This window comes from Kryptolebias marmoratus, linkage group LG4 (genome assembly GCF_001649575.2).
Source record: "Kryptolebias marmoratus isolate JLee-2015 linkage group LG4, ASM164957v2, whole genome shotgun sequence".
Lineage (NCBI taxonomy): Eukaryota > Metazoa > Chordata > Actinopteri > Cyprinodontiformes > Rivulidae > Kryptolebias > Kryptolebias marmoratus.
In genome coordinates, this window is record NC_051433.1 from 25,116,062 (window position 1) to 25,242,515 (window position 126,454).

Here is a 126,454-nt window from a genome sequence, read left to right on the forward strand (position 1 = left end):
TCTGCTAGTGAGTGGACATCTCTCTGGTGGAGTGCAGAGAGGAACTGTCTCTTATCAACAGAAACAGAAACTGGATAAGAAATGATGGATCTGAATGTCAGGTTGGTCTGTTATGTACTGTAATATCTGGCAATCTATCCGTTAAAAGAAAATAGACACTTTAAAAGTGTTGAAATCAAATCTGATAGTGTTAATCTGGGCCTCCTGGATTTGCTGTGTACCGTTCGTTCTTTATGCTTGCATCTGGTTACACCCACGATCAATAAGTGAACAGGAGCTAAGCTTGCACCACTCACCAAAGCAGGGCCTATTCCGAAGCAGGGACCAAAAAAGCAGGGCTGGCCTAAAAAAAATGTCGGTGGAAACATGCGCAAAGCAAGCCAAGTAGAGTGGAGCCGGGACCTTTATTAGAGCCCGTGTAAAAGGGGCAATATTTGCCATGAGGAATGAGGACTAGGTAGAGTGAGCTGCTGGACGCTTATGGTTCTCGGACTGAGGAGCTGATGGAGAGGAGGTTGAGTCCACAAGCATTAGGCTTTGCTGATAGGGAGTGAGCGGTTCGGGGAGGAACTGTTCTTTCCGATTCCAGATGGTATGTCGGCGGGTGGACAGGTGGGTGAGCCCCTGAGGATGGACCCAGGAGGACATCGAGGTAGACTGACCTGGAGATGACCAAGCTGCAAAGAGAGGAGGAGGACAAGGAAGGTAAATTTAACTCGTAACAAGACATTCTCTGGAACTAGAGAGCTAGCTGGTAGTTACCACCATGTAGGACTTAACCAACTGGCGTCTGTCCTAGGAACCCCACTCCTCTAAATACTGCCTCCTGATTGCAGCAAAGTGGCACCAGCTAGAGGCTCACCCTGCCAGAACACATCCTGAGGGGGAGAAAGGTAGAACACACTCACACAGCTCAGCACACAACCCTGTGGACACAACAAATTGAGCTAAAATTTATTGGGGTAGTTGCTGAGAGTCATACCAACACATACTCTGAGCATGACATCTCAGAGTATCACTTGGGATTGTGTATTGTGTAATTTTCAAGGATTGGCCAAAACAGCTACAAATCTGTAATTTCTGGCATTAAAGGTGGTCGTCGATATATGTTCATTAAAGCAATGCTAGGCCTTTAATTTAAAATGATCTTTGCAGATGAAAATGGGTGTGTGAGAATGTGTGATTTATAACTCTGGATAATCTTAAAGACACTGTATTAATGAGAAAGTGAGAAGACAATGAAGCAAATGTGAATGATTATTTATATTGATTTCCTCTGTTTCTTTTAAATTTGCCTCAGGGCTTGGGACTTGATTAGATGGGGTTCTGGATCTAAACTTATCGATTGTTTGTAGGCCCCCTTTAAAGCCACTTTGCTGGTTATTACCTATCCGTCCACTCCCTTGTGGGTAGCATTTGCCCTGCTACCAAACACACAGTCCCCCCAACCCACACACATGCACACACACCGGGTTTGGCTCCCCAAGACAATTAATTGAAACAGACAAAGGAATGCCTCTGTTATCCCGTGGGCCCAATTCTATTAGCTTCCTATGCACCTCCCCTGAGAGAGCTGTGCAGCCGTGAATGAAGGGTAACACCGGTACACCACCTCCAAATCTCATCTGGGACTGAGCGTACTGCCTGCAGCCCTGGTCAGGAAAAGGAAGGATGTTTTCCCATTGTAGAGAAGCTGCTGTAAGACAGCTTCCTTATCAGAGCGCTGATGATGTTTACCCGAAGTGCCCATTCACACAGTAATGGATTCATATCCAAACACGTCTGTGGGTAGATGTAGATTCTCCCTCTTGTCTTTGAAGAGATGTCAACCTTTCTGTCCTGGTACAAGCGGACAGGCAATTATTTGCATGATCACACAGTCATTGTGTTGCATTCAACCACTGCGAAATTTAATTATCTACTGGTAAATTCTTTCACAGGAGACAAGTAGCAACCTGGGCCTATCCTCGTTTGCTGTAGTTGGTTTGGATGCTTACCATGCATGCCAAGTTGCATTTTTATTATCGCATGCTGCTGAAGGCGAAAAGGCGATAGTGTGAGTGAGCAAGTGACTGTGAGTGTTCATCTGTCTGTACTGAAAATATCTCATGAATGACTGAACAGATTTGAATGAAATCTTCAAAATGATATGAATGTGTTGACATCTACATCAGATTTGGAGTCAACTTGATTCAAGATGGCCACAAGAGAAAAGTGAGCTAAGCAAACACAAAAATGACAAAAAAAAACATCTGTGAATCTTACAAATTTTGAGCTAAAACTTGTTATGATAGTAGCTGAAACTGATCCCAAACTTAAACTATAAACACTAACTCATCGACCAAGATCTGTATTTAATATTTTGCCATTAACTATTGGAATAAACTCTGTCTATCAGTTAGCAAAATATTTCAAATTTATTTGAAACTTTTTTTAAACTAATTTTAAGCAACCATTGGGTGTACATCTACTACTGATTAACTTTTGGGGTCCTTAAATTTACATCTGTAACTGGTAAGGTTTTCAAAACTCAAGATGGCCACTGCAGTAATCAGTGTTAACCAACATTAAAATGGCTATACCACAGTAAGTTTTACAAATATTGAGCTAAAATTTGGTCTTGTCTAACAGATCACATGGAATAATGCAGTACTGCCTGAGATTGCACATGGAGTTAGAGTTATTTTGGTCAAACCATGAAAATAACATTGTCATTTCTCAACATAAAATGATCTTAGTCCAAATCTCCACAAAAAAAGCAGGGTGGAATGTGTATTCCTTCAAGAAATGCTATGTTTAATTAAGTATAGGGGTTAAAGGTTCCCATATAAAATTAAGTCTAGAAATTTCTTTGCTTGTTGAAGTGTCTATCTTCCACTGTGTTGATTTGTCTAATTGTATGCAATAAAGGACAATAGATCAGGAGAATTGCTTCTTTTTAACAGTGGAAATCAATTGTCTCACCTTAGCAGACAGCTACGCTCAAACGTTTGTAAAAAACACATATGCTTACATCTAGTGATAACACTCCATCTTTATCAAGTGCACTTGTATAACTGTAGGAAAAAAGAAGACAAGCTTATTCCCCATTTCCTCTTTTGTTAAATGATTGACTGTCTGTTGGCACCAGTCTCCCGTTGTACCTCAGATTTCATTGCAGCAGTATTTGGATTGCTATGGAAACGGCTTTCACCCAGTCACCACGGTATCTCCCAGCCTTTATTGAATGAGAGGATGCTCCAAGTCGCTTTCATAAAGAAGAAATGATTCCACAAAGACATATGATGGAGCTCTACTAGCAGAGCAAAGCATCGTCTCTGGGGAAGAGGGCCTATGCAAAGAGCAACCTGTCACGGAGAAACGCCCTCTTCCAACCTGCTGCTGATATTAATTACGAACTGAGAGCTGTGCCTCCAGCGCTTCCTAAGCATAGCAGGGGAGGGGCAGCTACACATGTTGTTCCCACACCGACTCGTCGGAGAAAATGGAAGATGTTTTTGCTTTTTTCTCATCCCTTTGCTGCAACTGGGAGAAAATCTTCATGCAAAAAATCATAACTCCCCCATTCCTGATAATAATACCCCATCTGCTCAGTCTGTCTCTGTGTTGACTCCCATAATGTGTTTCTGTAGTATGGCCTATAGCATACTGGAAACTACAACTAACAATCAGAACCTCTTATAGTTAGTTCTTGTAGGAGGACGTTGATATACAAAACCACTTCTTCATCCAACATACAAAGCTGAAAATAACATACTATAATTTAAAACAATATTTACTAGAACATGGATTTATTTTTGTCTGCTTCCTTCTGCAGGGGTCACCACAGCCATGGAGGATTTTGCAACTGTTTTATGTCAGCCCTCCCTGATGCAACTTGGATTTGAACTCACATCTTCAGAATACCAAGATTGCAGCACTAACCACCGAGCTACTGTGGTCCTACAACATTTGCAAGAGCAGATTTTACATTTTGTAATTATATGCAGTGCATGATTTAAGTTGCAGTGCAGATTTGGGATAGGGAGATTACAATCAAAAGCCAGGAAGTCAGGAAGAAAAGGATCTTTGTAACCTTATAATATATTCCTATAATTGTTGAAATATCTTTATAACAAAAGTAGTGTGAATTCTTAGTGCTAAATGACTATGATGAAATTTGTTGAAAAAGCTAAGACTAAATTGTTAAACTTAAAACAAGCATAAAATAAGAAAATTGGAGGCTAGAATGAGCAGAACAGAAATAAAACTCTACCCCCACAAAAAGACAGGTAGACCAAGCAAGTGTACCTTTGTTTGACATGACAAAAGAAAAGTTAACATCCATATGTCTTTTTTTCTTATTCATTTTTATTCATGTGTTTTAATCAAATTTGTTCTTTATTGGTGTTTATTTGTATTCCATTTGGCTTCAACAAAATGCCTGAGATGCATGTAAAAACAATGCTTAGGTTTTCAGATAATTTGGCAAGGGTGAAAACAAGGGAGAGGTTCGTGAAGAGGACCTGGGCAGAAAAGATTCCTTCATCGAAGATCTAGAGCAATCAAAAACCAAAAACAGATCCAACAGACTAGATAAAAAAGCTTCAGAATCTTCATCCAAATTTGTTTGTCTGCTTGTTTGTAGCACTAATGTCTGCCGATCATCAAGACCCTCGCTTAGTGTGACCTCATTAACCTAAATACTCATTGGGCTCAATTAGGGATGTTATTCTATTGCGTGTGCATGTATTTTTTTTATGAAATCCTACAGTGGAAAGCGATACTTCACTAACCAACTGTGTTTTTATTATTGTTGCAAAGTTATTACTAACTTTAAATTAGTCTATTCCAAGACCAAAAAAAATCATAATAAAGCAGATTTTTAAAAAGTAAAATATTTGTTTTAAAATACATATTTGGAAATGCTGTAAAGTCAGTAAGATATGGATCACTGAAAAACACATTCATTGACCTTTGTAAAACCTTGACAGTAATGTGGAGTGATGAGGATGTAGTGATAATGCGGTCTTCTGAACCAGTTGGCAAATATCTCCACATTTACTTCAACTGCACTAATGGCTCCATGTTTGGCAGCTATCTGTTTCATCCTCAGGCGTGCCGATTATATCAGCACTTACAAGAACTCAACTCCAACCTATTAACATCTGCATCCTCCTGGTCTGAAATGGGGAGTATATACAAATAACGGGAACAAACTGCTGCACTGGATGTTAGGTTTTGATAATGCAGGCTTTCAGAAGGGAATTTTCTTTCCATAGATTTAGAGTCAGTGCTGCAAAATCCTTCTGAAATGCATAAGTTTGACCCTGTGCTTCTTTCCATTGAACTTGCAGTCATAAAATGGTTTCTGACGTTTCGTTTCATTGCGTATTTCAAGTACGAGGCATATTCATGCTACATTTTCCCCATTTGTGTTGACTTCTCGAGAGAAACTGCTGACTTAAGTGGCCTCTATTACAAATAATGAAACCACCAACTGAGCTACAAGAGGCTGGGGGATGGGCCGCTATAGGAGTTGCTGGGCCCACCACTGCGACACAACGTACAACACTCTTGTTCCCCCTGCTGTGAGGAAAAACACATGTTGGCTGTATTCTTTGTGCAAGTGTGAAATGATAGCGTGAATGCAATTTAACATATTGGGTCATCACCATCTTATTCACTAAAAAACAAACACCGCCTACGAGAGTGAAGCATATAGACAAAATATTTCAAATTTGAATTAATGAACAGGTTAAATCAGTTGAAAAGGCTTTGCATTCCACTTTGGATAAATAAAACACTAGGCAGTATTGTTATGAGCTCTTGACAACACAATCCATCTTAATTTTTGATGAAAGCCTATAGGCCGTCTTGTATAGAGCAGCAAGGCAGCACAGAGCCTGCATATTTACTTCCAGCTCATTTATTTTCATTATGCAGCTCCGCAGACGTCAATGAGGGGATTTCTGCCCCACAGTGATATTCACAGCGATATTTGAAGATACAGAAAGGGAGAGACAGGCAGAGAGAGAGAGGGAGGGGGGAGAAGGATGGGGGGCGTGGGGCAAACACGTCAGGAAAAACAAGACGGAAGCGGAGCGACGGGGGGTGCATGCCGTCATGCTCTGTCCATGAACTTTGACACCTTTGACAGAGGTACCCTCTGTTTTTCAGACCCCATGTTGACAGCACCAGCTAATTCTTTCCCCCCTCGCACAGTCTCCGTTGGAAATTTCACATCCCTTGTCACATAACGAGACCCTGCCCCATCTAGCTGGGCTGGTGTCAGTATTTTATGTCATGGTGTCACCTCTGTGCAGCAATTAGGGTTATAATTCCATCATTTGCAGAGAAATACAGCAGAATAAATATGAAATATTTTTTTTATTCATGGATGAAAAACAGAGCTGTCCTGATTTAGTTAATAGCATAAATGAGCAAATTCTAACCTTAAAATAGAGTAAAATAGTCAATGTATGACACATTACAGTGAAATTTGTTGTAGCATTCTAGTAATGTGTTTCGGTCAAAAACACTGATAAAAATAAAAAGCAGTATCATAAGTTTTATAAAATATTTATTGTATTATTACAGTTTAGGGGCAACATTGAGCATAAAACTTAGGCCTCCTTCAAACAGAATAACATCCGCACTACATTCTGTACAATCAGCATGATCTGTTAGAAGGTGGCTGGAACACCTTGAATTTGGAAAACTAGTGTAAAACAAGGAGGTTTTTCAGGATCACAGTAAACTGCTACACTATAAATATTTAACCCTGTAACACTGTCATGAAAATACACCAGAAAGAGAGTATTTTAGACTAACTTCATCATTCAACTTGTGCTGTACCTCTGATGATCTCATTCCTAATCCTAACCATCCTTGTCACTCCCTAGGAGAACCTCAACATTTTCAGCTTTGTCACTTCCAATCTGTCTCCTGTCTTTTTGTCAGTCCCACTGTCTCCAAACCATACATAGCTGGTAAACCTCTAATTGGATATGGAGGAATAAAAAAAGATGACTACAGAATAACCATGATTCAAGCATGACTTTACAGACAAAGACAAACCATGTACTTCTTATTAAAAAATTAAAAAAAAGCAGTACCATACACACAGTGGGACTGCTTTTTTCTGAGTTGTCTTGCAAAAAAGGATATTGGAACTCCAATCCAGCAGTTGTATGTGGTCTTTTTGGTGTGCTGATTGATTGATTGATTGATTGATTGATTGATTGATTGATTGATTGATTGATTGATTGATTGATTGATTGATTGATTGATTGATTGATTGATGCTTTTGTCACAAGAGAAAGAAACCCCTAGAGACAGTGTGATGTATTTAATCTCTAAAACTTTAACAACCCCAAATCAAGACAAGAGCACACCAAAACTATAACTATAATGCTGCATATGTAGTTCTAGTGTTGACATGAACAAAAAATTTACAACAAAACACATATGAACGCTCACAATAACAGCTCAGTCAGATGTCCTGTCATATTTGACTTTAGCAATTTTTTTTCCCATGACAGCATCTTGCAGTTGGATGGTGTAGCGACTCGTCTTTTTATGAGTGGAAGGTTTGCAGCCTGTTAACTGTAAATTATTGTCTGACGCTTTTAGCAAAGATTTTCAGTTTTGTTCTATTGCTTCTTTGCAATGATTGAAAACAATCCACTGAGACGCTGTGAGAATCCATTTTTATTATTTCCTGTGCTTCAGAACAAAAGTCATGACCTGTTCTTTCAGTTAAACTGCTTTAGTATTCAAAGGGTGGCAGTAGGAAAGGTAAACTAGTAAATTCAGAGATAATTACAGAATGTAATTAAGCTAAATGTTTACTGATGGAAATGTCAGATAAATAGTGCGACCTAATTACATGTCTAGAGGTTTTATTAGATTTGATAGACAAATACAAACAATATTTGAATCATGTTGCATTAGTAATTTTGCTAAGCATTTTATAACTGGAGCATGTGGCATGCACTTTTACAAATCAGTTTGTACAAACAAAAGCAGAAATTCACAGTACCAGCTGAAAAACATGAACTCAGTATATTATCTCACATGATATTGTGCATTTTAAAAGGTGTAATATCATGTAATTTTCATGGTTCTTGTAAATACGCTATAAGTTGCTGTATCCCATTTACCACTCATACTTGAACCGGTTCCTTTTGAATAAAAAGAAAGCAGATGTTCCACCAGATCTAATTAGTTTTCATAATAGCACTCACAGTAACACTGTGCACCTCACAAAATGTATTGTGTTACATTCATTGCTCAGGCAAACCATTGTGTAATCCATTCAGTGCAATTATGATACCCTAAATCAGGTTACTTGAATTCAAGTCAATCTGACAGAGTCCTATCTTTGTGTAACAGAAAGTTCTCAGGCTTTTGTCTTTGGTACCACTAAGATGATGGTGAATTCAAAACAGGAAGAAGATCTGGCTTAGACCACCACCTTAAAGGACTTTGTTACATTTAATCCTACTGTGACCTCCTAACTTTTCAGGTAGTTTGCAAATGTGAAGCAGTTAGTTGCATAAAAGTCTCTGGATGAGCTTTCATGCCATGTGGTGGTGGTGATTTCAGTCAGCCCAAAACATTTTTCCCATAACTGAAAATCTAGGAGTGTCTCCAGTATCAATAACAATTTTGAGTAGATAAGTTCTACAAAAGCCATTTAGAACTATAAATATTGACAAAATCCTGAACTGAACTTGAGGCAAATATGCCAGAACATCTGAGTACATTGAAAAGATATTGAAGCATATGAAAGCATAAGTACAGGGGATTGTAGCGAGGATGATCACCATGACCGTGTGCCAATCAATGATCCAGTGGGGAATAGTGGTTCAGCTCAGCCTTAAGTACTAAGCAGCTTAATCAGGACTATTTCTCACACTGGCACCAGGTGCTGTTAGTAGTAGCACTGCCCTCTCAGTTAGTGGCGATGGAAGCCCATTGTTGCTTTGAATGGGAAAGATTCAGTAGTAGAAGAAGTTAGCTTGTTATGGGCATACTCTATCCAAGATAATTGCAACAGGACGTGGGGTTGTTGGCTACCACACATCTGAGGACAGGTTCAAGCTCCTGATTTGCCATTGGTTTGGAGATGGAATCCAGAGAAAAGGCTAACTGTGGCTACTAGGGGATTACAGAAGGCTTTCCAAACTTGAGAAGTGAACAGGGAGCCTTGATCAGAAACAATGTTGTTTAGAATTGTTTAGAATTGTTTAGAATTGTTTAGAATTCCATGTAACCTTTTGATGTGTTGTACCAGAAGTCTCTAGAGCAGTAGGCAGTTTATACAGAGAGATGTGATGGACTGCTTTAGAAAAATGATCTACGATGGTGAGAACAACATCATAACCATCTGAGGGTGACAAACCATGACAAAGACCAGGAACAAATGGGACAATGGGCGACTTGGACAAGTAGTTGAAGCAGACTTGCTGGGGAGCTTACCAGTCTTACCCTGGGCTCAGGTTGGGCATGCAGACACCTATTCCTTTATGTTTTGGTGCATGGAGGGCCGCCATAAGGACCTTTGGAAGAAGTTGAGGGTGCAATTGATCCCTGGATGGCACGTGAGTTTGTAAGTGTTGGCACATTCCAGGAGTTGAGAATGTACAGAAGAAAGTACAAAGAGCCGATTATGGTGGTTCATTTTCTAGGTCAGGTTTTGACTCTTGAATCTGTCCTACAAGGTTTTCGATCTCCCATATGAGTACCCAAGTTGTACACGATAAAGATAGGATTCTTTCAGCAGTCGTTGGCTCTTCGGAGTCAGGGAATTGTCTGGAGAGTGCTTCAGGTTTGACATTCCTAGATCCAGGGTGGTAGGTGATTGAAATCTGGAAAAGTGTGTAAAGCAACGACCATCTGCCTTATCTAGAGTTCAATCTTTCGGCAGATTGGATGTAGGCAACATTTTTATGGTTAATCCAGACTATGAAGGGAAGCTTGGAAGCTTCTAAAACAGTGGCCCTTGCCACACGTGTGGCATTGTTCTATGGGATAAAATTGCACATTTTAGAGTGGCCTTTTATTGTGGCCAGCCTGAGGCATACCTGTGCAATAATCAGGCTGTCTAATCAGCATCTTGATATGCCTCACCTGTGAGGTGGATGGATTATCTTGGCAAAGGAGAAGTGCTCACTAACACAGATTTACACAAATTTGTGAATAATATTTGAGAGAAAAAGGCCTATTGTGTACATAAGAAAAGTCTTAGATCTTTGAGCTCAGCTCATGAGAAATGGGAGCAAAAACAAAAGTGCTGCATTTTTATTTTTGTTCAGCGTATGAAGTCACCCCCAATACTTTGTATATGTATTGTAGTTGTTTTGGTCTAACCTTGTAAATGTTATTATGCGATATCTCATGCGATATTGTGAGATATTGCAAGATGTGTCAGTGCTCACAGAATGTGTTGAGGATAGGTTTCAGCTACTACACCACCAAGATAGAGATACAGTTGTAAATGTACGTCCATTGAGTATTTTCTGATTGTTTAATTCAAATCCGTCCAGTGGTTCATGAGAAATTTTGCTAACAAGCAGAGTACACCAACAGGAAAGGCCAAAGTTTTCATAAAAAAATATTGCACAATGTGTAGAACTCATGTATTATAAGCAACTTACTAAAATTCTAAGACAAAATATCAATCCCATCATGCTTGTATCGATACAATCTGACATGTTCACCAATGTTGGTATCACATGATGATGTTGATTCATAGTCATCTAGGACATGCCAAAAAAATAAAAATAAATAAACAGCAAGTGGACTTCTTTTTTGTAGCTGAAGTAGTGTTTTGACCAATAAACTACATGACATTGGTATCATTAATATCAATATTTGGATCGATCCTCATACCCCTACTTCAGTGACATAAATGTCGGATGAAAAGCGACATGGCCAGTCAGACTGAGGTCACTTTGAAAAAAACATTAGATATGTATCTGATTTAGTACCACATATGAAAGTGACCTGGGTCAGATTTGTAAAAATTGGATCTGTCTTGTTCAGAATGTCATAACAATCAAACATGGCTCACATATAAGCAAAAAAGTGGGGGCCACATTTGCCTGCATTGTGAACACAGTAATAGTGCTCAGTGTATCTGCTGGTGATGACTCTCAGCTACTACCACACCAAACCACAACACAAATGATACATGCTGTCTATACTCAGGCAGGAAAGCATACATTTCAGAGGTAAAGACGAATAAAAGTCTGAGAAGGATGCTGAGAATGAAGATCTACTATGTCTTACTTTTTTGCATCTTGATAATTAATCAAAGTTGTTTCTTTTTTTAACATCCTGACTAAAGATAGTCGTTTAGATATACTTTACTGACTGAATGAGTGAGTCAGAGAGAACAGAAAGTGAGCTAAACATTCCTGACAATGCCAGGAAGCTTTTCTCACCTTGTCATTTCCAGGTTAGAGATCTGCTCTGTTTCTGCGTCTGGGTCTGAGGTTATTGGCTAAATTGATTTCTCCCTGACCTTTCCTACTCGCTCCACTGAGGCAAAGAGTTCTTAATGATCTTATGCTGTCAGAAATGCTGAAATCACAGATCCCCACAGACAACATTAGTGGACAATACATGGGCTGGAATTATGATCAAAGGAGTGAACGTAGTCGACACAGAGCAGGTTGAAACCACACGAGCACCTGTTAATGTGCTGCGATTTGAAGTGAATCCTGCTTTTGGGAAACTCAAACGTTGGAAGGCTAATAATTCAACTTTGTTGTAAATGGATTAATTTTGAGTTTTAGTTTTGTGATTGTGTTACATTGTGACCTATGTCTTTTATTCTGTTATACAATATACACTTCAGCTAAGGTAGACTTTTCCCACCTGTCAAGAAATAATTATTAAAAGTAGTATGAACACAAGATTTTCAGTGTTTTAGAGTTTACAGGTTTACATATCTGCTGCCTTTCCTACCAGAGTTTTAAACTAAGGTTGTCTTATGTTGAGGAATGACAAAGTTTTAATTTGAACTATGAAAGTAATGTTGAGGTCACAGACAATTGTTATCACAAGATTTAATACTCAGAATATATGTTGAAGATAACTTTTGTGGGAGAAATGTACCATACTTTCAGCTATTATCACATCAAATTTTTGCTTAATTTTTGTAAAACTGGCATTTTTGTGTTGGCTACTGTCCATTAACTGTGGTGGTCATCTTAGGTTGGATTCACTCCAAAACTTAATCAGTTGCAGATAAAAGTTTCATAAAAATCTGTCCAGTGGTTCATTAGACAAACAACTGATTCCAAAAATTAATGCTAAATTTTAAAGCAAATGTCTTGCATAAAACGTAGCACTTGAACTATTTGTTGTGAATGACTCAGCTACAAACACATTGCATTTTAGCACAATACTTGTAAAATTGACAAAATTATAGCAGTTTTTGTTTTTTCTAAAGTGAATTGGCTGATGGCTACCGTGCATTGGCTTAACTCCAAAAGTTAATCAGATGTAGATGTACAACCATTGAATATTTCCTGAAAGACTCATTAAAATCCATCTGTTGGTTTATGAGATAATTTGCTAACAGCAAAAGTTGACAATGAATCGTTAATAGCAAATTTTTTAACAGAGTTCTTATGCTATCTTTTAGTGTTTAGAATATTTGTTTGAGATGACTTTCAGCTACTATCAAACCAAGTTTGGGGTCAATGTGTTAAAAATTGACTTAATTATGGCCATGTTTGTGTTTTGGAATGTCAGTTGGCTGTAGCGGACATCTTAAATCGGGTTGATTCCAAAAGTTAACCAGTTGTAGATGTACATCCAATGGTTACTTTCTGAGAGTTTCATTAAAATTCGTCCAGTGGTTCATGTGATATTTTGCTAACAGACACACCTAAACTTACATACAGATACGGGCAAAAACATTATTGCCCGCATTCGCCTTCGGGATGTTAGGAGATGACAGAATTACTGCTCTGTGTGTGCTGGGAACACATCAGTCCAGCACAGATGCAGTGAAGTGTTTTTTTTTTGTTTTTTTTTAGTTTTTTGACTCTCCTGTGTGTTTGAACAGCATCCTCTCCGGCGGAGTTTGGTTCCCCCCCTGTCTGCCTCCTCTCCGCCTCCTCCATTCACAACCTGCTCTCTCTGAAGCTCTGAAAGCCTGGGAATAATGTCTGTCACTGTTTTTGTTTTTTTTGTTTTTTTGGGGAGGGGCGGGGGGGGTGTTAACCCGGTCACAGCGCGGGGAAGTTGCGCGCGGTGCTTCTGCGTTGCCATGGGGTTTTGTGGAACCCATTGACTGCAATAGGGTCCCTGCTTTTCTTCCGAGTGTGTCTTTGTGAAGGAGGAGGAAGAAACCCCCTATTACTTTTTTCTTTTTCTTTTTTTTTTTTTATAACTCTTCTAGAGGCGCGCGTGGAGGAGGAGGAGGAGGAGGAGGGGGAGCGGCACCGGCAACATCCAGGGGGAGGTAGAGAAGAAGAAAAAGGAGGAGGAGGAGGAGAGAAGAGGTGCTCCGGTTCAGATCAACAGCGAAGCGAAGCTACATCCTCCGCGCTGCCCGCTCTCCTCCAGCGGTGGACAGAAATTCAACTTTGGCAACGGGAGGGCTACACGTGAGGGGTAAGTTTCCAGCACTCTCTACGTTTATTCTTTCTAAAATAATAATAATAATAATAATAATAATAATAATAATAATAATAATAATAATAATAATAATAATCCCCTCTCGTCGCTGAGAGTTGTTCGTTGCACTTTCCGGCCGGTGGTATGAAACGCGGAGGTGTTGGAGAGTTAAAGGCACCTGCGCTGACTTTAGATTGAAGGGCAGGTGGAGAGAAATGATGCTGGGTACGGAGAAATACTGTCACGACTGCTTTTGGGGTATTTTCATCAGTGGGATAACTGGTGTAAATCCTTACTCTGTGGTAGAACAATGTTTTTTCCCGCAATAAAATCACAATTTTATGTGATTTTTGCATTGATTTTCAGCTATCGACTGTTTTTTTTTTCTTTTATTTTACTATTTTGCAAAGTAATGAATACTGTGTAACCAAAGTATTTCCTTTTGTATAATTATAGCACTGTATACTAGTATGCTGCTTGACTGAGGCTATTTGAGCTTCAGCTAAAACCGGCATTTTTTTCTTTTTCTTTTTGAGCAGAATATCTTATATTTGTGCATACACCAACAAAGTAGAGGTTTCAAAATCTAGTGTCGATCCAGTATCAAGTGGTATTGATCCGATATAATCCGTTTAACTTATTAGTGCAGCCTATACAGCATCACCTACAGGGGTAAAATTCAATCAGTATATTTTGAAAAATGAATGTTTTACAATTTAAAGTTTTTCGTTGGGTTTTGCACGTGTGGAACAGGAGCATTGTAGTGAAGTTAAGTTAAATTTATTTATATGGCACTTTTCAGCAGCAAGGCGATCCAAAGTGCTTTGTAATGAAAGTAGAGAGAGAAACTAACTACAGTACCAGTCCTATAACGCTAGTATTGATCTGATACAACATTTAGTGCTGGGATCGATTATGTTGATATTTGGGTCGATCCTCATGCCCTTACTTCAAAGTTTGTAATAAACTCAGCTCACATTTCTGCTGGTCTCCTTTCACGTGGACAGATTAGCCGAGATGTTAAGCTAATGTTAGATAAAGTGATAAGCTATCATTAGCTAGTCTGGCTCTTTTGATATCACTGGTTATTTATGCTGTTATACATTTTTTTTGCATTTGCAGTCACCTATGTGCCGAGAAAACATACCCAACGGTCGTTCATATATATTGTTCAGACTTTCTTCTTCTATAAACTTTGTGTTTCGTGTCAAGTGTTATATTTTCTGGTTTCTACCCTGCAAACCGCAGAGGACTCTCAGTAAAGACACTTAGGTTTTTCAAGAAAAATGTGCATATTAATAAATTCTGTGAAGTCACATTGTTTTACAGTAACTTACATTTTCAATAGCCAATTCTGCAATTCCATCCCCATTTCCATATACATGCAGTCTCTCTGCTTTGGTAGATCACCAACGCATTCTAATCACTCACAACATAATATCATCCTGTCGTCCATCTGTATTAGTGAGAAGCTAAGCTAGCTGAACAACTCATATGTCTTTCTTTATTGGCATAAAACATAACAGTGAAGCCCTAAAAAGTTTGAAATCATCCATGTTATGAAGTTTAACTAAAGTTTGTGATTATAAATTGATGGTGTATTGATAAAAAGTTTCATGACTGCCAGTGGTTAGAGATTATCCTGCTTTTCTGACTTGCATATGGTCATGATTGGCTTTTATGATGTAGGTTGAACCACAGGACTGAATCATATCCAGCGTGAACGGTGCTCAGTCTCTCTCTGTTGGCAGTCCGTACATTAAGTGAAGTGTAAAATGGGGCAGGCACTCTGACATTTATGAGATAAAGGGAAGAAATTATATTGAGAAGTCCTGTTGGGGCAGACGTTATGGCCGTGTGGGGCGTGCAGGCTTGTGCGTTATTAGGTTTCAGCACGTGAGTTCTGTGAAAAAGGTGAGCGATGTCAAACACTACTAGAAGCAGCCTTATAGGAGTTTGTTTACAGGAATTAAGCAACAAACACTTTTACACAAACAGATCACTCAAGCTTTCCTGAGGAAACAGCATCTCATTTGTGGTTTGACGGAGACGTGCAAAGCCTATGTGCCGAGGAGATTACAGTGACTGATGAGAGTTAAATTTGTGTGATTAAATCTGCATTAGAGTGACTTTTAAATCAGAAGATTGGTGGCAGTTATCTGTGGGGTTTTGTAATTGATTGGGTGTGGTTGGAGCAGTTGTTGCCTATGTGTGTTTGATACGCTCTTACAGGAGCCATATCTCTCCTGGTTGACTTAAAGATTCCCTCATTATGGATATTTACAAAGTATGCAAATTTATTGTGGCTTATACGGAACCACTGCACATCCAGGCGTTCTGTTTTCTCGCTGTTCTTTTTGGGGGCTCCTTGCAGACGATGCCTTTGAGGGAATCCCAGGAAACTGAAATGCTGCGTGTTTCACCCATAATTTGGTGTTTGTATTCTCTTTGATGCCTTTTTGTCTTGCTCAGAAAACACTCAACTTGGCCTATATTGTTTTCAAAATCTGAGTCTCCTGTGGTAAACAAAGTGGTAGCAAGACATTATTCATGCTGTGGTGCTGCTTCTGACGCTGGTGATGTGCCTAATGTTCAACATGAAGAACTTGTGAAGGTGAGTGTGCCATTAGTGCCTTTAATCATCTTCCATCTGTAGAGCCTGTTATTGTGTCCCAACAGGCCATGCACACGAGTTCTCCAGTGTTCATAGCCAGAATGATCACAAATCAGGTAAGAAGAAGCCTAAATTAAATTTCTAGGCCAAAGACAACAGCCTCTAATAGCACTTGTCATCACACGTGGTCCCCAGCTCCTCTGTATTCAGGGCAGTCGTGCTTTGTGTCCAGAAGTAGGTCGAATGCTTCTCACCAAACAATTTGAGCGAGAGCCAGTAATTGGACGGGCAAAGTGTCGACCATCTCCCTCCCAGCCGTTCCATGTCAGCCAGCCTGTCCGCCACTTAATATGCAACTCCGACCTGGCGCATTTCGTGGGCCCTTTTTCATCCCTTTAATCATCCGTTTAATCATTGAGATTTCCAAACACAGCAAACAGAACATCCGTTGTGGTTGCCGGCACACAGAATCAGAGCTTACACACACAGCTGACCGTGAGTTTATAGCAAATGTCTGCGCATATGGAGCAGAGAGACGTCTAGTTAGAGGTTGTGTCTCACTGGGCTGCGACTGTTCGTGACCAGTCGACGAACAGCATTTACGAGGGAGTCTCCAAATTGTCTTGAAATGTTCATGGGTGTTCTCAATTTCCTTGCATGAGTCGCAGAGGCATGCAGTCTTGTTGCTTGAATTTTCTAAAAATCTGTGCCAACAAATTTTCTCCCAAAAGTTGGCACAGGTATTTCAATCCCATTTCAAACCCCTCTCAACTTTGTCAGTGGTGCCTTCAACCCGTTTTGAGAGTGTATTTTGAGGGAGCTTTCCTCTGACTTTACAGAGAAGCTGAGGAGCTCTGTCATCTAGGAGTAGTTCAGAGTAGCGCCCCTCCTAAAAAACTGGCCAGCTGATGTGGTTGGCACATGTGGGGACCTCCCTTGGGAAGTTTTATGGGCATGTCCCTCTGGAAGAAGACATCAGGGCAGACCCAGAACTCCAGAGCTTACTGGAGGGATTATATATCCTCTCTGGACTGGAAAGGTCTTGGCATTCTCCAGGAGGAGCTAGAGAGTATCACTGGGAAGAGAGATGTCTGGGATTCCCTCCTGGACCTGTTTCCTCCACAACCTGACCATGGATAAGCAGTAGAAGATGGCTGGATGAATGTACACCAGTAGATTATATCATAAACGTGGGGGAGCTGCTAGGTTGGGTACACAGCGGGCTGAAGCAGATATGATGTGGGCAACAAAATAATGTGTAAGACATGCACATGAAAATAAGTGCAATGAAATATTCACCTATTTTCTTGCAATTCTGAGTCCTAGCCCAGGGAGATGCTACCTTTACTGCCCTGACTCTGTTCAGATCAAACCTTTTCCTGTACATCAACAAGACTTTACCCTTTTAAAAGTTTGGTTGAAGCACCTCAAGCTGGCTGTACTTCCAGAGGCAGAATAAGGTCTGAAGTTGTGCATCATACCGTATAGTCTGACAGTGGTTTTGTTTTTCACTAGTTTACACAGTTGTGTTTTTGCCTTTTAGCAGCAGTGTTTGTGATGATGGTCCCTATATTCTCCTGGGTGCAGCATAGGGTTCAGGAGTTGGAAGGAAAAAGTTTTTTTTTGCTGCCCAGGGCAGCACAGACCTGGTCTGGGACAAAACAGTCTGAAGGATGTATGTATCTGAAGCACAAAGCCTCAGCAAAATGTGAGGTAGATTTGAGCAGGAAAGAATGAAACCTATATTTTTAACTTCACATGAAACCTTTGCTGGTTGCTTGTGTACAGTCTGTAATGGATAGGTCTCTTATCAGCAAGAGAAATGTAATTTCAGGTTGTAATCCAGCTTGTTGGATAAAATCTGGAGTATCAGATGGCTTTCAGTGATTAGAGAACTCAGTCTGACAACAGCGAGCGAATCACACTATCACTAATTGTCCATTTAAGCCGCCCTCTTATCTGAGCTGTGTTACTGATGGCTTTGCTAAAAAGTCAACATGGCTACGGTATCTGTTGGTGTTGAGGCGTTCAAGCGTGTTCTCCACGGCGGGTGCACAGATGCGTGGGGAAGGTGTGGTGCCTAGCAAGTGCCTGGGCCCTAATTGATGTTCAGCTGAGGCTCAAGCACTAGAAGCAATTATAGAGAGGACTCATGCTCCATGTGCTGCGGGCAGAAAAGTGAGAGTGCTGCACCTCAGCCCTACCCGAGCCCTCCTCTTTCATGTCTGTCACCAGTGACAGCAGCAAGGGGCACATTTCCAGACAGTGTGTTCTGGAAATGTGTTTGGTTACATGAAATATTAATTTCCTCTCCCGTATTCTTGCAATATGCATGCATATATATATGTTCTAATACCAATGACTGGTTTAAAAGAGGGATTAGGAAAGGGGCGTGATGTCACAGATAAGGATTGGATGGTGGCAGGGGGCGATAAGAAGTGCTTTTCATCAGAATCGAGGTTTATTTCTTATTTACCAGGCCACTGCATCATCGTGGCAACAAGGCTGACATGATCAATGGCTATGTGCAGTTCACGGACAATTAATTTGTAAAGTTAATAGTGAAGGACAAACTCACAGTGTGGTCAATGTTATCTAGCGCGTTCAGAGCTTCGTTCCCCAGCAGGAGGGGAGAAGAGGTCAGGAGCCAAAGCTGGCTGTGTGTTATGCATATGTCTCTGCCTGAGGCTGCAGTTTTTATCCATCATCGCAATTTTTCTGTGGCTGTTTTCTCTAAGACAGAACACATTATTTGACTTGTAGTTGTTTTTCTGCCAACTGCACAGCTTTTATGTTTTTTTTTTTGTTCTCTTTTGTTAAGGTATACGTACCGCTATTAAAAAGAAAAAAAAAAGAAAGTGCTTTGTTGCTTTTAAATGTCCTAGTGACCACGTAGCTCTTGTTGTGTTGTTATTCTAGCCTCAGGGCTGCTCGTGAACAGGTTGTTTATGAGTATTTTCCTCCTTTGTGGCATCTAGTACAAAGACTGTGATTTGTGGTGTTATTCAGCCTCATCTGGCTTTCAAATTGCAGTTTTTATGTTTAATTAATCAACTGAGATTACACTCACGTGAAAACCATAAGCAATAATGAAGGCCAATAAGGGAAAGTTTTATGGGAGGAATTCTAATCCCATGGTGCGCTGCTGTCAGCTTTAAACTCGTTTTCCAATCATTCCGTCTCGGTTTTTGCTTGTCAGCTCAGATTTATAACGTCGCTGTTGAATCAGAGTACATTTGCGCTAACTTCTGTGTTTATATTAAAAAACCTTGTCAAAAAGGGCAACAAAACCATAAGATTCTCAAAGGAACAACAAACATGACGGATATGCCTTGCAGAGCAAGAAGTTATTGGCCTTAAGTCACTGAGAAACACGGATGATTTCCATTTCAATTGTGGGCTCAATTTGGAATAACTCATGCATACAAAGGTAAGATGAACAAAGAGCACAGGAATAAAAGTGGCAAATGTAAAAAAAGGAACAGAGGAGCCTGGTATCATCGGCTTTGTGCCCATTGAAGGGTGTTGTGCATGTCTGCATGGATAAGGTTACAAGGGGACCCTTGGGACATGAAAGTGAAGGGCACTGAGGAAGAGGAAGGACATTTTTGACAGGCAGGGGTCACAGAGGACATAGCTGCAAAGAAAAGAAACACATCCTGCTTCATGAATCTGAGTTTTTCAGTAAACATGCCAGAATTGCACCGTACAATACAAAAACACCCCAGTTTAGCTGTTTTGTTTGAAAAATGGTTACAAAAAGCATCAGGGTCAGATTGATATTAGGTTAAGCATCGAATAATCAGAGGCTTCAGCTAACAAATAAAGACACAAGTTTGGTTTTGATGAATATATCTACATGAAAACTTAATAAAATTCATCTACTGCAACTAGAGGTTGACCAATATGGGTTTATCATTTTTTCTATGGCCAATTCAATGAAAGATATGCCTTGCAGAAGCAGTTATGCATTGCAGAGGCATATCTGAAAAAATCAGGGCAGTCGATGGTTGATGAACATGATTGCACATGACATGATGCATCTAACAACTCTTAGAAGAACTTGGACTCTTAAAAATATATAAGAGCATTATTGGTTAAAAAACTAAATTGTAAGCTTGTTGTAGCTTCATTTTCCGACTTGGTAATTGATTAAGTCTGTACAGGTATGGCCAATTGCTGGTTAGTTAAAATCCATCGTCTGATTAATTGGTGTCTATCTCTACTTGCAACCAGATGTAATTAGGCAAACTATCTTTGAGAGAGCTGAGAGCTTTGGATATAGTTATAATAATGCAGTCTATTGAATTACACTATTGATGTTAGTATTTAGCCCATATTAGAGATGGGCATGGACTTTACAATATTCAGTCTAGTTATAATGGGTGAATTTGAAGAACTAATGCTACTTTCATAACCATGTTTTTTATTTCTTACACCAGCACCTGGTAGTAACACACCAAGTTGTTTCCTAACGGTTGCATATTTGAAGAACAATCAAATAATTTGTTACAAATTTAAAGAGTGTTTTTCCTAAAATTTCCATTCATTTCTATTTATTGTTCTTTCCATTTGGTGTCACGTGTAGCTGGTCAAATTGGCTGCTCCTAAATTTGAAGCGTGCCTGTGTTATGATCATGCAAAGTCTTCTACTGTGTTCCATTTTCAAGCCTAATATTTGACTTCTCAGTAAGAAAAAATCAACGAGAACATTCTCAGTGTCCAATTTTTAAAGTGTGAGGAACCTCCCCTGCTTTTGGTTCAGTATCCAGTATGGTAGCTGCAGTAGAAAAACTGTTCAGTAGCACTTCTGTCACTTGGTGTCTCATTAAATCAGCTGCGCACACAGTAGCCTGCTGTCCTACTTCTATCAGTGAACCTGTTGTTGTGCTGTTTGGATGAGCAAAATACAATGTAGTGCATTGTTATCAACTTTATTGCTGATGAAAGAATTACTTCGGTGTTTCCAACTTATAATTAGGGCTGACTCAGGTGTGACATCATTCCCAGCTCAAAGTACAGACCTTGGAAGAAAATAAAGCACAGCAGCATTCCTTCTTCTTCTCTGATCTTGCAAACGAGTGTGACAGAGCAACGGACTGTCTTTTAGAGAAAGTTATTAACATAAGCTGAAAAAAGCTAATTTTATTAGGTTGTTTACTTCTTTAATTAGCTCAAAGCCTGAAAAAAAGTAAAAATCACTAAATCTAGTTGGTGAAAGTGTGACTGAACGTGCACAGCCATGTATTGATTCTGTGTGTGTTCAATAAGGGGGAGGGCTGAATCGATGTGCTGTGTGCAGCTTCACTGTTGTACATTTCACTCTAATGTTTAGTAAAGTTATAAATACATCATGGTGGTTGTTTATTTGTCTTGACTGGCTCAAGTACTAACACTTTGTTGGACACCTTGTTGCAGTCTAGTTAAGCTCAACAGTGTTTTGTACCAAACAATAATAATAGAACCCCACTGGTTTATGCTTTTTTTATTTGCCAAATTAGTTTATTTTGAAACATGTTTCAGTTGCTCCTTATTACAGAGAAAGCAAAACTATTATAAGAGAACATTATTAATTTTTAAGCATTTTAGTGTAAGTTCATGAATTGGCAAGCAATGCAGTTTAAAGGAAGTTAGTGCTAAATAACACAGATCCACAAAGTTATGAGCAAAAACTATACATGTCTAGACTTCGGTCCGGAACCTGGAAATTGAAGCCAGAACAAGTCCACTATTTGCTGCAAGCTGGTTCCAGCACAAAAGAAACATTGCTTTCAGGTGTTGATGCTTGTTGATTAACATAGCTCGTACTTTGCTGCTGTATGTTCAAATATTTATTTTTTTGCTGTATTTAGTCGTAATGAGTTATTTCATGCTTCAAAGAAAGGTCACGTGCAACCATAATTGTGCTCAGGGGAGTAGGTGGGACATAAAGCCTCAGATCCCTACTGCACAGACTCTGGTTCCAAAAATACCTAATGGCAGCTTCTGTCCTACTGGTTTCAATTCCCAACAAGAAGAGAAGGTGAGGACACTTGGTTTTATTAATATATAGTATGTTATTATAAGTATTAGGTTTTGTTGTAGTGTTGGTTTGAACCCAGAATGCAGGCAGACACGAGGAGCTTAAAGGCAAACTGATTTATTAATAAAATAAATCAAAGCAAAAAGCTGACCTGGCAGCAAACAGAAACTTAGTAAACAGCAGATCACAGGTAACAAGAGGAGAACTAGACAGTGAGTGCAACAATGAACCAGCAGAGAGAGAACAACAAGGGACTGAATATAAAGGCTGATGATGAGGAAGTAGAAATGGGTGAGTGATTACCAACTAGGGGCAGGTGCAGATGGGCGTGGCAGGCTGACCGGAAAACTACTGAGCTGAGGGCAGTTGAATAGTGGCACAGGGAACGCAAGGAACGGAGCAAGAAACAAACTAAACACAATGATCACATGAAAAATTAAAAGAAGAAAATCACAAAAAATATCCAAATCCTGACAACAAGTAAGACGATATTGTTTCCTGTCAAAATAGGTAAAACTCGAGGAGGAGACTAGAGATCTTAAATACAAAGTGCTAAAGAAGAAGAAGATTACCATCTCTATTCATTAGGTCGCACTTCTAATGGGAGTTGAATGTAAAGAATTAAAAAGTATACGTGCATGGGTATGTATTTACACATATAGTAAAGAGAGATTAGACATGCAGTTTTCCTCTCTATGTGAAATAAAGTCTAATAAATACTGATTCATTATTCGTTTAATGATCCATTATAGTTGTATTTTTAAAAAGAAAAATGTCATTTGGCATTGTATAGACCTGTGATTGATGGTGCGTAGGAGATAATAGTTCCCTTATGTGCTGTAGGAGTCTGTCTGGAAGTAGGTGAGTAAAATGTGGCTGTGTAACAGGGTGTGGCGTGAATGCAATGGTGCCTTACATCTAAAGGCTTCCCCTGGGACCCTCCTGACATTGTGTTGGGCCCTGTTGGGTTTTGGAAATGGACTGCTGGAAACCAGTGCGCCTCATGTATGTTGATTTGGTGCGAACATTTTGAGCCCGGTCTCTGCTCTGCATATTAAGAGCCTGTTTACTGGCCCATTGAGGCCTGGAGTCAAGCACAGCGGCATCACTCGAACGAAAGATTAGAGAGCAGATCAAGCCCGATTAGATCCCTGAAACAAAGAGGCAAAGCTGAGTGGTCAATTTGCTAAGTGGACTAACACATGAGCGGGGTTTAATCCCAACATGGGTGTGTGCTGTAGCAGTTGCTCTGATTCTCTTCGTCCCACTTTTTTATTTAGGTTTGAGCAAATGGCAGTATGCTGTTACTTGGTATCAGACGTCACATTGCAGTATTTTTTCTCCAAGCCACTAATTATATTTGTCAGAACTAAACTTTTTCCTCACAACTAACTTTTTTTGCCATTCTTAAAACAAAGTTGTTTCTTTCCTAAAAGTCTTTGCAGTTGTCCTTTCGAGTATTCCACAAAAAGCCAAATCTCAGCGTGTCTATTTCTTAATGTACTCACCCCCAGATACAGCAAATGTCGAGTGAAGAACCTTGCCAAGCTGGTGCAGATCCAAATTAATTCATCAGCTTGGGGGGGCAGCTCCCATCTCCATTTTCACAAGTGTGACCTCCAGAACACCAGCTATGAACCGCAGACCTCCTTGACCCCATTATTTTTACAGCTCCGGATTCTTTTTGGGTAGAAATCAAGACGTTTGGCAAAGCATTTTTTTTTACAGCTCTGCGCTGAATTACAAAAAAATTCACCTTATAAAATCTTCTGCGGTCTAGAGTGGAGTTTCAGTGAGGCGGTACAGTATTTTCCCAGAAAAATGCACCAGTTTATGAGGCTGCATTCCAGTGGGAGAGCTACTAGAGTGTTACGGCTTAAAGAAAACGGCTTGGTGCTAAATTACTAAACAATTTAGTTGCTAATTGACTTATTCAGACACACAGGACGTCAGTGGTGAGACTGAGAGTTTAAGTGCGTTAACTAATCAGCCACATGAAGACTTTACTAAACACAATTACAGTAGCTCGCGATGAAATGCCAACCAGATTAGCAACTTCTGTAAGGATTTTATTTTATTCTATTAACCTTATGTATTTTTACCTGACAAACATAAAGGTTTTATTTTTTTTCCAGCCACATGTTTTCTCAAAGCCTCTTACAAAGCATTCAGGTTTTTGGTGTAAATAGAATTTGTGCTTTGTTGTGTTACAGCTGCAGGGCGCTTCTGTCACCCTGTGAACTCACAGGAGAAGAAACATTGTGTTTCTGTGCTCTGAGTGCAGGAGGAACTGTGAAGTTCTCCAGCAGTGAGAAAAATGCAGAAAAATCTATAATGATCTGATGCAGTAAAGTGAACAGAATCCAGTCCCAGAAGGGAAATGATGATGATATTTTTCTATCACAGTGGTAAAATGTGATTAAGTACCACATGCTAATTTGCTGTGAAGGAGGCTTGCAGATACCTCTGGAAGGTAGAAGATGTTTGTTTAAAATAAATCATGTTGATATTTTCGAAGAACAAGTGTTTTATAGATAGAACAGCTCCCTGCAGCTTAATAATTAGTTGTTTTGTTTGTCTGCATTTTTCACCGAAGAACCCCTCTGTCTTGGGTTTTACTTGCTATTTTCTGTGTTGGAGCTCAGATCAGAGAAAAACAGAACCTTCTACTGTTTGAGGCCTTGTAAAATTTTTCCAAAACAACTCCCTTTTTTAACTTTATTTTCGTTGTTTCTAAAGATATCCTTGTAAACATGGCAACCATTTCTAGAAAAGTCTTCATCCGCACGGAAACTCCACGACGGCCCAAAATGCTGTAGTAGCCATGCCAGGCCTGTAGGTGGCGCTGTAACACTGAAACGGAAATACACCAGAAACGAGACGTAGAGCAGATGCTCCAAACTGTAAACACAAGAAGAAAAAGACAAAGATGGCAAATACAGGATAAAAAAAATAAAAAATAAATAGACAAAAAGACTTTTTGTGGACTGATAACAAAATAGAATTTCTGCGTTGTGTCATATTAAACTACTGCTGAACGGGAGTCGTATCAGTTCAAATACTAGTCATAACGGAAAAATTCAGCCCCAGGGACTGTTGGAGGGAAGTGTTTTCCTCACAATGATCAGTGAAAATCAGGCTTATTTATGCACAAGTGTCAGCCTTTTTAAATTTTTCCCATTTGTCACAGTTTTTCAAATGTACTTGATATTTACAGTTTAGTTTCTTTTTGGAACATTTGCTTATGTGTATTGTTACCAGTTTAATGAAGTGATTAAAGCCTTTATGGACTGATATTATTTGGTGTGATAGTTCAGGGTTTTTGCTCTGTTCGATTTAAGGCAGTGTTGTTGTTCATCAGCCCTGTCTGTTTATTGAAGTAATACAGAATACAAAGGTTTTGCTGTAGTTGAGCAACTGGCATCTGCAACGCAAACACAAGCCTGGATATTTGTCGTTGTAACATCTGTCATGCTTGGGGTTGTTGGTTTGACAGGCGGTGATACCCTAACATCATCATTTTCAAGAGGTTGTGTTTTGATTGTCTGCACAAAACGACAACATTTTTTTGAATTTTGAGTTTTTTCAATCTAGTTTTTAAAAATAAAAAGTCTTTTTTTGCATATTCACAAAACTCTGCTCCCATGTAGAAAAGGCTCAAGACAGAACATTCTTTAGTTCTGTCAAAATGTAGAATTTTTTGTGAGCGCAAACCTTACCTCATTTCAGTGCATTGGCAGTTGGCTTAAATGCTTAAACATAAAAACTTCAAGAAACAGAAGCAGATCGATAAAGGTGATGTTATCAAAATCCAGCTTTGATATCCTGGAAATGCTTTCATCAGGGTGTACGTGACATGCAACACAGCCTTGTAACTCTGTGCTTTTCTGACAACCCTGTGTGTTTTTCCTCTGTTCAAATTTCTGGGTGGTCCCCAGTTGCGAAATTCACCTTCATCACCACAACTTCTTGAGACAGATTTAAACAGTAAAATTTGCATATAAATTGACTTCATGCCGTCTTGATTTTTTTTCCTGAGAGTGACAGAGTTTTGTCGATGACTTAGCTTCTAATTTTCCCAGAACAGCTACAAGTGTGATAACCAAAGCAGGATTATTATTCAGTGAAATTGCAGTTGTGAGTTTGCTTCATGGTCGACTGTAGCCACACGCGAGTCCCAGCCCACTAGTGTGTCACTAACTCTCACAAAACTGATGATTATATTCTACTCATTCATGTTTGGTAAAAAAATATTTCAGAAAATAAGTGTATTAAAAAAAATACATCTCTGCATTGGAAAGAAGATTTAACTTTAACACAACTTTGACAGAGTTTTAGTTCAGTTTTACATTTAAAAGCTGTTTGTAATTCAGAACGACTTGCGTTTGTTCTCTGTGCTTTCAAGTAGAAAATTTTGTCTCTCTCAAGTCATTTTGATGTGACCTCCGTGATTAATCCACCTCATAAAAATAGTCAAGCATGAGTCCGCCAGCTCTGCGGGGGTCATGATAATTTAGGGCCCATGGTGCTCTTGGGTTGACAGTTTGACACAGGGATCACCACAGAAAGCCTGTGTAATTGACACTATTAGCCTTGAGGTGTGTCGGTCTTTGACACTTGATGAGTTCACGTGTGTTTTTCCTCCACCACAAATAGCAAGTTCATGCTTCGTGTTTTTAAAACCTTTGCACACGTCAGTAATCCCAATCTTAACAGCCACCTTGCCCAGCTGAGCCACACTTTGTGTCATATGAAACGGGCTTGTGATGATCCTTTTAACGAGTGACTCAGGAACCGGTATATTTTAAGAGACAGTCTGCTTTTGTCCCACAGGGCTTGCTCTTTTAGTTTCTTGTTGAACTTGTATATTATAAGCTCTCCCCACCCCCAGCTCTACTATGTGCTGTAATCCACCTGCTGTTTAAACATTTGTATCTCATCCCTGAGCCCTGAGCCGTCCCCAGTTGGCCATTTGCAGCCAGGCCCAAGTTGCAGATGGCTTTCCTTCATCCTGTGGTCCGCCGGTGGAGGATGCACGAAGAGTTTGAGGGTTACAGGCAGGTCTTCCTCTCTTGTTCCGAGACCAATGCTGTCATTAACACTCTCAGCCCTCTTTGATACTTGAGCCCCTCTCTTTCTTCACCACCTGCAGTGTAAAGTGGATTTAGCTGGGGTCGAAAGTGTGCCAGAAGCGTAGCTATTAACCCTGTGTTTTGTGTGTTCCGATGAAGGGCAGTCCACTGGCAGACTCTTCCTCTGTTCATAATAGACCAGAGAGCTCTTGCATACTCTGTTGGCTTCCAAAGAATCCTCATGCAGGTTTTGCTACAGTGAGCGCTCTTTTCTTTTTCTTTGCATAACCCTCATTTTTCTGTCCTGTTTACACCAAAGCTGCGCCTCCTTGGAACTGGTTCAGCTATCACAAACATGAAGTAAACAACGTCCTTCTTCTCAAGCTGAGTGTAAAGGCCTATTCAAACAGAGTGCAAAACAATGGCTGCTCCTCAGTGAGTGGGGAAGTGTGTCGTTGCTGCACAAAAAGAGACTGATGCTACGCTTGTAAATTGACAGCCGTGTTAGCATCACAGAGGAGGGATGAAGGCTTTTTTTTTAGAAATCACGACAGTCGTAGTTGGAGCTGCTGCATCAGGAGGATGTAAAACACCAAAGGGAAGCTGTTCTTATTACTGTGTGTTGCTGTGGCATTTTAAAATAACGGCCTGGTATTCTTTGAAGGAACACATATCACCCACTGCCTTACAAAAATCCTCTTATGTTGAGAAATGTAGTTGTAATTGTTTTGGTCAAACCTTAAAAACATTGTCATGCACAATCTCATTCAATGTCAAGAAATGTAATGCGTTAAGAATGACACTCAACTACTTGTGCATCAAATTTTAACTCAATATTTAGAAAACTGATTGAGTTCTATCCATTTTTGTGTTGAGAAATGCTGATTAGAAAGCAGCATTACTCAACAGTACATGCGATGATTACTTTCTGCAAGTTTCATTAAAACATGTTCAGTGGTTTATGAGATATTTGTCGCCGGGTTTCTTATTTTGCCGGTCGGTGATAATTATAATACCAACATGAAAGTTTCTGTTCAACTCACAACTGCACAACCCACAGTCAGTGGGACTTAGGTCTCTGACATTTTCTTTTCAGGTCTCGGGGAAGCTGGCGCCTGTTTCTAGCAGTCAATGTGTTAGAGGTGAGGTGCCATAGACAAGTCCATCTCAGGGCCACGTAAAGACAAACAAAACAAACAACCAATCACACTCTCACTCGCACCTAGGGCCAATTTAGAGCTACCACTGTACCAATGTTTTTGGTCTGCGGGAGGAAACCAGAGTACCTGGAGAAAACCCACTTATGTACGGGGAGAAAATGTAATCTCCACACAGAAATGCAGAGAGGCAAACCTGCAACCTTCTTGCTATGAGGCGACAGCTCTAACCACTGCTCCGAGTGCCACCCACTTGAGATCCAGTAAGTACTTATTAATGGCATTTATCTAAAATTGTACACTCTGATAGTAACTTTCACTAAAGCTGGATCTGAATTCCTGATGTGATCTTGTAACTTAGATGGCAGAACAGCTGGGATTTAATTAGCAAATGGGGGAATAAAAACTAAAATAAACTGCCAGGCCTGAATCCTAATGCAGCATTTTTGACTATCCCAGAGAGATGAAATGGATATTCATCCATTGTGTGGGGGCCTTATGGGGGTTCATATTGTATGTGACTGAAGGAGCATACTGTTACTGAGAATGTGACTATTGTCAGTGGAGTCACGTCTGTCTGCCTTTTTTTGTGCGTGATTTGTGAAATAGGGGCCAATACTGATCAAGCCAACCGTAAGGGTATCTCTATGTGGGAGATTCCATTACAGTGCTCAGACCCCACACTGGCTCCAAAAGGAACCAAGGGGGGATTTGTTTTGCTCAATAAGTGGTGAAAATGGTTCAAAACACAGCCCCCTCCTTCTCTCCACACAGTGGTTGATTTATAATACTGCATGTCTCTAGTTTCCTGCTGCTGTATTAGAGCAGGAGGTGGGGCTATTAAATGGATGGTGTAGCATTGCATCTCGGTCTCTGTCAGTGGGAAGCCCCCAGTTTTGAAGCTGGTGTTGGTCACTATGGCCTGTCGTTTTGATTTGATTTGCTGTGTGCTTTTTTGCCCACATGCAAATTGCTGACTATTCTTACAAGAGCTTTTAAAGCAAACATTCAAGCATTTTCACAGTAGAGCAACAGAAAAAAAACAGGTTTGATCAAAGCTGTTCAAGCTGCAGTGCATCAAAGAGTTATTGTTCTGAGCTATTTGGTTCCTGTCATGACTAGGGACCTGATTAGGCACCTCATTGTTCGTTTCGTTTATTATGAGGGCTCTTATGCCCGATGAAAAAAAAAAAAAAAGACTTTTTGATTGTCTTGAAACTTAGATTACTGTCACCTATTTTGCATAAATAAACTCTCATTTATATATTTTCATGTCTAATGAAGAGTGCACAATAACATGTCAAAAAATCAGCAATTAGCATAGATGCTAATTCAACACTAAACATGTCATAGAAAAGCTAACACAGTATAATTTGTTTGTAAATGCAATTTATTCACCAATGTAATGTTTCAAAGTCCTTACTAAAAATAGGCATATAATGATAAATTCAGCTATCATTTATGGACATAAGTTCTTCATAGATCAGCAAAGAAAATATAAAAAAATGTGAAAACACAACGATTCACTATGTTTCTGACATAAACATTAATAAAGATAAAGCATCTTCACCTTCTCTTGTTGTTCAAATTTGAAACCAAAATCTGATTTTTTTTTTAAGTGCTACCATGCTGTATTTTTTGAGCCAGCGTTTGTGGGGCTGTAACCTCAATACAAGAGTCCCGCATACACACCTTCCCAGTTCACTAACACGCTGTACTAGCATCACTCATAGTGTAACATGATGCTTCTCTTTAAGCTAATTAAAACTAAACAAAAAAAATTGCTAATTTGAACATACAGCAGCAAGGGAAGAACTATGTGAAACAACAAAAATCAACACCAGGCAAAAAACTTTGATGTGTATTTATTTATTTATTTTTTACTCAGGAAATTGTCCCTTGTGTTTTCATGGAGGGGTGGGACTTAAATATTGTACTGCAGCCAGCCACAAGGGTGCGCTCAACCTATGTGGCTTCCTCTTTCAGTTTACGGTCCTGTCTCTAGCTAAATCACATATCGATGGCTTCAAATACAAGAAGCTACCACATCTCTACTAAGACAATAGCATGGCACAGCACCTATTCTGCTGACTTTCTCAAATTGGCAGCACAGATGAACGTTTTTGACATTTGATTTTGATATTTGAATGTCGAGCCAGAATCTTCCACGTCCATGATGTAATGCATCTAAAACCAGATTTTACCTACCACCCCTAGTCATGGTCCAGTAAATGTAGACCTGAAGATTTGTATAAAAGAGCATGTTGGGGACTCTTATTCTTGTCTGACCAGAGACTGGAGCTCTGGTGCACAGAATGCAGAGCACAGCAAGTCCACAGCCATCATCATTAGAGCTGTGCTGCTGCGGACCCTAATGGCTGTCCCTACTCTGCTGCCGCAGCACATTCAGAGGCCTCATCTGGGACTCAAGGGTGTGAACACATGAATTGATTCACACAGATGAATTCACAGTTCCTGTTCCCTCTTTAAAGCAGAGCGCAGGAACTGTAGAAACCTCTGCAGCAAAGAGCCACCATGAGTGCATTAGCAGCGATGTCCTCTGTGTACCACACTTGAGTCATTAAAGGAGGCTAATTGGAAAGTTTGCCCTCATTTGTCTTCACTTTGAAAGCTGAAAAAGATGGTGCTGTTTACATGTTTCAATATTGAAAAGAGGGGTAGTGGAGAAGCGAAACAAACAGTGGTGGCAGTGTTAAATTGGGGGATGGGGCTTTACAAAATGATTCACTAGGGATCCGCTGGCCCAGAACTCCTAATTTAGTACGACTTCAATTCGCCAAGAAGGCCTCTTTTAGAGAGAAGTGCAGCAATATTAGCAGTTAGTGTGGCAATGTTGCATGTATATTTGAGTATGAGAAAGATTTATTACATCTATATCTAAAAAAAAAAGTTCAAAGCAATCTTTGAAAATCAATACGAGGTCATGACATGGCCCATTTGTCAAGTTTTGTATGTATTTTTTTAGTCATGGTGAAAAGCCCACTTTGGTCATCTTTTTCCTTTTACATGCAAAAGCGGACATAGTTGAATCCACTTGTGGTTGTTTTTGCAGTGGGAGTATGGATTTTCAGCCATCCAAATAGACTCTTTTGAGCCTCCAGTCATTGTTCTCGGATTTGTCTCGTTTGGAGCACATTTTTTTTTTTTCTTCCTCTGAATGTACACTTTCCAAATCAATAAGCTTTCACAGTAATACAACTTCATGTACCCCTGAGAGCTTGTGGTAAATTTACAGCACATTATTGGTGGAATTAAATTAGCGAGGTTCCCTGTTGTTTGCACTACTTTACAACGTTGTTAATTGATGTCACGCCATAGAGTGGATTTTGTTACGTCTGCCTACCTTTCTTTTAGTTTGTCACAGCCATGTAAGATGCAGAAAAATTTATACAATTTATCCATATTTACCCCCAGAGAGGACATAATTTATGGTTTAACTTCTGTGGGATTGGCAAGTAGGACATTACTGATTCTCATTAGCTCACTGACCGTGTTCTGCTCCTACCTGATGACAATCAATACTCATATCGTGTGAAATCAATTCCCCTTGCAGAGTGGAGGCTGGGGACCACAGGGCTTCTTCGTGTATTGGAATCAAACCCAAACTGAAATGCTTAAGCCAATTCTGATAATGGCTTGTATATTAGCTGATAAATATGAGTTTGATTATTAGAATAATGGTAATTAAACTGGAAAAGTCGACTGTTATACAAATAATGTTAATCTTTGTTAGGCAACTCTTCTGCCTCTGTTATTAAAACAATGTTTCTGACTGATGAAGGATATATATGGGGACTTGGAAGAGGTAAATCAAGGGGAAATACATTTGGTTTGATAGCACAAAGCTTTAGATGCTTGTTCTTTTTTGTAACAATATACAAAGTCTGTATTTAAAGCTAGTCTTTCTGTTTTTTTAATACATCTTCGAATTTGTTACTACGGTTTTAAAATAAAGAGAAAATGAGCACAAACAGTTTTTCCTCGTCTTTTAATAATTACGCACATAGTCTTACAGAAAAAAACTGACCATGCTCTCATCAAGATTTCTATTTAACCCTCCCACTGTACAAAAGAAAAATACCACAACCTTCATCCCAGTATAACAGCATAGCTTTAAAGCTAAGGCCTGGACTACACTGCACTGCAGACATTTTTAAAAATTAATATTTTCTGCTGCATTTTCACTTCTGTCAACAAACAGTTTTTGGTGAGAAAATTCTGAGACTTTAAAAAACACTTTCCAAGTGGATATTTTTTTTAGTTTTATTTGAATGTGTCTGTGTGGACTTGAAATAAGAAGCATTTGAAAAAACATTGATAAAGCAGCCTGCTCTTCACATGCTTACTATTACTTTGTGCCCTAGAAACCAAAACAACAATGGCGAGACAACATCTGTCTCACTTTATCCTGATCCTGTCACCAGGAAACTTTAAACAACAACTGGAATGGTTAATAAATCCAGTATCTCACTGGGCTACAACAGTTAGTGATTAGTTGGAAAATGGCATTTGTGCAAAGGTGCACAGTCTTGTCGGTTAAGTTGTGAACATGTTCAAAAAAGTTGTGCAACAAATTATCTCTCCAAAATAATTGCAGAGTCATTGTGAGTTAATCAAATCCATCTTAATTTTGCTGTGGGTGTCTCCAGCCTATCTAGAATAGTAAAGTTGTATTTTGACAATAGACATGAACATGTCTAAAAAGCATGTCGTTGATAAATAACAGGTACCGGAAATCTGCCAGTATTCATTTCAAGGTAATCCAGTAAGTTAAATCATAAACGTGGGGAAGTTGCCAAGGTGGGTACAAATACACTGTGATTTTCAAAAACTGGCTGAGCAAAACATGGCTGCACAGCTCACTGGTTACTTGGTTGCAAACACTCAGAATTCAATGAGACTGCATTAAAAAACTAGCCTGTTTTCTCGGAATTCTGAGACGCCAACCTGTCTCCAACAGTCACAGCACAGTGAGATACCACCCTAACTGAGATGAAATTGAAAACAGTATCCATTCATCCATCCATTATCTGTTGCTTGTTCCAGAGTCAGGTTGAGGGGGGCAGCAGCTTGAGCAAGGAAGCCCAGACTTCTCCTGCCACCTCTTCCAGCTCTTCCAGGAGGATTCCCAGGTCAGCAGAGAGACATATGTCCCTTTTCCACTGGCTCTACTACAGAAGCTCTTCTCGACCTGGCTTGGCTTGGCTCTAAAAAAATGCATTGCGTTGCACGGAGTAGGACAGCTGTTATCCGCCGGAAATTTCAGGCTTTACAGCGTTGCAGGATAAGCTAATGCTGTTGTTTATATTCCTATTGTTTGCTCTTTATGCTTGCATCTGGCCACACGCACGACCAATGAGTGAACAGGAGCTAAACTTGCGCCACCCACAAAAGCAGGGCTGGCCCACTGGCCCTACCCCGAAGCAGGGACCAAAAAAGCAGGGACCGGCCTCGAAAAAATGCTGGTGGAAATGCGCGCAAAGCAAGCCGAGTTGAGTGGAGCAGGGACCTTTAGAGCCGGTGGAAAAGGGGCAATAGTTTCTCCAGCATGTCCTGGAGTTTCCCCATGGTTTCCTCCCAGTTGGACATGCCTGGAACACCTTTCTAGGGAGGCATCCAGGCGGCCATCCTTACCAGATGTCCGAACTACCTCAACTGGCTCCTCTTGATGTGGACGAGCAGTGACTCTTCACAGAGTCTGTCCCAGATAACCAAACTTCTCACCTCTTAGGGAGAGCCCAGCTACCTTGTGGAAAAAACTCATTTCGACCGTCTGTATCTGTGAGCTTGTTCTTTCGGTCACTACCCAGAGTTCATAACCATAAGTAGGGGTAGGAACATAGACTGACCGGTAAACAGAGAGCTTTGCCTTAGAGCTCAGCTCCCTCTTCATCACAACAGACCAGTACAGAGTACACAATACTGTGGAAGCTACACCGGTCCGTCTGTCAATCTCATGCTTCATTCTTCCCTCACTCATGAACAAGACCCTGAGATACTTAAAGTCTTTTTCTAAACAGTATTTATATATATATATATATATATATATATATAAACAACGTTACAATTGTTTTGGGAACTCGTTAAACAAATTAAGCATGTTCTTCTTCTGTATTTTAATGTCATTAATGTGAGTGTTCTTGCCAACTAGTGGTGCGTCGTGATTATTTCAGCATTTTTGTTAGAAGCTTGGATGGAATTTTTCATATAAACACAGAAAAGATTTCCATTTAAAAATATCCAGAATACTGCAGACAGGACCTACATCTGTCATTGTGGTTTCAGTTGTCACTTTGACTATTTTGTCTATTTTAGTTAGCTGCATTTCAATCAATTCTTCTTTTCGACATTCTCATTCTGGATGAGCAGCTGAGCACTCAGTCACCACCAACAAGTGGTGATAGAGAATCAAAGCTGCCTTCCGAGGTGTATTCATGCTAAGATGCAGCTCACCCACCATTGTTCATCATCGGGCACAGCTGAGGAATATGCATTATGGATGAGGCAGTCATTCCACGTAACACGTAAACTGTCGAAAGCTTGGAGATGAAAGCTGGGATGGCAGACAGCAAACAGTCTTGCCTCTCACTGACCACAGATCCTGCTGTGACCGCAGCGTGAGATGGAATCCGAGATCAATCAAAAGCCTTCGTTAGTGGAGCAGAAGCAGACAATTTCTGTTTGGCCCATTACCAGCTTTAAAAAAATACAGCACTGTAGAATCTTTTAGGCACTTGTAGCTCTGGACAATTCCATCTGTAGGCATGAGTATATATGAAGTGTCTGTAGACTGATAGTTTTGTTCTTTAGGGGATGTGAGTTATATAGGAATGTGGGGTTAAAAGGGATGTGTATGATGCTGATTAAATATCAAACTGAATAACTCCAAATGCTTTAGCACATTTTAAGACATATTTAGGATTTTATTAGAGACAAACATTTTGTGGTTACAAACAATTGCAAACGATTATGTTGCATAATGTGGTAGACAAATTTGTTTTTTCTGGAAAATCTGTTCTCAGATGTTCTCTCCATGCTCTCCCAACCTCAGCCAGTCCAAAACAGAGCAATTCCTAAACCTCCCTTTAATAGAGTCTTTCAGGGAGGCACAGGAAGAGGAACAAATACCTCTATTCAGTGGCGTCCAAAATGCTAATGCCTCCGGCTCTTAACACGTTTATAAGGGTTCCCATGTCACGACATGGCATAGTCCACCCCTAATGGTGGCTGTGGCAGGGGACGGCATGAAAAAGCCAGACGCATTACAGAACATGAGAAATATGCCAAAAGACTGGTGGTTTCCCAGGAAACGGGGAATCTGGATTTTTCATTTTCTTCATGAAAGCATGAGATATCCCGCTGAAAATTGAAGTGCCTTTGTAGTTTCTTGAATCACTCAAGATTCTGTTAAGAGCAGAGTGTGAGCCTTAGTGTTTAAAATCTAAAGTATTGGATGATACAAATGCAATGATAAAAACACTTTCTCATCAGGATTTTGTTTACTAGCTTAAAGGAAAAAAGGCGGCAATGCGACTGAGAACACAAGTACCATTGTCGAGTTGTTGGCCATACAAAGGAGTTTTACTGAAATCCAGAACTCCAACACAAGTTTCTAAATAAATAAGTGCTAACAAATAAATAATGGGCAGACTGGCTTTAGTGATTGCTTGGAAAATTAATTACCTCTTATCTGTGTGGTTGCTGGGAAACAGTGCAGAGCAAGGCTTCAGCCTACAGGCCCTTATTGAGTTGATATTATGTCAAGCCTGCACAAGGTGTTTCTTTTTTCTTTTTTTTTTTCATTCAGTCGAGCAGTTGAACAGTTCCAGTGTTATATTGACCAGTTGAGATGATTGATGAGTTCATCAGACTTCTGTCTTTCTCTTAAGGGAATTTTCTTGCTGTTTTGAAGCGGGGTTCTGTTCTGGTTCTTTTGAAGAATGATCTTTGAATGACTTCAGGTTAGGGAAATAAAGTTGAAGTCCGACAAGACAGTTAGACAGTTTATTTAAATTTGAGAAGCAAGAAATCACAGTTGTCAAAACCATTTTTTAACAGGTAGCAGAAGGCATGACTACATCAGTCAAGTTTTATTCGGCTTACACTGGCTGTCTGTTTGTTTCCATTTTGATTTTTAGATTCTTGAACTTCTACGGTTTGAAAAGGTTATTTAACTGAACTTTTCTAAACCCTAAAGAGCACTGAGAACTTCTAGCCAGATGCTTTTAGTTTAGCCGAAGTCTAAATAAAAGTGTAGATGGGATCGTGATTTTGCCGTGGCAGCCCTCAGGCTCCGGAACAACCGGTCCCTTGATATTCACACTGCTCAGTCTATACGGTCTTTTAAATCTTGTATGAGTTAGCTTGTCAGTCCTGTCAGACACAAAACTCTATTTCTCCAAACCTATGCTGTTTAAAGAATTGTCATCACCTTATTATTTCTTTGCAACTTTTGCACAGAATCCTGCTTCAGAACAGCTGGAATAGCACTTTCATCTAATTTTGACTAAACCACAACATGATCCTAAGCATGTAGCTGTTTAAACAGACCAGGTGAGAAGACAAACATTGGATAGACTTATTAAGCCACTGAGTTACTGAGAATACTACACTCCCAGATGTACTGTTGATGGTTGTACTAAAACCACACACGAACACAGTTCAATATTGGGACAGCAGATTGACAAACTCCCATTAGTGCTGCTTTTAACTGGACAGAAATACTCCATGTGTGTGTTTAAAAATAATATATGCAAAAGGTTCTAAGGTGTGTATTAAGAAAACATTTATTTAATTTTCTGCAGTTTAACCAGCTTTCCTTAATAACAGATTTACTTTAACCTTTTAATGGTCAGTATGTGTTTATTTAGTGATTTAGTTTGATTTGTAATATGTAAATGTTTTGTTAGATATTTGTATTCCAGGGCTGTTGTGCCCTGGAATAAAATACCTTTCTTCACTTTAATCTTTCAGTTGCTTAGACAGTGATCCATCCTGTTTTCTGAATGACTGTTATCACCATTCATCCAGTCATTCTTCAGTTAGTCATTTGCAGTGCTTTTAATCTTTTGAGTTTTATTCAAACAATAGATGAAATAACGAGACAGACAACTGCCAGTTTTCAGCAGACAGCAACCCTCCACTGTTGTTCTGTTCACCTGCTAATGAGTTCAAAACACTGTATGATCAGTCACCAGTTAACCTTATTATCCAGCCACTGCATGAAGCTATTGTGAACTCAGCTGTGTACCTGCTTGTTATTGGCCAACTGGTGACAAGGTTGTATTCCAAACCGCAAACCTACATTACACCCGTTTTGTAACAGCGTGAGTTGTTAAAGTAGATGTCAGTCTACAGACACAGATCTAATGATTTTCATCTCAATTTCCTTCCCTCGTTCTGTCTGGTTCAACATTCGATTTTATGATTAGGCAAATTGGATTTGATCCCACTCAGCGCAGACCGCAGCGAATCAGCTAAATGATGCTGCTTCAGCATGCGCTCAGAACCTGAAGAAGCTGCTCTCCCTCTGATCTAACCACTTGATGCATCTTAAGACCAGAATCATTTTTTTTTTAAATGTAGAGCTTTTTACAGCTGCTACATCTCAACCTTTTACCTCCAGACATGTGGAGTAACAAGTAGCTTTGACATGAACAACATGTTTCACATGGCTTTTTTATGGCAATATCAAATGTTTTTGTGCTTTTGTTTTTTTTTTTAGAATATGAAACAAAAAGGGAACTGAATCCTGTTTGTCTAAAATGAACGTTTTGTAACTGGGACACAGATGTTGGTGTTGTGAGCGCAGGGCAGGCGAGGTCAGTGTGTGTGTATTGATCGTCAGACAAGTTACTGTAACCATTCACCACAAAGCTTAGAGAGAAGCTTGAACCTATATAAAAGCTACTAAAGATGTGCTTGAGGGTTCACAAGATGCTGCTATTTTCTGGAAAAAAGAGAGTAAATGTTGGGGTAGTCACAAAAAACAAGTGATTAAATTTTGGTGGTGATCCGGATCACGAAGCAAATCCTACAGTTTTTTAATGACCTTAGGGCTTTGGTGGAACTTTGTGCTTTCTAAGTGCTTCTAGTATTTTGTTTTGTTTTGTTTTGTTTTTGCCCAATAGTATTGATTAAATATATATTTGCAATGTATTGAAGTACATTAATGTTTGTGTATGTACACAGAAAAAACAATGCAAAATGGTTATATATTTAGAATATTATTGCCGCTGAAAGATAATGGCTTTGCCTGTCAGTTTGTATATGTGCATGCCTGTTGTGATGGCCAAACCCATGGCCACACTCCACTAAAGTCAGTAACTCTAGTGTCATTTAGGAGAGTCAGTTCTGTTTTTGTTGGTGCAGTCAGTTAGTTTGTTCACGTTTGTTTTGCCTGAGTTCAGTTGTTGTTCTTTTGACTTTTTTATGAGTTCAGTATTTAGTATAGGAAAAACATTTTTTGGGGTTAAAATAAAAACCCTATTTTTTTCTAAAAATTACTGTGACGACTCCTGTTTTTCAACTCGGTCCACAACACTTTTTATCAAAATATCTCATTAACCAGTGGACTAATTTTAATAGGGTTTGAATTTGAACGATTCCGATTCCTTGTTTTGATTCTGGTTCCTAACAGTTCTTGATTTCAATTCTTTTAAGAGGCGATATATGCTGTAATCTTTCTGTGTCACTCTTCAATTGATTTCATCAACATCATTCCCTTGGACACTATGGTGAATGGAGTAGCACATCGCAAAGTCTGGTCAAATGCCTGGCTAATGTTAGCTAGCAATTTTAAAGTTGTTGGTCTATGAAAAAATACATGGGCTAAATTTAGTCGAGTATAGTTGTCAAGTATAACTTTTTAGCTGCCTCAGTCTTGGTATAAAACGTTTATTGTTTTACTTACCTGATTCTGACTGCTGTGCGGTGGTAGGCTGAGAGTCGGAGCCGGAGCAAGAAGCAGTGCAGGAAGGCTGGCGCAGCACATCACAGGGGGTGAACTCTGTTACTTCTACACTGTGAATCCAAAGGTTTTTAATCATGTTAGTCGAGCACCCTCCTTTGCATAGTATAATCTTACTACAAGTGTTGCACTAAGCTGACTGGTCTTTTATTAAAGTTAAACATACTTTTATTCGCCGCCACACACTGTCCATTGTTCAGCACACACTTCCTGCTGATTCTTCTTCGTTGGGGTTCTTTGAGTTCTTCCGGTTGGCAGACTGGGTATCGAAACTAGGAATCAAAATTTTAAAATTTGATCAATTCCAGGGTAATCGGAATGTTGGTCTTGGTTCCCATTGATTCTCGAGACTCAATGCCCAACCCAAAATTTTAATGAAACTTACAGAAAACAATCATGGCATGTACATTGAAAACTGATTACCTTTTGGCTTGAAGCTAGTTGCACAGCTGAACTTAAAAACAAAACTAAAAAAATGGATACAACTCAGTCAGTTGTACAGATGCTGAGCTAAAATTTTGTGTAGTAGTAACTGAGATTCATTCACAACACTTACTGTAAGTGTGAAATCTTGCGTTATTGCACAAGTTCGCATTTAATGTTATTTTCAAGGTTTGACATGGGGTAATATGAATTCTTGCAACAAATGTTAAGCCTTTAATTTTACATGCTTGTGAATCTTGTGCCCATTTGCCAAAAAATAAAAAATAAAAAACAAAAGCCAGTGACTGCAGAGTTAAAATGGTTATGATATTTAAGACAAACAAGATCAAGTCCATAGTGGCTTAAGAGTTTTATGAGGCAATAAAGCTGATGATAAATGCCTGCCTGGCCATGGCACAGTCCAACAGTTAGCTTGCCTCTTTGTGACTCTGTGTGACAGCAAACAGCAGACCTCCACCCACTCGCAGAAAACTCAAAGTGATATTCGGTCTGCAGGCAGAGCTTTTTGATGTTAGCCTGACAAAGCAACCAACTCTAAAAGTCCCTTTCACTGGATCTTTAACGCCCCATGTGTGCTTTTAAGTTGTGAAAAGATAACTTTCAGGGTGTGCCTTGTGTTACACAGTCTGAAGCGGGTATTTGTTTCATTTGTTCAAGCAGCCTTTCATGTGGCAGCAGCTCTTGCGGACATCGAAGGCTTTCAGCTCTTGAACTGACATTCTCCTTTGGGTTTGATATTTCAGCACACACTTGTTGTCTTGTGGCTTACAGCTTATGGATGTTTCCTATTCATTTTACTCGACCACAAGTAAATGCTAACATTACATTGCAAACTTTCTAATTTTTATTGGCCAATCCATATACCTCTTAACAAGGTAAATTAGTTTTTTTTTATTTTTCCTCGAGTCATCAGGTGCTGCTGATTTATGTACAACTATAAATTTCTTAGGAGGTGTGAAATTTATTAAGCTGCCTGTGTCATTCTTTGAGCTGCAGGAAAATGTCAGGTTCTTGCACTTTCTCATCAAGCCCCTTTGGGCACAGTGAATAATTTAGAATGTGTTTAAATTTCACAAGTTATTACTACCCAGAGTCTTGAGTATCCTGTGTTATACTTTATGGAACACGTGTAGTATAAATTATATAATCAAACACTGAGAAACTGAATCCAAGAGAAACCAAACGAATACTGTATTTGCATGGCAGAGGAGAAATACACCTAATGATGGCCAGTTGGCTTTGAGAGTAACAAAGATCCTGGTTTTCTACCGCTGCATCCTGACCACGGTCAATAGTAAAGTCAGCTGGTAAATATGTGGCTCTGCTCTGTAGTACAATATCTTAAACTGATGCTATTTGAGGTAAATATTGGAGAAAAAGATTACTGTAGCTAAAGCAGAGTAACGTCTGAACCAGTGGCCCCAAAATGGCATACTGTGGTCCAAATCTGGACTCACATGAATTCTGGTCTGGACCCAGATCAGTTGGTAAATTTCAAAAAAATTTATATTTTTACTATTTATATTTATATTTCTCGAGGACCAGGATTGGCCACCCCTGCCCTACAGAGATTAATAGTTATTTAATGTCAGGCTTCCAGTGTTACCTTACAAGGAGCAGAACAGCAGAAAAGATGTAAGGCTCTGCCTAAAAAGTTCAATTACTTTAGAATTCTAAATACACATATGTGTAGTTATCTGTCGTGTGTATCTTGTGAAGCTAGAAAAAAAGGAAGACAGTTTCTTTTTTTTTTTCCTTTCTCCTAAAGGGAAACACTTTGTTTCTAAGATAAAGATAATAACAGTCAACCAAACATAAAACAGTCTCTTATAGAGGAAACTTTGGCTACCGATTAAACAGCTCATATCTATATAAAAAAAACTGCCTACAGAGTTATTACACCAGCTGCTCATGGTGAATAATGTTCATACTGTCCTTACAGTTGTAAAACAGCCTGCTGACTCTCTGGTTTTAAATAATAACAAAAAAAGAATCTTATAACTTGTAATAAAACCTAAAAAGTTAGCCTTAATCTCCTTATTTATGTCTGTGCATTAAAATGAAATAAATATGAATAAAAACTAAACTAAGTATTGTACTATTATACTTATAATCATTTATTTTAGGAACAGTAGTGACAGTGTTTGCATTTCTATTTTTTTTTTTTCAAAAAGGCAAATCATGTTTTTAAATTAATTATACTGTGAAACTGTGGTATTTCTGCTCAGGGTTTTCATACCATCTCATACGGGCACATGCCGAATTATGACATGCCAATTTCAAAAGCTCTTTATAATATTTTAAATACTCATTTTATTTCACTAGAAGGCAGAAAACGGGAATGGATATAGTTTATGCTCCGACTACCGTTGATATTTCAATGGACCTTCACTTGAGAAAACAAATTTTTAGGCAGACCTCGCTGAATTTTAATGGAAGCCCACACATCTAGACAATACTGTCAGCCCCCACACATCGTGAAGTATTCTCTTTATGTGCTCAGAGAATGACTCTGAGGATGAGACATACAAAGTTGTGCAGTCAGCCTACCGATGCGCCTGTCTGGACAAAAGCACCCTCTGAAAGCCCCGGCCCCTCACCCACATACAACCCATCTTTAATTTTGTCTCAAATATTAGTCCTGCCCCTTCCTCTCTTGCTGTTCGCCCGTGTGAGACCGAGTCCGCCGATATTTTCCACTTCAGGATTAGCCGTGTGGCGCGACGGGCTGATCTGCCTCAGTGGTCCTGAAGGGCTGACCCCAAGGTGAGGTGGCCAGCAGGACGCTCCTTAAAAGGCTGTTAGATCCTCAGTGCTCATTATGAGAATCCATGAGACTGGACGGTGTCTCCTGCTCTCCCTTGTCATAGCACTATAGGTGGAACCAAGCCTGTTTTCCGGAAATAATTAATCCTTCTTGTCAGCATCACATTATAGTGGTGAACATGTTGCCAGTGCTTTGTGTTTCCTCACAAACCTTTCTTTTTTTTTTCTTGGTGATAGAGATGATCATCTTCCCACTGAGCTTCCTGCCTGCAGGACATTAGCATTAAATTACAGCTGAGCCACCTTTTTCTCCAAAGGAGGATTTGATTCGGCTTTGCTTGTGTACTTATTTGAGCGGGTCTCAGCATATGTGAGCGCATGTGTTTGCCCACAACGTGTGCTCGCCGGTGCTTGCGTGCGTGCATGTGCGCTGATCCCTCCAACCACTTGGAAGCCGTGAGTCCAGAGTGGGTCTCAAAGCAGAGGCAAGGCTGGTTGCCATGCCGACACGACTCACTGAGAGACACCACATTTATCTTAATGAATTCATTTTCCAGCTCTTGTTTGCCCCTGTATTCTCTGTCAGCTGTGTACACACTCTTAATAGTTGTGGAGTGGAGGTCTTTTCCACTGCTAAAGTGACCTGGGAGAAATAGCTTATTGATTCTGGGGTAAAAAAAAGAAGATTAAATCTAACCCTGAGCTGAGACTTCATATGAACTTCTTAAAAGAAAAGTCCGTCTGCTTTTGTCCTCATTCCGATTTTCTATATTCTATATTCTGACTGAAACTGACTTTGATAAAATCTTTCACCTAACTATTTCACTGCATAAGTCTTCTGATCTAAGTGTCCTACAGCTGTTATTAGTCAAACTGAACCTGTGATATTGTTCATGGCATTGTGCACTGCTTAATGTAGAGATATCATTCAAGTGTCTGGTAAAATTGTTTTTCTTTTTACTGCTAAGTGTAGTACGGATAATGTGTTAAACACCTACAGAGATGGAGCAGACGGTGTTGTGCACATTGTGTTCGGTAGGTGTGCTAATCAGGAGTAGATATCCCCCGATCGCTGAGTCTGCCATCTGTGGTGCTCTGATGGCCGGCAGTCTGGCTGAGGGAGCAGAATAACCGTCTGGTAGTGTCTCTGCTGTCTTCGCAGCGCTGATGTCAGCTCTGCCTTCTCACTTTCCTACAACTGGACTGTTTTATTCAACACTTGGGTCCAGGAAATCGTAAGCTGCACCAACAAACATTTAGTATGGTTAAGAATAGTGATGCACCAATATCACATTTTTAAAACTGATTACAAGTACAAGTACTTTCCAATGCCGGTGCTGATCGGAGTACTAAAAATGCCATAAAACGTCTTTTTCTTTGAAAACTCATATTGGTCAAGTTCATGTTAGAGTTATTTTGAAAATGTGTTTGCAAATCAGAAGAGCTTTCTTCTTTGTATTAAGTCCTCAAACAAAACCAGGACAGCAACATTCTTTTCTAAAAGTGTCCATTGGTAAACAATGAGGTTGTTGGGCTCCTAATCAGATCCATACAATCCCAGGATCCAGGCTGTAGCATGTAGCTGCTGTTAGCAAACTCTTTAAACTCAGCGTTGTGTGTGTTTTTTTTTAAGATGTTTCATCTTATGTTGAAAGTGCTAGATTTCGTTCTTCTTCTTGACAACTTTGCTGAGTATAATTTGCAGTCCGTTTTACTTTACCCCACCATCGTTCACTTTGAAATACCTCCCCACTGCTTCTTCTTCTTCTTCTGGTGTTGTTTATTGGTGGTTATCAAACAACTATATGGTTCATTGCCACCACCAACTAGAGTGTGGATCAGGACAGCTAACTCCAATAAAATTAAAAATAAAATGAAATAAAAAAAAAAAAACTACCTCCACACGGCTAACTTGGATTGCTTCTCCTCTACCACCTGATTGCTCAGCTGAGAAGTGGTATAAATACTGTGGTATCGGAACACTTTTGAGTTTGAGTACAAGTACACACAAACTGTACTGAGCTGATACCCAATACTGGTGTTGGGATTGGTGTATCCCTAGTTACTATGACTCGTTGAATCTGCATCAGCCCTTTGTTATCTGTTGTTTGATCTGTGTTGTGGTTTGAAGATATCAGCTGGATCTGAATGTAATTGAGCTGACTATTTAAACGAGAAAGCAGAGAATCACACATAAATGTTGGTGATTTCATTCCTGGAAATTTGCCTGTTTTTCATTTGCACTCATAGGTCATAAACATTAAGTTTTTATGGAGTAATGCAGGAGTTCTTGTTGGGTTCTGATACGGTTGTTGTGTGTGTTGTGACTTTCTCAAAGCGTGACCTGAAATCAGAAACACTCGTGTAGCCTGCTGCAGAAGGCAGCTTCACAATGCAGGAAAACTTTTAAAGCTTCAGTGATAAGAATGAAGATAGGGGCACTTGTTGCCATGGCAACTCATAGTAAAAACCTTCCAGAGAAATACACTGGTCATATTGATTCAGAGCGCAGAGAGTAAAGTCCTTGGTATCAGCTAAAGGCAGGTTGCCCTGCTCTTCTATCTGCCGGTGCCAGGTTAGACGCTTATTGACCGTTTCTGACAGACTGACAGACTGACAAACAGATGACTTTTTGGTAAAACGGGCCCCGAGCCCGAAGTTCAATTAAAAGGCCCACTCTGTGTGAAACCAGCACATATGCCAAATGGGAAGAAAAGTGTAAATCAGTCCTCATGCTTTCTCAGCAACCTGCTTGTCCTTTGGGAGTATTAATGGGCCGACCTAAGCTCATTTTTTTTTTTTCGTACTCCCATCAAAGCTACAACATTTGTCTTATCCTGACAGGCTGAAGGAGATTGTTGGGTATCGCATGGATGCTTTGGAAACACATGGCTTCGTTTTAACATTTTAGCGGGGGGCCGTGAACTGTGCACGAAACCACCTGCAGTTTGTGTTCTCTGCTTTCAGAGCAGCGGGAGATCAACCGGATTTTGGTTTCATGTCTGCATGTTTTTTTTTGTGTGCTTTTTTTTTTGTGGGTCAAAAGAGTCAAAGGGTCAAGAGACCATCAGTTTAATTTCTTACTCACGATACACTTTTGGTAGCAGTCAGATAACAGTTACCGATTGCTGCCCTAGGGAGATAAGAGACCTGTCATAAATTAAGGCCGTTGTAGACATTTTCAGTGAAATCTCAGTGAATTATCTGAATTTAAATTGAGTTTCTGAAGGAGATTTGCCCATGTGAGGTCATCTGGTGCAAATGAAGGGTAGGGTTAAGTTTTTTAAGAGTTTACTGCTTACACTTGCTCCTTTTTCTGCCCACCGCCAAAGGCAAAGTTAAAGGCGAAGCAATGATGTTTTTGACTGTGTGTGCGCGAACATGTAAACATTATATTTTTACAATCTTGATAAATCTAAAAGAGGGGTTGACGCAAAGCTTTACTTTTTGGTTTTCATGGAGACACGTTAAATTTATGTAGTTTATAAATGAAACGGTGTTAATTTCATTCACATTTAGCTGTAAAGTTCAAACATTAACAAGCAGTTCTGTTTGTCTGTTTCGTTAGCAACTTATCTCATGACTCGCTTAACAGATTTTAATAAAACTATTGCAAAGTAATCGCTGGGTTAATATCTAAAACCGATTACCTTTTGAAGTCAACTTGATTTAAGATAGCTGCCACAGCAAAAGTATTGTGTTTGAGCTAAATTGCCCTTTCAACTATCATGGCAGTAAAGCAGAGCCAGTGGCTGTGACAGTGTTTTGAAAAAAGTTTTCAAATGCTGACAGGGTCTAAAAATATTGGAGTACTTTAGGCTAGCTGACGATAAAAAAAAACAGTTTGTAGGCTCTGCAAGGTTTTCTTGGCTTACAGCAGCAGCAGAAGAACAAGAACGCTGCATAGACAGAGACAGAGGAGCTGCGAAGATCCAGCAGGAAGAACAAAACTCCCGGAAGTTTTTTTTTTTCTTTAAGCTGCTAAACTCACTTTATGAAGTTGAATAGGTTGTCTGCTGCACTTCTTTAGTGAACAAATGTTTAAGGAAACTTTGCCAGAATCTGGTCCCATGTTCGATAACACAGTGCAGGTGTTGTTTCAAGTTCTGCTGTCCCGTTGAGATCTGATTCTCCACCAGCTTTGTTTTGTTTTCCTCTTTTTCTTTGTTGTTTTCAGCATCTGCATTTAGAATAAAATGCTATAAAATAATATCCTGACAAGTTTTTGGCAATTGTAGCAGGTGAAGCACAGTGGTGGCTGGTGGAGTTTGCTCCAGGGGGGGCTATAAATCCAAAATAGACATATACCAAAGGTTTTGGTATATGTCTATTATGTGATACCTTAGTTTATGTTTTGGTCCAAAACATATACTAGGTTATCACACCAGTGTATTTACATGAATTAAAACAACAAAAGCAACATTATTTTGTACATATAAATGCACAGATGCATAAGTGCTTCCTGAACACACCAATACTTACAAAGACGGAGGTCTCCCAAGGCACAAGCCTGTAGGACACATTTAGTGTTTAAAAATACCTGTTTTCACCCTTATTTTTGAAAACTTTACCGGAGAAACTACAACAAAGCTTGTTTTATGGTGCGAGCACACACTACGTCACGTATTCTGAACGTACAATATAACGAAGATCAGATGTCTCACTCCGATTAGAATTCAAAACCAAACATTCTAACAGATTTTAACATAAATTTTCTTAAACTAATTATTAACTATGAACTTATTTATTACCTTTTGTATGTAACTTAGTCACGTAATAAACTTATTACTGTCTTTGAATAAAAGGCAGCTCACCCGCGGCTCGACTTTTCAATCAGGCGAATTTTATGACAGACGGATGTGACATCAGCGTCCATGGCGGGAGTCCCACGCTCCGGCGGTGGGTGAAATGTAAACACAGCTGCATTCAGCAGCTTTGGGCGCAGGAGAGGTGCACCTTGAACGGTCCTATCTCTTGTATTGAAGAGGAGCTACTGTGCATGTACAACTTTTATCGAGAGTCTATGGACAAAGATTTTTGTGCCCCGGGGCGGAAATATGTCACCAATCAGATAACTTTACTTATCATTAACTATAAAATATTTATCTTTCACAACTAAAAATATATATACATATATTTCGAAATATTTTTAATGTACTATTTATTAATTGATTTAGATTTGGCAATGTTACAGTCTGCATTAGGACATTTTAAATTGTCATTTTATTTGTTTATCTCTTCTTCCTAATAGGTAAAGCCATGGGACTAAATAACCTCACTGATAATATCCTTACATCCTGCTGATAATTCAGCCTTTTTATTTATAAATATATAATTATTAAGAACTTCATTTTATCTATTTGACATGTTTGAGTTGGAACTTTAAACCTACATGTTGTACTTTATTTTGCAAGTATTTGCTTACCTTTTATCTTGTGGTAAACTGAATGTGCCAAAGTTGACTGTTGACTAAAATTAACTAAAATAAAAATGCGGATCATGATTTTTAGAAGAAATTTGTCGTTTAGATGAGTCTATTAATCAAAAAAAATTAAAAAACCCTTTAGTGGCGGCCATAGGTAGTAGCTGAGACTGAACCCCAACACATATTCTGAGTGCTAACAGACTGTGCAAGATCTGTGATTAAAACTAACAGTTGGAGTGTGCGGTGCTTGTCTGTTAGCTAAATATTTTATGAACCACTGAACATTTTTCAATGAAACTCTAAGAAGTAATCACTGGATGAACATCTACGACTGAGTCAACTCAATTAGAGATGGCACACAGCTAACTGACCTTAGCCTACACAAAAAAGTATGTGATACTGAGGTACAATTTGGTGTGGTGGTGGCTGAGAGTCATTCACAACATCTAGTCCAAGCTAGCATGAGATTTTGCATAAATGATTGACCAAAACAGCTACAACTTTGTAATTTCTCAGTATAAGATGATCTTAGTCTAAAACTCTAGCATTAAAAGTGGCGGGTGATATGCATTCCTTTTTATGGTGTGAAAAATGTTAATTTTTTTTAGCCTGTCTAAAAGAGTGAATCAGCTGGGTGCAGTGTGTGAACGAGCCGCGGTGGCGGATAGAAAGTGGAGGAGGTTTTCCCCGGGGCAGTCCCCAGGACAATGTCAGGTTTGTCTGGCCCGAGTGCACCAACACTAAGCTTTTCGGAACTGGCAGCTTGCCCCGGTGCCTACCCATCCCGTCCGGCTTCCAGAGCTGTCCGGCCCCGGAGCACTAAGCATTTGTGCAAAGTTCATAAGGCTTCCTTCTGTTTGTGTGGATATAATGGAGGCTCCATCCTGCTGTAGCTCATGGGCTCACAGGGCCTGGCGCTGCTGCTGCTGCTGCAGAGGAGTGTTCTCATTTACTGACTTGGGCTGACGCCATTCATTTCGAAGAGTCACCGTCTTCCTATCCCTTCATCAGAGCTGAAGCTGAATCTTCACTGGATTTCCTTTACTAATAATCATCTGCAATACTGTTTTTGCCCGTGTCTGTGCATTCGTTCACATGTCTGTCTTTTATCAAAGTATCTCACAAGCCACTGAACACATTTTAAGGTGCCTTGCAGAAAGGAATGATTGCATGTACATCTACAGCTGATTAACTTTAGGAGTCAACCTGATGTAACATGGCAGCCAGAGCCAACGGGCTTTAGAAAAACACAACAATCGCTATAACTCAGTCATTTTTGGAGATAATGACCTAATATTTGATGTAGTAGTAGCTGAGGGTGATCCCTAACTGTCAGGTTGGCAGGAGAGAGAGGCGATCCCAGAGCGCAGACTCATCTTCAGAAAAGAACTGATTTATTAAAATAAAAGATAACCAAAAACAAAGGCTGGCGTGGCAGCAAAACTAAACATAACCAAAATCCAAACATGAGCAAAACAGGAGGCAAGACAAGAGGCAAACAAGACAGCGCATATAGTGAAAGTGAACCAACAGTGAGTGCAGGAAATGACCAGGTTTAAAAAACAGAGGGTAATTAGGGAAGAGGGTACAGGTGAGTGATTACAACTAGGATCAGGAGAAGATGGGTGTGGCAGGAAAACCAAAGACTGACTGAGGAGAAGTGAATAATGACTGGAGTTCAAAAGACAAGGAACAGAAACTAAACAAAGACAAGACTAAGCGCAAAGACAAAATACAAGAAATGACAAACCCAAACCTAAACATGAAAACTAACAACAACCCACAAATCCTGTCACTAACACCTTTTCTCAGTGCTAACAGGTTGACCATGATATTTGTTGAAAATTTTGTTAATAACTATTTGAAGTCAACTCTGTTTGCCTGTTAGCAAATTATCTCTTTACCACTTGATGGATTTTTATAAAACTTTCAGGAAACAATCTTTGATGTACCTCCAAAACTGCTTAACTTTTGGAGCCAACACAATTCAAGATGGCCTCCACAGCTGACAAACTTTAGAAAATGCCAAAATACTTTTAATTCGGTTAATTTTACATATTTCTTGCTAAAATTCAGTGTGCTTATAGCCAGTAGTCATTCACAGAACATACACCAAGTGCTACTCTGTGCACAAGAGTTTTTTCTTTTGACTTTAGTATTAACTGTTGGTGTCAGTGCTGTTTGTCTGTTAGCAAAATATGTCATGAACCACTGGACAGATTTTAATAAAACTTTCATAATTTAATCATTGGATGTACACCTACAACTGATTCACATTTGGACTCAATCCAAATTCAAGATGGTCACTAAAAACAATCCATATTAGCCAACAGAAAAATAGCTTTAACTCAGTCCATTTCACAGCTACTAAGGAAAAATATGATGTGATAGTAACTGAGAGTCGTTCATGGCACTTGATATGCCATAAGATTGTGTATAACATTATTTTCAACATAAAATGATCTTAGTCTGAAACTCTGGCATGCTCAGCTTTTATAAATGATATTAATTTTGTTAATATTGAACTTGACTCGCTAAAGAAAATCCTCAGCTTAGATAAGATAGATATAAGTTTCCACTTTTGCAGTGTAGGTTTCTGTAAAGCTGCTGCATTATAAAACACATCTGTCCTGTCCTGTAGAGGTGTGTAATCTTGTGCTGTTCGTCAGGATTTGTGAGGCCCCTGTGGTAACAACCTTGTCATTTCAGGCTGTACGTTCTGTTCAAGCAGCCGCTCTTTTGGCTGCATTTTATCGCGGTTACGACCCACATCAGCATAATTCAAGCATGACCCTCCTCCCTCCTTTCATTTTCCGCCTCTCTCCCCCCGGTGAAGCCCAAGCCTCTGTCTAGGGTCCACATCATACATCATCCAGACTGGGGGTCGCTTTCTCCCTCCCCCCGTGTGTCGTGGGAGAGAGTCGGCTTTCTCTTTCCTTTTTTTTTTTTTTTTTTTGTCAAGCTGGTGGAAAGCTCTTATCAACAGTCTCAGCACCCTCACTTGCATTGAGCTTTACCATGCCATGGAGCCTCCACTCCAGTGTATCTGGATGATCATGGAGGGAGGTTACTGCTCCAACGTGGAACAATCAAGTCCACGAAAAACCTTTTAAAACATGCAAAGTCAAATATCTTCTTACAGTAGGGGAGTAGAACAAAAGCGCTGGACTAATGCCGGTCGATGGTCTTAAGCAGTTTGATGCAGCGCACTCTTCAGCAGCATTAGCAATTAAGCAGCTTGTCGGCAGCTGACAGAACGAGCTTTCAGCAGGAGCAAAGCTCAACAGATTTTCACACAGCAGGAGATCTGTGCTCCCACCCAGCATTCTGCTCATTTTTTTCCCCCTCCCAGCTGATTATTGTAAATAGACCCTTTTCACTGAGCCTACAGGTGCATCAAACATCCTAACAAACTCAATGAAGGGGAGGGGGGGTTAAGATGAGACTTGCATTCCTTCACTCTGCTTTGTGCACACTTGCTGAATAGCCTTTAGATGGGGCTTTGTGGGAATGATTGTCAGTAGCTTAATGAGCTTCTTTGCCAAGCTAAAGGCTTTGCCAACATATGTGACTGCAGTGGCTCTGCTCGTCTCCATCTTCAGCCCACATGAAACGACACAGAGCGGGCTCAGCACTCTTCATCTCAGCAGAAATCAGAGCTCTGTTAACTCACTTTCCTTGAGTCTGGATTCTATTACCTGGAAAGGAATTGCTGCTCCTCTCATGGGGACCGGGGCTGAGAACAGGAGAAAATCCTGTAAGTACCCAGAAGTGTGTGTGTGTGTATTTCTGCAAAGCACTCGCAGTTCATCTCAGGGTAATGTTTTGGCATTTGTGAGATTTAATTTAGAGCAGAAGCAAAGCAAAGAATCATTTATATTTTAAAATGATTCTGACAAAAGTCTAACAAAGCGTTTGAGTTATAACTTTATTTTTGTAACTGCAAAGTTAAAGTAACCCTTTTCATAACAATTTTGAACTACCAATATCAAACAATTCTTACAACAAAAATATTTGGCACAAAAAAGCATTTTATTAATAATAACATTTCTTTATTAGGCCTTTTTTTGTCTTGTTGAACTGAAACAGTTGATTTGGGTTTTGTCTAATATAGGATTTTGATTTCCATTTAAGGATGACAAGGTGAAAGGATTTGTTGTATTTGGCTCTGTGTATGTGGATTTGTAAAGATTGTACTCTAAATTGCAGAGCATGAGTATTTATTTGTTCATAAAACTGAGGAATTCTCAAACCCTTATCACATAATTAGGATTTTAAATATAGAGCTTGGGAGACTGCATGATACCTTAACCACTGGCCTTAATCTCTTGTGTTTTATGTTGTATTTCTCTTCATGGTCTTCTCGGATCCTTTTGTTTTCAGTCTTTATGCTTTCATTTTTCCTGAGTGCAGATGAAGTAGCAGTATTCTGGTATCATCTTCCATTGCTACAAGTCTTCATCCACCTCATCAAGCCTCACTTTCCTCTCTAGTCCACAATCACTCCATGCCGATGTCAATAATGCTGGACTGAAATTGAAATCCTTTGTTGTACAGTATGTACGACATATTGAAGTAAAGGGCTTAGTGTTTCTCAAAGGAGTGCAGAACACTTCCTTAGTTTTAAACTAAGATCATCTTATATTGAGAAATGACAGAGCAGTAGTAGCCATCTTGAAAATTTTGTTACACAGTGTAAAGTATGAGTTGTGAATGACTCAAAGCTACTACCACATCAAATTTTAGCTCAGTATTTGCAGGGGTGTCCAATCCTGGTCCTCGAGGGCCACTATCCTGCATGTTTTCCTTGTTTCTCTGCTCCAACACTCCTGGTTTGAATCAATGGGTGATTAACAGGCTTCTGCAGAACATGAAGAGGTGATTTAACCACTGAATCAGGTGTGTTGGAGCAGAGAAACAAGGAAAACATGCAGGATCGTGGCCCTCGAGGACCAGGATTGGACACCCCTGATGTAGGGGATGAGTCATCAAAACAATTGTAAGGCTACTATCTGTATAACTGACTGAGTTATCACCAGTTTTGTATATTTTAAGGTCAGTGGCCTGTGGCAGCCATCTTGAATTAGATTTACTACAAAAATCAATCAGTTGTTAATTTATATTCAGTGATTACTGTCTGCCTGCAAGTTTCATTAACATTCATCCAATGATTCATGATGTGTTTTGATACCAGGCATACAAACACATATGCACACACACACACACTTTCTAAAACATTATTGTGTACCTTTGTCATTCAGTGGCGGTTGATATAAAGTCTTCTCAATAAGGTTTTATAACATAAAATTATATAGATTTACAGTTTCATGTTTACTAAACCTAAAAAAAGAAACTGCAAATTAAGTTACAGACACAAAACAACTAAAGCAAAACAAAACAAAAAAAGCTTCTCTGTATATGTTTTGTGCCAATGGATGAACCAAATTCTGAGTTTAGAAATGACTATGATTGAAGTCTTATTTTGAGTCATATTTTCATGTGTCACAGTCTGCTGCGTTGACCTTAGAAATAATGAAACTCCTGTGATTTGAAACAGCAACTGACTATAGATACATGAGAGAGGAAACGGGTGAGTTACTGAGCGCTCACTAAACAAACACACACTGTACCCACATTCAACAAAAGCTTCTTCTGGGCTGTGCTTCTTGCCAAGGCAAATTTACACCAATCTGCCAAAGAACAGTTTTAATAATGACTTGTAAACTGACCTTCAGGAACCTCACTGTAGATTTCTCATTCAGTTTCAATTACTGAGACGTCTGTCCATTGAAAAACAGTGTGGTTCCTAATAGACACTGACTGATGTGTTTTTTCTTTGGCTCATGCCAGTCTTTACAAATCAGAACGACTGATACACAACACCATTTTTCAAATAGTGGCCTTTATGTATATTTCATATAAAAACATGTCTTTAACAACACTCAGAAGGCTTTGGATATCTAAAAAATATATATAAAGAAGAGCATACTTGCTTAAAAATAGATTAGAGACTGCAGTGAGCTGCTGCTGCATCTTCATTTTCCTATCTGCTATTCGATTAAGAGTCATACCTAAGAGATGGTCATATAAAAGTGAAGTGAAGTAAGGTGAAGTAAAAATTTATTTATATAGCACTTCTCAGCACCAAAGCGATCCAAAGTGCTTTACAACAGAAACAACAACCGAATCAAATACAGAACAATCAAGTACAGAATCAAAAAACATCAAAATCAAATATAGACATACAGAAATAAAAAAACGTCAATCATGTATAATCTAAATGAAATATGAGATAATCTAAATAAAGTCATGAAAACTAAAAATATCTAAACAAGATAGTCAAAATAGTAGCTAAGATAATCTAAATGAAATTATGATAAAGTTAAAACTAAACTAAACAACAATCAGGAAACATGATAATGCTAAACTAAAGGTACAACATGGCTAACTAATAGTAGGCCCGCTAAACAGCCAACATAAAAAATGCTAGGATAAACATGATAATGCTAAACTAAAGGTACAAGAAACTAATTAATAGTACCAAAAAGGCCTGCTAACAGCCAACATGAAAAATGCTAAGATAACTAAACTAAAACATGATAATGCTAAACTAAAGGTACCAGGAGACTAGCTAACAGTACCAAGGCCCGCTAAACAGCTAATATAAGAAAAGTGGTAAATATTGTGTGAGATTTGTGAGATTTATTTATACAGCACTTTTCAGCAACAAGGCGAACCAAAGCACTTTACAACAGAAACAACAACAGAATCAAATACAGCAGGTACATAATCAAAACAGAAAAGCACATCAATCATGTATAATCTAAATGAAATATAGGATAATCTAAATAAAATCACAAAACCAGACATATCTAAACATGAACTAAGAAAGTCAAAATAGTAGCTAAAATAATCTACATAAAATCATGATAAAGTTAAAGCTGAACTAAGCAACAGTTAGGAATCTAACAATCTGACAGTATCTAAAATATGAGCTAAGATAAACTAAACTAAACTAAATGTACAGGAAGGCTAAATAAGCTAAAACATGACAATGCTAAAACTAACGGTTTAGAAGACTCTAATAATACCAAAGGCCTGCTAAGCAGCCAACATAAGAATTACTAATTAAAATAGTGAAGGAGGGGAGGGGAGGGAGGGATTGGAGTGAGAGCGGAAAGTGCATGTGTGTGTGTGTGTGTAGAGGCGGTGGAAGACAATATGGTGCATGTTGTATGTGTGTGTGTATGCGTGTGTGTTTGTATAGAGGTCCATGAATCACATCACAGAGGCCATTGTCTTTTATAATGATGGAATGTTTATCTGCCAGCCCAGAGCAGATTCACAGATGTCCTTAGGCAGGGGGGGCAGAGCATCGGGAGAACTTGAAGATAGCTAGCCAAGGCCAGCGTCAGGGAAGCCAGAATTTACAAAACAATAATTGTTTTGGGTCAGGCATACTTGTTTTTGTCTGCCTTGAAAGTCTTGCTGATACTTCTCAATGGTGAATCCAAACAACCAAATTCCAGGTTCATTCCGCCTGATTTGAGCGAGCAACTTTCTCCAAGATGTAACTCATATTATTGTTCATGAGTCCCGGAACCGCAATTTAGCCTGCGGTCCTGTAAAAGGATCACATCCAACGTGCGATTCAGCTCCCGTAACCACACAGTTTGAGTGTTGACCGCCAAACCCATCAAACTAATTTGACGATAAGTCAGGTAACAGCAACAGCAACAGCAGAAATCCGGCAGAAATCCGGTTATCAAAAACCCAAATATGTAAAGATCTTCTTCCAAAGACAAAAACTGATAGACAAACAATATTCCATTTTCTCCAGGAATCCATTGTGTATCCAGCAAAAAAAATTGTCCTATTAGGGTAAGTCAGCTCTCCCAAAGTCTTACTGTCTTACTGTCAAGAAAATTTGATCAATTGCATTGAGAGACCAGCTGATCAGATCCATAATTTATGCATTTTGGCGAATATGCAAAGAGAGGCTCCGAAAAGAAATCAGGGCAGAGAGGCAGGGAGGGAGGGGCGGATCAGGAGACAGAGAGACAGAGAGAAAAGAAACACGCCCGCCTTCCACCAGGCAGAGAGAGAGAAAAAAAGTATAACTTATAATATAATATAAGTTGTGATGGACTTAGTAATTCACAAACCAATTTCCGAGTTGGGTGGAAACATTGATGTTGCTCACTTGATGGTTCTCTATTAGCAGTAGTAGCTAGAAGATACCACTCCCTGTTTTATCTTCCTCCTCCTACTAGTAGGAAACATGTACACAACTTACATAATATGTGGCTCTTGTTAAAGTAATTATTCTCTTTCACTTAATAGAAGCCAAAATATTTCCAAACACTGACTTTCAATGCAGGAGGAGCTGCTATGTCTCTGCCAGCCATTTTGTTCTGGTCTCTACAAACAGTCTGGGTGCTGCACTTCAAAAGGCTTCTTTTTGTGTTTCTCAACATAGTGTTATTAACATTAAATAATAATCAATTTTTTACACTTTTAAATCAATTCAGAATCATTCATGACTGCACTGTGATGCATCGAAAAATAGATTATAACGCCCATACCTAATTTTAAATGACTTATTTGGTGGGATTTTTAGTTGTAAATATAAATGATGACCAAATCTTTTCAGGTCATATTTAAAAATCTTAAATCTGTCCTTGAGGATATTCCATTTGATTTGTTTCAGCGCAGCCTTGGGTCAACCCTGCTTAGCTGCACAGGAACTGGGCCACATATCCGGCAACTGAGTCAAACAGCTTACCCAGAGTAACACTGTCCAGATGTTCTGCTGTGGCACAGAACGGAATATTTAAATAATAAATTTCAGCAAGCAGGGAACACTTTTGACTTGATGTTTATGAAATACCTTGAGGGTCTGCAACTGGATGAAACAGCGAAGACATTTCCACACCAGTGTGTGTGTTTTCTTGTTTTTTTTGTTGACAGCAATAAATTGCTTCAAGGTCTGACGGTAGTAAGGATTTGGAATATAAGAGCCATCAATCATGTCTCGCTGTGGCACAGTTTCGTCCGGGGAAATTGCCAGCATCGGTCTGACGAAGTGAACGAATGTGGAGAGGAGATGGCTGCGCTAGTTCACACAAAATAATCATCCTGTCCTCACACTCCAACTTATGAATTCATCTCTCTGCTGCCTCCTCAGCGGGGATCACACACTAATGTGATTATTGTCCTGAGCAAGGGGCACTCCTGTGAGACTTCAAAGAGAGCAGATCAGAAGGAAATGAATAAAAAAACTGGCTGTGAGCTGTGATGTGTGCAGGTGCAGTTCACTATCTGAAACCTTTTCGGTTGCTTTTAACATATGAACACATTCAGGAACACCAGGACATCACCATGTTGCTTTAGCAGACACATCTACATCCTGCATGATTTATAGCTCTGTTATGTCACACGCTGCACTGAGCACTTCATGTTTTTTAATTAAACTTTCAAAGCTGTGGAATATGATTAAAAATCGGAATTGCAAAAGAAGGAAAGCTGTTGTACACGAAGAACCTACCTAACGGTCTTATTTTGTAGCTTTTATAGTAATTTAGCTTGAATAAGCTGTAAGCAGGACTTTACATTTTCTAAGCAAAAACTGCTTTCAGACACAAAAGAGGAGCTAATTAGAGGTTGTGGAAAGCCTTTGTGTCCTTGTTTGTGAAATAAAAACAAAATGTGTTTAGAAAAATTACTGACAAGATAAAAAGCTCTTGTTGAAAAGCCTTCAAGCTGTTTCTTTTTTTTGACAAATGAACCAGATCCTACATTTTCTACGAGTGGCAACTGGTTGAGTTCAATTCAGTTTATTTATATAGCGCCAAGTCACAACAAAACTCATCTCTGTTTAGCTCCCGTACTGTACAAAAACATTCAAATACATTATAAAGAGCCAATTAGTAAAAGTTATCTATCTAAGGAAGCCAGCAGATTGTGTTGAATCTTAACTTTGTTGCAGTCTCCCATCCTGAGCAGCACACTGGCGACAGTAGAAAGGAAAATCTCCAGTTTAACAGGAAGAAACCTTCAGCAGAACCAGAACCAGGTTCAGGACGAGGAGCCATCTGCTCCGACTGACGGGTTTGAGAGGACAGGAAAGAGATACAGACAAACACAGATGACTGGTCCAGGTGGAGTTTCTATTGAAAGTAAAACAAAGAAACACACATATTAAAGATAGAAATAATTACAAATATAAACACAGAGAGTAGAGCAAGTAAAGACAGCAGCAGAGCACCAGACCAGGTTTTCCCTTAAAAGCACTCCAAGTATCTATGTAGCCCATGTTGTTTTCAGGACACCACCTGAACAGCTAGTGGTTGAATGATGACATATGTCTAAACGTGTCATTGCTGGTCAGATTGGGGAGGGGACCAGAGAAAACTATGAAGTCTGACATAGCTTTTGCAAAACAACATGTCCTACAGCTGGATATTCAGCTGCTGGCGTGAATGTCCAGCTATAGGACTGCTTTCAGCTACATAATGCTCTGCAGTGTCACTGCAGGTTGTATTCAGCGCATCCCCTTGTCTCACTGGGGAGGAGAGTTCGTGCGGGGTCATGTAGGTCCTTCATCATTAGTCCATAAAGAACACAGAGGTCATAAACTCTATGGTTCATCAGTGTAGCCACTTTATATCTGTGGCCAACAAAGCCTTCATCGTAGAAAGGCTTTCTTCATTCCTCCAGTCTAAGTTTTCTCCACCTAGTGTCTCCTCATCCTCACTTCCACTTCCAGTCCCCTCGTCCTGCAAAAGCTACAGACTCTTAAAATATTAATGACACAGTAATTGAATTGCCTTGCTTTTTGAAGTGCAGTAGAATAGGGCCAAATCTCAATTAGATAAACATCTTATTAATCCAATTTCCTTATCTCATTAGGCTTCCTGTGTCTCTGTTCTCCTCTGCCACTAATATTGGAATAATAGATAAACTGCATGGTAATGCTTTTAGAAAAGTACTGATTATACAGGTCCCAAAGGTTAGTAAACAGTCTCTTTTGAAATAAAAAGGAACGCAGAAAGAAAAACAACAACTTGGAAAAAAAGGTTAAATTTATTTCTTACATAAAAAAAAAATTCTGACCTCATAAAAGCCTTTTCTTTTGAGATACAGTGTTTGAAATGTGTAATTTAGATAAGATCTTGAATGCATATTGCCTTTCATAACAGGGTTTTAAACTAAAATCATCTAATGTTGAGAAGGGACAGAGTTATAGCTATTTTGGTTAAACCCTAAAAATCTCATGTGATCTGTTAGCATTCATAGTATGTATTGGTAAGAACTTTAGAATCCTACTACACCAAAGTTTAGCTTAATATCTGAAAAATTCACAGAATTGTAGCCATTTTTGTGTAGGCTAAGGTGAATTGGCTGTGCCACCCGCCTTGAATTAGTGACTGCAAAATGATTTAATTAATTACTCAGTTTCAGATTTTCAGTCAACAATTACCCTTTGAGAGTTTCATTGAAATCTGTCAATTGGTATATTTGCTACTTGTACAAACAAATGAACACAGAGACACAGGCAAGAACATTGTCTCAAATCTTTATCTCCCTTTCTTTTTTGCCAGCAGGCAATAAACATTTTGTACACTTTTTGCACTCATCAGAAGCAACACAAGCCAGTTAATGCTTAGCTTTAATCAGCTTGGCCATTGTTTTAATTGCTCTTGTAAATCAGATGGGAATCAGTGAGGAGGTATTATCAAGACTGTGAGAGGGAAGCGTGCAGTTGATGTGTTCCAGCCGTTGGTCTTTAGCAAAGAGCATATTTTAATCCAGCCTGACAAGACGAAGATCTGCTTAATCCTATTAGCGGCTTGCACATTAAACTACAGTAGGCCCACACTTCGCCGCCCGCTGCTTTTGTGTGAGAAACGAGCAGATGGTGCCAAATTAACAGCCCACTGTAGTGAACTTTGAATGGCCAAGCTTGGACCCCCACCCTGTTTTGAAACAACACACAAGTATGAAGAATTCTCTAGGAAACAACTTGCTGGTGTTGTATTTTTTAACACATGTTTCTTATTGTGCATGTTTCTTTCTTTACAGAGCACTCTACATAAAAGAAGGATTGTGTGATGGATTAAAAATAGGTGGAAAACTAGACCAGAGAACAAATGCATGAATGGTTTGTACAAAAAAAAAAGAGAAAGACTTCCGCACGGCTTTGAGGTGGTTCTGGTCCACCATACGGCGTCTCAGGAGGGGAAAGCGGTGCAGCACCAACACTGTTTTTAGTGGGGATGGTGTGCTGCTGTCCTCGACTCGGGATGTTGTGGGTCGGTGGGCGGAATACTTCGAAGACCTCCTCAATCCCACCAGCACGTCTTCCATTGAGGAGGCGGAGCTTGGGGACTTTGTGTCGGGCTCTCAAATCTCTGGTGCTGAGGTCACTGAGGTGGTTAAAAAGCTCCTTGGTGGCAAGGCTCTGGGAGTGGATGAGATTTGCCCGGAGTTCCTTAGGGCTCTGGATGTTGTAGGGTTGTATTGGTTAACGTGGCTCTGCAATATTACGTGGACATTCGGGGCAGTTCCCCTGGATTGGCAGAGGTGGTCCCCTTTTTCAAAAAGGGGGACCGGAGAGTGTGTTCCAAATACAGAGGGATAACACTCTTAGGCCTCCGTGGTAAGGTCTATTCAGGGGTTCTGGAGAGGAGGGTCTGTTGGATAGTCGAACCTCGGATTCAGGAAGAGCAGGGTGGTTTTCGTCCTGGTCGTGGAACACTGGACCAGCTCTATACCCTCAGCAGGGTCCTTGAGGGTGCATGGGAGTTCGCCCAACCAGTCTACATATGTTTTGTGGACTTGGAGAAGGCGTTCGACCGTGTCCCTCAGGGAATCCTGTGGGGGGTGCTCCAGGAGTATGGGGTACCAGGCCCTTTGATACGGGCTGTTAGGTCCCTATATGACCGGTGTCAGACCTTGGTCAGCATTGCCGGCAGTAAGTCGGACTCGTTTTCGGTGAAAGTTGGACTCCACCAAGGTTGCCCTTTGTCACCGATTCTGTTCATAACGTTTATGGACAAAATTTCTAGGCACAGCCAAGGTGTCGAGGGGATCTGTTTTGGTGGCCTTAGGATTGCGTCTCTGCTTTTTGCACATGATGTGGTCCTGTTGGCTTCATCAGGTCGTGATCTACAGCTTTCGCTGGAGCAGTTCACAGCCAAGTGTGAAGCAGCTGGGATGAGGATCAGTGCCTCCGAATCCGAGGCCATGGTCTTGAGCCGGAAAAGGGTAGAGTGCCTTCTTCGAACGGGGAAGATGTCCTGCCCCAAGTGGAGGAGTTTAAGTATCTTGGGGTCTTGTTCATGAATGAGGGAAAAATGGAGCGGGAGATCGACAGGCGGATTGGTGCAGTGTCTGCAGTGAAGCGGGCATTGTACCGGTCTGTCGTGGCGAGGAGAGAGCTGAGTCAAAAGGCGAAGCTCTCTATTTACCGGTCGATCTACGTTCCTACCCTCATGTATGGTCATGAGCTTTGGGTAGTGACCGAAAGAATGAGATCGCAAATACAAGCGGCTGAAATTAGTTTTCTCCACAGGGTGTCTGGGCTCTCCCTTAGAGATAGGGTGAGAAGCTTGGTCATCCAGGAGAGACTCAGAGTAGAGCCGCTGCTTCTCCATGTCGAGAGGAGCCAGTTGAGGTGGCTCGGGCATCTGGTTAGGATGCCTCCTGGACGGCTCACTAATGAGGTGTTCCGGGCACATTCCACCGGGAGGAGGCCCAGAGGAAGACCCAGGACACGCTGGAGGGACTCGGCTGGCCTGGGAACGCCTTGGGATTCCCCCGGAGGAGCTGGCCCAAGTGGCTAGGGAGAGGGAAGTCTGGGTCTCCCTACTTAGACTGCTACCCCCACAACCCGACCCCGGATAAGAGGAAGAAGATGTATGGATGGAACCTAATGTGAAAGGTTTTTTTGTCTGTGAGGGGAAACTGAAGTACATGGAAAAAAATCCATGCATGAGAGCATGCAAACTCGACCCACAAAGACCAGGAGGCAAACCTGCGACCTTTTTGCTCTAAGGCGACAGCGCTAACCACTACTCCACTTTATTCAGTAGGAGTTTGATCCTTCCTGGCAGCTGCTTTAATAGTCATGTCAGTTTAGTTATGGCACAAAGAATACTTTTATGTAAATGACTGAGTAGGAGAGTGTCCAGGGTTTCCCCCAGTGTATTATAAGCATGTTGGGCCGCCAGGCTTTGTTTATTGTGAAATAAGTCATTTTTTATACCGAAGACTCCGTGCGGTGTATGTTTTTAAGTTCGCACGGACTGCGTGCGCCTTGCTCTATTCAAAATGGTCAACTTCGGTGCTCTAGCGGAGCTGGTTTACCTGTATCAGCATTTATATGATCCCTCTGTGAGAGATCACAAAGATAATCAAACGGCTCAAAACTCATGAAAGGAGATTACTGCTGCAGTCGATAAAAAGCAGTGTTTATAGATCACAATGGTAAGTTGAGCTGAAGTTCAGAGGGTGGCTTTACAAGACCGAATACTGTAAGCATGTTTTGTAGTGAAAATATTAATATGACACGTGCTAATTTGTCCTTGTTTAACAATAAAATTATGCTATTAAATTCAGCATTAGATATGTTTTGTTGTTACATGTAGTGATCAAACATGCAACCTGTGCCTCAAAAAGCACAGCACAGTACAGTACAGTACAGTACACAGAACAGTGCATCTCTCTGGTTTTCAGAGTTCTCTGTTGTTATTCATTGGCCTTGACGTGAGATGTGTGTTGGTGCCTTGTTTGCACTTTTTCATTTATTTTAATTTAATTTATTTGTAAATGTGACTTAAATTAGGTGCAATCAATTAGTTTTTATTTAAATTTTATTTTTGTTTAAAAAAGTATTTTAAAAGTGCCTTTTTGTAAAACTGTAGTTGTGTAAATATTTGACACAAATATCTTACAATATCACATAATAATTAGCCATATTTTTAACTTTCCTGTCATCTTTAAACATTTGTTTTTTACTAAATCACGGTTGGCCGGCGATCAGCCGGCGAACGGCGACCTACCACCGGGCTTAGCCTCTTTTCTGGGGAAAACCCTCAGTGTCTGTATTCAGCCTTTGATAAAAATGGAAGTAGAAATCAGGTTTGAATCTTCGTGTATCGTTTTATGATGATTGAGAGTTGTATTTGTCATCCCACAAGCTTAAACTGTTGGAATCAAGATGCACATAGAGTGAGCGTGCCATTTGTATTGTGGACAAATGTCAGAAATGTTTCTTTAAGTACAAGTCACCGGAAGCTGCAGAGTGGTGCAGTGTGCGGTGGTTACTGTAGTGAGAAGACAACGTGAAGAGTTGTGGAATAAACATATTATCAAGAAGGAGGTGAAGTAGGGCTGGTTGTTAAAAACACGTCAAACGATTTGATAGTGAAATTTGATACGGGTTGTAAAAGTAATGTAAGAACAGACAAGAAAATAACAAGTGGAAAGAAAAAATAAATCTAACCAACTGTGGCAGTTTTTAGGAATTGACTTGCTCCATCACATTCTCCTGAAGTAAATTTTCATAATCTGACAGATTTTCTTAGCAATAAAATGTTGTTACGGGTAGATGAATTTACACTTGAGGCCCATTTTGCACAATCAGGTGGATCAGATGGTTCTAAATCCTTCATAGAAGACAGACGATCTGTATCAGTGTTTAGGTTTTTTTTTTTTAGTTTTGAAACATCTGTTTCCCTCTAACAGTAAGTGATAAATTTCAAGAGACCAAAACTGTGCATTTACTCTAATTGGCTCTCAATACTGTAGATAAGCCATGAATAGCCGTTTTGGAACATTTTTACAAAAAGGGAAAGGTTGTGCATATAAAAATGGTTTGGCCACGCTGATGAGGAAATGGTTTATTATAGAGTGTTCTAAGTCTGTCAAGTCAGAAAGACCCCTAAAGTACAAAAGTAGATCAAACTTGGCCTGCACTTTATATCCCCTCATGTCCCCCCTCTGGCACTGAGCTCCTGTCCCCTCTGAGCTGACTATAAGGTTGGAGTTCATGCTGGCCTTCCCACAGCGAGCAGCTTTTAACCTCCTGCCAGCTTCATCAATCTCAGGATGGTGTGAAGGCTCCCGAAAGGGGCAGGGACAGAACCAGCCTGCGGTCTGTAAATCAGGCAAGCTTTGTGGGGTAGGACCTCAATAATATAGGCACCATACCCTCTGAGTTCAACATACACATTATCATTCGCAGCAGTTAGGCTGTGGGCAGGCCCCTCTCAGCCAGATGGCTGGGTTGGTCCTCCACAAATGTGTACGCAGGGGAGAATAAATTAAATAAGAAGGCCCAGTTTGAATTGAATGTAATCCATCTAAGCTGGTGTTAAGAAGGTAAAAGATTTTGGCCAGCAACATAAGACAATGAGTAACATTCTCTTATGAGGATTATAACCCCCCCCCAAACTCACCACATACACCCTTTTTACTTAACCCGCCCAATCTCACCAAAGCACAAACCAGAGCTCTTACCTTTTGACTTTAATTTGTATTCAGCAATATAAATCACAGTGTCTGGCCCAGGGCATTTTCCTACATGACTTATAACTTTGAAACATAAATCTTATGCTGATACTTCAAATCATTAGGCATGGAATGTGATTGAGTGGAGTTTATGTGGTTCATGCGTACCACTTGGTGATGCAATAATTGGGTGGGAAGTAGAGGTCACATGTTAGTTTAGGGAGGTCCGTATCGAGGCATGGTCCGCTGTAGAATTCTGATGGTATGATTATCTTGAAATAAAATATCATGGTTTCAGAGTATTAAAACAAAAGTTTTAAAAACACTCTTTTTTGCTTTTATTTAAAAAAAGAAATGCAAATTCTAATACTATTGTTCCTTTAATAATATGCGGTTTCTTAATAATGCTTATATGTATAATTGTATAATAATACCAAATATAATATTTATTTATAGTTTGGCCAACTGTTATATTACTGATAAAACTCTATAAAGTGATTTATTCAGATTAGCTTTGTAGAGATTCGGTAGAGTGCTGTATGAATGTGTGTGTGGATGGGTAAATAGGGCACAAATTGTGTTGTAAAGCACTTTGAGTAGTCTGGTTGGCTAGAAAGGTGCTATATGAGTACAGTTCATTTACCATTTATGTTGTGTAATGTGCACTCATTTAGCCTACATAGTGAGCCTGCAGTAGGCAGTTATTTTACTTGCTAACTTGCTAACTCTTGTGGCTTGTTGCAAACATTTGTTTCAAAACAGTGTTACCTTGAAAAGCAAGATGTGTGTGACTTCTCTGGTAGACAAACCATGACTGACTTGGTTATCGGCCGGATAAAATGTGCAATCCATCAACAATGTTGTTTTTTTTTACCAAGCTTAAAGGTTCAGGGGAATTCCTTCCTCAGCTACCATGCACAACTGAAAGACAGCTATTGAACTATTGTCTGGCTTTAAGGCATTTAAACTAAGAATGGTATGATGGAAAAATGTAGTGATTTTGACACTGTGACTTGTTACCCCCACGGTATACCTTGAAACTGGTAAAAGACCAATCCTTGTTGGTGCTCAAAGTCATTAAGCATGAATTGTGATGGAGAGAGATTTATGTAGCTTATGTATAGCCCTCTTTATGTGGGACCTTGGTGATGCTGTAGGACAGAGGTCACATGTTGATTTAGGAAGGTTAGTATGGAATATTGAGTCAGTTAATACCATTAGGAAAGGATCAAAAGTTCAAAGTGCACATTCATCTGAAAACAAGCTCGAAGGAGCAAAATCAAAATCAGTTGACCACAACTCCTGTAGTGTTTTGGTCAATTATTCAATTACAAGCAGGAGCTTGACCTCTGTGTTGCCTTTTAATTTATCAAAGCAGGAGGAAAATTACAAAAGAAAGAAAAAAAACAAGCTCTGTTGTGGGAAACAAGCTCTCTGAAGAGATTGTACAGCTTGTTGAACGTCTGGTATTTTCTATACGGCTTATATCTTGGTTACTGCTGCTTAACAACGCCTAAAATGTCTTTTTTTTACCTCTAATTGGATTCTCTATCAATGTTACAGTATGTGCAATTGAGGAACTTTATCGGTGTTGTGTTCCTCGCTCGCTTAACCACTTCTGTTGTGGAGGAACATCATCAGACTCCCTCTGGACCAACAGCGTTATGAGTTCACATTTCTCCAAATCTCTGTTTGCCTGTTATCACTCTATTTTGTTTTTACAGGGCACGTTAGCTGTTGAGCTAATTACTTTAGTGTGACCCACTAAGCTGGGTCAGAGCCAATATGAGGAGGACTAATGAACTGACACCCCAAAGGGTTTCCAGAGCATTGTGGTAGACATTAGAGCTCACAGACCTTGCTCTTATTCATCCTTCTCTGGTTCAGTAGTCTGGGTCTTTGCTTATTATGGTCCAGACTCTGGTCTGTTAGCTGGAAAATGATGCAGTGCAGTGTTCTCCCCAGCCTGTCAGTGTGCGAGTGCAGACAGCTTACTCTGTCTGACTCTTAACTATGCATACGTTTTGTGTCTCCCCCAGGCAGCTGTGTTTGCAGCAATAATAGATAAAATTGTTGCTGTATTTTTAAAGTCATTCAGTCCTTGTTATCAGAAAAATGCAATCACAGATCAAAAACAGCACAGTGATTAAATCAGCTTAACTTTAATGCTAATTTTGATACAGATTTTTTCTTTCAGATTAATTTCCTTTTTCTTGCAGTCAAGCTGAACATCTGCCATGCATCTACATGCTGCTGATTTGTTTATTTAATTCATTTTATAGTCATATTGCCCTTTTGCCTTTGACGCTGGGCAATAATTATTTTGCCCATGTCTGTGTGCATGCACATGTTTGTTTGTTTGTTCTGTTTGCAAACTAACTCATGAGTCACTCAGCTGATTTTAATGAAACCTTTAGGAAGTAGTCACTGGATTTATAGCTACATCTGAATAACTTTTGGAGTCAACAGATTCAAGTTGGTCATCAAAGGAAAATAAACTTGGTAAACACAGAGATAGCTGTAACTAAGTGATTATTATAAATATTAAGCTTAAATATTGTGTGGTAGTAGATGAGAGTCATTCATAACATATACTCCAAGCTCATGCAAGACTACGCCAGATATTTGAATATTGCAATGCAATAACACCTCATGTTATTTTCACGGTTTCACTAAAAAGGCTGAAACTCAGCATGTTTCTGAACATGAGATGATCTTAGTCTAAAATTCTGGAATCAAATGCAGCATTCTTGAGGAATTCTAAAACCTTTAATTGATATTGAGTTCATGCCTGGTTTTATTTTCACACTAAATTCCTCGTTTTGCAGTCAAGTTGACCATCGTTCATACATTCATCTAACTACAGGCTTTTGATTTTTTTATTTCTTTCTTTTTATGAATAACACAAAAAGTAGTAGTTGTGAAGCTCACCTCAGCAGGTAACAGATAATGTTGAACCTAAGGGGAAAATCTCATGCAAGACTTGAGAAGAAGTGAGTATGTTTTGTCAAAAGCCAAATTTCAACCAACACACAGCCGGAGTCTCTGCAGATGGAAAACGAAAATGTACTGTCCGCTGTGTTCTGCAAGGCTGAGCAAAGAGCAGTCGGGTTCCCGGTCACGGGGGATTGATTATGTTTGGGGTTTGCCTTTCTGTCTGCCAACGCGTGGGTGGATTCATGGGGCCTTCTCCATCTGTGCTGCTTTCACAGGTACGGCACCACCTGCCCTCCAGAGAAATGAACTGAGGACAGCACCTGTTTGTTGAGAACAGCCAAGTACCTACAGTGAAACCATGAGGTTGCAGAGAGGTCCGAGACTTGCCGCCATGCTGATCATGATCACCTGTATGTGTGCCTTCCATACAACCACAGCCATGGACATTCCTCTTGAGGGTGAGTACTTATCATACATTAAAACTCATAGACAAGCTCATAGATGATTCAGTCCCGGTGAAATAGAAAAGGCAGCTTGCTCCCTTTCATTCCCTTCAGGAATGACAATGTAAAACCAATAGTTATATTTAAGCTTAAACAGAAAAGTGTTAAATTGGGTGAAGCTTGTCGTTGAAAAGGGAAGTTTACAAATGTATGACAACTACATTGAAACAACATCTGCAGAAATGGACTTTTTTTTTTTTTGCTTTTGTTTCACTTCTCCTGACATGAGTTATAACATCCCCATCAGCAACTGAGGGATTTGAGCAAGAAGGTCTGCTAGGTGATGTTTATAAAAGGAGAAGTCAGACGATTTGAGTCAGATCAGGGGCCTCAGCGATGAAACAGCTGCTTAGGATTCATAATGAAACAAGACGGGTCACGAAACATGACATATGGACAAAAATAACATTTATAAAAGCATTTGCACAGTCGCTGTGTGCACATATTTCAGTTTTGAAATTCCGCCCTTTACATGCAAAGTTTTACCCATAAATGGTCTTTTTAAAGTGCCTCATGTAGCTTGATGCTGTCATGCGGGTGATTGGTGGCTTCTGAGGGGAAATTGTGTCAAAAACCAAGAGAAAAAACAGACCCAACACAGAGTGAGGTACTAACCGGCTAGGAAGTGAACTATCTTTCACCCCGCAGCATTCTTTTTCTTCTAAAATTTCATATATGTAGTCCTCTTGCAGCACCAATGCATCCTCTTGTGAGGATTTGAGTTATTTTTTAAGTTTGTTTTGTATTAAGTTTATTGTCTTTTCAATTCTATTGTTTCTTGTTGTTTCTGTTTATTTTTTTATGTTAAGTTGTTGTGTAGTCTGCTCCATGTGCCCCCTGTGTGCCATCACTCTTTTTTCCAGTAATTCCCATGTCAGTCAGCCTCTTACTCTTACACCTGTTTCGTCTTAGTAAACCTGTTTCTATCCCTTGTTACCCTCAGCCTTTAAAACCTGTTCATCTCTGTCCATTATTCACTGGCTTATTGTTGCTAGGTGCACTGTCTGGTTTTCTCGTGTCAGCCTTTGTGTTCCCGGTATTGCCAGTGTTTGTATGTTTTTGTTATTCCGTTTTTTTGCTGTCATGTCAGCCCTTTGTTTTTGTTTCTTCTTAAACTAAATTAGTTTGTCTTTGAAGCTCTTTCTGTGTCTGCAATTTGGCTCCAAACCATCCAACCACCTAACCTGATACCTGTTTGCTGCAATTTGCAGAAGTGTTGCAGCAAAATTGGCATTACTGCAGTCCTTCTGTTTGTTCCACATCTAAACAAAATAATCACACAAATCTGGGAGATACCCACTTCTCAAAGTAATTTTATTAATGCAGATTTTCACGTATTAGATTAAAGATATCGTTAAAAAATACTGAGTATGGTGATTTTGTTAAACATGGGTCAAAGTGCAATTTTTAATATTTTTATTTTCAGACCTAGATGTACTGAAATAAAGTATACAACAAAAAATGACAATGGGTTGAAAAGAACCCCAACTTGGTTTAAACAATTCAAAACTGAAAAGTGGTGTGCATATATGTATTAGGTGGTAGTTGTGGTTCAGTGGTTAGAGCACCACCTTTTGCAGCAGTTCCAGCAGCAAGTCTCTTCAGGAATATTTCCATGATCTTGGTTCATTTAACCACTGGAAATTTTCTTTTTTTTAAATGACCAAGCTGCTCCAGCTTTTTGATGTTGGATGGGTGCTGCTTGTGTATGGAAATCTTTAAACCAAACCAGAGATTCTGATTCCAGAGGTCTAGTCATTGACTTGGACATTTCAAGACAAATAACTGGTTCTCCTTAAGCCTCTGGAATGTTGCTTCAGCAGTGTGTCTAGTTATTGTTGGACTGGAAGGTGAACCTACGTCTCAGTCTCAAGACTCTGGAAGATGCAAGCAGGTTTCCCTCTAACATTTTTTCAATATTTTATGCCATTGATTTCTCCTTCAACTCTGACCAGTTTCTCAATCCCTGTTGATAAAGGGAAAAAAAATCCCCTCTTCATGATGCTGCTACCACCATGCTTTATTGTGGGGATGGTGCTCTCATCATCATAAAAAGTACCTTAACATGTTGTTGTCCTTGACGGCCAAATAGCTCATTTTAGTCTCATCTGACCACAGCACCTTTTTCCACCTGTTTGAGGAGTTTCCAAATTCAAATTCCATTATATATTTTTTTCTTTAAGTACTGGCTTTTTTGTGACCACTCTTTGATGAAGCCCAGCTCTGTGCAGCTTAAAGTAGTACTATGGACAGATCCTCCCAGCTCTGCAAAAAAGTTGCCCAGCTCCATCAGGATGTTTGGCCTCTTGGTTGCTTCTCTGATCAATGCTTCACAGGTTCGTAAGATTTTGGTGGGCAACCCTTATATGGCAGGTTTGCTGTGGCAGTAGCATCTTTTCATTTTCTAGGAATGGCTTTAAAGATACTTAGATGTTCAGGATTTGGGATATTAATGTATAACCCAAGAAGATCTGTACTTCTTCACAACTTTCTCTGACTTGTACGGAGAGTTCCTTGGTCTTCATGCTGACTCTTTCATAGTGGTAGCCCTTACTGTTTAGAAGTTAAACTGGTATTGATTTGGTGGGCTATCAGAACAGATGTATAAATACTATATTATGCTAAATATCCTATTCAGGAAATTACTTAGCTCCTAAAGGTAATGGTTGGGGCTTCAAAGCAAAGGGGACAAATACATCTGCAGTTTTATATGTTTAAAATTATTTAAAACATGCTTTTTCCCCCATTTTACTTCAAGAATGTGGAGTATTTTTGTTTAATTCTTACTTATTATCAAGTTAAATCTCTATTTAAATTCCAGGTTATAAGCCAACCAAAAAGATATGCACCAAATGGAGGTGTGTACTTTTTAAACCTGCTGTATGACTTTAAGTACTAATATTGGCTAATATAACCAAACTTCAAGTGAGTAAGTGTCAGATGTCAACATCAAGCTGGTTGTTTTTTGGTTCTAGTCCAACAAAAGGAACAGTTTGGTGTCTGTCATGCAGGCTTTCGTTTGTGAAGCTTTTGCCAACCAACTAAAAACTAAGATACTCTCACCCGTTCCTTCTTTTTTTAAAGTGAGGTCTGTTCTGTGAACACCATGGTACTGCAACTTCCTATTATAGCCACCTGAGGACTGAGGTGATGACATAGTGATATATAGCATCATGTGTATCTTGTGAGAGAATGAAGCAGCTCAACTCAGGGGAAGCAGCTGGGGTGGAAAACTAGGAGACATGTCATTTTTCTTAATTTTAGTCTGTGTATTTACTGACTTGTAATAAGGAGAATAGATTGCCGACATATGTACTCATAAGTGTTTTTAATGAATTCACAATAACAACTGCTCCAAGAAAATTGTTGATATAAGATGAAAAAGGATTGATGTGTTATGGTTGTTTACTGTCTGGGTTTTTATTCAAAGAAGTTGACCCTGGATTGGTTTTATCAGAAAAAAAGAGCTGAATAATTTACAGGGAAATGTATCACACTATAGAGAAGTGTTACAATTATCAGGAATTCTATGTACTGAATATATTTACAGCTAATATCATTTTTTTCAATTCGTTTCTGCTGCCTTTTGAGTTGGATCTGGCTGTGAATCCCAGTTCCCTTGGAAACACATATCAAACACATCTCTCTAAATTATTCAGAAATTTCACCAAAGGGTTTAATGAAAAAAATAAAACAGTTCAAACAGGCTGTCTGAAAAAGGCTAATGTATTTATGGGGATCACTATCAGAAAATTGTTTTAGTTTTCTATTTGTTTGTATTTTAGGGTATTTGGGTATATGAAATACTTTGAAAAGCGGGAACTGTTCCGAAAAGTGTTGACTGTTTTTGTTTTGTTTGATTTTCTCTTGCTACCATGGATTATGTAGTTTTGGGTCACATGAACAGTGAGTAGCTTCAGAATCGTTTATTTTACTTTCTGCCATACATTCTGGATGTCATGGTCATGTATCATCAATCCATACTACTGATATTTCTTTCCTCTAGGACTTTGGTTTTGCTTCATGTTTGATCATTCTGTGAATGCACATTATTCAGTTCCTCACACTTACCCACATAAGACTGAATCTTTCATGTTTAGTCTTGTCAGTTTTCATGTATTAATATACATTCATTTCTTTTTTTTTAATTTTCTATGACACATACAGTATATTTTGCATTCAGAAGCAGTGTCTACAAAAAGCTGGGTCTTTGTTGAACAAAGCTGGACACAGGATTGCCTGTTGTATGTGAAGAATTGTATAGGTATATTCAATGATTATTTCCTGAAAGGTTCATTAAAATCCATTCAGTGGTTCATAAGATTTTTTTTACTAATAGCCAGACAGAGTTGACTTTTAAACAAAGATCTTGTGAAATCTGTTAGCACTTAAAATGTGTTGAGGTTCAGACTCAGCTTCTGTCACACCAGATTTTAGATCAATATCTGTCAAATTAACTGGGTTAAAGCCATTTTTTGATGTACAACCAATGATTACTTCCTGAGAGTTCCAATAAAACCCATCCAGTGGTTCATGAGATATTTTGGTATAAGACAGGCACATCAACACATGCACATACAGACAGAGAAAGACAAAAACATTATCATCTGCCTTTGCCTTTCTGCAGTCGGTGATACCAGCACATTGTAAAATCTCATTCTGCATATGTTACAAAGACCTGAAGTACACTGTACACACACTGAAGTGGTCTGTCCTGACTGAACCCTGTAAAAGAATCAGTGGAGAATTTTCACTGCAAAATGCAAGGAAGAAAAACCTCAAATATTTTAATATTGCATATCCTCAATGCTATAATGTCTTGTAAAATAAAATGTCTTGAGAGAAGAAACAGTATACTTACAATGCAACAACTTTCCTGACCAACTTTTTAATAACCTTCTGGGGATGAATGATGCCCCACCATGTCAAAATCAGTATTCCCTAACTTACTGGGCCTTGCAAAAGTATTCACCCCCTTGGATGTTTTCTGCTTTCATTGCTGTTGTAAATCAGTCATGAACACTATAAATTGGACTTCTTTACAAAAAAAAAAAAAAAAAACCTTCAGAGTCAAAGTTGAACTAAGTTTCTACAGAGAAATACCAATTAAATAAAAATATTTGTTGTAAAGTAAGTAATTGCTTAAATATTCACTTAATTACAAGTCATGAGATGGGTAAAAAAGGCCCCTATACTTCCCCAGCAATTTTGGTAAATACAGTACATCATCAATAAATGGAAGGAATATTGAACGTGTATTTCTACTAAGAGCAGGCTGTCCTGACCGTGAAGAAGGAGAATAGTGAGCGAGACCACCAAGACACCTGTGAGCTCTCTGAAGAAGGAACAAGCTTCATCAGGAGAGATGGAGAGACTGAGCTTTATGACAGAGTGGCAAACAGAAAACCAGTGTGAAAGATAACTCAGATTAAATCTCGACTAGAGTTTGTATAGATTGTTTAGAGACTCATGCTCTAACCCAGTAATCAAACCATGTTTACAGAAAGCTGAGTGTGTGCTGAACATTTTGACATGTAACACATGGATATTGTGGTAAATGCATACTCATCAAAACGGAAGATGAAAGAAAGGATGTAAAAATGAGAAAAATACCTGTAGTCCCGTTGGTTTTCAAGCCAGAAATGCAGGAATGGCTTTTTATTCACAAATTAAATTAGGCTATTAGAAGAAAACAAAAATTCCTTGATTTGTCAGCAATTAAATTAAACTTAACGTAGATGATTTTCTCTAACAGTTTCCTGATTTGGGTTTGTAATTGTGCAAATTGTTGTACTGAAAAAAAATAATGCTAGTTGGTGATTGTGCACTTTGGGGTTGTTGGCCGGAGCAAATAACATTTTTATTTTTTCTCACCGAGAAACACAACAGGAGAAGTGGCTCTAATGGTGTAACATTTAAAAATGAGTAAAGCACAGATAATGTCAGACACAAGCAAAAGTGCTTTTTAAATCAGCACTTCTAATCACCCTCCCATTTTGCAGCAGTGAATCTTAGCAAAAACAACAGTATTAAATGCATTCTCTGTATCAAATTAAATTAGTTATTTTTTATTAACACTTAAAGGAAAAATAATAAGCTGTAATCTGTTGGGCGAAACTAGTTTAGATATGCTGGAGAAACCTTCCATCTTCAATGACCTCTGCATAGGCAATGGGCATGTAAATGATCTATTAAGGGATTAAAGTGAACGCAGACAGAGCTCATGTAATTAACTCCAACTTCCAGAAACATGAACTGTCAACACTTGCAGTCCTAAAACTGTTTGACGAGAGCATCTTGTAACAATGTCTCTTTCAGGAGGAGTGCTCCACAATCAATCGAAAACTCATGTTCTGATCAAAATCGGTCAATCCAACAGACTCTCACTGGCCTCGATGCCCACACCTGGTTTAGATGACAGAGATGACAGAAGAGAAAGTGTGGAGTGAGGGAAATTTATATTCTCATCTCTAAATTAAACAATATCGAACATCGCAAGTTCTTCTAATAATATGCAGCCCTAACCAGGAGGTTGAGCTACTTCCTGCTCTATTTGTCCATCATTGTTTTTAAAATAAACCCAAAATGCAGTGTTTATAGACAGCAGAGCCTTAATTGTGTCGCAACTAATGAGGCTTAGTTTATGTGGAATAGTTTTTTTTATCCCCTGTCACCGAAATGTGAAGGCAGATGATAATGGTTTTGCCCATGTTACCAAAATATGTGACCCTTTGCTGGCAAAATGAGTCACAATGAGGGGTTTTTCAATAATGAGCTGTTATTATTTTTAAGTTCTCCATCTCAAAAGCTTCATATGATGCATAATTTGTTGAAATTTGGTTTTGTGTACGAGAGTGCAGGTTTGAATTTCAGATTAATTTTTATTGATCTGGAGTGATGTCATCGGAGAATGCCAACCCTATATTTAAAAAGGGGAATGCCCAAGCTTCACTTTGACACCAAAAGGTATACGAAGGGATTTACCAGCACTACAGCAGCCGGTAGATAAAAAAGGACAATTTAAAAAAGAAAATTAAAGGATAAGAATTAAAATGATTATTTTTGAAAACAGACCTGTTAGATAAATTTGATTCAAAAATAGATTAGTAAAAACATTTGTATTTTAGTTCCTAAGATCCCTAGATAGTGCCTTATGGAATCTTTATTTTATTTTATTTTTTTCACAAATCTGAATTACAAAAATCAATATTTTCACAGTTTTTCACTCTCAGAAAGTAATTATTGGACCTACATCTAAAACTTCTTAACTTTAAAAGTCCAATACATGAAGGCTGCCACAGCCAACTGATCTTGAAAAAACACAAAAATGGCTATAACTCTGTTCATTTTACAGATATATAATGAGGTAAAATTTGGTGTGGCAGTAGGCAGTAGGTGAAACTGATCCCCAACACATTGTGAGCATTAACATATAGTGCAAGATCTTTGCTTAAATTGCTGCCAATTCCTGTTTGAAGTCAACTCTGGGTGTCTGTTCACAAAATATGTCATGAACCACTGAATGGATTTTTAATGAAATACTCAAGAAGTACTTAGTAGATGGACATCTATAAGTGATTTAACTTTTGGAGCCAATCCAATTTAAAATGGCTACCACAGCCAACTGTGTGACATCTTTGCATATAACTGTTGCATTAATTGTTAGAGTCAACCCTGTTTTGTTAGCATAGTATCTCAATAAGTACGTGAATAATTTTAATTTATTAAAAAAGATTAAATTCAATCAATCCAATTCAGCTAATCAACTTGAGCCAACAAAAAATAGCTATACCTCAGTCAGATTTACAGATCTTGAGATGAAATTTGATGTGGTCGTAGCTGAGTCATTCACAACACATACTGTACTCTTATTTTCAAGGTTTGACCAAAGCAGCTACAACTTTATCTTTTCTCAACACAAGATGACGTGGCCGGCAATCAGCATTTCTTCAAGGAATGCTTGGCCTTTAATTCACTGCCGTCCTCTGTCCAGTTTTCTTTTTCTAAAGACCAATTGTCACATTATCCAATCAACTTTCAGCTTTTTAGAGAAACTGTGAATTCATTATCTGTATTTAATATTCACACATTTTACCATTCTGCATCTAAACTAAAGGAGTTATAGACATTGTAGTACAGTGGTTCCCAACCTGTGAGTGTACATCCTCCACATGGTTCAATGTTAAGTTCATTCCAAGAATTGCTTTGTCATATAAATACCCCAACAGTTCAGTGCTTCTTAATTCTTATAAATTAGTAATCAAAAATTTTAAAAAAGCATAGCTTAAAATTTTTACAGTAGACCAGTCTACTAAAATCTGGAATGAAGGTTTGTCAGTAGCAGGTTTGCAACCACTGCTGCAGCACATTTAAGATGAATGGCTACCTTAAGATTTTCCGTTTGAGGATCTTTCATTGCATTTTTAATATTTATGTACTCTTGTTTGTTTGCTTCCCAGTTGAGCAACTGCCCACCATCACAGCTCAGCCTCCCAGCACTGTCATTGCCTTCTCTTTTGATGAGCATTTCCCCATGACGTGTGAAGCCAAGGGGAATCCCAAGCCAGAGTGAGTACAGCGGCTTTTAACACTTCACAAGAGAGTTGGAAAGAATGGAGAGCTTAATAGCAGCCAAATAAACACCAGATACAAACAATGACAACACTTTAGGATTATCACGTTGCATTTGGCTGCTCTGGTTTTGAACTTTAAAAGATCAAGGGGGGCTGCATTCAGCCAACAGACCTGACATTTCAATACTGTGTTTTTTATGTAGATTTAGGTGGACAAAGAATGGCCAGGAATTCAACTACACTGCAGACCCCTACCTGAAGAAAGAAGAAAATTCTGGGACCTTTGTGATCCCTAAAACTGAGAACCTTACAGAGTACCAGGGCACCTATCGCTGCTATGCCTCTAACAAACTGGGGACGGCCATTTCCAAGGAGGTTGAGTTCATTGTGCCCAGTGAGTAACCTGCATCTGTCTGTGTGCTTGGATTAGGGGTGTTCATTGTGTTACAGTAATTTAAAAGTGGTTTAAAGCCAGTCTGTACCTCTTCACTGTGAATATCGCAGTGTATTAGAACATGAGTCTGCAACCTTTACAATCAAAAGAGCCATTTCTGCCCCTTTTCCCACTAAAAAATATTTCTTCAGACTCACAAAACCTACTTGAAAATTGAAATAAAGTGAAATAACACAACTCTATATTAAAGTTTATTTAAAAACTACATATAAAAGCTAGTTTGCCCCATTCTGTAATTCATCCATCCATCCATCCAGTTTCTTTACCCACTTCTCCATTTCAAGTTGCGGGGCATTCTGTAAGTAAAGAACTAAAATAAATTGTTGACATTTATCAGTATTTTTACATTTTAGGACAAAGAAAAAGACCAAACTCTTATAGATGGAAAACCATTTTGTTTATACCCCTTTGATAAAATGTAACCACTGAATTATGAAGCCTGATATGAGTCTGGACTATATTTGTGGAAAATTAATAAGTACCTCCACTCTGAAGTAATAAAGCATAAATTAGCATCCATGTAAATTATTTGAGTGATCGAAAAAATGGGAACAGTTTGTTGGATATTTAACTGTGACTCACTGAACGTTCTCTAATAATGACTGATATTGTTATTTACTTTTTTAGAAAAGACAAATCTTTTCTTTTACTTTTGATTGTTCTCAAAATGATTTGCCATATCTTTGCAGAACGACTGATTCCAAAAATTGTGAACCTGTTTGCGAAACTGCACTTTGCATTTTTTTCTCAGTAAATCTGTTATCCCTGTCAGGCTCAAATTAAATATTAGTAACAGGAAAATCAGATATGTTGTTGCAACGCCTGCCTTGAGAGGGTTAAAATGTTTAATTTTCTTGTGGACTTCAGAAAACAATCACACTATCTGACTAGAAGTTCAATTATTGAAGTGGTGAAGAGGCTAACAAACTATCAGGGCAATCTGATTGATCTTTGTTTCTTCTCTTGAAAGTATCATTCTTTTACTCTTTTACTTTTTTCCTCACATATAGTCAAAAACTGAAGATGAGAATTAAAATTTCCTATTGTGGTTCTACATACAAAAACTAATTTCCATGTCATTTTTTGGTCAAAGCTACAGGGAGTCGCTGCAGAAGAACCAAAGAGCCACATACGGCCCCAGAGCCAGAGATTTCAGACCCCTGTATTAGAGGCAGGGTTCCGACACAGTCTTGGAAAAATATGGAATTGTGTTTTACAATTTTCCAGGTCTGGAGGAGTATTGAAATATAAAAAAGTATGGAGAAGCACAAGTGTTTTTCAGACATTTTTCCGTACTGCATTTAAAATATATATATATTAAATTTAAAATTTATAAAAAAGCTTAGACAAGTCTAACATTTCTTCATAATTTTGTACATAAAAGACAGACACAGTCATAGTGATAATTAATTTTTGTTAATTTTCCAACATGTACCACATCTTGGCTATCTAATTTGGACCATGTTATCTTTGTTTGTGTTTCTGATTGATAACCTTTGGATCACAAATGGGCAACATAATGCCTGAGGAACAGCAGTGGGCACTGACTGACTGAATGATTTCCATCCAACCCCAGATGTTCTTAATGAGAAAAAAAAAACGAAAAAAAGAAAAAACGAAAATAGCATTTTATAGATGAAACTTTAGGTTTGTCTAGACAAACATTGTAGACATATATCTCTAAAATATTTAGACTAAAATACACAAAACCTTTTTTTTCTTTGGCCAGTTCATCATTGTTTGTGGTTCCAGAACCAGACTGAACAGAACACAACATTACCATGTTGTATATTACAGTCCACAAAAACTTTTGTAAGTTTGTGGAAATTTAAGTCTGGAAAAGCATGGAATTCTCTCTTGGCAAAACTGTAGAAGAGGCAGAAAGTCAGCATCTCATATACAGCTCTCTACTCGAAAGCATTTATTGGGATTTAGCCTGTTCATCTTTTCACTGTTTTTGCTCCAACTTCAGCTGATAGTGTGGATTCTTGAAGAAAATATTCTCCACAGGAAACCTGGACTCTTTGGCCCTGAATGCAAGTGCCCAGCAGTGGTGACAAGGCCACAACGACACAACGATAATGTCTGTTTTATGTCCGCAAATAAATGATAAAAGGTTCAGTCCACTGAATGATCCGGTACATGGCTCAGAAACCATGTTCTCAACATTTAATTTAAGAATATTACTGCCATCTTCTGGAAGAAAGGAGGGCTGCAGATTTGATTGTGTTCAAGTTTGACATCAGCTACTGTCTTAAGGGTTTGTTTTGTCTGCTTTTTCCCAAGATAACCCAAAATTCCCTAAAGAAAAGCCTAATCCTGTTGAGGTGGACGAAGGCCAGCCTTTTATTTTGAAATGTGACCCACCCAAAGGTATACCTCCTCTGCAGGTCTACTGGATGACTATCAGTAAGTAACACCTTACACGTATTAACTGACTCATGTTTCCGTATGTTTTCATATTCAAAACATTACTTTTCCTTATCTTCAGGATTAATTCCTTAAAACATTTTTGGTCTGAATATTGATTAGTACTTGCGAACTCACGCTGTGCAGCAAAACTCTTAACTGTAAAACCAATTTGTAGTGCTTCTCATCGCCACGGGCACTAAACATGTTTGGCTGAATTTTCTCAAAGTGAATATAGATTTAGTGAGTTGGTGTTTAAATTAAATATTTAACTGCAGTGTTGTGGAAAGCTGCAGCAAGGTGATACAGAAAACAGGCTGGGATGCTTCTGAGTTGCCTAAACAAAATTAGTAAGTTTCAGCCTTTTTGCTAAATAAACCTAAAGTGCAAGGCAACTATAGACTTTTAGAGACTACTGATGACACTTTATTAGTCTTAATCTAAAACCTAAGGCAAAACAGGGTTAATTAGAGGCCTAGCATTCCTGTAAGGAATGCATATTGCCTGCCACCTTTCACGACAGAGTTTTAATTCATGATGGTTGCCACACCCACTTTTTGCAAGATGTGTCAATGCTTGGATTATGTATTAGGGAGGACTTTCAGCTACTACGAAACAGACTTTGCCTCCTTATCTGTAATTTTGTGTAAGTTATACCCATTTTTGTGTTGGTCGAAGACAGATTAGCTGTGGCAGCCATGTTGAATTGGGCTGAATCCAATGTCAGCTAGTTGTAGATGCACATCCAATTATTACTTTTGCAGAGTTTCATCAAAATTTGTTCACTGGTTCATGTGATAGTTTAGTAACAGTGTTGATTATAACAGTTAAAACCTTAGTTTTAAGCAAAGATTTAGCACTCTGGGTATGTGTTCAGGATGACTTTCAGCTACTACAATGCCAAATTTTAGCTGAATATCTGTAAAATTGACTGAGTTATGGTTATTTTTGTGTTTCCTAAGGTCACTTGGCTGTAGCGGCCATCTTGACTTGGGTTGACTCCAAAATTTAATCAGTTGTACATGTTTACCCAATGATTGTTTTTTTGAAAGTTTCATTAAAATCCATCAAGTGGTCTGTAGGATATTTTGCTAACAAACAGTTAGAGTTGGCTCCAATAGTTAATGGCAAAGCTTTAAAAGCAGATTTTAATCTTTCAGTTAGTGCTTGAAATGTGTGTTGGGGATACGTCTCAACTATTACCAGACCAAATTTGAGCGGAATATCTGTAGGCTTGACTGAGTTACAGCCATTTTTGTGTTTGTTAAGGTCACTTAGCTGCGGCGGCCATCTTGAATGGGATTGACTCAGAAAGTTAATCAGTTATAAATGTCCAACTTCTGATTACTTTATAAAAGTTTCATTCAAATTGATCCAGAGGTTCATGAGATATTTTGCTAACAGTGTAGGCAGATAAACTCACACAGAGACACAAGCAAAAACATAATCGCTCCACTTTTGCGTTTGGAGCAATATATGTCAAAGTTAATTAGAATGAAACAAATTCTGACTGTTATTATCATGCGCTCAGACATGCAGCACATCGAGCAGGACGAGCGGGTGTCCATGGGCCTGAACGGAGACCTTTACTTCTCTCACGCGGTGGAGAAGGACAGCAGGAGGGACTACTGCTGCTACGCTTCCTTCACAATGATCCGAATCATTGCTCAGAAGACACCCATGTCTGTCAACGTCAAACCAAGTTAGTACCAAGTCAACTTCCCTAAATTCATCCAAACACAGTTGGCTCTCCAAAGCAGCATGACATAATTTTTGGTTTTCAGAGCGCAAAACGTTTCCAGCACATCCACTCTCACAGCTGAGCTTCAAAGCCATCTCAGTGTCATGCTGTCCTGTTTATGCGCTTGTTTTTGATTTTATGTTGTGCTTTTGATCTCGCCGTGACGCATCCGCATTGTGCTCATGTTGAACGTGTCTCTTTTGTGTGCATGTGTGTCATGGTGTGTCATCCACTTCCATGTCAGGGAAAAGTGACAGTTCTGAACGTGGTAAGTGTGAAGTTTGAAGAGTGCATTTTCTCCGCAGGCAGAAGCAGCCGTGTTCACTTTTCAATAATGTATTGGAATTCTCTGTTATTGTACATCAGCTAATGCAATTTTGGAGAGAAGACCCTCACTTCTGACGCCCCCTGGTGTCAGATCAGAAAAACAGCTTGTCAAAGGGGAAGACTTAGAACTGGAGTGTATCCCAGAAGGAATGTGAGTAACACCATGTTTTGCTGCAGTGTTGTTGAATTCCTGTCAATTTTTGTTTTTTTATAGATGTATGCTTTCACTCATTTAACACATTTAAACAAACAAAAGTCTAAACAGTAAATCCATTTTTGAAACTGTCTAAAAAGTAGGATGGATGGATGGATGAAAGGATAGATAGATAGATAGATAGATAGATAGATAGATAGATAGATAGATAGATAGATAGATAGATAGATAGATAGATAGATAGATAGATAGATAGATAGATAGATAGATAGATAGATAGATAGATAGATAGATAGATAGATAGATAGATAGATAGATAGATAATGTTCATATACAGCAATGGAATAAAGAATGTTCACCCTATGAGGTCACCCTTTTTACTCATTTTCCTAATAAAGATAATCTGGTCTTTACTAGCTTGTAAAATTATTCAAATCTAACCTCAAATGTACAAAATACCGTATTTTCCGGTCTATAAGGTACACTTAGAAGCCTTCAATTTTTTTCAAAAAATGACAGCGTGCCTTATAATCCGGAGCGTCTTATATATGGAAGAAGTCGTAATGTCAAAAGTCAAATGTGAGGCCATCTGTCTGACAGCTGAAGCTTGGACCCAGCCGGGTGCTTTTTGAATAAACAATGACATGATGGAATCTGTTGTGTTTCTGTACACTTAAGGTAAGATTTGAATAAGTTTAATAATAATTAATAATATTTTAGAACCTGGCAAAGACCAGATCATTTTAAATATATTTTGATACATAAAACCCCAGAATTGAAAGAGGGTGGACATTCTTTTTTTCCTATGACTGTATGTATATGTGCACATACGTGCACACGTTTATACACTCAAATATTGTCAGTTTCCACACCCACTTCTTGCAAGATGTGTCAATGTTTGGAATATGTGTTAGGGAGGACTAAAGAAAGAGAGGAAAAGAAAGAGAAACACATTTTAGACCTAATATTTTGTTTTATTTTTTTTAGTCCAACTCCACAGGTGGAATGGGTGAAACTAAATCATCAGCTTCCTGTTAAAGCACAACTGGTGAATCATGGGAAACTTCTGATGGTACCGCAAGCTGAACAGGAGGACAGTGGGCAGTACATGTGCAAAGCTAAGAACCCACTTGGAGAAGCAGTCCACTACTTCACAGTATCAATAGAAGGTAACAGCAGTGTACAGTGAATCATAAAGTGGTGTTACTACAGAAATCTCTTAACAATTATTTTTCAGTAAAAACAGAGGAGAAGATGTAAAGTCAATAGTTATAATGGTACCGTTTTCTATAGTCCATTAAAGATCTATTTATAGAAAATTACTGCTGTAGTTTGAAACTTTATGTGAAAGAAAATTTATTTGGTTAAAGCACAGACGTACTTGCTGCAGTGGCTCCCAACCAAACAAATATTACTGATGACATCAGCAGGAGAAGAAAAAAAAATCAATAAAATGATGAGAAGTGTGACATAGTACACTTTATAGGCCTCTCTCTCTCCCCCTCTCTCTCTATATATATATAGGAGCACTATCTGAACATGGCTAGACATCAAAACATGGAAAGTGACTGCTTTAATGTATAGTATGTTTTGCTGAAGTAGAAAAATTAAAGTAGCAAAAAAGTAGAAAAATTACAACAGCTAAAAGTCACAGCACCAATCTCCTGAATGAGCTGAACGTTTTGATACATGAATGGCTAAAAAAGCAGAAAGTATGAAGAAGTAGCTAGGTTCCATAAAATGTACAGAAAAAAAACAAAGGAAAACGATAGTGTGAATGCTGACTCAGCACCCATACAGTGATTGAAGTAATCAGTTATGGTATCTAATTGTAAACAGTAAACGTCCTTGTAGCTGTATGAGAGGATGCACACTAAGCTTACTAGCATTGTATTGTATTTGCTTTGCATTTATAACATTTAACATTTGACCTTGTGTGTCACCCTGTGCAGGTGTTATCATTTAATCAGACATTTCTCTTTGGAACCCCCTTTCTTTTTTAGTAGTACTGTCATGCTCTCAGCTGTGATGTATGTGTATATTTGCAACTTCAAAAAAAATAAATAAAGTACTCACAAACGGAAGAATTCGAAAGCAGTGGGGATAGAAAATGACACATAATACCTGCATTGTGCTGAAAGTCCCTCTGGGGAGAAGTGTTGCTTTGAGGATCCATGTCCACATGCTGTGGATAGTAAAAGCAGCATTCATTTGTTCTGAATAATACACGCCGAGTAGCAGCGATTGCAAGGGCCTGGTGTCTCCTTTCCTCTGACACTCGACAGTTTGATAACATCATGCTGACTGTGTGTTCCCAGAGCCTCCAGAGTGGGTGTCAGAGCCAGAGAGCCAGCTCAGTATGATCGGCTCAGATGTGCCCATCAAGTGCTCTGCCAGGGGGACCCCACAGCCGACCATCACATGGAGAGTGAACGGTAAACTTCTGCGGGGTGAGTCTCACTATAATCTCTGCAGAAAGGCTGTTTTTTTATCCCACAAAACTTCATGCTGTCTTTTTTTGTTTCCTTGCTGCCTTTATCATAAACAAAGACAGTTAAAAAGTGAAAAGGTAATCCCTTAATGAACGGTAAAGTTTAATGATAAAGTTGAAATGCTCTTTAAATTGCATTCTATCTATAGGAGCACAGCTTTTCTAATACAGTAACAGTTTTCCCACAAAATCTAGTTAGATTCATAGGGAAAGGATGGTGTTTAGCATTGACAAATTTATATGTAGTTTTTGTTTTAGTGACTTCTACTACATTAAAAGAGTGGATTGTCTCAAATTGGGGAGCTCTGTTCTGCCGTAGGAGATGCCTTGCACAGAAAATGATGGCTCACACTGAAGGTTTTTATTGATTACTTTCTTAGAGTTTCAATAAAATCTTTCCAGTGTTACATGAGATTTTTTTCTAACAGACAAAAAAAAACATAAACACACACAGTCAATTGCACAATCTCCTGCCTTTCATGGCGGCAGGCAATAAACAGTAGTCAAACTTTTGGCAATTTTAAATGTAGCGCTAAAAGAAACTCGGTCTACGCCTCTAAAGATTCCTTTAATGTTTTACACTGAGAACACCTGAGCTGATTGTATCTGATCTCTGCTCTTTTAATGTGAAAACCGACTGACGAATGTTGAATTATATCATGAGGAATGTCCAATGGTAAAACCACTGGACATTTTGTGAAGTACTTAATAAAAACTAAGAATAAAGTACTTCATCGATCATTGGCCTTAAAGATTATCATACAATTATGAAAGGAAATAAAGCTTTAAATATTTTACTGAGAGAATTCCAAGTGCCTCTGTTGTAGGTGTTGGAGAGGTATTAAAACAACCCAGTGGCAAAAACATCTTTACACACTTACATGGCCCTGAAACAATGCCAGACTTTGTGTAGTTCTGTCACTTAAGTGCTGAATAAAAGCAACAAGAAAAAATAAATAAAGCGCAATAGATGTTTTTATTAGCTGTAACCGACAGAACACATTTTATTCTCAAGTTGGACTGTTAGTGTTGAAATTGCACGATGGGCCCTTGGATTCAACAAGGTCAAGACTTTTGTTGGGTTCTGTTTTTTCTTGTTTTTTTAATATCCTCCATATCGGTCCAAAATATCGTGTCACCTCTGATCAAGGCGAAGAGCTTGTGAGGGGTTAGAATGTAGATTAGATATTTCGTCGCTGAATGGCAGAAAAGTAGTTCAGAAATATAAATATGAGAGATGGATTTACATTGGCCTCAATCTGAGCCTCACTTTTGGTGAGCCATTCCATTGTGTGCCTGTTTAGAAAAAAACAAAACAAATTTGTCAACATCGATCGGGTCGAGTCATGCTCTGAAGATAAGAGAACCCCTCTCAGGCCAGCGCAGTGTCAGTAAATGAGGGTGAATTCAAAAACTGTAACTTTATAGTTTGATGTGTTTAAATGACGATGATCTGAAACATTTGGCCACTTTCGGTCCATTACAGATTCCCCAGTGGCCAACAGGAAGGTATTTCATGATACCATAGTGTTACATAATGCCAAAGCTTCTGACAGCGCGGTCTATCAGTGCGAGGCCTCCAACAAACATGGAACCCTCCTATCCCATGCCAACATCATGATTATGAGTAAGTACGACAACTCTTCTCTCTATGAGCTGCAGTTGCCATCAGCTCTGTTTTGCCATCATGCTTTTCCTCTGGTGCACAAACTCACAACACAATTGTGGCAAAGTCTTTGTTTCACTGTGGTTATGAGGATGTGTCAGACTTTGCGGAGAGTCATTCACAGACCGCTGACTGATGTGTCAAGCTGGAGAGCGGGCGCTCATGCTGGCATGCGCCCATAAAGCAGTGAGGAGCCCAGGGAAGGAGAGCTGTCAAGCAAGCGGCATTACTTCATTCAGGCTAGCGGCTCTCTGCGAGAAGCAACAGGCTCTGTTCTCTGTGCCATTTATATGCTAACAAGTTCATCCTACATCTTGCACACATTCCACCACCATAAGACAAACACGTGCTGTCGAACGAGTGTAGATAAAGTACCACAAACAGAATGTTTCTTTCTGCCGCTGTGTGCAGCCGTGCACTCACTGACACAGGGCTTAATACAGTTGGACGGTCTCCGAATGCTAAGTCCCAGCTGCTGCTTCAGTGAACAATCAGGGGAGACAGACAATTTTAATGAGAGGATTTGGCTACAACTGATAAGGTGCATGATCACAAATAAATCATTATTGCATTGTTTCCTCTTTGATTTAATTTTCACATTTCTGTCAAACCCGGCAGCCAAGTCATTTTTTAAAATTAAATTTACACCCAGGAATAAGCATGGAGTCAAAGATAAAAAAGGTTGTCCTGAACTATTTCGAATGATGTCGTTTGAAAGAGTTTACTCAAGTATTTTTCCAAATATGTTGATAAGCGAATCTGAAATGTGGGTATGCACTCAATGTAAACAAAGCACTTTTATCTGCGTCCTTTACTCAACAAATCTGAGTGTAAATACATACCAGTAATCGTCAGACATCTTGGTCCAAACAGCTCTTCCGTTTACGTCACAATTGTTGACCTATTTTCAGTCGAGTGTTTCCGTAGGTTAACAAACCCATGTGGTAGTTGGCACCTGTTTACAATTTTGCTTACTTTTATTTTTAAGACGCTTTAACTATCAATATGAGGAAAAAAAAATTGAAGATTTTGTTTGTTTTTTTTTTCTTTTTTGACCAGTCTTCAGGACTTTGCAATAAGTACCTTTAATCTTACAATTAAATGCTTCTCTACCAGCTTGAAATGTTGGGACCTAGTCTCACTCCATGCTAGTTATCTTTAGTGGTTAAGAAGTGATCTAGTTTCCATCACAGTGAGACAACCACTTTCAGAATCCAGTGATCAATCGCTCACTGATCACTGGATTCTGCTTTTGATTTTTGCAGATCTCCAACCCATGATTCTGACCAAGAGTGGGGAGGATTATTCTGCAGTGGAGGGGAAAGGAGTGATGATACACTGTAAAGTCTTCAGCTCTCCTCCTTCCAAAGTCACTTGGTAAGTGTGCAGTTTCGTTCTGGCTCAACACACCAGCAGAGAGCAGTAGATCTCAACTGGTTGACTCATAGTGTTCACTTTAATTCGAACACCTGACATCCAAGACAGAGTAACCCTGCTGCTTCACTGAAGACTTTTTGACACAAACCTATTTAGTTTTAATTGATGCACAGTGAGGTTTGATTTATTTAGATTTATAATAGATTGAAGTTATAAAAAATGAACAATTGATACATTTACTTAGACTTTAGTTGCTATTTGTTTTTAATCACCTGCCACTGAAAGGCAAAGGCAGGGGATAATGGTTTTGCCCGTGTCTGTATGTGTACATGTGTCTGTCTGTTACCAAAATATCTTGTGAACCACTGAACAGATTTTAATGAAGCTTGCAGAAAATAATCATTGGATCAACATTTATAACTGATTACCTTTGAAGTGAACCTGATTAAAGATAGCTACCATGACCAACTGACCTAAAAAAAATGGCTATGACTTTTTCAACATAAGATGATCTTAGTCTAAAACTCTGACATGAAAGATGGTGGGCATTATGCATTCCTTCGAGGAATGCTACGCCTTTAGAATTCTTCTTCTTACTTTTTTTTTATCTTTTTGTTTTCCAGGAGAAAGGATGACTCCTCTGAGTCTGTTGAGGGACCCAGGTTCTTGGTTCACGATAACCATTCCCTCGAGATCTACAGGGTGGAGAAAGTCGACGCGGGACAGTACACGTGTTTCGCTGAAAACACAGAGGGCTCGTCCGCCATTGATGCCGTGCTTTATGTGAAAGGTAAACTTTTATATTAAAGCAGTGTTGCTGCAGCTCAGAGTCCTTCCAGCGTAACTAACTCGTCCGTTCTGTGGAAGATCCCACCAGAATAGTGGTGGCCCCAAAGGACCAGCAGATCTTAAAAGGTACCACAGCCCGGCTCTCCTGCCTGGCAGAGTACGACAAGTCCTTCAGCTACGACTTTGAGCTCCTGTGGGAAAAAGATGACACAGAGATTGCTTTCAACTATACTGAGAATTCAGGGTAGGAACCAGAATTCTGTTTATTTCTTTATATTTTTTAAACATTGCAGCCTCAGCTGAAAAGAAGTTTTACTTTCAGTTGGGACAGTTAATATTGAGTCTCTATATCTCTGTCAACAGATACTTTCTAGAGAATGGGACTCTTCACATTGACAATGTGAACTACAGAGACCAGGGTGTGTATACCTGTGTCGCAAAAACTCCAGTGGACCGAGCCACAGCCTCAGCCCTGCTCATGGTGTTAGGTGGGTGAATGTTTGAGCAATGTTTCTTCTCCAGGCCAAAGGATCAGAAAACCTAAAGCTACGTCTATGTGTGACACACTTGTGAAGTGATCAAAATGTCAGAAAACACAGGCCGTGACTTTATTTGTGCTGCTGTCCATCTGCAAGCCAGCCCTCCAAGACACAAGCAGCAGCCAATACGGTGATTCGGCTCGTTCCACATCCTCTGACTCCTGGGATGATTTGATTGAACATTTGTTTCCTTGGCCTTTTCTCACTGCAGAGATTGATGTGTGTATGTGTGTGTGTGTGTGTGTTTATGTGTGATTTTCTAAAACCAGTCATGATTTTCAGATGTCCCCGATCCACCTGATAACTTGGTCCTGTTTGACCACAAGAGCAAAAGCGTGAAACTGAAATGGACTCCAGGGGATCATCACAACAGCTCAATCACAGGTACAGCCAAACATCCATGCATGTAGGTAGAAATGCATACAGGAGGGCTGCTCAATTTTAGAAAAAATAATAATCACTAAATTTTTTGGTCAATATTGTAATCCCAGTCGTTGCAAACAATTACCTACTGAGTTTGGAAACACATTGCATTTATTGTAACTAAAGAACAGTGAATTGCCTTGAACATGAAACTTTCCTTGATACCTTCTTGTTAAGTTTTCCCTTAAAAGAAATATCATAAGCTTTTATTCAAATGTGGACTACTGTATAAAATAATAAACACAAATAAGTAAAATAAAATCAGCAATACAGTGAACTTTCAAACTATTTATAGAGTCCTACAAAAAAATCTCTTATTGCCCTATTTTTTTTTTTTTTCCATGTTTTAGGATGTAATGTTTTTATTTTACCCAAAAGATGTCTTATCATATGGTGGATTAATAAAATTCCAACAATTAAATGGGTAAACAATCAAAATTTCATGAACATTGACAAATTTAAACAAAAAATACTGTAAAAGCATTTCAGTTCAACAGAACATTCAAAGATTTATTAATGTGTATACCAGGGGTGTCAAACTCCAGGCCTCGAGGGCCGCTGTCCTTGGAGTTTTAGGTTTTTCTGCTCCACCACACCTGATTTAAATGGTTTAATCACCTCCTCACCAAATCATCAAGTTCTCCAGGAGCATGGCAACAAGACATCCATTTAAAGCAGATGTTTTAAAGCAAGAACACATCTAAAACATGCAGGAAAGTAAATAAGGTTCCTCACATTTGTTTCACATTAAATGAAAATAAACCGTCTTCCCTTTTGTAAAAAACAACCATTTCACATATAAACCTAAAACTCATCCTGCACTTCACAATAATTACAGGAACCTTGATGGCATCCTGTTGTATGGTATTTGTTGTATTAGACTGACTAATGAAGATGGCAATGATGATGATAATGATACGTTTGTATCTTGATTTGTTGATGACCTATTTTTCTGTAAACTTCAGCACAGCGTTATAACAAACTTTACCTGAGATATAATCATGTTTTGGAAACATTTTACCTACAGGGGTGTAGTTTTATTATTTTTTAAAGCAGAATATCTGATTTCACAGCTTTCTTCTTTTCTGTTTGATCTGATGGTTTGAGTCATCACATACAGTACTTGGTAATGTTTATACCAACCAGGCTTAAGGGAAAGTTGCAGCTCATTTAGGAGGCAAGACAAGATGAGAGCCTGCTTGTAAAGTGGATTAAGGACAGTATTTTTATTTATAAGAGTTTTTTTTTGTTGATTATCCTGTTTATGTGTTTATTTGGAGCCAGAATCAAAACTCCAAATTTGATTAATTGCACAGCCCTAACATACAGTGTACATTACATTAATACAGTGTTCATCTGTGAATGGTATCAACATGACACACATTTTTGGGCATCACGCAGCATGTACAATAGATTAATTTGATACCATCTTGTCCAATTTAAATCCATTATTGATTCATCCAAGCATGAATTATGATTTGTCTCCCTAAGGAACACTCAAACCAGGGGCAGGGTTTGAAAAGCCTTTCTGCACAGCTGGTGGTTAGATAAACAGTCGTTTAGATGGAGCCGCGGCAACAAGAGACCACTCTGATTGTCTTTATGTCTGTCAACAGAGTTCATTATCGAATATGAGGAGAACAAGTGGGAGCCAGGAAATTGGAAGGAGCTGCTGCGAGTACCTGGGAACCACAACTCAGCTGTCCTCAAACTCCACGGCCACGTCGTCTATCGCTTCCGGGTGTACGGCGTGAATGCTGTAGGGTCGGGGTTTTCCAGCAAGCCCACAGAGAAATACAAAACCCCCCCTGCAGGTCCGAAATCCTTCCTTTTGAATACTGTTTTTTTGGATTAAGGTCCCTTTGGCCACTTGAGCCGGCAACACTGTGGCTCTATGAACTTTAAAACACTCATAACTGCCACATAATTGAATCCACTCTTGTTGAAAATCTGCTCTCTTGTGAGTCTCTTTCACTGGAGATTTCTTCCACTAACAATGCTGACAAAATCTATACTCCTTCCTTTGTACAGCTCCTGACAAGAACCCTGAAAATATCAAAATCGAAGGTCATTTGCCACATGAAATGGATATCAACTGGGAGGTAAGAACTCAAGTCTGCTCTTTTATTATCCTGTTACTTCTAATTCTGCTGCGTGGCCTACCTTCGCATAGTGAATTATTCACTTCCTCTACAGTTTCTGGCAGTCATAGAATTTCTCTCAGAGGACAAAAATGAAGTTTTATCAATGTTTCATTTGCAATTGCTAATAATTTTTGAAAAAGAAATAGTCCTCTTCTGATATTTCACTCTGAGGATCGGATGTTAAGAAAAAACTTTTTTTTTCTGAGATGACTGTGAATAAGTTTCTATTGAAAGCAGCTCCTTTTCTTTGATTAGAAAGCACAAGGAAGGTTGTGAAAAGAAAATCTTTCTTTTAACGTTCGCAGCCATCCATTTGCCTTTATTGAAGAAAGATGTATCTCTACTTCACTTATTATCTGGTTGCCCTGTCATGGTAATGTAGCCCCTGATTCACAGATTCATGAGCTCTCCAGCTGTTAATGATTTGCTTTTGTAGATAATGGTATCTTATTATATTTCTCACGGTCTGACTTCTGTGAGGAGATGAATCTTTTCATCTACAATAACTTAGCAAGCCCTAAATCAAATAAAAGTCTTGCTGCTGGACCAGGTCATCTGTTCCGTTGTTTTATTAGATACGAGGATGAAACACTGCCTTTGTTCTGAGCACATCTCACTGAGCGTGGTTGTCATTTTAATCCTCCAACTTTTGTCGTCTTTTTTCTTCAAACTTCCAGCCCCTGTTACCCATTGAGCACAATGGTCCCGGCCTGGAGTACAAGGTGAGTTACAGACGGCAGGACGTGGAGGAGGAATGGATGGAACATACAGTGAAGAGACACTCATTTGTGGTCAAGAACACCCCCACGTTTGTGCCGTACGAAATCAAGATCCAAGCCAAGAACAACCAGGGCTGGGGCCCCGAGCCCAAGATAGTGGCTGGCTACTCAGGAGAGGACTGTGAGTTATCATGTCATTGTGTGAATCCTGAATTAACATCCACACTGTAATTTCCTCTTTATAGTTTCTTATGCAATTTTTTCGCACTCAACCCTATTCTGCATACTTTGTGCTATTTTAACCTTTCTTACAACAAAGCATTCATTTTGCCTTAGAAAAATGTACTCAGACTCTTAGTATTTCTAACATTTATACTTTTTGACTTGTGTAACTTTATTTACAAACATTTTCCCCATAGAGATACATTGAGGTCTCTTCATTCCATTTAAAAAAAACATTTTTCTATGAATTGTACTTCAGCATTCTTACTTAATTTTTGACTTATTTTACAGCTTTGAGCTACTGTCTTGTTAATTGCAGCTTTTAGCTATGGTTTCGCTAATTTTGTTTTAGCTACAATTTTGCTACATTTAGCTTTTAGCTACTGTTTTGATCGTTTTAGCTACTGTTTTGCTAATTTTGCTTTCAGCTACTGTTTGATCATTTCAGCTTTTAGCTCTTGTTTTGCTCATTTCACTTTTTAGCAAGAGTTGGATAAGTTTTAACCACTCTTCTGCTAATTTTAGGATCTGTTCTGCTTGTTTTAACTTTACCATTACAGTTAAATATTGATTTTTCAGTAAAAGCATTCTTCATTTATTTCTTTATTTTTATTTAAAGCTGTGTGTTTGGAGGTTTTATGCAGCAGTGGCTCAGATGTCTACATGTGGAAAAAAGTGTTGCTTAAGCTTCAAACGTACACAGTCTCTTTAGGCAACTTTGCCTTCATCTGAGTAGCATGTTAGTGTCGTTTCACACAGTGTGTTTCTGATGTCATCATATCTACACTGTGCTGTAAATGCTCGGATGAATCAACAGTATCCCATCTGCTCGGCACCAAATGGTAAACAGCACAGCTGAAGTAAATATTCAAATATTTCAAGCAGAAGATTGGACACTGAAACAAAGCTGAAAGGAGAATGGTGTCTGCCTAACAAGTTAAAACAGCCGGGTTATGATTCCCCTCTAGTTATCGAGATTTACCAACATTTTATTGCTGTTATACAAGTTAGATTGTTAGATTTGTACAGATGTCCTGAGAATGTGTCTACCACCCTAATGATGGAAAATACATCAATCAATACAGCTTTAAACATAATTTACAAAGATAAAGGCGAAAAAGAAGAAATTCTGTTTGAAGCTCACTGAAATGAACTATTTTTGTTTTTTTACGTATCAAAGTACAGATGATCACAAGATTTCCGCCCACCTCCAGCTGCTAGTTGGAGCTGGATATATCTTTTTATTTGAGCTTAAAGGAGCTTTGGTTTATTTAGAATAGGGAGTTTCGTTTGTATGTTTTGTTGGGGTGAATTGCTTTGAACTGAAGCTTTAAAGTAGGTTTCATGTTTTTGTTATAACGTGAGCATTTGATATGGTTAAGTGTGAACAACTTAAAATTATAGAACATAACACCCCACTGACATCTCCAACTTTAAGTGCCCCTCTTTATAATTTCTTACCATCTCAGCACATGAGCATTTTTCAGATGATTTTCTTGATGTAGTCTGAGCATGTTCTGGCTCAGCTGTAGTGTCTTTAGTGAACCGAAGTTTACTGTATTTCCTTTATTTAGCTTTCTTCTGGACTTGTCCCCTGGAGGTCTCCTCAGGTTACAACACTTCTTTAATGTTGTCTTCCTACCTAAATGTGATATTTTAAACGTAGCATTTACCCTCCTGGTGATTCATAATTCTAATCTACTTTTGTAGGTTCTGTAGGTTCTTATTAGAACAGTTTTCATAAATACTCTAATAAGAAAAGTGAGCACATCAAGCTCATTGTAGTGATTGCCTGCCACTGAAGACAAACGGTGGTAATGTTTTGCCTGTGTGTGTGCTTGTGTGACTGTCTGTTAGCAAGATAGCTCATGAACCACTGGACATATTTTATTGAAACTTTCAGAATGCAATCATTGGTAATAAATCTACAACTGATTAACTTTTAAGGTCAACCCCTTTCACAGTTGAACAACTTTAGCAAAGACAAAAGTGGCCAATTATCCAAATATTGAACTGAGATTCAGTGTGTCAGTAGCTTAGAGTCATCCTCAACACATACTCTGACTACTAACTGAAGACATGAGATCTAAAACTTTGTCATTACCTATTTGAGTCAGCTGTGTATTTCTGGATGGATTTTAATGAAACTTTTAATGATTTTATAAATGGCTATAACGCACTCATTTTTACAGATATTGAGCTACAATTTGGTGTGGTAGTACCTGAGTGTCATTCTCAGCACATACTCTGAGCTATACACATTGGCCAACATATTTCTTCAAACTTTGGTATGGACTATTTGAGTCAGTATCTCTTTGTTGGATGTACACCTAAAACTCATTATTATTTGGAGTCAACTCGGTTCAAGATGGCCACCACAGTTAATCAACATTAGCCGACACTTAAATGGCTCTGACTAACACATACTCTGAGCACCAATTGATAACATACAGACTACGTTCAGTTCGATGAAAAACAGCCAATCACAAGCAGTAAATCAAAGGATTGCACCAAGAGGCAGAAGTTTCAAAACGAAAAGAGTTATGAAAGACACAAGAGAAGATAACAGGGTAATTTTTTTAATTTTATGAGGCGTCTTTGTAAACATGTCTGTGGAACGTAGTCTATACAAGGCATGCTTTGATTGGATGAAAAAGACCAGTCTGTGATTGGCTGGTGGCGTGGCTCATTTGCATACAACTTAGGGTTGCAAGCACAGAGAGAGTCGAGCGAGCGAGCCGCTTGTCAGAGCCGAGCGCGAGCAGAGAGAGCCGAGCGCACGAATAGAGAGCCGAGCGCGAGCAGAGAGAGCTGAGCGCACGAACAGAGAGCCGAGCGCGAGCAGAGAGAGCTGAGCGCACGAACAGAGAGCCGAGCGCGAGCAGTTTGTCAGTTGAGCGATCTGTGCCCTCAAATCAGTGTCACTGCGAGCTCAACCTGGTGGCACAAAAATCACACCATACAGTAGTATCAGAAAGTTATCCTCAACACGTGTTATAACATCTTGTGAGATCTCACAATAATGCATGAGATCAATCATAACTTCATTACCATGATTTGATCAATATGGTTGAAGCTTGGCTTTCCCTTTCAGCATAAAATGGCTTTTGATTAAATCTCTGGAATGAAAGACAGCAAGGATTGCTTGGCCTTAAATTTGTAGATGTCCCTGTGAAATAGTTGAGCTCCAGATCTGGTTCATTGTAGTCGGGTTGTTGTTTGGTTGATTATTACTCTAGTAATTTTAGAGAAACCCATTTTCAGAACCACTCAAACATTTCTTACTGACCCCAGTGTGTGTTTGTTTTTGTAGTTCCAACCGCTGCACCTGACGATGTAGCCGTGGAGGTGATGAACGGCTCAGTAGTCAAGGTTACCTGGACACGAGTACACAAGGACAAGCTCCGTGGACATCTGGGAGGCTACAGGGTAATACCTCTCGAAACATAGCTTTGCTTTTAGACATAGTTTAAAAGGAATGGCTCTGACCTTGGTCCAAACGTTTGCTTCTCTCACCCCAGTCTGTCTTCTCTACTGACCATCTCATTGTTTACCTGCTTACACTGTTAAATTAAAAAAAAAAATCAGCAACAACTCCTTCAGTATTTCTCCTCAAAAGAAACAAAAGCACATTTGTGATGTACAAAATTTGTGCTTCTCCTGATTCAGATAAACTGGTGGCGTCTGCGCAGCCTGGTGAACTCGAAGAGAAGCCACGGAGACAAACACACATTGACAATCCCCGGGGATCGAAGCCACGCCACAGTGCCAGGACTGACGCCCTTTTCTGAGTACAGCCTCATCGTCATGACCTTCAACGGGCGGGGCAACGGCCCAGGCAGCCATCCCGTGAACTTCAAAACCCCAGAGGGAGGTAGGACTGTTGAAAAACAGCACCAAGTGTATCGATTCACAACTACCGAAGAGAGAATCTAATAATAGCCAAGAAAAGTAGGTTGCTGCTTAATGTGTGTATTTCATTCTTTCCCCATGTAGTTCCTGAGAAAAATCCAGTTTTCAGGGTCACGGATGTACAAAGGCACTCAGTCTCTCTGGCCTGGGCCTCTCCATTGGAACCTAATGGGATCCTCACTGGGTTTCTCCTCAAGTACCAGCTTAGTATGTATCATTGTGCTTCTGTATTAATTTTTAATCATTTCAGAAAAAATCGAAGATGCCGCAATAACTGGCAGCATGTTAGAGGCTTCTTATATTGTACTGTAGTGTGCAGTCTGATGCTATGTGCAGAGTTTTGGGGTGTCTTTCGGTAAAAAAGAAACGTGTATCTTTGGCCTGCTGGGGATTGTTCATGTCGTGATCCTCGACACAGAAAGAAAAAATCATTGTGCTGCTCTAATAAGTCTGGTGTCAGGGTGTGAGGGGAGAAAATGAGTCAGAGTGAGCATATCAGCCTGCGTGTCACAATCATGTGCAGTGCTGGCTCAGGCCACTTTGTCACAGTCTGCTGAGGTCCGGTTTTATTGACCCAATTATGTCGGCTGTGGATATCTTCAACGTGGCTCGCAGCTCCTGGGGATATCTTTACTGAACACCTCCTACACGTGCACACGCTTTGCTGATCTTAAACAAAAGTCATAACAAAGATAACGACTAACCTTGATGGCGTTTTGGCGCGGCATTTCCCAGCTAATTGAGTTTGATCTGGTCATCAGGCCTAATTTCAGGAAAGGGCGTTTTCGGTTCATCACAACAATTAAGCTGATGGGCTCTTTGAAGTGTTGAAGTGTGACTTTTTTTTTAAGTCTTTTCGATGGAAGTCATGTGAAAATAAAGTAGCCAGCTGTTACTGAATCATCAGTGACACAAGTGGAGTCCCAACCTACAGCCATCTGTTCGCAAGCCTCACCCGTCTTCACCGCAGCCTCCGATAGCGTCCCATCTATTGAAGTTGTGAGATCTAGTGTGACACGTTTAACATTCCAGCATGGTTTAAACCCTTCCATATTTCATCACTACTCTTTTTCTGAATCGCTAAATAATGTAAAATACAATTGTGTTATCCTTTGTTATAAAGCATAGCAGCTGAATTTCTTCAGTTGAAAATGAGACACTGTGTATTTTCTATTTTTTTCTGATCATTTGCAGCTTGCAGGTTTCTGCAGATCAATCAGGGCACAATTTGAACACTTTAGACCACTGTAGTGCCGTTTGTACTGCTCTGAACAGCAATATTGCCCCAAGTGGGAGTTGGAAATGACCTTGGCTTCATTTCATTCTGTGTTGCAAAATGTTGGCTTGTTTTATGCTGCACAAGGCCAACATTATTTGGCGCATTAGGCTGAAGAATATTTGGATCCGCTGTTGTTTGTAGTGAGTGGACGAGCCAAAGTCTGCAGCTTTCAGCCAGTTCACTCCATAAGATCGTGCGCACAAGCTGTCGGGCCAAAAGTGTTTCTGAAAAAAAAAGAGAATATAATGGCTCGATGCAATAAAACCATCCTGCTTGTGATTTTTTCTCTTTGCCAGTCTGAACTAAAGTATTTACCAGAAACAGTTCTTTGTACTTTACAAGGTACTACGCAGGCTTAAAAAGTATAGAAAAGTATGGAATTTGGTTTCAGTATTTTTCAGGTCTGGATATGCTTGGAAAATGGGATATGTTTAATAAAAAAATGTTTATAATACCAATTTTTTTTTCTCTGTTGCATTTTCTAAAAGGTTAAATCCACATTTTCTAAAAATGGCTCAAACAAGTGGAGTGTTTTTCACACTGACTGTATTTAAAAGGTGGGCATGGTCACCATAATGTCCACTTTTGGGTAATTTCCCATATCAAGCCTTAAATTCTAGTTTTAGGCCAGCAGTATCTTTCGCCCTTTTTACAATATGAGCCCCGCTTTAAGCTGCCTTTGGCTCTTTATAAATCCCCGAGCCGATTACATCATGTGACAATATAAAGCTGGCTTTGCTAAACTATAATTGTTGCATAGCTCAGCAGCATTGACAAATGCACAAATACACAAAAAGTATGTCCAACATTGTTTATTCCTAACCCCTTTGAGCCTTTCCAGCTCTACCTAACTTAGTGGCTCAGAGACAAAACAGTGGCATGTTGACTTCAACCCCCCAATGCTGCCTCGATTCTTATGTACCATCTTGCTGTGATGGGAAAAAAGCTTCTTTGGCCTGCCTTGAAAGGGTTTTATGAAAAGGCCTTTTGTTTTTTTTTTAGTTTTTAATTGAGAACCTTTAGACACATTCCAACTCATACATCTTTGGCCATGTCAGAGAGGATTTGTTTCTCTTAAAGGAATGTTTGCATTTCAGTGCACAGCCCCTCTTCATGTTGACATGCCTTCAGTCAAGTCAGTAAAGTTCAAGTGACTTCCAGTGCTAACACCTTAAATGATTTACAGCTTTATAACTGCAGAATATTAACCATTTATACAGTATTCAGATTTCAGCTACAAGGTAGTCCAGCCCTAAAACATACAAAGAGCATCATTTTGGATAAGAAGACTAAAACCCTGCTATGAGAACCAGGGCTGCACCATATTATGAATACATGTTATAGCAATATTATTCTTGAATCTTGCTGTGACGATATGAGTTGCAAAAACCCTTACATCTTCTTACTCCATGTGCCAGCTATTGGCATTTAGAGGAGTAGAGGAGTTTGTTTTTTATTTTTTTGCATTCTGTTTGCATCTTCAATTTCTTTGAATCATTTGCAATAATGAGATTGTGCACAGTATATGTATGAACTCTACCTTTAAAACAAAACTAAGGAAAACGTGAGTTTTCCTGATAAGGAGGGGAGACCGGGGCAGAAAGAGACACAAAACAATTCATTCTTGTCAGTGTTTTTGTTTTCTTCCACAAGAAAAAAAAATAAAAATAACATACCACTTTCACAGCAAAGGTCACCTCAGCACCTGCTGTTTTTGTTTTTGTAACAAGGAACATAAATGCCACTTCCCTACCGACTGACCTGTTTTACGTAGTGAAAAATGAGATCCCGTCGCAGCAGAGACAAAAGTCAAACTCCAGCAACACAGATCCGTTAGTCGTAAATGTGCAGGATGCAACATTCTTATTAGATGAAAGCTAATTAGTGTTTTTAATATGTTACTACAACACAAAAAAGTAAGAGAAGCACCTTCGTCTCTAAGGCCTACAAAGGAATTTGGGATTGAGAATCAGCAAACTATATTGTTCAGTTGTTCTAGGTATGAAATTCTTTTCTATCCACTGTGTACAAAAATGTTGTTACTACATGTTTGTTCTGTTTAGTCAGAGGGGCAGGAAATAATTAAACATGTTCATGTTTACTTTTTACTTCAGCCAATGACACAGAGGAGGAGGGGCCCCTGCAGATTGTCAACATCAGCAACCCTGACACCACTAAGTGGGTCCTGCGGGACCTGGAGCCGCTGAGCAAATACAAGTTGTACCTGCGCTCCTGCACCACGGTGGGCTGCGGGCCCGTCGTCAGCGAGGAGTTCACCACAGCCCTGGAAACGAGTGAGTGACGGACAGATCCAGAACACCAATAAACCTGTAAATCGGCTTCGATGTGTGTGTATCAGTGAGCGACACACTCGCTGAGAAAGGAAGCAGACCTGTCCTGACCCAGATGAGGCTACATAAAGCAGCTGATAGTCATTTCAGCATCATAAAAATGGCTTTTGAGCTACCGGGGTCTGGTATAATCACGATCAGCCAGGCTTTTCATATCTCCACGTCCATAATTTTTATAGATAAACAGTGTCATTTGGCTGTAGTGAAGGTTTTCATTTGTCACTGCCATCAAAGAACGGAGTGTTTATTGATTGCACAGAGCAAGAGAACCACGAAACCATCAGCTAAGAGAGAACACCACTTTTGAAGCACAAGGGAAAATGAAGATGTTGATACTGAAAGGGAGTAATCACAAAAGAGTTGTTGTGCTAGAAATCTAACAGCCCAGACTGTAGAGTGTAATCTTTTTGAATTTCAGCTGCTTTTTCTATAGGAACCTGGTTTCACCTGATTGTTTGTCAACCGAGTGCAGGGACACATATGGATGGCGTAAATACCTGCGTTGCGTTTTCAATACAAATACGCTGCCAAGAAATTGAGTGTTCAGGAGCTCAATATGCAGAGATTACTCAGTGTTTACTGAACAAATCCTCGTAATCACAGAAAATACTTAATTAGTTGTTGGCGGTGGGATATTTATAAGCTGAAAAGCCAGTGAAAATGGTTGCAGGGGAGAATGAGTCACTTTTTTTTATGTAGTTACGTGTAATTTTGTTGAGCTGTTCCATGTGACAGAGTATTAGAGCCACTGGGGGAGAAAAAAAATTAGAGGGAAGATTGGTTCGTTTGTTTGGGTTTGTGTTTTGATCCGTTAAGGATCCATTGTCAAGAATAAAGTTGAAATGTTGAGGAAAAACATTGAAATATTACTTCCAGAAAAAAAGTCACAATGTTAGGTAAAAGGTTGTCCTTCAAACCAGAGGGTTAGAACTCATTGTGCTCCTAAATTCAAACTGTTATTACTTTGTCTAAGGCATCAGGGTTATGGGTGCACTTTTATGGGTTAACTACAAAACAACATGAAGTATTATAGTTGAATCAATTAGAGGTGTAAATTGTTACTCCTGCTGCAGCAGAATTCTCCGAACTTCCTTAAGTTCTTCACAGTGAGTTTCAAACACATATACTGATGAAAATGAAAATATCTTACATTCTTGTTCTTCAGTAAAACAGATACTGCAGCCTAGACCACCAGGAAAGATGAGTTTGGGACTCTTATTGTGAAAGACTAAAATAAGTTGAATGACTTTGCTGCAGGAGAACTAATAAACACCTCGTGTTACTGGTTCAAATAAAATGTGTGTTATTTTGTAGTTAACTCAATAAATGCACCAGTAACACTCACATATATTAATAACAAATGCAGTTACATTCAGAAGCAAAATCACTTCCTCCAGTTTACTTTTGAAAGACAACTTTTTTCTGTAAATAATATTTTGACTAAATACAGGTTGGTGTGTGCACAAATATGGTATTAAATGGCTGGATGAGGTGCATCACAGCTTGAAGGATGTCAAAACTTACAAGCTAAAGATACAACTAAAAACTATTGATATTTATTTGACAGAACATCTCTTTATAAATGACCACATTATCCTTTTTATTTTCTGAGTGGCCCTAATATGCCGTCATAATCTCGTGTGTGCTGGAGAGAAATTAAACATTTGTGTATGAAAGCTGTGTTGAGCAGCTTTGCTTTCAGTCTGTGTGCACCGTACTTGTCATTGTTGTTTCTCCTAATGGTCTTCCGCCTGCGCTGTCATTCATCACTAAATTGTGCATTTGCTTTTTGAATTTAGCTTTGATCAAACACTTTGTGTCATAAATTTGTCTGTGATTGTGTATGTCTGTTTAGCCATGCGATGCTTGTTCCCTTTGTCTTATTTTTTTTTGTTGTTGTTTTTTTTTTCTGCAGCGTCTTCTTTGGCTCCCACTGTTGGCCTCAGTATGTAGCTTATTATTTAAGCAGATAAAGGCATGTCATACCAACACACACACTAAGAAGATGCTCTGAAACAGCATGTCTGATCGTACCTTTACCAATTCTCTATGTGGTCCACTTTGTTGGTATGACATGCCCTGTTATTTTTGATTATTTTAGGTAAAACTTGCATGCTTTAGATTGATCAATGTGGACAGCTGTGCATGTTATAGCCCTGAGTCTCAAACAACTGGACACATTTTATTTGTGCTTCTATAATTTCAGCTCCTCAGCTGATAATTGACCCCATCCACTGTTTGCTCTCGCTATCAGCGGAGAGCACTTGGTGCCTCCTTTCATTAGAAAAATGTCAACTTCTTCACAGTAAAAAGTTTGTGGCTTCTTCTATAATAACATTGCTAATAAGTAAGCTAATTATAAATTCATATTAATCTTGGCTCATTAGTGCTGGTAAACGAATGTTGACTTTTATCAGAGCAACAGCAGACGCAAGGCTACATGTTCAAACTCCAGCTGAGGTGATAAATTATTCTTTAGGAGCCAAACTGGGGGACGATCAGCACACATTTCAAAAAACAGGAAGTTCGTTTGTTCTTTAGCAAAGTAAAAACCACAATGGTAAACGTAGGTTTAAGTAGTAGATGTGTAGTGACTAATTTTAGTTGAGAATCGTATGCGTGCTAACATTAGAACGTAGCTTCCAAGCTCTGATTCCAACTGTTAACCACAAGGTGTGTGTTTCTTTTTAGGCAAGTCAGCTTCCATCTCACCTCCAAGCACTCCAAAGCCCCGCCTGACCAAACCCACTCGTTCCAGCATAGGTAGAGCTGCAGCTCATTCTGACACAACTAGCATGAAACCGCACAGGAAATACAAGTTAAAATGGAGAACATGGAAGCAAATACACTGCATCTTTGGCATGATGGCCACCTGAGCCATCTTGTTAGCTGTTTATTGGCTCAAAGCAAGTAAATAAATTCTAAAATAATTTTTTTTCAGGTTTTTATGAAGCAAATAGGTGAAATAAAATGTAACAGCTGTGGGTTTTTTTTTTTTTTTTTTTACTGTTAGCAGGATTTAATATCTTTGGTGTACCACAGGGAAATCAAGATCTATATCCCTGTGCAGCAGTGTGGCTGCAGAGAGCAGTCACTTGAACAGGACAAATATGTCTAATTGTAAGTGATTGATTTGTTGGGCCCCGGCCCCGCCTGTACACAGCAATGTATTGACCCAACAGTCACCTGAGATTTCCATGTAATCTTCAACTGGGTAAACAGCAGTAAGGCTCTGGGAAAAGTAGTTGTCTGCGGCCATCTTAGGTGAGAGGAAGCAGGGAGGGGAGGCGTCCGGGGAGGTGTGAGCTCATACTGGGAGGGTAATATTTCCAGAATGTAGAGATAAGTGGATAAGTGGAAGCTGATGAAGGCTCTTGTATCAGAATATTTCCCAGCCCTCTTTTGCTTTTTTTTTTTTTTTTAAACTAAAGTTTCCTGATTTTGAAGGGGCGTCTTCCAGGGCACCTGCTCCCTGCTGGTTGAGCAGCTGCTCTGTGCAGCATTAATATCAGGGATATTTTTAGTTCAGTCTATACCAGTTGAAGTCATCACACACTTCCTGGGACCGGAATTACCGTAGTCACCCACTAATCCATCAACATTAGTATGGGAGTGGCAGCGGCAGTGGTTAGAGTGGACAGCCCGGACGCAGGTGTCTTTGTGAACCGAATTATCACCTGAGCAAATAAAGCACCTGAGCTGGAGACAGAGCAGAAGATTTGCATGTTTTGCCACGTTGAAAACAAGCGGATTGTGCTTCGGTGACCAGCTCAGAAAGCTGCAGTAAAAACACACGTTTCCTATGCTAATCATCCACATCACTCACAACATAAATTCTATTCTGTCTGAGAATTAAAGGGATAGATCATTTAATTTGTAGTCAAAGGAAGGTTAAATAGAACATCAACCTTTCCCAAAAAATATGATTAATAAAGCCCACTAATTACTGCAAAGCTTTGACTTGGGGAAAATAAAACTAAAACCATGGATACCAGTGAAGACACTGATCTACCTTGTGTCAGTGATTTTTTTTTCAGGCTTTTTAATTGATGTAAAAAATATTGACCTAAATAAAACTGTGCTGAACTGAACTAAATTTAATAATTAGTCAGTAATTCCCAAAATTGAAATACAGTATTTTGTCAAAATATAAGCTTTGTTAAAAGATTCTACAAAAAATACATACATTTAAATAAAACAAACTTCAATTAGTGTAAAGCCTTTTAGTGCAGAAGAGCTGAATGTGTCACTAACATTAGCACAGAATAAGTTCAGTGTTTTTAATTGTCTTAAGTTGAAGCAGTTGAGGAACTGCTGAAAAGTGTTGCAGAGAGACATCTGTGGCTGAAATGTGCAAACACTGATTGGCTTGTTGCATTTGTGTCTAGTAACAACTGAGCTAATGAAGGGCAATAGGGCAGGTTTCAGACTGTAAAAAAAGACTTGTGGTAGTAGTAAATACTAATCATTCAAATGATTTAAACTTAACTGAAATAAATATATAATGAACAATGCAAGTCATTATTAGAAACAATGTAGTAGTTTATAGGGTAATATTTATGCAGTTTATTGAGACGTTTTTGCTAGAAATAACTACTTTATTTATGTTTTCTGTTCAAGTAAAAGGAATTCAAATGGTTTAAAGTCTAAAATGTGTAAACTGTTGCACTGATGTTATTAGTTAAGGACTTCATTAAGGGCTTGTTTTTCCAGTGCAGGTTAGCTGTTTGAGTAATATAAATAGAAACTTGCAGACAACAGTTCCCAGCCTTGGCACAGATTAACTCCTTAACAGTAACATACTCTTGATTACACCATCTGTTGTTAACAAACACCACAGCCCCTTCTTATTTGTGTGCTCAGGCTGTGGTCTCTGTCTGCCTGTATGGTCTGAAAGCCTGGTATAAAAAGGTGCTAGAGTTTGAAATGTGTCTTTTAAAGCTTGTTTTGATGAAGTGAATGAAGGGGGGCAATGAAATAATTTGCACAGCCTAGAATACAGTTTTGCAAGCCATGCACACCAAAATAAGTCTTAATTTAAAAAAATTAACAAGTCAGTTGCTGTTCATCCTGTCGCCAATGCTCAGAATGTGTCGAGTCTTCGTCTAAATTTTTTGTGTCGCCAGCTAGTCTCCATCAGCAAGGCACTAATTTCAGGCTCCATCTCCACATCAACGATTCTCATGTTTCATACTGTAAAGACAAAGTGACGGGCCCATCTGTCAAAAAAACAAAATAAAACACTAAAGCCTTTCTAAAAGAAGAGCATCCACTCCACTTTATAAAACAACAAGCAGCATCTCACAGCAGCAAAACTCCTCAACACTCTACTGCAGCTTCCATCTGCTTTAACCTTTACTAACCCTTCTCCACCGTTCTCTCCTTTTCTTCTTCTTGTCTCATTATGCCGTCAGTCCCGGCCCTGGTGAATGTCAGCTTGGCTGTTAGCAGCAGCTTTGCAAATATCAGCTGGCTATCTGAAGGAGAGCACACAGAGTTTTACATAGCATATATGAACAAACGTAAGCTCTCCTGACCTCTTGTATTTTTTTTACCTCCAGTTACGGATTATTATAGAGTAGTGGCAGAGTAGTGCATGGATCCTCTAGTGTCCCGTGATCCTTTGTGAGTTCCAACTCTTCTGCTTTAGTGTGTTTTCACGAGTGCTGGCACATCGCTGATCATTCACCCCTCTGCACAGGTGAGGGTCACTGGAAGATATCAGAGGCCCTAAGCACCTCGTTGACTTTCTACATCATTGACGGGCTCGAACCAGAGACTGAGTACATTGTGCGGCTCATTCCTAACAGCTGGGTTGATAATTCTAGTATATTTGAAGATGTTATCACGACCCGGTCTACAGGTGAGGAGGGACACCGAGAAAATATAGAAAAAGGAATAGCAAAGTAGATCTTAATTGATTTCCCCTTGAGAAAAACGCAGCTGCTCCCAGAAAGTCCTTGAGCTGCGGCTCAAGCTGCGGCGTGTGGTAACTTTATGGTGTCACTGGAATCTAATTTGGCTCACTAAGAGGAATTACATTTGTTCAGCGTTCCTTGCTTGATTAATTAGACAAGCAGGATTAGCTGTTTAATATTAATATTGGAGCGTCTCGATCATCAGCGGCAGCGCCCTGCCGCCTCCTGCCTGCGCATCAGATAAGCTTTGTCGATGTAAACATTCAATCAAGTGTCCTGATGAAAAGGCCAAGGCGAGTCAAAGTCACAGAGTTTTGTTCTCCTCAGGTCTGGCCAGCGTCCACGAAGGAATATCCACCCAGGGCTGGTTTATCGGCCTGATGTGTGCCATCGCTCTTCTCACACTCATTGTCTTGATCGCCTGCTTTGTCAACAGAAATAAAGGAGGAAAATATTCTGGTAGGCACTCACAAACACACACACGTCATCTTGTTTGAATACTAATTGCCAACTAAAGCATCATTTTAATTCCATTTTGTTGTTAATGTGAAAGAGATGATCAGTCATTCCAGAAACTATCACAAGAATATGCAAGACTTTCCACACCACAAAGCTATTTTAAATCAAATTTAGCCATAAAATAAGCAACCGTGTTGGTTGGAAAATTTGCATTTGTACTACATATTCTACATTAGAATTTTGTATTGTTTGGGAAGACTTTTTTTTTTTCAATGTACAGTCTCAGCAAAGTGCAGGCCACAGCAGGACAAAAATGCAAATCCTGCACGAGGTGGCTGTAAAAAGGAATGATGACATAAGCTGTGTGGTATCTCAGTGTTTGTTGTTCCTCTTATAGGGGAAGGGAGAGTCCTTATCGGCTTTATTATTCACAGCTAATGGCCATCAGGTTGTCGTCGCTTCACTAGTCAGCAGAAAAAAGGAGTGCGACATGGCTTTGTGTGTCCTCATTAAGATCTCATTATCAGTTCCAACAACCTTCTCTGTCTGTTGTTTGAGGCCCCGTCTGCACCAAACTGTTGTTTTTTTGTGAATACATAAAAGTATTTTATCATTTCAGCCTTGCAGCCAAACAGAAACAGTATTTTAGGAGCCTCCAAGTGGTACTTTTTAAAACTGGGTTCCAGAGTGAAAAAATACACAACGAAATGCCACCTTTGCAGGTTTTTTTGTGGACATTCAAAACGCAAATAGTTTGAAAACAATATTGTCTCAGACCCGCTTCCTGCCTGACCTACAACCTGATAAGGACAAATAAAAACTCCCAAAACCCTGAAACACCTGGTCTTTGACCTCTCACGGGGTCAGAAAGATGCAAGGAGTCAGAGAGCCAAAAACAGCCATCTTAAAGCTTAAACAAATTTATTCACTTTCAGCGCTGAAAGGGAGACGCTTACCAAAGTCCAGAGCACTCAGCCTATGTCTTAATCTAACTTCCTGTTCAATGTACTTTTGTTACTCGAAAAGCAAAACATCAGTCCCGTCTGGTATTTTTCCATGTCAGTGTTTTTCCATTCTCCTCATGGAGAGCCGCTTCCTGGATTTCATGACGTCATCTCATTACGTGCTCTCTATGACCTGCTATTATCCTTTACATTGTTTCTGGACTCTGAACTCTGGTAAAAAGAAGCTTCATGGTTTTACATTTTATATAACTTTTATATAGCATTTTATATAACTTCACAAACCCCAAGCATGACAGAATTAACAAGAACAGATGACAGATTCCATCTTTGTGTTTGTGTTGCTGATACTAGATTTTCAACTTCCGCAAAACCTTCATATACTGTATTATTATGTGTTTTTTCAATGATCAGACAAAACTGATGATTAATAACACCGTTTTAAAGAGAATAGAGATATAAAAAACCTTATTATTATATTTCATTACACCAAATAATCTAAGGACAAAAAGGGTTTTAGCACTTTATGAAACTGCCAATAGTGCATTGCAGAAAAAATTACAATTTACATCAAATAAACAAACAAAAAAAAACATAATAATGGAATTAGTTTTAAAAGGCAGACACTTGTGGATAAAGATGTTCTCATGATATTGTGATATTCTTTGAACATTGTCAGAAAAAGGCTTCCCTCCAGCTGTTCTTTGCTGGAGTCTGTGCCTGAAATCATCCGTTATGTCCAGTATTTGGGCTGACACGACTATCAGTCAACACTGTCCTGCACTTCTATGGTCTTAAAGTTTAATGTGACACAGAATAGAAGCTCCACAAAAAGGATTCAGTTGTTGTTCTTGTATTGGCCATTCTCTTTTTGTTGCATTTTTGTTTCAAACCATAGACTTTACAGTATAATATATACAGACCATGGTTCATAGTATGTAGGTACTTTGATGCGTAAGCTTTACGCACATGCTCCAGGTCTTGTTCCCTGTTTTTGGTGTATTTTCATAGCGCACATTTTAGCTCGTTTTCTGTTTCCATGTGAATGAAAACATTTCAAGAAATGCGGCAATGTTTCCAAGAAGGTTTTTAGAAACAACAAAAGAAAAAAAGTTTTGTGTGGACAAGGCCTGAGTTATGTTGATTTTACTGTACATTTATCTAAAATACACAGGTACTAACACAAGCCAGAGCTTTTTTTTTGTCTAAAATTTTTAAATCAGAGAATTTCTTTCAAATGCTGGCAACGATAGTTCAAGTGGAGGAAATTACTTAAAATTATTCCGATAACAGTAAGCGGCACGGTCAACTTGATTCCCGGTTGTGGAAATCACTGATCTCTTTTCTCTTCATTTCACGAGCAGTCAAAGAAAAAGAAGACCTTCATCCAGACGTGGAGTCCCAGGGCATGAATGACGACACGTTCTGCGAATACAGGTAAGCGTCGACCCCTCCGGAGAAAACACTGTCTCACTGTGAGAGAGCATTTGGATTTCTGGTCCTCTTTTCTTTCTCCTCACAGTAATTCTCTCTGCGTTTTTCCTCTCACTGACAAAGACTTCCCATAATCCACGAGGTTCACGAAGAGCCTCACACCTCTTCTGCTGACGACAATTGATGGACTGAGTAATTGCAAAGTATGTGATGAACAGCGATAGTGAGCTGTTTGCACATTATCAGAGTAGTTGTTCTTAGATTTGGTGTTGTGTCGCTGTGTTGTTAAAGCAAAGTAGCCGAAATGCAGACACAGTGTTGCCATTTTCTTTGTGGATGGAGCTGAAATCAGGCTGACCAGCACCCGGCAGGAAGCTGAAAGCAATCAGCATAATTGAATGCAGCTCATCTCCAGGGCAGTAATATCAGGGCATGTTTCATTAATCCTTTAGTGGTCCTATTCATAACACTCTACCACAGTTTGAGTCCCAGTCTAATTCTCCAATCAGTGGGATCTGCTCAGCACAACAAATGCTGATGTGATGAAGTTAAAAGTGGCTCAGTATGACAGCATTTATATTTTATCATCTTCACTTCAGGATCCTGTTGCCTTCTTTCTTTATGAAAATGTGTGGACTTTTCATCAACTACTACTAAGTTTCAAATTAGATGTTTGCTACCGTTGGTACCAGTTGTAAGAATACACAAAAACTGGCATAGTAACATCCTTTCACTCATAGAGTAACCTGCAGCAAGCCAGGTTCAACGTTCTGTGGTGCATCTATGCTAATATGAATTATTTAAAAGAGGTAAAAAAAGAAAGATTTTACAACAGGAAAGTTTCTAACTACTCAGCACTCAGTTTAGCTTTTCACAGTGTGGACACAAGAAAAAAGGGGTCATTGTTAAGGACCCTGATGTGACCATGATGTATTATTTTGGATGTAGATTTGTGTCTGCATTAAACAGTAAGATTTAACTTGTCGATTTAAAGATGTGAGTAGTTCCATTATGTAGGAATTTTGAGACAAAGGTCCTGTTCAAACCCGACACTAACATGGCTGATCTGATCACAAGTGGGCAGTATGAGTGTTCACTCCTAGCAGTAAAATGTGGCCTCATTGGACTTTAAGGATGGATTTTAGTTACCCTTTTTTAATATCAAAACAAATATTATAGTGGTACTCCACCTATTGGTTTTATCACAGAAAAGATATTCTCACAGATGGCTGTTCCATTTAAAATGATCCAGCATCTGCATCTGATTTTAACCGGGCTTTCTACAGTATATAAACTCGCTGCTCATGTCAGGTGGTCATTCAGTGTAGCCCAGGACAGATTTGCTCTAGATGTTTCCTCGGGCCTCCAGATGTGGCCCGAATGATTGGATTTGAATGTATACTTAAATCATTAGTTGTGCACTAACAACTGTATCTGATACTTATCAGGTTGTGGGCAAACGGAGACGAACCCAGAGTGCAGACTTATTTTAAAGAAAACTAATTTATTAAAATAAAACACACAAAAACAAAAAGGGGTGGCACAGTGGCGTAGTGGTTAGAGCTGTTGCCTCCCAGCAAGAAGGTTGCAGGATCGCTTCCTGGCCTGGGGTCTTTCTGGATGGAGTTTGCATGTTCTCCCTGTGCACACGTGGGTTTACTCCGGGTACTCTGGTTTCCTCCTGCAGACTAAAATCATGCATGTTAGGTTAATTGATGACTCTAAAATTGTCCCTAGGTGTGAATGGTTGTTTGTCTCGTTAGTCTCTATGTGGCCCTGTGATGGACTTGTGACCTGTCCAGGGTGTCCCCCGCCTCTCGCACAGTGACCGCTGGGGATAGGCACCAGCTCCCTGTGACCCAGAATGGAGAAGTGGGTAAAGAAAATGGATGGATGAAAAACAAAAAGGCTGACGTGGCAGCAAAAACTGAAACCAAGTACAAACATAACAAACAAAGCATGGAGTGAAAAGCATGGCGCAAGACAAGAACAGCAGGGAACCAAGAACAATGAACAAGTGGAGAGTGGAGGAGAAGACCAGACTTATAAAACACAGAGGATAATTGGTAAGTGGGCACAGGTGCATGAAACTCATTACTGTCAGGTGGAGGTGGGCATGGCAGCAAAACTGGGTGAAGACTGAGAAAGAATGGAAAAACATTGGAGACAGGTAGTACAAAAAGGAAAACAAGATAACAAAACCCAAGAAAGACACAAAGAAAAACCCAAAACCTCACAATACTGTCTTCTTCTGATCAGATCCCTCCGGATGTGGGTTAGTGCCAGGTTTGAATGAATAGAAAAAGAAGCAAGCTTAAGTGCTAAATTAAAACCCTGTCAACAATAAGTTTGTTTGTAGGAGATATTCATTAAAAAAACATAGTTGCCTCTATGTTCATGACTATTACTGTAGTTATTGCAGAGGCAGGAATCACAAGGATGTGCTAAATATGTTTTTTCCTTGCCTTTTAAAGCAGCTCCTGAATGACTGGGACATCGTGTGAAAAGTTTGTCCAGGAATCACATAATATTACATAGAGGATTCTATGTAATAGTCTCATTGTTGATATGTATGTGATGATGACAGCATGAGGGACTCATCATCAGCCTGGACTTATAGCCCCCAGTAGCTCACTTTGTCAAGTGCACTGATGCATGTGAACGCCACCTATTAGTTTTGTCCCAACAATAACATCTGTGTGAATACTTCCCACTGGTCAGCTCGAGGTAAAAGCTAATGTCAGTCACTGAAAGCGCTCTGTAGAAGCAGCGATAGCTCCGGCCTGCAGTCCCATCCTCTCCAGTAAGCCAGAGAGTGAAGCCATGGGTGAAATGAGGTGATTCTAAATCCACTGTTCCTCCTTCGCAGCGACAACGACGAGAAGCCGCTGAAGGGCAGCCAGCATTCCCTGAGCAGGGAGATCAAAGCCAGGGACAGTGGGGACAGCCTGGTGGACTACGGTGAGGAGGACGCCCAGTTCAATGAGGACGGCTCCTTTATTGGCGAATACGGGCCGCGAAAGGAGAAGAGGATGTCCACTGAGATTAAAGCCTCCGTTCAGACCCCAGCATGAGGAGCCATCCTACCCCAGACACTGATTTCATTAGACCTGCTGGAAGGAACACGTGAAAGAACAGACATTATTCAGAATGAGCTTGGTTTGTGTCAAACGTAATGTGTCATTGCCAACTGCACACTGCCACACTCACTTTTTAAAGCTCTGTTTGTCATGTTGCAACTCAATGACCATTACTAAATACCATGTATATATAGTGTATATTGTACGTGCTGAGTGTCTTTTTTTTTATAATTATTACACAACATGTAGAAGATGTGATTTTTTTGTATTGTTTTCATTTCCATGGTTTAAGCTGCACCATTTGTACAAATGTTAAATGTAAAATGTCACATCACAGTTTTCCATCATTATCTGAAACTTTGATGTCACCACGTAGCAGACCGCCAACAAGTGGGTGTGAGCTGATATTTTTCAAGTGGAGCAATTATTACTGACCTTTTATATTTGAAATGATTCATTAAATATGATGTAAGATGTGTATAAAGGTTTGCCTATTAACTTATTTTTTTTTGCGGTTTTATACCTGACAAAATAACAAGAAAAGTCACATATCACTGCATTACCATCAGTGTCATCAGTCATGATTTTCCCTGTGTCTAAGAGAGGAATACTCTGTTATAAAAGCATGTTTATGAGCATTTAAACCGTTAAAATCTAATGTAACTGCCCAGCACACATCACTGCCAAGTTTGGAAGAGAGTTTCCAACATGAAACCTATTTCAGGTTTTTTTATAATCCAGATCAGTGAATAATTATCTTAGTTTCCATGGATTCCAAACAGAATCAATTTGTTGGCAGTTGCTGTTTTAGAATGAGGCTTTAATTCAGAAAGTACCCTCCTTTATGTGAAAATCTATACACAAAGTAACCTTTTTTAAGCAACTCCTTCACATTCCAACAAATGCTATATAAACACAAGTACAAAGCTGCACCAAGCAGCTATAATTTAGTTGTTTGGTTTTTTTTAAGCCCAGAAGTGCAGAAACAAACAAAATGATTCTGAAGCCCCATGTGTGGTCTCCCTCTCCTGCAGAGACACATGTCCACCTGGCCGTGCGTAGGCCTTTTAATGAAACGGGACAAGAGTCTGGAGCGATGCATGCTGCTCAGCACGTTAATTAAAGATTAAAATAATACCATGTGTAAGAAATTTTGGAAATACAGAAACACACTTAACAGAGAGAGTTCCAAGCCAACTCACATCTGCGCACCTGATCTGTTTCATTCAGCAAAGGTTTCCCTCCAAGATAACCGCAGGGATATAACCTGGAATATTTTCACACATCTCAACCCAACAGTGAATCGGAGTTGGTTTGCATACAGATTATTTTGTTCAAAAAGCTGAAGTCTTTTAACAAGCCTTTCTCCCACTGTACTGCCGTTCAAACCTCCAAATGTTCTGTTTTTAGAATTAACATCTTGATTGGAAAAATTGCAATGTTTTGTAAAAATTCAGCCATTGCATGTCACAAATGTTAATTAGTGTTTTTATTTTGATGTCATTAAATTGCTTTACTTTCCTACATTGTAGCGCTCTTCTGTGCGTTCATCTAGCCATCTCTGACTAGGACTCATTAATATTCATGACACCTTCGGCACTCTTTAGATGTTATTACCTGTCTGAAGAAATCTTCATGTTTGTACCTGCAGTTATGAGTTGGAGGGAAAGAAAATGACTAAAACATCCTGATTCACTCTGACTTAAATGACAGTTGTTCTTATTTGTAGTCATGAGAAAAAGAAAGTACGTTCTGGGGTTTTATGTATCAGAACATAATAAAATGATCTGGTCTTTACCAGGTTTTAAATTTATTTAAATCTAATCTCAAAAACTCCCAACAGATTCCACCATATCATTATTTATTAAACAAAAATGAAGCCAAAATGGAGAAGTCAAAAGTACTAAACTTGAATAATACTGCGCCTGTAAAAATTAGTGTTACCAAAACAAAACAACAAAAGAAAATCAACCTCCTCGGAGACATGGTGTGGTTCCTAAAGATTTAAGTAGGAAAAGTCAACAGGCAGAACAACAGTGGAGAAAAAAAATACAATTCAAGTTCTCTATGATAGTGACAAAGTTTGGCTCAAAATAAAATGTCCCAGGGTGACATTCTTTTCTAAAATTATAAGTGAAAGTATCAGCAAAGTACTTTTCTTTTCTTCACAGTTAACAGAATTATAAAAGCACACCCTTTCAAACCTCTCCTGAGATGTTATCCATAGAAAAATGTGGAATAGTTTGGTTTTTAATAACAAAATTATTACCATTTGGCAAAATATTGGTGAATATTTTTTTTTTTTTTTTACCTGCATCATCTGAGGGGGTGGAAATTATTAATTGTTCTCTTTTGTCAGGGATTTTCCATACTACACTTAAAACACCAGTTAGCAAACCACTCTTAAAGATGAGGCAGCCTAGTTCCAATTGTAATCTCTAACTATAGACCAATTTTAAATTTACTATTTCATAATAAAAAAGCCATTCACAATCAGATTAGCACTTATCTTTAGTGTAACAATGACTGATAATTTTCTGTCTGGTTCTCGGTGTGATCAAAGTACAGAAACTGCACTGGTTAAAGTTAAAACCTATACATGTACACATATTCCAAAAAGATATCTTTCCTTGTACTCATACACTTTTTACACACTTCATTATGTATGCCACCTAGATTTACATTTCCTATACAGGTTTTTCTATACTCACCTACACAATGTATATTTGACTGTATTGTATGGATGAAACACAACTTTTCACAACTAAACAAAGAGAAAAGAGAAATTCTCCTATTTGGTCCAAAGGCTCAGAGAGAGAGAGAGAGAGAGAGAGATGCAGCACTGTTCAGTTTCATGTCTCCTGGGTGCACAAATGAAGCACAAAAGCTTAGTGTAAAAAAAGATGGGGATCTAAATTAAAAAAAGTCATATAAATTATATTAACAAATTGGCTTTTTATCATTTGAGAAGCATTTTGAAAGTTGAAGAGTTTGTATCAAAATCTGGCTTTGAAAAATTAATTCATACATTCATAACCAGCAGGTTTGACTATTTTAATGGCCTTTTACAGGCCTCCTAAATGTGCTGTGCACAGACTACAGTTGATTCAAAATGCAGCTGCTCTTATTCTAGCAGGTACTAAGAAAATTGAAGACATTCCATCTGACAGAAATACCAGACTGTAACATTTAGTTTTGATCATAGTTCTGCCCAGTGCTGGAACATTTAAAACAAATGTCCAATGGGTAAATCATAACAAATAAAATATTCCTCTGTGCAGAGATGAGAATCACAGTGCATGGCATACAGTATTCACATTTATTTGCATATTTACATGGAGGCGTGTCAGGGGAGGTGTCTCATGTGCGTTTAGTTCCATGTTGTTCAGGATGTATAAATGAAATGTATATAAATGCATGCAAACGCACAGTCTCATACATTTAAATTGTTCTGTGCATATGCCATTTTCTTGATTTAAGTGTTCACCCTTTTTCATACAAAATACTTAGAAGTCTTAGTACACGAGGCCACAGATAATTTTTATTATGTCCTGTAATGTAAAACCCTAGAAGTGACGGATGGTCTTTTTTTCCCATGTATGTATTAAACAAGTGTCACTTTGGGCTCAATCATCTGTCTAAGTTTAGCGTCTTGTTTGATCACTTTGGTTGAAGGAGAGGCTGACTTAAAAAAAAGAAGAAGAAGAAATCAAAGCAGCAGACAGAGACAGACGCTGAATCAAGGAGCAAGAGCTGTAATCATGTCTGAAGGTTGAGATTAGGGAGTGGAGAGTGTCCACATGAGGGTTCTTTCTGCATGGGCACACCTGCTTTAAATACTCCCTGCTTGCTGAGTCCTTAGCTTTCATTCATACCATCTTCGGCTGCTCATAATGGACCCTCTGGCAGCTACACCGAAGGTCCTCAGCTCTCTGGCAGCAATGTCAACAGCTGGATGTGTCTGTATGCCTGCAGTCGGTGTTGGAGAGGCCAATTACAGAGCTCAATCAGCAACATAGCAGTTACTGCTTTCTAGAGCGAAACGGGACAGCTCAAAGAAAACACTTACTAAACACTGTACAAGCAAAACTTAACAATGGCACAGGGCCGTTTGTTTTCAGTACAATGAAAAAATACATGCATGTACCAAAATTGCTTTACACATTTGCCATGCAGGAACATATTGTAGAACTAAGTGCAAGATTCTGCTGAATTGAAAGAAGTTGTCTTTTTACACACTGCTTCACCACATTTGATTGAGCTGGTAAATGTCCACTTATAGTTCACAAATTATGCTCCATCTGTAAGACCGACAAACCAGTATCTTAGTATTGAGTTTTCACCCTCTATAGTTGTGCTTTTAGGAGGTAGCAGTTGGTGTTGTATGGTAAACTGCTGCAGAGAAAGCTGAGGCTGCTTTGGATTCAGATCAGTTACCACTCAGCAGATTGTTGAAGTAACGAGTTTTCACTGAGGAGGAAAAACCCAGACTACCACAGAAAGTTGTAAGAGTGCTTCTCATTTATTCATCCAAGTTATTCACAACCTATGATTGTTGGCTTCCTCTAAACCCAAATTAAATTAAATTGTCCCAGTCCTGCATTGAGTTTTAGGAAAGGCTAGATTCATAAAACACTATGATTTAACGGGGGAAATGTAGGAAAAGCATCACTTCCTGTGCTTGGGAGCACATATTCAGGGGGTTAAAAGCCACTACCAGCACAACCCCCCCCCCAAAAAAAAAACGAAAAAAAAAAAAAACATAACCTATGCTGGTTAGTTTTAAACTTTTACAGACAAAGGTTTACAACACAAAAGACCCAGCTTAGAAAAGAATTATCCAACCTCCTTGTTTCTATTTCTGCACAACTTCATTTTTAAAGTATTTTTCTTTGCTATACACATCTTATCAGCACTGTCCCCAAGAGCAAAGAGAGAACTTGAAAAAGAAGAGTTAACATACTTCCAAAATATGTTTTTATCCCATCCAGGGAAGCTGAATTTTGATTATTTTCACAGCAGGAAGTTAGATTTTTTTTTAATTTATTTTCTTTTATTATTATTACTGAATGCATCCCACCAGGACCACCATTACACAAGTTACTTATAAACATAAGTGAAATGTTTGGACAAAATAAATACAGCAGTATATATTAATAATGATATGAATATTTTACCCAAGCACGTGTCTGTAAGATAACAAAAATCCTGTCAATCTGTGAAAACATTTTGTTGATAGCGAACGAGACAGCACTGTGTTTACTGATTTGGTTTCCAGTCTAAGTGGTGTTCTTTTCCTGGGAGTCTGATCAGGTGTTTTAAATCCTCACTTTAGGGGGAAGTCCAGTTAATCAGAGCTGAATTTCTAAAAAAAAAAAAAAAAATACATACAATAAAACCTATGCAATACCACTACAGTCAACCTGATTTACAACTGAATGCAGAAAAGCTACTTGTGTCTTTTTCACAAAAACACTACAGTTTCACAAAAAAAGCCAAAAGATTTGTCAGTTGCTATATTTTCATTATCTTATACAGTTTTCTGCTAAGACACAGCTTACATCCTACTATGGATCAAAGTTGACAATTACTGCTACCGTGTCCTCAGACTACCTCCTCAAAGGTGAACATGGTGACTGGATTAATGAGCTCCTCAAAGTATTCCTTCCACCGTCTAAAAATATACCCAGTCCAAGTCAGCATTTCTCCAACCAAGCCAAGCACCAGGCTGCATATTGACTGCAAAGGCCACACATCATTCCTGAAATATTTAAATCGAACATAGACCATTTGACATTTAGATTTAACATTTCAATTGATGTTTCACATTTGGATTTACATTGAACATTTAGATATAACATTTAGCATTTAGATTTAACTTTTAATTGCATAAAAATGTCTAGTGTTCAAACAAAAATATTTAATTTTCCGAGAAAAAAAAAAGTGAAAAAATGTAAGGAAAGTGAGCTAAGTAAACAATCTATGTTAGCAGAAAAAATTTAACCAGGATTTGACACTCAGAAAGAGTAGTAATTTTTTTGAATGTTGGACTTTACAACTAACTCCCCATAGATGTGAGTCCAGTTACATCAAGTTAGTTTCACTCAACCTCACACACAAGCTTCAACTTCTTTCCTGCCAGTGAGGAGATAGTCCTCATACCTAAACCTAATTTATGCCTTCCACTCAACCTTGATGATTCTCCTCACAGGTGGTGACCCCATGAGGGGGGTGTAGTTTCCTGATGATTTTTGAGCTTATTGTGGCTGAGCCCTAAGACCACCAGGCTCGTTGGCAAGCGCCTGAACTGCACCTATGAACTGAAAGTCTCTTGGTAGTAATTATGGGAAAAGCTGCTTTAAGACTATATCTGCCCTCAGTTGTTGCTATTTAACATCCTTGTGGCAGCAGTTATGATATGGGGTGAAAGGCTTTACCCTAAATGTAAAAGCTATAAAGTACAACAGCATATGCTTAAGTAGTCTTTTATTTATGCGTTATAACTTACATATCATGCCACGACCCCAGTCCATTACAATGGCAATGTCAAAGGCTTGGAAAAAAACAGCTCTATTGTGTGTCTGTACTGCTAATGGAATTCACAGCAGGGAACAGAGGCAAACCTTTCTATGGTTATCACCATTTGTTGAGAGATGAATAGAGGAGAGGGAGGGTCAATGACTTCAAGCACAAGGTGGACTTTCAAGAGCCTCTGTGATGTGAGTGAGCTTTTTCTTCCCCAAACAAAGCACTGCAATTGTATTTCATGAAAATCAAAGTTATAAATAAAACAAGATTCAAATAAACATCAGAACTACCTTGAAGGACTCATATACTAGAAAAAAGTGCATTAGGAAAAGAGGTAAAATGGAATCTTTTCTACTTTACTGCTATATTAAATAACACTTATGCATTACTTACCTAGGCATGACATGTCCCTATTCTGTTACGTTTCAACAGGCAATAACCATAAAGCCACTTTTTTGATCTACTGCATTTATTTTTAGGAATTGTAAATGTAAATCAAACCGGTGGATGATTGATCCATACTGACAGGGGATGAAATATCCTTCACTTGTGGCAGTTAAAGTTATGCTTTGGAAAGCACAGATTCACTTGGATTTCAGCCGAGGTTCCAGTGCCAGCTCAGCTCTGTGACTCTTTCACAACACTCAGGCGTCTGGGAGATCTCGGGGACTGATCTGAACATATCGCACTTGCACTGCAAATGAATTGGTTCCCCTGGTCCCAAAGGCTGTCAGAAACTCACTTTGTATGAGAGCTTCATTCATCAACACATTTTTCCCTGTGAGCTACGGCTTTTGGAGAAGGCGACGGCAGAAGCGGGAGAAAAATGTGGCAAATCCTCTGTCTTTTTGACTATTTGGGCTTTTAGGTATGCTGAACATCCACAGTATGTGGTGTTGTGGATTTTTTTAGAACCAGCTCCAGGAGTGCGGCGCCCATCAGACTGGTGTGTCATTTTGTTCAGGTTAGGTGTAATAGTACTGACATGTCTGAAGATTATTTTAGTTTCTTCTGGAGCTGAAAAAAGTGCTAACAGGTGTGGATATATATATGGTAATAGCATTTTTGTTATTTTAGCTAATAGGATAAAAGTCAGCCGTAGAAAGACAGAGTATTTGTGTGCAAATGAGAGGGAGGCAGGTGGAACAGTGAGGCTAGGTCACAAAGGTGAAGGAATTCAAGTACTTAGTCCACTGTTCAGGAAAATGGGGAATGTGGTAAATAGGTGAAGAAGAGAGTCCAGACAGGATGGAGTGGATGGAGAAAGGTTTCAGGAGTGATTTGTGACAAAATGGTGTCAGCAAAGGTCAAAGGAAAGTTTTACAAGACAGAGGTGAGAGCACCTATGTTGTAAGGTTTGGAGACAGTGGGACGGACTAAAAGACAGGAGACTATGGAGACAGAACTGGAAGTGGCAGAGCTGAAGATGTTGAGGTTCTCCTTGGGAGGGACAAGGATGGATAGGATTAGGAATGAGGTCATCAGATGTACAGCACAGGTTGAACGACTGGGATATAAAGTTAGAGAGGCCAGACTGAGATGGTTTGACACGTGCAGAGGAGGGACAGTGGATATATTGGTAGAAGAATGTTAGATATGCAGCTGCCAGGAAAAAGACAAAGAGGAGATATATGGATGCAGTTCAGGAGGACATGGACATAGTTGGAGTGAGGACAGAGGATGCAGAAGACAGAGTTAGATGGAGGAGGATGACTCACTATGGAGACCCCTGAAAAGGGAACAGCTGAAAGAAAAAGAAGCTAATAGTTAAAACACATTTAAGTCAAAAGCAGTAACATATTGGATAAAAAAAAATTGCAATCAAGTTAAAACCAGGTGGACTATCTTGATTATCTGAAATGATGGGAATATATGGATTCACACACTTCCCACTCACTAAAATACTGTTGCAGACAAATCACAATCCTCATGGCAGTGGCATGGTTAAACATCAGTGGTATCTCACAGTGGAACATTGTCCTTCCCCAACAAAGATACTGCTAAAGGACAACTCAAGGAACATCAAAAAGAGACTCCCCAATTCAGAATCCATTCAAATTCCACCAGAACAAAGACAATCCATGGAAGCCTAAACCCCAAAACCCACAGGAACTAAAGATCAGCTTCTAGGACATAGCAAGTACCAAGACACTATGAAGTGTTGTGTTGACACTCTATAACAAGTCTGTCTGTGAGGGTAAAGGTGGGGTGAGTGTTACTGGGAAATTCAATGTGAAGTGATCCATTGGCCTGTTTTGGATAACATCTTTTTGCATGATGACTGGAAGTTCTGTGACTGCAGCCACGCAGTCAGTAAGGTCGATTATCTACTCTTGTTATGTACATTTGGTTTTGAATATAACTTAAAGCTATTCCTGAACTGCACAGTTCTAATGGTTACCTGGTAGAATCAAGGGCTTTTTAACCCTACTGTGACCTTCAGATCAAATTGACCCGAGGTACAAGGGTTTCTTTACTTCTCTCTTTTTTGAAGGATTTAGGAGAGTTAAAGAAGTCATACATTAAATGTTTTTTTTTTTTCTGGTTGCATTTACACTGTTGACATAACACAACAAACAAACAGTTATTGACAATTAATTCCTAATTCCTCCATTACATATAGGGTGATTAAACCAAACTTGTATCCACTGATCTATTGTTTTCTGGTATTCTCATCTAACTGCATGTAGAAAACTAAAAAAAAAAAAAACAGATGGAAGTAAGGTCATGAATGAGGAGTAGCTCAGCATTATAATTGTCTGGTTGATTTTGTGGTTTAAGCATATTTTAAGGCACACTTGGCTGCTTAATAGTAGTTGTTTTCGGATTAAATTTATCTGGGCTCCAGACAGGTCATACAGGAGGAGCTCAGAGTAGATCCACTGCTCCATCACATCGAAAGGAGTCAGTTGAGGTGGTTCGGACATCTGATTAGGATGCATCCTGGGCATCTCCCTTTAGAGGTTTTTATGGCATGACCCACAGAAGAGACACCTTGGGGCAGACCCAGGATTCACTGTAGGGATTATGTATCCTCTCTGGCCTGGGAATGCCTTGGGATCCCTCAGGAGGAGCTGGAGAGTGTCACTGGGGAAAGGAATGTCTGGGTTTCCCTCCTGGACCTGTTGCCTTCACGATCTGGCCACGGATAAGAGGTAAAAGATGGATGGATTGCCAGTTTGGCAACACTGCTTCTTTTTGGTGAATGCTGAACACACAAGTGCTGGAGCTGCACTTACCTTCATGCTGTTGTTATACAGGCACAGTGTTCATATGGAAGTGTAAATGTCAAACAATCCAGACAGCTCAAAAAAGATGTAAAAAAAAAACCAAAATTCATAAAACAGAGCAAAACCATAATGGACATTATACCCTAAGATCTCTGCATTATTGCATAAACATATTGACTGGAATTGTCAGAAAGTTAGTTTTCATTTAAAAAATGGACATAAGTAATCATCTGTCAATGACTTGCACCACTTTCTACACTTTGACTGTTGTTGTTTTACTTTTTATAATCTTGATTAACTTAGGTATTGTGATCACTTGGTCGTCAGTGCTGCAGTCTTGTAATCCTAAAGCTCCCGATTTGAGCCCAAGTTGTGCCAGAAAGAGCATCTGATGTAAAAAACCAAACAAACAAAAAAACAAAAAAACTGTGGGAGTTCACCCGCTGAGGTAAGCCCTGCAGAAGGGAACAGCCCCCAAAATAATTCTGCTTAATGTTTTTTAGAATTTTCTTTGCATTGTTAAATGCTAAATAGCATTTCTTACACATACAGAAGCTCAATAAAGCCTGGTCTTCTTCACTTTGAGGTGAATTTAAATTTGGTAAATGTGAGAAAAAGACTTTTTCTTAAGCACAAGAAGCTGTTGTTCACATTACAAATGCTTTTTTAAATGGGGCGGGTTCTTGTTAAGCATTTAATTGGCTTAGCCAATCAATATTTGTTTGCAGCTGGGCCATTCACAATCCTTTATCCCACTCGTAGTTTCTTATGAGTGCCCACCAGGATGCTTGAACTAAAAAAAAAAATCCTATAATTTCATTGTAGTATTAAGTCATGAGTACATGCTGTGTTGTTTTAGTTTCCCACTGAGTGGTAAAAGATTTCAGTGTTTCAATTAAGTAGAGTGTGAAACATACAAAAGATTTTGACAAATTAATGCAAACAATTGAAATGCCAACAAGTTGTTGTGCCAATGAGTCTACACAATGGTTTGTTATGTTAACTTAAGAGCAAAGAGCTGTTTTCTGTTGACAAAATACAGAAGAATGCAGTGGTGATAGATGTAGCAATCCCAAGCGACTATAGCATCAGGAAGAAGGAAAATGAGAAGCTGGAAGAAAAAAAAAAAAAGAACAAGGGCTGAAAGAGGAAATAGAGTTGTGGAGAGTCAATGCCTCAGTGGTACTAGTGGTCATCAGAGCACTTGGTGCTGTGACCCCCAAACTGGAAGAATCACTCCAACAGATCCCTGAAACAACCTTCTAGGAGCATCTAAGATACTGCATAGGACCATCAAACTCCCAGGCCTCTGGTAAAGGACCTGAGCTTGTAGTGAAGTGGAACTACCCATGTGTAACGACTAGGATGAGATAGGAGTTTTTTATTCATAATAAGGAACTGTCCTGAATGGTTATAAAAACTGCCGAAAAGTTCTTGGGGTCAAAACACCTTTTATGAAATGAGGTTCTCTATATGTTGTGGTGAGAACTCCAACAATTCCACACCAACAAGCCTTTGGAGATATAAGAAATATCAGAGGCTGGCATAGGCCGATTTTACACAATGTGATCATGGATATGGGGGCAGTGTGAAGGTGCTTAGCTTTGTTGACTCACAGTTCTGGGTTCAAATCTCAGCTGGGACCTATCTGCATAAAGTTTGAACATTAACCTCAGAACGACTGGGTTTTCTCCAGCTACTAAAGACATTAAGGAAGAGACCACTCATTACTTTTTTATTCCCTGGCTATAAACTTGATTTGGTCAATATACTTCACATTAGTTCAGCAGATTTCTCAGCAGTCTGCGGTTTAACCTTTTCCGGAGGATATTTTGCACATTAATTAGCCATTTGTTTAATTTAAAATAAGAAAAAGTTTAAGGCTTTTTAACTGTTTAAATGCACTTTCTGAAAAATAAATAAATAAATAGAGAGACATATACTTAAAAATATAAGTTGGGATTTCATTTTTAAACTATCACATGTTGGGTTCTAATTTTCTAAGCCAGAAATTATTAATTATTTATTCTCCAAAATAAGTTTGGACATATATCATTTCATATAGTTTATTTATTTAAAAGAACTCAGATCTGAGAAATAAACAGCATTTAAAACTGATCTTGTTATAATTGCAGTTAAGCTGCATGTTATCATTGCCATTTCTGTTCATCTTTGGAGCTTAGCTAATAATACGTGCTTCTTCAGATGATGTCTGAATACTGAAATTGTAATTTAGAAGCATTTACTGTGTGGTGCTTGAATTACCCTGTGACTCTCCTTGAGAAGCAGAAGTGAGGGTAATGACGATTACACAGCAAAGTCAACTGTCTGAGCTCGACACTCAGTGACGTGTCATCCAAACTCTTCTGCAGCATGGAGCTTCTTTTCTGGGGAGGTGATAGTGAGGAAGTCTGTGAAGCCTGAAGTGGAAGAATACTCTCTAAGTGTCCATGATAGTGGCTGTGGACAGGGGCCAGCACAGACTGATGTATCTAGCACAGACAGATGCTGAATGTAGGCCTGCTAGGCTCCACTTTGGAAATGTAGGCTACAGGGGAGCACATGGCAAAGAGCAAAGGTAGTAGAAGACCCAGGGGATGCAGGCAGATGGCCCTACATTAGACATCTCTGATAGCTCTGCTTCTGGATTCATCCCAGACCCACCCAGGTCAGAGCAGTGAAGCACATTTCTGTCCAGGTGCTTCTCATGCTTGACAGTACTTCTCTTTTTATCTACACCCACATGTTCATCCCTCTTTGGTGTTTGATGACCCAAAAGAAAATTAAAAAAAAAAAAAAAAAAAAAAAAAAAAACCTCCTTTGGTCATAGTTTAGAGTTTTTGTCTTGGCTTTGGCATATATTTCTTGCCCTCTGACAAAGATGAAGGAGGAGCAATAATGCTTTAGTCTATGTCTTTGTGTGTTAATTTGTCTGTACAATTAGTAAAATGTTTCACGACTCACTGAACAAATTTTAATGAAACTTTCAGAAAGCAATCATTAGGTTGACATCTACAACTGATTAACTTTTGGACTCAACCCAATTCAAGATGGCTGCCATAGCAAAATGATCTTATTAATGGATAAATATCTATAACACAGTCAGTTTTACAAATGTTGAGCTAAAATTTGATGTTGTAGTAGCTGAGCATTATTCTCAACTGATACAGAGCACAACACACGGGAAATTATACAGTCATGTGACATTAGATAGAGTTTGAATTAAAAGCAAAGAAAGACTAAAATTATAAAGTGGAAAAGGAAAGAAAGAAAGTTTTGTTTTTTTATTTTCATTAATATTTTTCCATATTATTAATAAAAAAATCTTAAAGAACAGCATTACCAAGTATTTTACTGACTGTATTGTGATGCTTTATGTAAAAAAAAATGCACATGCAATTTTACTAACTTTAATGTATTGTAACTGCTTGCTGTGAGAAAATGTGAGCACTGGATTCATACTCTTTGAGGACGTTCCGATTTGCTGTTACAAATCTGTTTTGGGTGATTTGATTGCAAGTGGTCAGCTCTGTCCCCTCTGTTTACACTTGGTGGTAAACGACGTATCCAAAAATGTTTTGCTATCAGATGTCAGTTACTCAAACTGTATGCAGATATACATATACAGTCACTTCACACAGAAGGCTGTCAAGTGAGCAACAAACATCAACAGGTCTGCTGCTGTTTCTAAATAATTACAGTACATTCAGACTTTTGAACTATAATATTATTTTGACAATGGTTCAGAGACATTTGAGTCTTATTTGTAGTTATCTCTTGTTAAGCTTAATTAATTAACAGAAGCGATATGAGAGAAATAAAGGCACATTTACAACAATTAGTACCATCACAAAGCTCAATGTCAAAGTAAAGACTGGAGAATTTAACTTGTAAGAGTCATGATGCACTGACAACCATCAGCTGTTTTAGACATCACCGTGAATGTAACATCATCTCTGTGTTATAATATAAAATGAGGCATAACTCTGGTCAGGCTGTTGTCCTTTTATTGACACAGTACATTATAGCATGCAGTGACCACAGTGAGTCCAAAAACAATCAGAAATAGCATTAAACTAAAGGTAAACTCATCGATACGACATCCTAAAATCTACTTTGACTAATAAAATCCTGACAAAGCAAACATTTCTCTTAAAGGTGTTGTGGAAGAAATCAATTTCCAGACACTGTTAGATGAAAACACTCAAACAGATTTATTTATGTATGGTGCACGACATACAGAGAGCCTTAAAAACAATTAAGAATTAGCATCACAGTCCCAGCCCGCACGGGAAGCTCTGAACCAAAGCTCTGCCTCCAGAGTCCACAGAGGAGCTTATATTTAAGATATTAGAATGTTGGTAGGTGAAGAAGAGACGGGAAGCAAGGTCAGTCTGGTTTCAGTGAAGAGTAACAGGGTCAATTGGTGAAAACCTCATAGGCTGTAGAATTCAGATAGAACATAGTCATGTCTTGAAATTCTGACATTACACAGTCAGGTGTTATCTTATAAAAACCTTGCCACCACAAAGGCAATTGGGATAAACAGTTCATATACAACAACGCCTCCCCTCCAAAAAAACAAAAACAAACAAAAGAAGCCATATCTTCAGAACAGAACATTCCCTAGTATTGCTGTTTAATTATTTGTATTCAGCTAGCAGCTGAGTGAATTTTTTTTTACCCTTAGATATCCAGATAATAACTCTGCTGCTTTTGTGGGGTCATGCCAGTTCAGCAAGTGGTCCTACATTGAGACTCAGGACCGATTGTGTTCAGATGACCAGATATAGGCAGATAAAAGAGTCAAGACCACCTCTGTAAACAAAAGCATGAAGTCAATTCAAACCTGTATTTAGTGCTATTCATGCTGGGGTAGATTCTCAGTTATCCAGGCCATGGTAAAAATTCAAAAAAAGGTAAAAAAAACAAAAACAACTGGACTTCTATTCTGTAGTTGAAGACGTTTCCCTTCTTATCCGAGGAGCTTTCTCAATTCAGAAATAGAGAGTGTGGAGTTGAGCTTTTAAAGCTGAGATGAGATGTAAGCTGGATAGCTTGCAAATTGTTCTCACTCTCCTAACAATGGAGGCTCGTTAGGGTCCTTGTTTGTCTGACTCACTGATGGGCCACTCTGGTCACATGAATGAAGGTGCTGATTGGAGTAAAACTGACTGGGGATCAGGCCTAAAGCTCCATTGTATGTTT

General features: G+C 39.0%; 1 protein-coding gene across 8 annotated transcripts; it reads left to right on the forward strand.

The window, feature by feature from the left end:
- Positions 1-13,425: 13,425 nt before the first annotated feature.
- Positions 13,426-113,014, forward strand: chl1b (cell adhesion molecule L1-like b). Of its 8 annotated transcripts, none has more exons than XR_005233099.1 (30): positions 13,426-13,617; positions 67,838-68,020; positions 71,954-71,971; positions 76,525-76,633; positions 76,842-77,032; positions 79,379-79,501; positions 81,033-81,203; positions 81,487-81,510; positions 81,609-81,720; positions 82,711-82,892; positions 84,042-84,173; positions 85,701-85,841; positions 87,146-87,257; positions 87,881-88,047; positions 88,125-88,290; positions 88,410-88,534; positions 88,868-88,969; positions 90,625-90,822; positions 91,040-91,110; positions 91,830-92,052; positions 95,407-95,522; positions 95,763-95,967; positions 96,090-96,212; positions 99,399-99,578; positions 101,551-101,580; positions 102,327-102,398; positions 105,881-106,012; positions 108,339-108,411; positions 108,497-108,611; positions 111,278-111,324. XR_005233099.1 is itself a non-coding variant. In XM_017426965.3 (30 exons), the coding sequence occupies exons 2-29, from the start codon at positions 67,921-67,923 to the stop codon at positions 108,590-108,592; spliced, it is 3,459 nt and encodes a 1,152-aa protein (XP_017282454.1). In that variant the 5' UTR covers positions 13,426-13,617; positions 67,838-67,920; the 3' UTR covers positions 108,593-108,611; positions 111,278-111,391. The 8 variants fall into 8 exon arrangements, 7 of the variants coding, with proteins under 7 accessions (XP_017282454.1, XP_017282447.1, XP_017282450.1 ...); XM_017426965.3 differs by having other exon boundaries at positions 108,532-108,611; positions 111,278-111,391; XM_017426958.3 differs by lacking the exon at positions 108,497-108,611 and having other exon boundaries at positions 13,427-13,617; positions 111,278-113,014.
- The last annotated feature ends 13,440 nt before the right edge of the window (positions 113,015-126,454 follow it).

Bases quoted from the DNA above. Each gene is read 5' to 3' on its own strand.
- chl1b (XM_017426958.3), top strand. From the start codon at position 67,921: ATGAGGTTGCAGAGAGGTCCGAGACTTGCCGCCATGCTGATCATGATC. The intron at 88,970-90,624 runs GTACAGCCAAAC...GTCTGTCAACAG, and splicing joins TCACAACAGCTCAATCACAG to AGTTCATTATCGAATATGAG. The intron at 106,013-108,338 runs GTAGGCACTCAC...TTTCACGAGCAG, and splicing joins TAAAGGAGGAAAATATTCTG to TCAAAGAAAAAGAAGACCTT.